General features: G+C 46.4%; 1 protein-coding gene and 1 pseudogene across 1 annotated transcript; both read right to left on the reverse strand.

Moving 5' to 3' along the window:
* Positions 1-12,346: 12,346 nt before the first annotated feature.
* Positions 12,347-13,996, reverse strand: LOC118619214 (annotated as a pseudogene).
* Positions 13,997-41,992: 27,996 nt separating this feature from the next.
* On the reverse strand, positions 41,993-98,206 carry PLXNA1 (plexin A1). The gene is made up of 32 exons (XM_036245345.1): positions 98,034-98,206; positions 91,750-93,007; positions 89,553-89,735; positions 78,524-78,664; positions 77,499-77,599; positions 77,046-77,169; positions 76,806-76,959; positions 76,348-76,447; positions 75,048-75,162; positions 71,882-72,082; positions 70,339-70,435; positions 70,075-70,268; positions 69,829-69,980; positions 69,626-69,746; positions 69,134-69,270; positions 67,810-67,977; positions 67,142-67,235; positions 66,710-66,949; positions 66,476-66,619; positions 65,894-66,128; positions 62,795-62,937; positions 61,877-62,133; positions 61,461-61,527; positions 49,219-49,365; positions 48,951-49,110; positions 47,967-48,070; positions 47,550-47,646; positions 46,999-47,189; positions 46,712-46,881; positions 45,286-45,498; positions 45,055-45,205; positions 41,993-43,279 (listed from the first exon to the last, which is right to left on the reverse strand). Exons 2-32 carry the CDS (start codon positions 92,983-92,985, stop codon positions 43,184-43,186), a joined length of 5,733 nt encoding a protein of 1,910 aa, XP_036101238.1. The 5' UTR covers positions 92,986-93,007; positions 98,034-98,206; the 3' UTR covers positions 41,993-43,183.
* Positions 98,207-144,179: the final 45,973 nt, after the last annotated feature.

Consider the following 144,179-nt stretch of genomic DNA (forward strand, 5'->3'; position numbering starts at 1 on the left):
AATAAAAATAAAAGGGCCCCTTGTGGTGACAGGAATATTTTGCAGCTGGACTGTGTTGATATTGCTATATTGGTTGTGAGACTATACTATAGTTTTGTAAGATATTACCATTGGGTGAAACTGAGTAAACTGTATAAAGGTTTTGGTATTATTTTTTATAATTACATGTGAATATGATTATCTCAGAATAAAATGTTTAAAAATATTAAAATATAATAGTTTTCTTTAATCTACATGAACTAAAAGAAAGTAAGATAAAAAATATGAGAGAGATAAACCACAGAACTTATATGCATGTGTGCATGAACAATGGACATGGACAACAATACTGGGGACAGGGTGGGGAAGGAGGGGGAGGGGGTGAATCAGTGGGAGAAAAAGGAGAAACATCTGTAACAAAAAATGAATTAATTAATTAAATAAAAATAAAAAAAATATGAGAGAAAAACAAAGTCTTAGAGTCCAGATGGTATCTCAGTTACTAATAGGAGGCCCAGAAAAACAAAACAAAAATGCAAGGATATGAACATTGCTTGTATGTCAGAATTGGGGAAGTAAGGCAGAGTCAAGCCAATTTATGCAGAGTCTCAGGAAGGCTGCAAAATTGAAGACACCAGATATCTTGGATCCCCTTGCTCCCCACCCATCTGTGTAACTAGGAAAGTCTCCCTCCCCATGTCAAAAATAGAAAATTTACTTCACAGAAGTTAAACCAGAGGCTCTCTGGGGTGGGGGAGCTCAGCTCTCCTGGGGAAGAACTGAGGCTTTTTACATGAGAAAGTCTGCACACAGGGTCATGAGACACCACCCCCCACACACCCAGTGTACTCACAGAATGGCTTGCCAGAAGAAGAGCAGAAGGCTCCTCTCTAGAGGAGTAGGTTGACCCTGTGAGGTCATCACTGGGACAACCACCTGTGCCCGACACTGCCACCATAACACACAGTTTCATTTTTATGGTTTTTTTTTTTTTAATTTCAGTTGATATACAGTATTATATTAGTTTTGGGTATACAACATAGTGATTAGACATTTATATAACTGATGAAGTGATCATACCTATAAGTGTAATACCCACTTGGCACCATACACAGTTATTATAATATTATTGACTATATTCCTTATGCTGTTTTTTACATTCCTGTGACTGTTTTTATAACTAGCAAATTGTATATTGTAATCTCTTTCCCCTTTTTCATCCACACCCCCACCTCCCTCCCATATAGCAATCATCAAACTGTTCTCTATATGTATGAGTTTGTTTCTGTTGTGTTTATTTTGCTATTTAAATTCCAATTGTAAGTGAAATTATTTGTTCACCTCTTTCTCATTTATTCCACTTATCATGATGCCCTCTAGGTTTTTCCATGTTGTCACAAATGGCAAGATTTCACTCTTTTTTATGACCAAGTAACATTCCATTGAATATATATATATATATGTATATATATATATATTCACATCTTTATGCATTCAACTATCAATGGACATTTAAGTTGCTTCAATATCTTGGCTATTATAAATAATGCTGCAGTGAACATAGGGATGCATATGTCTTTTCAAATTAGTGTTTTGGATTTCTTTGTATTAATACTCAGAAATGAAATTGCTGGGTCATATGGTAGTACAATTTTAAATTTTTGAGGAACCTTCATACTGTCTGCCAAAGTGGCTGCACCAATTTACAATTCGAACACCAGTGCATGACGGTTCCCTTTTCTCCATATCCTCACGAACAGCTGTTTGTTGATTTATTGATGATAGCCATTCTGACAGTTGTACAGTCATATCTCATTGTGGTTTTTATTTGCATTTCCCTGATAATCAATGGCATTGAGAATCTTTTCATATATCTGTTGGCCATCTGTATGTCCTCTTTGGAACAAGGTCTATTCAAATCCTCTATACATTTTTTAAAAAAATCTTTATTGTTGAATGTATTATAGATGTTCCGCCTTTTTTACCCACATTAAACCCCCTCCTCCCTACACCCACTCCCCACCCTGCCTTCACTGTACTGTTGTTTGTGTCCATTGGTTATGCATATATTCAAATAAGCTCTTTGTTTTATCTCTTCCTGCCCCACACCCCTTCCCTCTGAGGTTTACAAGTCTGTTTCCAACTTCCATATCTCTGGATATATTTTATTCATTAGTTGTTGTTTGTTCATTAGATTCCACAAATAAGTGAAATCATGTAATACTTGTCTTTCTCTGAATGGCTCATTTCACTTAGCATAATACTCTCCAGGTCCCTCCATGTCATCTCAAAGGGTAAAAGATGACGCCTTTTCTACATCTATTGATATATTTATAACCTTTATTTTTTATTTATGTGGTGTATCACATTAATTGATTTGAGGATGTTGAACCAACCTTGCATCCCAGAAATGAATCCCACTTAATCATGCTGTATGCTCTTTTTTTTTTTTTTTTTTTTTATCCTCACAGGAGGACACTTTTGCATTTATCTTTAGACAGAGCGAGAGGGAGAGAGGGAAAAAGAGAGAGACAGAAACATCAATTTGGGAGAGACACATCCACTGGCTGCCACCCATACGACCCAAACCAGGGCCAGAGATAAACTGTAACTGAGGCATGTGCACTTAGCGGGAACTGAACTCAGGTCTCTCCAGAATGCAGGCTGACATTCTAACCACTAAGCCAAACTGGCCAGGGCTGATCTTTGTTTTTTAATATGCAGTCATTTTATTTATTTTTTATTTTTATTTTTAATAGCTTTTTATTAATTTATTTTTGTTACAGATGTTTCTCTCTTTTCCCCCATTGACGCCCTCCTCCCTATTCCCCCAACCCCAGAATTGTTGTCTATGCCCATTGGTTACACATACATGCGTATAAGTTCTGTGGTTTATCTCTTCCCTCCCACCCCATTCCCCTCTTCTGAGGTTTCTCAGTCTGTACTCTACTTCTATGTCTCTTGGTCTCTTTTGTTCATCACCTTGCTTTGTTCATTTTTTTCCAAAAATAAGTGAGATACTGTGATATTTGTCCTTCTCTGATTGGCTTGTTTCACTTAGCATAATATTCTTCAGGATACTTCATGTCTTCTCAAAAAATAAGAGATTTTCATTTCTTATAGCTGCATAGTATTCCATTGTGTATATTTTATCCACTCATTTATTAATGGACATTTTGGCTGTTTCCAGATCTTAGCTATTGTAAATAGTGCTCCTATGAACATAGGAGTACATATATTCTTTCTGTTTGGTGTTTAAGGCTTCTTAGGGTATATTCCTAGAAGTGGGATCACTGGGTCAAATAGCAGTTCAATATTTAATCTTTTAAGAAAACACCATCTTGTTTCCCATAGTGGCTGCACTAGTCTGCATTCCTACCAGCAGTGTACTGGAGTGCCCTTTTCTCCATACCCTTGCCAACACTTGTTCTTTGATGATTTGTTGATAGTGGCCATTCTGGCAGGTTTGAGGTAATACCCCATAGTGATTTTAATTTGCATCTCTCTGATGATTAGGGATGTTGAGCATTTTTTTTATATGTCTGTTGGCCATTTGTTGTATGTCCTGTTTGGAGAGGTGTCTATTTTGACCATCTGCCCATTTTTTTAAATTAGATTCTTTGTCTTCTTTTGTTGAGTTATTTGAGTACTCTATATATTTTGAAAATTAACCCCTAATCTGATATATTATTGGCAATTATGCTCTCCCATATAGTGGGATCCCTTTTTGTTTTGATGGTTGTTTCTTTTGCTGTGCAGAAGCTTTTTAGTTTGATGTAGTCCCTTTTATTCATTTTTTCCTTTGTTTCTCTTGCCTTAGGTTGTTATATCAGTGAAAATTCTGCTTCATGTGATGTCTGAAATTGTGTTGCCTACATTTTCTTCTAGAATTTTTATAAATTCACTGGTCACATTTAAGTCTTTTATTTATTTTGAGTTTATTCTTTTGTAAGGTGTAAGTTGGAGGTCTAGTTTTATATTTTTTTGCATGTAGCTGTCCAATTTTCCCAACACCATTTATTAAAAAGGCTGTCTTTACTGTAGTGTGTACTCTTAACACCTTTGTCAAATATTAATTGAGCATAATGTCTTGGGTTAATTTCTGGGTTCTCTGTTCTGTTTCATTGATCTATATACCTGTTCTTGTGCCAGTACTAGGCTGTTTTCAGTACAATGGCTTTGTAGTATAACCTGATACCTGGTATTGTGTTCCCCCTACTTTATTCTTCTTTTTCAAGATTGCTGTGGCTCTTGGGCGTCTTTTTTGGTTTCATATAAACTTTTGGAGTATTTGTTCTAGTCCTGTGTGATATATCATTGGTATTTTGTTGGGGATTGCATTGAATCTATAGATTGCTCTGGGTAGTATATACATTTTAATGATGTTAATTCTTTTAGTCCACGCTCAAGGTATATGCTTTCACTTTTCTGTATCTTCCTCTATTTCTCTTTTCAAAGTCCTCTAGTTTTCTGCAAATAAGTCTTTTACTTCTTTGATTACACTTATTTCTAGATATCTTAGTTTTTTTTCTGCAGTGGTAAATGGAATTGCTTTTTCAGTTTATTCTTCTGTAAGTTCATTATTGGTGTATAAGAATGCCCTTGATTTTTTGTTTGTTTGTTTATCCTCACCCGAGCACATTTATTTATTTATTTATTTGCATTTATTATCGGATAAAGCAGGAAGAAGAGAGGGAGAAAGAGAAAGAGAGAAATACTGATGTGAGAGAGACACATCGACTGGTTGCCACTCCCACAACTTCAGCCGGGGCCAGGGACAAACTGCAACCAAGGTACATGCCCTTAGTGGAAACCGAACCAAGTCTCTCTGTGGGCTGATGCTCTAACTGCTGAGCCAAACCAGTCAGGGCTTATCGATTTTTTTTTCTGTCGATTTCTTAATGTTAATTTTGTATCCTGCTAGTTTGCCAAATTCATTTATTAAATCTAGTAGATTTTTTTGTGGAGTCTTTAGGGTTTTTCTATGTACAGTATCATACTAAATGCAAATAATGATAATTTTACTTTCTTCTTTCGAATGTGAATTTTTTATTTTTTCTTCAAATCTAATTGCTGTGGCTAAGATTTTCAACATGTTAAATAAAGCTTGTAAAAGTGGGCCTCCCTGTCTTGTTTCTGTTCTTAAGGGAAATGCTTTTAGTTTTTGCCCATTGAGTATGATGTTGGCTATAGGTCTTTACTACATGGACTTTATTATGTTGAAACATAATCCCTCTATTCCCACATTGCTGAGCATTTTTAATCAAGAATTGGGTGCTGGGTTTTGTCAAATGCTTTTTTAGAGTCTATTGATATGATCATATGGTTTTTATCTTTTATTTTATTTATGTAATTTAATGATAAATGGTTTAATGATGTGATTTATTGATTTGTGAAAATTGCACCAGCCTTCATCCCTGGGATGAATCGCACTTGATCATGGTGAATAATTGTATTTAATATATTGCTGGATCCAATTTGCTAATATTTTATTAAAGATTTTGGCATCTCTGTTCATCAGAAATATTGGCCTGTAATTTACTTTTTGGTAGAGTCTTTATCTGGTTTTGTAATTAGATTTATTCTTGCCTCATAAAATGAGTTTGAAAGTCTTTTTACTTCTTGGATTTTTTTAATAGTTTAAAGAGAATGGGTGTTAGATCTTCTTTGAATGTTTGGTAAAACTCTCCAATGAAGCTACCTGGGCCTGGGCTTTTGTTTGTTGGGAGTTTCTTGATTACATATACAATATCCTTAGTTGTTATTGGTTTATTCAAGTTTTCTATCTTGAAGAAAGAAAGACTTCTGGTCAAGATAGTGGTGTAGCTAAATGCAGAATCACCTCCTCAAACAACCACATCAAAATTACAACTAAACTATAAAACAATCATGACTCAAAACTGCCTGAAATCAAGCTGAATGGAAATCCTACAACAACAATATTAAAGGAGCCACATCGAGATGGCAATCAAGACTCAATTACAACAGAAGGATGTAAAGTCCACATGCACCCCTAGGACCCAGCTGGGACACAGGGAGGCTGTGCCACAGGACCCTACAGGGCACCTATACAACAGGCCACCCTAGGAATCCTAGTAGACATAGCTACTCTACCTAATACAAAGAAACCAACACAGGAAGGCAGGCAAAATGAGGAGACAAAGAAACATGTCCCAAATGAAAGTACAAAATAAAACTCTAGAAATAAAACTAATGAAACAAAGATAAACAATCTAACAGATGCAGAGTTCAAAACACTGCTTATAAGGATGCTCAGTGAACTTAGTGAAAACTTCAGTGAACTTAGTGAGGGCGCCAAGAGCATAAAAAAGGACCAGTCAGAAATGAAGGCAGCACTAATTGAAATAAAGAATAATTTATAGCCCTGGTCAGTTTGACTCAGAGGTTGGAGTGTCAGCCTGTGGACCAGAGAGTCCTGGGTTCAGTTCCCTTCATGGGCACGTACAAAAAAAAAGAACAATTTACAGAGATTCAGTAGTAGAGTAGGTAAAGCCCAGACGCAAACTATCAATTTGGAATATAAGGAAACAAAAAACACACAATCAGAACAGCAAGAAGAAAAAAGAATCCAAAAAAATAAGGACAATGTAAGAAGCCTCTGAGACAGCTTCAAATGTACCAACTTTGGCATCATGGGGGTGCCAGAAGGAGAAGAGAGAGAACAAGATATTGAAAACCTATTTAAAACAATAATGACAGAAAACTTCTCTAACTTGGTGAAGGAAACAGACATACAAATCTAGGAAGCACAGACGTCCCAAACAAGATGAACCCAAAGAGGCCCACACCAAGACACATCATCATCAAAATGCAAAAGGTTCAAGACAAAGAGAGAATCTTAAAAGCAGCAAGAGAAAAGCAGTTAGTTACCTAGAAGGGAGCTCTCATAAGACTGTCAGGTGATTTCTCAAAAGAAACTTTGCAGGCCAGAAACGAGTGGCAAGAAATATTCAGAGTGATAAAAAGCAATGACCTACAACCAGAATTACTCTATCCTGCAAAGCTATTATTTAGAATTGGTGGACATATAAAAAATTTCCCAGACAAGAAAAACTGAAGGAGTTTATCACCACCAAACCAATATTATATGAAATGTTGAAGGGTCTTCTTGAACAAAAAGAAGATAAAAAATATGAGCAAACAAAATGGCAATATACATATCCATCAACAATTGAATCTACAAACAAAATGAACAAGCAGAACAGAAACATTCTCATAGATACAGAGAACATTTTGTTGGTTGCCAGGTAGGAAGAATGGGTGAAAAAGGTGAAGGGATTAAGAAGTACAAATTGGTTGTTAGATTGACAAGCCTCAAAGGGAAGGTGAGGTGAGGAGGAAGGAAGTAAACCAAAGAACTTATATGCATATGTGCATAACCAATAAACACAGACAACAGTGTGGGGAAGGGCAGGAGGGGAGCAGGAGAAGAGAGGAGGGGATCAATTGGGGAAAAGGAGGAACATCTGCAATACATTCACAATAAAGATAAGTTTAAAAAATAATGGGAAGAAAGAATAATTATTCAAACCTCATACAACTCAACAAAAGGAAGACAAAGCACCCAATTTAAAAATGGAATGAGGACCTAAATAGACACCTCTCCAAAAAGGACATACAAATGGCCAGGAAACATATAAAGAAATACTCAGTGTCACTAATCTTCAGAGAGATGCAAATTAAAACAACCTTGAAATATCACTTCACACCTGCCAGAATGGCTGCCATCAATAAATCATCATACAACAAGTGTTGGTGGGGTGTGGAGAAAATGGTACTCTAGGACACTACTGGCGAGAATGCAGACTAATGCAGCCACTATGGAAAACAATATGGTGTTCCCTCAAAAAATTAAAAATTGAACTGTCATTTGACCCAGTGACCCCACTTTTGGGAATATATCCTAAGAAGCTTGAAACACCAATCAGAAAGAATATATGCACTCCTATGTTTATAGCAGCACTATTTACAATAGCTAAGATCTGGAATCAGCCCAAATGCCCATCAGTAGACAAGTGGATAAAAAAACTGTGGTATATATACATAGTGGAATACTATGCAGCTGTAAGATAGAAAGGTATCTTATTCTTTGAGATGACATAGAGGGACCTGGAAAGTATTCTGCTAAGTAAAATACTCAGAGAAAGACAAGTATCACATGATCTCACTTATTTGTGGAATATAATGAACAAAATGAACTGATGAACAAAACAGACCCAGCAACATGGAAGTAGATATCAGACTGAGGAACCTCAAAGAAGGGTAGTTGGTGTAGGGAAGAAATAAACCAAAGAACTTATATGCATATATGCATAACCAATGGACATACACAGCAATCCTATAAAGGGAGGAGGTTGAGAGCAGGAAGGAGGGTGTCAATGCAGGAAAAAAGAAGAAACAACTGTAACAAAAATAAATTAATTTTTTTTTAAAAAAAGAAAAAAGAAACACGGTGCCCGATTATGGATATTAAACTCAATACAGTTTACTATCTTCAAAGGTTTGTTTTTAAGGCTATGTCTATATGTGTCATACAGACTTCAACACCTAATGACATCACCAAAATTTTTTTAACTACAGACAGTCTATCTAATTGCCACTACTTGTTTTTATTCTAGCAAGAGCCTTACATTTTGATACCGTCTCAACTGGTTTATGATTTACTGTGTATATTACCCTTTATATTTTGTTTACTTCTATTTTCATAGAATATATGCCTATGTCCTTACTTACCTATTTGCTTGTGCACATAATATAGGCTTTATTTTTTTTATTATTATTATTATTTTTATCCTCACCCGAGGACATTTTTCCATTTTTTTGTTCAGGTAGAGTGGGAGGGAGAGAGAGGAACAGAGAGAGAGAGAGAGAGAAACATCGATGTGAAAGGAACACATCGAGTGGCTGCCACCCGCACTACCGACCAGGGCCGGGGACAAACTGCAACCGAGGTACACGCCCTTAGCGGGAACCGAACCCGGGTCTCTCAGGACCGCAGGTCGACGCTCTGACCGCTGAACCAAACTGGCCAGGGCAATATAGGCTTTATTTTAAAAGCCATCTATACTACCATTATCTGAAATAAAACTCAACAGTCTATACTTACAGTTGAGTCAATGAAACCTAGATGGTCTATGGATTTCTCCAGAAAATGCTTTTTCTTTTCTGCCCAACAGGTCACACAAAAAGGGTCCACAATTTCTCATAAGGAAAATCTTAATATATTTTTCTTAGTTTAATTTAGATTAAGTATGGTGACAAAAGGGCTTCAGGAAAGTGCAACACACCTGCCTCCAGGGAAACCACATCTTCAATCTAATTGGGGGCATTGTAAATTAATCTTTCCCCTGTCACATTTGTGGAATTTCTTCATGGCTAGTGGGAGCGGGGTGCCACTGGAATAAGCATTACTTTTACTAAAAGCTAAGCATTTGTAAAACAATGCCAAGAAAGTGAAAATATGATTCACAGAATGAGAGAAATGTATTTGCAAATTGAATATCTACTAATGGACTTGAATCTACAGAATATAGAGAAGTTTTTAATTTAATAATAAAAAGACATATAACTAATTTTAAAATGGGCAACGGATCTGAATAGCTGTTTCTCCAAAGAAGGCAAACCTGTGAATAATTTTGTGCGTTTATTTGTGTCAAACTGTTGACAAATGCCAAAAGGCAATGATAATGCTCTGGAGAATGGCAGTTTTGCACCTTAATTTATACATTACAATAGAAAAAGAAGATGTAAGTGGGTTATGTGAATCCACTGATGATAGATTAGGAAAATGAAAGAAAGCAAAGTAGAAAAATTTCTGGGATTGGATAAAAAGGAAAATGATAGACACATCCTTCTACATAGCTGGGTACAGAATAGTTAACAGTCAACAATTACCATGATAATAATAACTATGTGGGGATTTGTGATTTTCACCCTGGTGCATAGGTTGTGCCCTAAGGCATCTGGAAAAAAAAGTTACCTTACATTTCAAAGTGTTATCTTAGAGGCAAAAAGACAATAGACTCCATTAAGGTAAAAATTGACCTTTGTCAGGGAAAATGCAGGCCTAAGACTTGACTACCTGCCATAAACTACTTTAAGTTAAAAAGGTTAAATTTTAGACCATCTTTTGTGGTTAATTTAGGTCTGTAAGTTTGTAAGGCTGCCATGCAGGCCTTCCCTAAGCTTGTCAGGTTAATATATGGCCCCTTTTCATCCATAAGTATGACAAGATTCTCAATATCCTTGATCATCAGTGAAATGCAAATCAAAGCCACAATGAGATACTACTTCACACACACCAGTATAACTATAATCTAAAAGACAGATAAGTGGAGAAAATTAAACCTTCATACATGTCTGGTGGGACTATGAAATGGTGCGGTTGTGGCAGAAATTTGGTTGGCAGGAAGAGACAGATTGCATGTACATGGAAATTTAGAAAAGAACTGTTTAATGTGCACCGCAGCCCAGGTTCCAGCTGCCTTTTGTACATGATAAGCTTCCTGGATTTGAAGGCTTTCTAGTTCCGCTGTAGTTTAGGCCATTGGCAGATGTAAGGGGATTACAAAAGCTAGGGGCAGGGTCTCTGCACTGCTTAAGGGGCTGCACCTGGCTTGCCTTCTCATCCACCCCCTCCATTCTCAAGCTGCTCCTAGTAGACTTAGGAAACATCTTGGACAGGGAGTCCCTTAGTGCCTCATGAGGAAGAGGGGCAAGGATCTCTCTGACTGCTTCTTGCTGAATAGAGGGGTTTTAAGGGGAGGGATGCAGCAACTAGAGCTCTTCACTGTCTAGAGGAGAGTAGTTGGGGGTCCTTATTTAAAGCATCATTTGGAGCTTTATTGTTTCTAAGTGAGAGGAAATGAAATGGGTTAGCATGTTGAGAACACAAGGACCAAGCAGGAGCACTATAAAAAGCATTAAGAGAGGACTAGCTAATGGGAGTACCCAAGATGCCCAGGTCCATATGTTACCCAGGAACTCCAAGATTCCAATAATTTTTGTCTTTTGTAATTCATTCCTTTAACTGCTAGGTCATGCCTCTAACTATTCTTGATTGATTAACATAAAAGCAACATTCCTCATTTAAGAAGAGACATATTCCTCCCTTTCCAGCAGTCAGTAAGTCTAATGCCCTTCTATTTTGTAATACTACTGCTGCTAAGGAGTCTACTTGATCCTATAAGGCTACTAAGGATACAGAATCCAGTGCTGGGATCAGTCCAGCAGGTGATGACCCTTGATTCTACTGATGGAGTCCTCAGGCCCTTGCCATAGACTGATCAGCAGGTTTTACTGTCCTCTTAAGGGTGACCTGCAAAGAATTATTCTGGCTGGTGGTCACTTTCCAGGCAGGTTGGTTGTCATGTGGCAGGTGAGCTACTTTCACCCGTGAGTGGTGGATCCAGGTATTCAGACTTGAAACCTTGAGAGTCATGGAAGTGGTTAGTATAACTAAATAGGGCCCTTTTCAGGTTGGTTTGGGGGCTTCCCTTTTTCAGTCTTTTATTCAGACTTGGCCCCCTGATCTGTGGGGTGTACAGTTATTCCCAGGGAAATGGGTATTCTATCAGATACTCACTTATGTACCTCAATAATAATTTTTCCCAGTTCTTGTAGTTGTTTTTGAATTTTTAAATTTCCCAGTTCTTTTATATCCCCTTTAAATTTGATCAGTGAGGGAGGTCTCCAGTAGAAAATTTCAAAAGGGGAGAACCCTATCTTTTTCTGAGGGGTACAACATAGTTACCAAAGAGCTAGGGGCAGTATATCAGTCCAGGGCAGGTTGGTTTCTTGACATAATTTTGCCATGGTCTGCTTAAGGGTCCAATTCATGCGTTTTACTTTCCCTGAGTTCTGGGGCCAGTAGGCCATGTAAAAATTTTATTGGATTCCTAAAGTTTTAACTACCTGCTGCACTATTTCTGCTACAAAGGCTGGGCCATTGTCTGATTCTATAGTCAATGACATTCCATATCTCAGGATGATGTCACTCAGTAGAGCTTTGGTTACTTCTCTTGCCTTTTCCATACATGTGGGGTAAACTTCAACTCAGCCCAAGAAAGTACAGATGAAAACCAGGAGATAAATATTTTCTCTACTGGGTTCTATTTTTGAAAAGTCTACTCTAGATCTTCAAAGGGTGCTTGGCCTCAATGCTGAAACCCAGTGGGCTCAGTGGGGCCTTGTCTGGCATTGTTTTGAGCACAGAGAAGACAGCATTGGGAGACCAAGGTACAGAAGAATGCAAGTTGAGCAATCAGGTAGTACCAGTTTAATAAGGTTTCTAGGGCAGTTTTTCCTAGGTGAGTGAGTCCATGTTGTTGGAGGATTAACTGATGGACTAATTGTTCTGGCATGTAGATTCTGTGGCCTGGGAATGTCCACCACCCTTCATTATATTTTCTCCCTCCTGTTGTGCCCATTCATCTTCCTGAGCCATGTGCAGTCCCAGGAGAAAAAACTGGATACCACCTCCACAGCTCTGAGAACAGTTTCCCCAGGATCTCCAAGGACCCCAGCCACCAGCCTGTGAGATCTTAAAGTCCTGGAGCTGGTCCACATATAGGCAGTGGCCATTCATGCAGTCCTGTGAGGGCCCATATGGGGTGCCATTGGCACACAGTGAATGCTTGGTCTGGCACATGGCATGAACATTGAGATGCCCAGTGCACCAGAGGGCAGCACAAGGCAGTGGCATCTTCGAACAGTGGTGTGAGTTGGGCCAGAAGGTCAGCTGGCACTGGTGGTGTGCATCATAGTCTTTGCCAGGAAAAAAATCACAGGCAGGTGCAAAGGATCACTCTGACTTGTACCAGGGCTCCTCAGGATCCATGTGAGTCATCACAGAAGCCATGACATGATGAGAGGCACTCCCAGTCCTGTTCAGATTGACACAGGCTTTGAGTTGTCATGGAGCATTTTGAAGATGTGGCCCAGTTCATGAGCAGCAGTAATGGCCAATTGGAGCCCCTCATACTCCATGATAGCACAGCTCTAAGCCAGGTTACACACAGTGCTCACATCAACCATGCCCAGGGTGTCACACAGTAAGGACCCCACACAGTTCCTGATGGGTCCAGGCACAGAAGCTGTGCAGGGTCTGGGAGGCACTGGGTCTCACCTGGGTCTTTTCTTCTCCTGGCCCTATAACCACTAGCCAAGTCACCACCAAGCTGACAGGGTTGCAGAAGCTCGGATGCTTGAAGGCCTTGGCTGCCGCCACCATAATTATGAGCAAATAGTACTTCAGCCCTGTGCTGTAAAATGCTGAGGCACCACATCCTTCACACCATGGCTTTGTGGAAAGTTCCTCTTTGCAGCCTGGGGCTCAGACTAGCACCAGGGTCAGAGGCAGAGTTTCTTGTCATCTGCCATCACCAGGGTCTCCACATATCTACTCAGGAAAGCAAAGTGCTTGGCTCTTCAGGGGCTGAGCCTGGGATTCCCAGGAGAAGCTTTGACACTGCACATGGAGCCCTGGCCACTGGTGGGACTCTTCTGGTGTAGGATGTGAACCCCAGGCTCCCCTGAAGAGTTAGGGGTGCCTCCCTCCAGGGTCTGGTTGTAAAGTTTGGTCCCCTGATACTGTAGCACCCCTAACAGGGCTCTCTTGTGCAGAGATGCCACCAACTCTGGATCTCTGTTGATGGTGCCAGTGAGGTAGGTGCCCAGCTTTGCCCCACCCAGCAGCTCAGGCACCTGGCCCAGGTACTGCACTGTCAGCCCCTCGACCTGCACACCCAGGTCTTGCTCCAGTTCCAGCAGCAGTGTCTCCCCAAAGGCAGGCAAATGCAGGGGTGCCCAAACCAGGCAGGACTCTGCCATTGAGTTTCTTGGGAAACACAATCTTCTTCTCCTGGGGGAGGGCGCTGGCCAGCCAGGCTGAGGGCAGAAGGAAGGCCAGCAACAGCAGGAACAACCACACCAGCCCAGGGAAGGTCACAGTGGGGAGCAGAAGACAGGGTTGGGCTCCCCACAGCCAGCTTCCCATCCAGCCCCTCTTGGACTAAAGCTGGGAGAGACTGAGGCCATCTAGGCACCACATCCTTCACACCATGGCTTTGTGGAAAGTTCCTCTTTGCAGCCTGGGGCTCAGACTAGCACCAGGGTCAGAGGCAGAGTTTCAGAGGGGCTGGGGACCTTTAGACAAGATAGAGAAAACTTGCCCCTTGGCTTGGGAGTGGTGCTTAGTGGCTCAGCTTCTGCAAACCCTCCTCTTCTGTGTCTTTGTCTCTCCCTGCCTATGTCTCCTGCAGCTTCTCTGGCCTCTCTCTGTTGACCCCAAACTCTGACTTCATCTCCGTGCCTTTGTCTGTCTCTTTCCTGCCTTCTTCTGTGTCTCTGTGTTTTTGGGTCTTCTTAAAGGTTCCTCATCAAGTAAGGCCTCTCATGCCCAGGCTTCTATGTCTAGATGTTCAGCTGGCATCTGGGTCTGGAGCCAATTTCTGGTTTCTGTGACAATCCGCTGGTATTCTTTTATGTTGAATAGCAAGAGTTGTTTACAGTCAACCCAGTTGGGGCAATTAATCTAGAAGACTGATTGTCCCTCTTCTAGGGTCCCTTCTAGACCCATTCTCTGTGGATTCCTTGTCTCCTGCAGTAGTAACTGCATTGCTGCTGGTGGTTTTGGTCCCTGGGTCGCTGACCTGAGGTGACATTTGCTCTAGCAGCACATTGGCCAGTAGTAGGGGTGAGACAAATGGAGGTGGGTTGTTGGGCAAATGAGGTTCCCCATCCTTAGGTAGTGGGGCATATGGGGGTGGCAGTGGAGGGGCCTCTTTTGAATTCCCTTATAATATAGGAGGCTGCTTAATTCACCATGTAGTCTTCCTTTCACCTTGTCCCTGGCTAGTAACACAGAATTGAACCCAAGAAGGCTTAATTGGGATATTTTCAACCATTGATCATGTAGGAAAATTGATCTGGATGGCCAGAGTCTCCAGTGACTACCTATACATGGCCTGGACTGTGGGGACATCAAGGGTGCCTTCAGAGGGCTATTTTACACCAAAGGTTGGCCATTCTAATTTAACAGAGGGTGTGCAATTTTTCAGGGGTCAATTTAACCCCATAATCTCCTGAGAGTCCCTTGTTAAAATTCTTTATCATACATTCCAGAACAGTGGGTTTAGGCAGTGGTTTTCAACCTGTGTGTCACGACCTCTTTGGGGGTTGAATGACCCTTTCACAGGGGTTGCCTAAGACATAACAGTAGCAAAATTATAGTTAAAAGGTAGCAATAAAAATAATTTTATGGTTGGGGGGGGGGGTCACCACAACAGTAGGAACTGTATTAAATGGTCACGGCATTAGGAAGGTTGAGAATCACTGGTTTAGAGAAACTTCCCCCTATAATCATATCTAAGATGGTTAAGCAAACCTTTCAGTGAACAGTGATGCAAGACAAACTGGAGAAAACTTTTGTTTCCTCTGCCTGGTTGCTCCCCTCATGGGGACTTAGGCACCTCTTGGCACTGGCAGGTCAGAATAAGCCCCTGACTCAGATCGGGTTTGCTGGAGGGGACAAATGTTTCCAAGAACCTGATACTGCTCATAGTCACATGAAGTCACCATGGATGCACAGGTTGGGACTCATGCAGGCTCCATTATAAGCATTGTGGAGCATGGTCACTCACACACACAATCACACAGAATTTAAACTTTCCACCCAGGAATTCCTTATCCTACTCAGCATCTATGCTGCCTGGGAGGTGATCAAGCTCCCCTTTCACCTTAAAGGCAGGCCTGAACTCGGTTCTGGGTCCCCACAAACACTTACTGATTTGTTGTCCTGGCAGGCTTTTCTATCCTCTCCAGAGTCTAGTCAAGTGCAGTGGTGGCCGACTATAGTCAGGCCCGGTGAGGGTCAGGGTCTAGTAGAATCACTGGTGGCGTGCCTTTCTTTCCATTGCAGATGACCAAAATTAATGGTTCCTTCCTGCCGGTTCTGACAATGGTGGCTCAAGGGACCAGCATGGCTGTCGGCTTCCTGGCTCAATGCACCAAAATGTTGTGGAAGAAATTTGGTTGGTGGGAAGAGACAGACTGCATGCACTCAGAGGATTAGAAAATGACTGTTTAATGTGCACCAGTGCTGGGCCAGTGGAGTCACCTCCAAAGGCTGAGCCATGAGCCTGGGATCCAGACACCTTTTGTATATGATAAGCTTCTGGGCATTTGAGGGCTTTCTAGTTCTGATGTAGTTTAGGCAGTTGGTGGATATAGAGAAATTACAAAAGTCAGGGGCAGGGTCTCTGCACTGCCTAAGGGGCTACACCTGGCTTGCCTTCTCACAGTTGCTATGGAAAACAGCTTGGTAGGTCCTTCAATGACCAAACAAAATTATCATGTGACCTAGCAACTTCACACCTAGGTATCTACTCAAGAGAAATGAACATAATCCACATAAAAATTTGTACACAGCCCAGCTGGTGTGGTTCAGTGGTTGAGCATGAACAGCTTTATAGAGTTGTAGAGGTCTCCGGTTCAATTCCTGGTCAGGGCATATGCTCAAGTTGTAGACCAAATTCCTAGTTTCGGACATGCAGGAGGTAGCCAACTGATGTTCTCTCTCATTGATATCTCTCTCTCTCTCTCTCTCTCTCTCTCTCTCTCTCTCTCTCTCTCTCTCTCTCCCCCCTTCCCCCCTTCCTTTCTCTCTAAAATCAATAAAGAAAAAAAATTTAAAGAATTTGTACACAAATGTTTACAGTGGCAATATTTATAATAGTCAAAGAATAGAAACAACTCAAGTGTCCAACTATTTCCCTTCCTTTTCTCATAAATACCCATTGCCTTTGTCTCCTAATTTGAATACTATTTGGGTTTCTGCCAAAATCATTGCTTTCAAAATAGCTATTCTTTTGATCTCCAATAAGTGCTTATTGACTATCATTTTGACCTTTTATTTTTAGGTTAACAATATAAAGAATATTATTCATTAATAAATAAGGAATGAAGTAGTGATTCATGTCACATTCAAGAAAAAACCTTGAAAGTGTTTTGCTAAAGGAAAGTAGCCAGGTACAAAAGACCACATATTGTATGATTCTAGTTATATGAAATGCCCAGAAAAGGCAAATCTATGGAGACAGAGAGTAGATTAGTGGTGCCAGGGACTGTGGGTAGGAGGAAAGGGAGAGGTGATTTCTTATGGGGTGATAAAAATGCTCTAACATTGATTGCAGTGATAGTTGTACAACCATGTGCATATATTACAAAGCACTGAATCGTACACTCTAAACAGGTGAGTTATATTATATGTGAACTACAGCTTTATAAAGCTGTTTAGAAAACAAAAAGCAGAGTATTTTTCCTCTTCCCAAGTTCCCACTCCAAAGTTGCATGCCATGTCTACCACACACTCAGAAAACCAACACCGCCCCCCCCCCCCCTTAGTAGAAATCATTCTCTTCAGTGTGGTTGAAAAGGGGCCACATTCTAACCTGACAAGCTCAGGGAAGGCCTGTGTGACAGTCTTGCAAACTCAAAAACCTAAAGACAACAAATGACAGTTTGAAATGTAAACTTTTTAACTAAAAGCAGTTTATGGCAGGTAGTCATGTCCTAGGCCTGCATCTTCCCTGACAAAGGTCAATTTTCACCTTAATGGAGCCTATTTTTGTTGTTGTTGTTGTTGCATCTAAGATAATATACCTTTGGAATGTGGGGTAATCTTTTTTTCCAGGCCCCTTAGAACACAACCTGTGCTCCAGGGTGAAAACAACAAATCCCTTCATTTTTTTTTATTGTCATGTTAAATGTTAACTGTTAACTATCTTGTACCCACATATGTAAAAGAACCATATTTCTATAATTTCTTTTTTTTTAATATTACTTCTTAAATTATTATTATTTTATTTTTGTTACAGATGTTTCTCCTTTTTTCCCCATTGACACCCTCCTCCCTATCACCCTATCCCATCCTCAGCTTTGTTGTTCGTGTCCATTGGTTATGCATACATGCATATAAGTTTTGTGGTTTATCTCTTCCCTCCACCTACCACCCCCTCTTCTGAGGGTTGTCAGTCTGTACCCTACTTTCACGTATCTGGGTCTACCTTATTCCTCAGACTCTTATGTTCATTATATTTCACAAGTAAGTGAGACCAGATGCTATTTGTCTTTTTCTGCTTGGCTTGTTTCACTTAGGATAATACTTTCCAGGTCCTTCCACGTCATCTCAAAGGAAAAGAGATCTTTCTTTTTTACAGCGGCATAGTATTTCATTGTGTATATGTACCACCACTTTCTTATCCATTCATCTACTGATGGACACTTGGGCTGTTTCCAGATCTTACCTGTTGTAAATAGTGCTGCTATGAACATATATGCTTTCTGATTGGTGTTTCAGGCTTCTTAGGGTATATTCCTAGAAGTGAGATCACTGGGTCAAATGGCAATTCGATTTTTAATTTTTTGAGGTAACACCATAGTGTTTTTCATAGTGGCTGCACCAGTCTGCATTCTCACTAGCAATGTACTAGAGTCCCATTTTCTCCACACCCCAGCCAACAATTGTTGTTTGATGATTTTTTGATGGCAGCCATTCTGACAGGTGTGAGGTGATAACTCATTGTTGTTTTAATTTGCATCTCTCTGATAATTAGTGATGTTGAGCATTTCTTTATATGTTTCTTGGCCATTTGTATGTTCTGTTTGGCGAGATGTCTAGGTCCTGTGCCCATTTTTGAATTGGGTTTTTGTCTTCCTCTTGTTGAGTTGTATGAGTACTCTGTATATTTTGGAAATTACCCCTTATCTGATGTATCATTGGCAATGATGCTCTCCCATACAGTGGGTTCCTTTACCATTTTGATGATTGTTTCTTTTGCTGTGCAGAAGCTTTTGAGTTTGATGTAGTCCCATGTGTTCATTTTTTCCTTTGATTCTGTTGCCTTAGGTGATGTATCAGTGGAAATTCTGCTGCATATGATGTCTGAAATTTTGTTGCCTACATTTCCTTTTAAAATTTTTATGGATTCATGAGTAACATTTAAGTGTTTTATCAATTTTCAGTTTCTTCTTATGTATGGTGTAAGTTGATGGTCTAGTTTCATTAATTTTTTGCATGAAGCTGTCCAATTTTCCCAACACCATTTATTAAAGAGGCTGTCCTTACTCCATTGTATGCTCTTGCCACCTTTGTCAAATATTAATTGAGCATAATGTCTTGGGTTTATTTCTGGGTTCTCTGTTCTGTTTTACTGGTCTATATGCCTGTTCTTGTGCCAGTACTAGGCTGTTTTGATTATGGTAGCCTTGTAGTACAACCTGATATCTGGTGTTGTGATTCCACCTACTTTGTCCTTTTTTTGTTTTCAAGATTGCTGTTGCTATATGAGGTCTTTATGGGTTCCATATGAACTTTTGAAGTATTTGTTCTACTTCTATAAAATATGTCATTGGTATTTTGATGGAGATTGCAATGAATCTATAGATCGCTTTGGGTAATATAAACATTTTAATGATGTTAATTTTTCCAATCCATGAACAAGGTATGTGCTTCCACTTTTCTATATCTTCCTTTATTTGTTTTGTCAATGTTATGTAGTTTTCTGCAAATAGGTCCTTTACTTCTTTGGTTTTGTTTATTCCTAGGTATCTTAATTTTTTTCCTGCAATGGTAAATAATTTTGTTTTTTCAATTTCTCTTTCTATGGATTCATCATTGGTGTATAAGAATGCCATCAATTTCTTGACATTAATTTTGTTTCTTGCTACTCTGTCAAATTTATTTATTAAGTCTAGTAGATTTTTGATGGAGTCTTTAGGGTTTTCTATGTATAATATCATGTCATCTGCAAATAATGACAGTTTTACTTCCTTTATTCCAATTTACATCTCTTTTATTTTTACTTCCTGTCTGATTACTGTGACTAAGACTTCCAGTACTATGTTAAATAACAGTGGTAAAAGTGGACATTCCTGTCTTGTTTCTGTTCTTAAGAGAAATTATTTTATTTTCTGCCCATTGAGTATGATGTTGGCTGTAAGTCTTTCATATATGGTCTTTATTATGTCGAGATATGATTCTTCTGTTCCCACGTTTACTGGGCATTTTTATTAGAAATGATTGCTAAATTTTGTCGAAGGCTTTTTCAGCATCTATTGATATGGTCATGTGGTTTTTATTCTTCATTTTATTTATGTGGTGTATCATATTTATTGATTTGCGAATATTGCACCAGCCTTGCATCCCTGGAATAAATCCCACTTGGTCAAGGTGAAGAATTTTTTTGATGAATTGCTGGATCCTATTTGCTAGTATTTTGTTCAGAATTTTGGCATCTATGTTCATCAGGGATATTGGCCTGTAGTTTTTTTCACTGTAGTGTCTTTTTCTGGTTTTAGAATTAGAATTATGCTGGCCTCATAAAATAAGATTGGAAGTCTTTCTTCCTCTTGCATTTTTTGAAATAGTTTGAGGAGAGTGGGTGTTAGTTCTTTGAATGTTTGGTAAAACTGTTCCATGAAGCCATCAGAGCCTGGCTGTTGTTTGCTTGGAGAGTCTTGAATACCTCTTCAATTTCCGTAGTTGTTATTGGTCTGTTCAAGTTTTCTGTCCCTTCCCAGTCTAGTTTTGGGAGACTATGTGTTTCTAGAAATTTGTGCAGTTTGCTTAGATTGTTAAATTTGTTGCCATATAATCGTTCATAGTACTTGTTAATGATCTTTTGTATTTCTGTAGTGTCAGTTGTTACTTCTTCTTTTTCATTTCTGATTTTGTGTATTTGGGTTCTCTCTTTTTATTTCCTGGCGAGTCTAGCAAAATGTCTATCAATCTTGTTTATCTTTAAAAAACAAAAAAAAACAAAAAAAACAGCTCTTTGAATTGTTTTTTAGGTCTCTATGTCATTTATTTCTGCTCTGATCTTTAGTATTTTCTTCCTTCTACTTGCTCTGGGTTTTCTTTTTGTTTGCTTTCTAGTTCTTTAAGTTGTGAGGTTAGATAGTCTGTTAGAGATTTTTCTTGTTTCCTAAGATAGACCTGTAGTGCTCTGAATTTCCCTCTCAGAACTCCTTGTGCTGCATCCCATAGATTTTGTGTTATTTTGTGTTCATTTTTGTTGGTTTCCAGGAAGTTTTTAATTTCTTCCTTGATCTCCTCGGTGACCCATTCATTGTTTAATAACATGTTATTTAGTCTCCATGTGTTCAAATGTCTTTGCATGTTTTTTTTCATGCCACTGTGATCTGAGAAGATGCTTGATATGATTTTAATCTTCTTGAACTTGTAGAGACTTCATTTGTGTCCTAACATGTGGTATTTTTTAGAATGTCCCATGTGCATTTGAGAAGAATATGAAATGTATAGTTTTGGGGTGTAGTTCTCTGTAGATATCTATTAAATCCATTTGGTTTAGTGCTTTATTTAGAGTCTCTGCTTCCTTGTTAATTTTTTCTCTAGAGGATCTATCCAGTGATGTCAGCAGGATGTTGAAGTCCCCTGCTATGATTGTATTTCTGTCAATTTCTCCTTTGAATTCCTCCAGAAGATTTTTAATATATTTTGGTGCTCCTATTTTGGGTGCATATATGTTTACCAAGGTTATATCTTCCTGTTGAATAGATCCTTTCAATATTATGTAGTGGCCTTCTTTGTCTCTAGTTATGGCCTTCATTTTGAAATCTACTTTATCAGATATGAATATTGCTACCCCAGCTTTTTTTTTTTTTCTTTCCATTTGCTTGAAAGAGTTTTTTCCATCCCTTCACTTTCAACCTATGTGAGTATTTTGCTGTGAGGTGGGTCTCTTGTAAACAACATACATATGAGTCATGCTTTCTTATTTAATCAGCTACTATGTGTCTTTTTATTATAGCATTAGATCCATTTACATTTAAGTGATTATTGATATGTACTTATTTATTGCCATTTGTTGTTAGTATGGTTATATTTTTCTTCCTATTTCTTCTACTGATTACAGCAGTCCTTTTAACATATTTTTGCAGTGCTGGCTTAGTGCTAATGTATTCCCTTAGCATTATTTTGTCTGGGAAGCTCTTTATTTTACTTTCTATTTTGAATGATAGCCTTGCTGGGTAGAGTAGTCTTGAATTCAGATCCTTGTTTCTCATGATCTTGATTACCTCATGCCATTCCCTTCTGGCCTGTAGTGTTTCTATTGAGAAGTCAGCTGAGAGCCTTATGGGAGTTTCTTTGTAAGTAACCTGCTGCTTATCTCTTGCTGCATTTAGGATTCTCTCTTTGTCTTTAATTTTTGGCATTTTAATTACTATGTGTCTTGGTGTGGGCCTGTTTGGGTTCTTCTTACTTGGGGCTCTCTATGCTTCTTGAACTTGAATGCCTTCCTTCTTAATCTAATTAGAGAAGTTTTCTGTCACTATTTCCTCAAATATATTTCCACACCCTTCCTCATTTTCTTTTTCTTTGGGGACTCCCATGATGCAAATATTATTACATTCCAGTTGTTCCACAGTTCTCTTAAGCTGAGTTCCTGTTTTTTAATTGTCTTTTTTTTGGGAGGGGGGGGGTTGTGATTTGTTGACATTTTTACCTTGTCATCTAATTCACTGTCCAGTTCTTAGCTTCCTTTCTTCTGCTGTTTAGTCCTTCCAATGTGTTCTTTATTTCTGATATGTCATTCTTCATTTTTTCTTGGTGGTTTTTCTTTTCCAATTGGTTGATTTTTTATGTTTCTATGTCTTTACTCATGGCTTTGATGTCCCTACACATGATTTTGAGGTTCCTCAAGATCATGGTTCTGAATTCTTGCTCTGTTAACTTGCTTAACTGTACCTCATTTTTCTCACTTTTGGTAGAGGTCTCTTGTTCTTTCATTTGGCATTTTTTTCTTTGTTTCACCATTTTGGCAATCTCAGTGGGCTTTGGAGCCTGCCAAGTTTCCCCCGTGGGTGTTGGTGTTCTGCTGTTTGTGACTCCCTCTTCTGGGTTTAGATGAGTGTGAGAGGACCCACGTTAAACACCACTGTCAAGTCTTACTCTCTTGGTAGAGTTGCAAGCTCAGGAATGGTTCAGTTATTCTTTACTTTTTGCTTGGAGGCTATTAGTCACAGTTACTTGAAGAGCCTTGGGTTCTCAGTTGAATAAAAACTCTCAGAAGTGTTCAGTGTAAGGGGATTTTTCAAGGGTGGGGCTGATGCTGGTTGTTAATGAGCCTCAATTTGCATTTTAATGGCCCATTGGGTGGGGTGTAATCTCTGAGGAAGGAGCTGCCACCTCTCCCCAGGGCACTGGGAATGAGTAAGATGGCCACCATCCTGCATGGCCACAACTCAGCAAAAACTCTGAGCACCCTCCAAATTCCATGTGTCCCCACACAGTTCCAGTCTAGTTCATAGTCCTTCTTCCAGAGCCCCAGGTGAGTGGCTGTGGCTATTTTAGCACTCTGTCCCTGTTCTCTGTGCTGTGGAGCCACTTGGGAATGAAACCCGGAGGGCACTGCTCACAGCTAAGATCGCTTCTGTCCATGGGTTCCCAGCCCTCCTCTCGTGCCTCCACAATTTTACCAGGATCAATTTGGTGTCCCCGGTTATATGGTCCTCGCAAGCTGGCTCTTTGTTGCTTTTTCCTGAAGATTTGTCTTTATTTTAGTTGTAATTCTAGTTTGGCCCTGGGAGATAGTCTGTGTAGCTTCCATTCACTCTGCCGCTACTTTGGAATTTACCTCTATTATTTCTTTTCATTCAGTCCCAAAGATTTTCCAATTTTGCTTTCTCCCACCTTCTTAATCTATCACCAATAAATTAATGTAACCTACTTACATCTTCTTTTTTGATTGTGAAATATAAATTAAGATGCAAAACTCCCATTCTCTTGAGTATTATCTCAATTCATTGAGGTTTTGCTTTCCAGCATTTGTCAACAATTTGACTCAAATAAACTTACAAAATTCTTCACAGGTTTAAACGTTTCTTATGTTGATATCAGAAATAGTTGGTGTTAAGTCAGACTCCTACACACACACACACACACACACACATGCACACACGCACAGGTGAGTGTGCTCACAAGTGTGATAAAAAAAGATATTATTTTATTCCTAGATAATTGGTCGTAGTCCTGCTCTGTCAAATAGAAACATAATGTGAATCAAAAAGCATCTTTAAACTTTCTAGTAGCCACATTTTTTAAAGTTAAAAGAAACAATTAAAATTAAATTTAATCACATATTTAACTTTATCTATCCAATATATTATTATTTCAACATGTAATCAGTATAAATAATTTTAATGAGATATTTTATATCAAATGTGTATTTTACATTTGTAGCACATCAGAGTTTAACTTAGCCATATCTAAATTTTTCAGTAGACACTGGCTATCCCTTTGAACAGTCCAGGTCTGCACTCCTAAAGTTGCAGATGACAGATCGATTTAAACAAAGCCAAGAAAAAAGGAATTGGTTGTCTAGTGTAATTAAAGCCAGAATAATCTTGTGTTTAGGCACAGCTGGATTTAGGAGTTCTGTCTTCCTCTCTCTTCTGACTCTTCCCTCTCTCCCTATCCCCTTCCACCCTCCCCTCTTTCTCTTCTCTTTGTCTTCTCCTTATCAACTCTAGGCTCCACATTCCTCTGATCTGGCTGCTCTCCTGGGCAGACTTCTAAAGTGGCTCCTGGTAGCTCTTGGTTTACAAACTCATCTCAAGTGAAGGAGTGTTCTCTCTATTTAACAGTTTCAGGTGGCATGCTTAGTGTAAAAGGAGAAAGGGATTCTCTGATTGGGGTCATGTGTCAATCATCGAGAATGGCCAGCTCCCCAGAGTTGAGAGGAGGAGCAGTTTTCTAAGATGAGGCAGAGCCCACATACCTCCACTCTGCACCAAATCCCAGCATAGTCTCTAGAGTTGAAAATGCACACAGATCTGCTCAGGTATTTTTGTTAATGTAGCTTTTTTTTTTTCACCCGAGGATATTTTCCTATTTATCATCAGATAGAGTGGGAGTGGGGTGGAGAGAGAGAGAGACAGAGAGAAACATAGATGTGATAGAGCCACATCAACTGGTTGCTGTAAGGTATCTCACCGAGGAAGAAAGAGAAATGGAGCCGCAAAAGCAGGCAAGAAAATTTTATTGAGGCATTCTCAGGTGAGGTTCACTGGTCCATGTGGTGAGAGCCAGGAAAGTCGTGCTGCTACTTTTGCCCGGGGAAGATTTACAGGGATGTTAGAAACCTGGGTGGGGTGATTAGGTGTGGCATCAAGTGACTGGTTAGCTGCTGGGGAGATTCAGGTGTGGTGTATGTTGATTGGCTGGGAAAGGTGGTGGGACATGACCAGGAGTGTTGCCTCAGCCACATCTGGGTAAGGCAGAGCATCTCCTCTGGCTGTCCATTTCCTGGTCATGCAACTCCCCAGAGCCCACTGACCTTACATTTGGACCTTTTTTGTTAGATAGGGGCACTGTTTTCTGTCTGGTTGCCTCCTGCTGGGTAGGGACATTATGTGTTGGGGAGGTCAGTGGCCAGTGGCTCAGCTGAGAGTCGCATGGAGGGGTGAAACAACATCTGGTTCACAGCCACTCGAGAAATCTCATGGATGCGGTTCTGCAAAAATCTGAGAAAAAGAGGAGCAAACATCAGTAACAGATAACTAGGAGAAGCTCCAGGATAGGAGCTATTCATGTAAATGCTGGAGACTGCCCAATCCTGAGAAAGGGTTATCTGTAGTTTGTTTCCTGTGGAGTTTGTCCTGTAGGTGATCTAAAATGTTGATATTTTCTTCTACTAGGCTGATCTCATTGATGTAGTAACAGCATTGTTCTTGAAGAAAGAGGCAGATTCCACCTTTGTCAGCCATTAGTAGGTCCAGTGCCCATCAGTTTTGGAGTGCCACTTGAGCAATGGAGGTGATCTGGTGCTGGAGAGAGGCTAGGGAGGTGGCTGAGGCCTTGATAGCTATGTGGGATTTGTTTTCCAGCTGGGAGCCAGTGGTTATGCTGTGGCCTATGATACCACCTCCCATGCCTGCAGCAACAAGGGAGGAGGCTAGGAAGAGACCCACTAGGACCTGGAGAAAAACTGCTCTCTTTTCCCAGTGGGCTGGTGAAGATAGCAAGGGAAGGAGCTCTGCTTGGCCATACATCATAGTTGAGGTACCAGAGTGACTGGTAGGAAGGGAAAAGGGGATGAGGCTGTATGGATTTTGTTAAGGTTTCATTGCACCAAACAAATGCTCCAGGTGGTGCATTAAGTAAGGCAGTGACAGTGATAGTGGAGTTGCAAGGGAGATAAGATGAGGGGGTAGAAGAGCCTATGTAACAGATAGAGAAGGTTTGGGTGAGAAATTCCTGGAATAAGGGTACCTCTGTCAGTGGAGGAAAGGGTGGGCTGGGGGCCAGAGTTGAATTGTTGAAGCCCTGGATTAAGGGAATTATCGTGAGGGTTGAATGGCCAAGAGAAGCACATATGAAGCAGTCAGTAATATTACCCAGTCTGGAGTGGTTTAAGATTTCAGTCGCTTGGCATATCAGGGCCAACCAAGAGAATGGATTAGAGTGCACATCTTGCTGGGGCCGTAGGTGGCTGTCCAGAGCAGCCTTATTGTAGAGGATGATGCTGGACACCTAGCCCAGTTGTTATATGGCTTCTGACATGACGCAGGTATAGGTTCAAAAAATTTTCAGGGTACTTGATGGGTAAACATCTCCGTGCCACCTATAGACTTTTCCCTCTACCCCCTTTACTCATCTCTCATCCCAGGGGTCCTTGATACTGAGTTTAAAATCACTTGGCCTGAATAAATTTTTTTTACATGGGTGGTAGGGACAACTTTCATATGTCTCAAGCCACCATCAGCAGTAGTTGCGAGTCTGATCGTGGATGAATCAGACAGCAGAACTACCTATGTTAGATATACATTTTATTTTAAATTGTGGGGCCACGATAGTTACTGCTGCCTGATAGCTGCCAGACTGGCAGTCCCCAATGGCTATAATATGAGTGGACGTTGCCCCATTTTGTGTCCAGCTTTCTTGGATATAAAGTTGCAAGACATAGGCATTGATCCGGTTAGTTGTGGTGAAGTTTCCCTGAGGGAGGGTCAGAAGGAGGAAGAGAAAGAGCCATAGGGCCCAGGTTCTGGGTAATCCGGAAGCAGGTGGGGCCCAAGGGCTCAGACCACCAGTGATCCTGGTGTGGAGCCAGTTTGAGGCAGAAAACAATGTACCAGGGTACCTGACCCGGGAGCTTGGCTGCTGTGGGGGTGGTTAATATTACCGTTTGAGGTCCCATCCACCTGGGTTGTAAGGAGCCAGGCTGGAGTTCCCATAGGAGGACACTGTCCCCTGATTGGAGGGAAGTCGTGAGCTGAGTATCGTCGGAGCTCCCCACAGGTGGAAGAGTCCTTTAGTCAAATTTGAATGAGAGTGTGGTGGGTGGCTATTATCGGGGTAGAGGTATCCCAGACTTGAGGATTAACAACTTCTGGGGAAATATGGGGTACAAGAGAAGAAAGGTGGTCGGTGGCGGTGGGAGAGTCTTTGGTGAGGAAGGGTAAGAGAAGATGAGAGGAAGTCGTCTGGAGTGATGTCATTTGCATAGTAGCCCCAAGACCCTGTAATATGTCTTGGCCCAGGAGGGGCAAGAGGGCATAACTAGGAAGGAGTGTGAAAAGGGGTATCTGTCTAGACTGCATGACAGAGGTTGTGTGTGGAGGGGAAAACAGAGTGTTCCATCAATTTCCATAACTGAGACCTGAGACGAGACTAGAGGCCTGGAGTGAGATGGCAGAACAGAAAATGTAGCCCCCGTGTCCACCAGGAATGAGATAGACTTATCTGCTACCTGCAGCTTTACCCTGGGCTCGGCAAGGGTGATTGGGGTCCTCGAGTTCGGGCCACATCAGTCATCCATGAGGCAGAAGAGCTCAAGCGATGGGCCCATTTGGCCAGACTGTCCTCCATTTGGAGGTACCGAGGTTGAGCCCATCGCCTGGAGAGGGCAATCGCTCCACCAGTGACCAGACTGTTTACAGTCTGGACATGGTTTTGTAGGTGGCCATGGACATGGGCATTGACAGGCCCAGTGGCCTTTGTTGCCACATTTGAAGCAGGCCCCTGGTGGGGTTTCTTTGGCAGTCCAGAGATGTTATGTTTGGGTGCTCCCTGTACCCTGCCCATGCTGGGCTGCCAGCTTCAGGGCTGCCACTAGAGCCTGGGTTTGGAGGTTTACATTTTGTTGCATTCAGGCCTGATGAGTGGCCTCAGCCTTGTCCTCTGGGCATTAAAAACTTTAAATGCCATGTTCAACAGGTCTCAAATAGGGGTCTGAGGGCCCTCTTCTGCCTTTTTAAGTTTCTTTCTAATATCTGGAGCTGACTGGGAGACAAAATGAGTAGCTAAGACTGTGGTCCCCCCTACTGAGGCAGGGTCCAGTTGGGTGTGGAGAACTATAGTCTCAGTTAGGCAGTTTAGGAATAGAGCTGGGTTCTCATCAGGTTCCTGAGTGGCTTCTCTTAGTCTGTCATAGTTAATTGCCTTTTGGGCTGTATTCTGAATGCCTGCCAAGAGGCATTGGACTATTTGGTCTAGCCTCCATCTACCATCTTGATAAGTCCAATTGGGTTCTGCCTCGGGGACTGCCTGAGTCCCGATGGGCATCTGGTTGTCTGGAAGATGTACCCTATTGGCATGGGCTTGTGCCACTGTTTGAATCCTATTGTGTTCATCGGGGGTAAAGGTAGAGGACATAATGACATAGAGATCATTCCAGGTAAGTTCATAAGCCTGAGTGAGATATCTGAACTCTTTGATAAAGGCTGTGGGATTGGTAGAATAAGATCCTAAACGCTTTTTGATAGTGGATAGATCGGAGAGATAAAAAGGAACATGGACCCGCACAAGTTCCTCTACTCCCACTACCTCATGAAGAGAACAGAGGAGGTTGGCTCCTTCCCATCATGATGTAACCCCATGTGAGCACTGACAGGGAAGGAGAGAGTGGGAGTCAAGATGGAGGGCAGAGGACGGTTAGAGGCGGATGGGTCAGGGTAAGGTGGAGAAGAGTTAAAAGTGGGGTCATACTGGATGGGAGGCAGGGACAGTTTCTCTGGGGGGTCAGCAAATGAGGAGAGGTCAGGAGCAGAGGGTCTGGAGGGGGTGTCTTTAGCTAGGAGGACCTGTGCCATGGAACAGGAGGCACAGAGGTTAGAACGAGATCACAAATACCAAACAGCCTGAATATATATAATTTCCGACCATTTCCCATTTCTTTGGCAAAAGTTTCCTAAGTTGGTGAGTGTGGTAAAATTGAAAGTCCCTTTAGGAGGCCATCTGGAGTGGTTGCCCAGTGGGTATTGTGGCCAGGCCACAGTGGAGAAGAAGAACATTTCTTCTTCTGTAGGGAGGAACCTATTTTTGAGAGATTTAAAATGAGACACCCTAGAGGTGATTTTGGATCTGGTCGAGATTCCTGATTGCCCATGCTTGGTCTCAGTCCTGGAGTGATCAGAGATGAGAACTGGCATCCTGCAACTCAATCACTGGTCACCAGACAGATAGAGAGGGGAGCATCTGGGATGTCTCCACGGAACCCCACACACTCAGAATGGATAAGAGGTCCCTAACACAGCTGTGATTATGAACAGGGAGCCTCAGAGGTGGAGAGAACTGAGGAGAGGCCAGAGGCAGAAGAATTTACCATACTATGCACCAAACTGGGTGGAAGGTCAGTGGTCCCTGGTCTTCCACAGGAGGGAGGGAGAGGAGCGGCCCAGGTGGGCTCAAGCTCTTCCCAGGTTTCAACACCAAATATAAGGTATCTCACTGAGGAAGAAAGAGAAAAGAAGCCACAAAAGCAGGCAAGAAAATTTTATTGAGGCCTTCCTGGGTGAGGTTTACTGGTTCATATGGCGGGGGCCAGGGAAGTTGCACTGCTACATTGTCCCCCAGGGAGGATTTATAGGGACGTTAGGGACCTGGGTGGGGTAATTAGGTGTGGCATCAAGTGACTGGCTAGGTGCTGGGGAGGTTTGGGTGTGGCATATGTTGACTGGCTGGGAAGGGTGGTGAGATGTGACCAGTAGTGTTGCCTCAGGGCATCCGGGTAAGGTGGAGTATCTCCTCTGGCCATGCATTTCCTAGTCATGCGACTCCCCCAGAGCCCGCTGACCTTACAGCTGAATTCTGCATGACCCGACCAGGGCCAGGGATAAACCATAACTGAGGTACATGCCCTTGACTGGAATAAAATTGTCGACTCATTTGTCAATGGGCCAATGCTCTAACTGCTGAGCCAAACCAGCCAGGGCTAATGTAGCTTCTTAATTGTCTATAATTTATCTAATCTTGCTTCCAAGCTTCAGCCCCACTGGGAAATAAAAACAAAACCTTAAACTTAAAAAAAAAAATCTCAATCTAGCTATTTAATATTTATTTTGTTTTAACAGTTCTTGTTGTAAAAAATGTATGTCTAAGTCATAATTCAACTTTCTAACAGAGCTCTTTCTCCTATTTCTTCCTTCTTTCGAAAATGACACTGGGGTCTAGGGAAAAACTTGCCAGGCATCCTGATACTAGGGAAGGAAAGATCTGTTCCTCTGTCAGCCACCAGTGGAAGTATCTCACCATTAAGGGCCACCTTGTACAGCTGGCAGACTGTGCACTGCAGAACTCCATAGGGGACCATCAACATAGACTATGGTATAAACAGTTCTCCCTGAAGTTGTTCTCGGGAAACGGCCCTGATCCCATGTTCCTCTGCTCCTCAGCCTCAGTTCTTTACTGAACACTTTGACTTTTGAACTTATGCTGCTCTTGTGTTGAGACTCAGGATGTTGCTCTGCTCTCCCACCCTCACCCTATTAGCTTCCTCTTCCTGACTCAACTTTCTAGACCCCAACCCTGCCCACTGTGGCAGAGGTTACTGAGTGATCTCTGCATCTTGAAACTGCTTTTGGCTCTTGAAGCAGCTTAAGGGGTTTAATTTTTGACATTTTAATTACTATGTGTCTTGGTGTGGGCTTGTTTTTCTTCTTGCTTTGGGCTCTCTTGTGCATCTTGAACTTGAATGCCTGCTTCCTTCACCAAATTAGAGAAATTTTCTATCACTATTTCTTCAAATATATTCTCTAACCCTTGCTCATTTTCTTCTTCTTCGGGGACTCCTATGATGCAAATGTTGTTACGTTTCCCATTGCCCCACAGTTTTCTTAAACTGTCTATTTATTTTTTAATTGTTTTTTCCTTTTGGTTTTCTGATCGGTTGATTCACTAACCTGGTCCTCAGCTGCCTCTACTCTGCTGTTTAGTCCTTCCAATGTGTGTGTGTGTGTGTGTGTGTGTGTGTGTGTGTGTGTGTGTGTGTGTGTTTTCTCCTCACCCAAGGACATTTTTACATTCATCTTCAGATAGAGCATGCAGGAGAGAGGGAGGAAGAAAGAGAGAGAAACATCAATGTGAGAGAGACACATTGAGTGGTCGCCACCCACACGACCTCAATCAGGGCCAGGGACAAACTGCAACTGAGGCACACACCCTTAGTGGGAACCTAACCCAAGACTCTTCAGTCCGTGGGCCAGAGGTCTAACTGCTGAACCAAACTGTCCAGGGCCCGCTGTGTTCTTTATTTCTACTATGTCATTCTTAACTTCTTATTGGTGGTTTTTTATTTCCAATTGGTTGATTTTCAATGTTTTTATATCTTTACTCATTGTGTTGATGTCCTTACTCATGCTGTTGAGCTTCCTCAAGATCATGACTCTGAACTCTACCTCTGATAATTTACTTAACTGCATTTCATGTATCTCATCTTCAGTAGCGGTCTCTTGTGTTTTAATTTGGTATTTGTTTCTTTGTTTCACCATTTTGGCTATCTCAGTGGGTTTTGGAGCCTTCCAAATTTTCCCTGTGGGTGTTGATGTTCTGCTGTTTGTGGCTCCCTCTATTGGATTTGGATGAGTGTGGGAGCACCCACATTAAACACCACGGTCAAGTCTTACTTTCCTGGGTAGTTTGCAAGCCCAGAAAAGATTTAGTTATCCTCTAGCTTTTTTCCTGAAGGCTATTAGTCTCAGTTATTTGAAGAGCCTCAGGTTCTCAGGTGAATGAAAAACTCCCTCAGGTGTTCAGTGTAAGAGGATTTCCTGAGAGTGGGGCAGATGCTGGTTGTTATTGAGCCTCAATTTACATTTCTTTGGCCCATTTGGGTTGGGTTAAATCTCCGAGGGAGGGGATGCTGCTTCTCCCCATAGCTTTGGGAAGGAATAAGATGGCCACCGTCCTGTGTGGCCACAACTCAGCAAAAGCTCTGCAGTGCCCTCCAAATGCCAAGTGTTCCCACACAGTTCCAGTCTAGTTCACCCTCCCTCTGCTGGAGCCCAAGGTGAATGGCTGTAGCTAATTTAGTGCTCTGTCTCAGCTCTCTGCACTGTGGAGCCAGCTTGGGATTTTAACCCTGAGTGTGCTGCTCACAGCTAAGATCACTGCTGTCCGTGGGCTCCCAGTCCCCCTCTTGCACCTCCACAAACCTACCGGGCTCAATTCAATGTCCCTTGTTATTTGGTTGGTTCTCTCAAGCTGCTTTTCTGTTGCTTTTTCCTGATGATTTGTCTTTATTTTAGTTGTAATTCCAGTTTGGTCCTGGAAGATTGTCTGTGTATCTTCCATTCACTTTGCCATCATTTTGGAATCCAGCTTAAGGGGTTTACAAATCCCCCTTTTCTCCTGACCATTGGCTCACAGAGGAAGTAGGAGCTTTAGTCAGAAGTGATGAGAGAGTTCCTTTGTTCTGGATAGTTGTTCACCCTCCAGGATAACAGGATTTACAGGGTATAAAAACACACCTGCATGTATCTCAAACATAATCTCTATTACTCTTTTTTACACAAACGTTGTCATACAATTCTATCATCAACCCTGACAGGCTGTGCTTCCATTTTACAGATTAAGAAACTGAGGCTGAAGAAGAGACAGAGGCTTCCTCCATTACACAGTACTAAGTATGAGACACAGGTTTCCAAGCCAGGAATCCCACTTCCCCCTCTCGTAGACTACTAACTTAAAGATAATTTGTGTCTTGAAAATTATTTTTGGTCATTTCAGCAAGAGAAATGCCTTTCTGGCTCTTGTTCTTGGACTAAAAGCTGTTGCTGCACCCTGCTCTCTATCCTGTCAGGCCCTGCAAACATACAAAGAATGACAAGAATGTCACACACCTGTGTGGTGCTGTTGCCAGACAGACCAAACCCACAGGGAGAGAGATATGGCACTGCTCAGACATACAATGGGGGGGGTGGTGGGGAGGCACACTTTTGGTGTCTGGAGAAGGGCCCTGAAAGCTTCCCCATGAAGCCAGTGGAAAAAAAAGAAAGGAAAGGTGCAATTGAGCCCTACAGGGCAGGAGCAGGGACACACACTGGGGTAGGACCACCCCTGCGGGTCCACTGATGCCAGGTATTTGAAATATGTGGGGCAGGCACTCTGGGTGGTACGTGAGTATTTTAGGCAGGACAGACCTGACCTTAATTGAAACTGAGGATTTTCCCAGACAGCATTCAGTCACAAAATAAGCAGTGCCTGGGAGGGAATTTTACACCAGGGGGTAGGCAGAGGGAGCAGGAACCTTGATCACCCAGCTGAAGGAGCAGCAGGCAGAGGTGGCATTACTGAATCAGACCTAGGCTGCCAGACAGTGCCAGCACGGGGGGTGGGGGGGGGCACCTACCCTGGGGGATTGCAAGGTCCTCCCCTCCTCCCACCCTAGCCACCTGCCAGGGCAGTCAGCAAGGGAACCAGGACGGAAGAGCGTGCAGACTCAGCCAAGAACACAGACGATCTGAGAGACACGTCTGTGTCCCGGGTCTCTCTCCATGCCTGGCTGGCATGTAGTAACTTTGACAGAGGACTTTATGTACACAACTCCTTGTTGCTAAAACTTAATATTATTTTTACTTTTGTTGTACTATTTTTTCAGTCATCTATTTATTTATGGCAAGTGATACTGGTCTTCTACTTATGATAGTGCCATAAAGTTTCCCTTTTAAATAATTTCCTCAAGTTAAAAAGGAGAGAGTATATTTAGAGGAGAATTTGAAGTAGTTGGAAGAATTCCCCAGTAGCCCAGGAAACAAAAGAGGTAAGACAAGGGACCCATGTAAGTGGAGGGACACTAGGGGTCCATCCAGATGCTCCCAGAAGCACAGGGCCTGCTCCCTGGAATATAAAACCTGAGTCCAACCACACGGGGCGAAGGAGCAAGTCACCACCACTACATTGGTCCTGAGGACAAAGGACCTGCTTCTCTGACAAGAACTGTTTTTTAAAACAGGAAGGGGCATGTAAACCTAGACGAAAAGGACAGAAAACCAAGTGTGACAGGCAGCTCCTGGGTCCTCATCAAACAAGCCATCTGTGAAAATGCAGTTTTGAGGCAATTGAGAACATTTAATATGCAAATACTAATTTTATTAATGTTATTAGTGCAGTAATGACAAGGTGGTTATATAAATGGAAAAAGTCTTTATCCATTAAGCACATAAAAAGTTTCAAGAAGAGAGAGGTATTTTTGAAAGCTGGGATTGGGAGCCACCAGGTGAGCATTGGAGTATGGAGCCCCAAGTCCTGTAGGGGCTCGAACACACTGGACATTCTGGGGTTGGGTCACAGCTTCCAACTTCCACCTGTGCTTGGGCCTTTCCAGAATAGTGACACCTGAGGGAATCTTCCTATAGGAACTGGGGTTCAGCCTGTGAGAGGTGGGACCAAGGCCAGAACTGCAGCCAGAGATATGGGACAATGAAGGCCGAAGAGCCCAGTGCTTCTGCTGCTGAATATTCTGTGGCCCTCTTATCCACACAATAAAGCTCAGTCTCTTTTAAATGTCTTTATTATTATTTTTAAATGTGGTAAAACACACATAATATAAAATTGAACATCTTAATCATTTTTAAATGTACAATTAGTTCAGTGCCATTCAATACATTTATTCATTGTTTTGCAACCATTACCACCATCCATCTCCAGAGCTTCTTCATCTTCTTAAACCAAAACTCTTCCCATTAAACACTAATTCCCCATTTCCCCTCCCCAGTCCCCAGTGACCTCTATTCTACTTTCTGTCTTTATGACTTTGATTACTCTAGGAACATCATATAAGTGGAATCATACAGTATTTATCATTTTTTGACTAGTTTATTTCACTCAGCAAAATGTCCTCAGAGTTCATCCATGCTTTGGCATGTGTCAGAGTTCCTTTCCATTTTAAGGCTGAATAATATTCCCTTGTATGTATAGACCACATTTTGTTTATCCATTCATCCATCAATGGACACTTGGGTTGTTTTCACCTTTTGGCCATTGTGAATAATGCTGCTATGAACATGGATGTAGAAATATCTTTTCAAGTGCCTGCTTTCAATTCTTTGGGGTAAATTCCTAGAAGTGGAATTACTGCATAGTAGTTCTAGTTTTAATTTTTGAGAAACCTCCATACTGTTTTCCACATCAGCTACACCATTTTACATCCCCACCAACAGTGCACAAGGGTTCTAATTTTTCTACATCCTTACCAACACTTGTAAGCTTAAACTCTTTATGTGGCATTCAGGATCCTTCAGGACTTGCCTCAACCCAACCCAATGGATCTGTGGATGGATGATTAAAAAGCTGGAGAGAGCCCTGGCCGGTTTGGCTCAGGAGTTGGAGCGTCGGCCTGTGGACCAGAGAGTCCCAGGTTCGGTTCCCGCTAGGAGCACGTACCAAAAAATAATAAAAAAAAAAGCTAGAGAGAAAGGCCCTGGCCACTTTGGCTCAGCGGTTAGAACATCGGCCTGCGGTCCAGAGAGACCAGGGTTTGGTTCCCACTAAGAGTACGTATCTTGGTTGCAGTTTGTCCCGGCCCTGGTTGGGTCGTGCAGGTGGCGGCCACTCGATGTGTACCTTTTACGTCGATGTTTCTCTCTCTCTCTCTCCTTCCCACTCTATCTGAACAAAAAATGAAAAAAAAAAAAAATGTCCTCGGGTGAGGATTAAAAAAAAAAGCTGGAGAGAAAGGAGGAATGAATTGCAGGTAGAAATGGTTGGATGACAATATATGGTGTCAGTGGGGTAAAATGGTGGGTGGGTAGGATGAAGGAACAGGGGTAGATCAGTGGATGGGTCAAGAGTTGTAGGTGGCGGGTTGGTGGTGAGGGTTGATGGGTAAAGGAGAAATGATACTATCCAGGCTGGAGTGGACCAACCCACACCCATCCCCAACTCTGGAGATCCCCACTCCAGTCCTCTTGTGATACTTCCAGGTTAGTGATCAGAATGCACCAACATCCAAACTGTTCACGAGGTTGATCACCACCCATGGCCAAAGATGTAGCACACCCCCCCACCCCCACCCCCACACGTCATTCCCTGGCCCACCCCACCTGTCATCTTGCAGAGCTCACTGGTATTGTGGATAGCCTCAGGCCAGATCTCCCCCTCAGTACAGGTCACACAAGAAGCAAAAGCTGGGTGGTAAATAGGATTTAGGCATTTTCAGTGCTTAAAATGGGCAGTCAGCAATTAATTACAGCCCACAGAAAGAGACTAGGTAATCAGAGATGCCCCAGGGAACCTCTGACAATTGATTCATCCCCTCAGGTATTCTGAGTGCAGATACAGGCAGAATTTACAAATTGCATGAGACTCCCTAGTTCTATATAGTCTGTAAAACAGAAAGAGAAAATGAGCAGACCTCACTGGCATGTGACCTGGGTCTGGTCCATCAGAGCACTTCATCCTATGGGCCAGAATAATTTATTCCAATAGAGACATGGGCCCTAAAGTTGGCCCATGAAATCGCTACCCAGACATATACTGACCAAAGACAGTCTCTTTCCAGCATGCTTACCCAGCTGGTAAACCTAGAGCTGCTGGCAGCCATCATTATTAGCCCTCATTTGGGAAGAGCCTGCCTGAGAATGAAGCCCATACAGAGGACAGAGGAGAAAGACAGATTCCTCATGACCTCATGGAGCCCCTGGCTCTAGCCATGCCTGAAGCTAGATGCACCCTTGGACTTTTCCATTACATGAGCCAACCAGTCCTGTCATTGCTCAAGCCAGTTTAGGTTAAGATGGGCACTCAGCATGGAACATAGGCTCAAGTACTTCTTGGGTGCTTTTCTTTCCTTTTTAAAATGTTTTATTTATTTATTTTTAATTGATTTTGGAGAGGAAGGGAGAGGGAGAGGGAGATAGAAACATCAATGAGATAGAACATCAATGGGCCATTTCCTGCATGCCCCATACGGAATTGGGCCCACAACCTGGGCATGTGCCCTGACTGGGAATCAAACTCTGACCTCTCAGTCCATGGAACAGTGCTCAATTCACTGAACCACACCAGCTGGGCTCTTGGGTGGTTTTCAACTGGATGCAGCAATGATGCTGAAAACTAAGTAATAAGACCCTAAATGGGCTGGTAGACAGTCTAGGTTCGAATCGTGGCTCTGTATCCATGGATGAGTGATGGATCTTACCTCTCTTTGTCCTCAGGTCCTCTTCTGTACTGACAATACTATTAAGCTTGTTATCAGTCAGTATTGTCTGAGTTGTGCTGCAGAAACAATTCCCCAAATGTCCATATCCTGCACAACCGAGCTATACTCTGTGCTCATGACACAAGCCCAGTAAAGGCTGCCTAGAGGCTCTTCACTCGAGGATGACTAGATGCCCTGCCCAGACATGACCCAAGCCACTACCACTGACAATCCAGTAATTGACTAGAACAAGTCACATGGCCCCATTTTCAAAAAGTCCACAAGTTCCCATAGAGTAACTCCATCTAATGGGCTGTCGGGTCTTCAGGAAGGCGCCAAAGGGGTACACTGGGGCCAAGGTCATTGGAGGACATCTGCAGGAGCATCCCAAATGGTCTCTGGCTCCTCAGGCCTCTGGCCCTCTAATCCCACAGCCTCCCAAATGCAAATCAGAGCCCACTCTCCTTGCTTCCCAAGCAGCTCAGAACAGCCTGCCTAGTCCTCTTCAGGCTTTAGGCCCCCGGGACATGGACCATCCTGGCCTGGAAACCTGCTGCTGTTCTCCTCACACATTGCCCATCCTGCCTCCTCTCCCCCGTTACTCAAGCAGGCCTGGTTCATTCCTGAATCAGTGAATGCTCTTCTCCTGATACCACCATGGCTGGTCCCCCTTGTCCCTCAGGTATCCACGCCACTGCCACTCCCCAGAAGACCCTTCTTTTCTACCTGGCTGCTGTCACATGCAATTATGTTTTCTTCACACATGACCCAGATAGTTACCTTAGTTTTTATTTAGTCTGGCCTACTATTTTATCACTGCTCACAGAGTCCCTGTGCTAACTTCCATCTCATCACCAAGGTTAGCACAATGCTGGGCACAGAGAAGGGGCTCAATTGATGGTTTTAATACCCCCGACGAGCCTTTGGGTCAGCAATCAAAAGGAACCTGCTTCCTTCCTGCACTTGCCAGCTATATAATCACATCTGACCACTGCACGGTGCACACTGATTGCAGCTCAAAGATGATCACCCAATTTCAGGCTGGGGGGCTGGAGCCCTGGGCAGCCTAACAAAGGTAATTGAGGCAAGGCTGATTATACTGGAAAGCTGGAGGGGACCAACCTGTGAGAACAAGCCATGCCACACTCAGACTGTAACATGTTTGCTAAGTTTGTTTCTGATGCAATTTAATGGTGATTCTACTGATTTCTTTTTTGGAATTGAGCCTGGTGCTGAGCATGACACCTGCAGCCCCAGCTGTCAGGACTGGCCCATTTTGGAGCCGGAGGTATTATGATTTATGGCCTGCTGTCAGAGTTCTTGGATAGAGATATTGTGGGAAGGTGAGCCAGAGCACTACCAGGGTTCTCTGGGAACTTCCCTCCTGATTCACTGTGACCTGATTTCAATCTGGCTGTCCCTTACCACTTTGTGGCCTTGGGCAACAACTGTGTGCCCCTCAGCATCCTGTCTACATGTTGGAAATAATAACCCCTACGTCACAAAGTCGCTGTGAGGTCCAAACCAGTTCCTTCACTGGCAGAGCTTGGAGAGTGCCAACCAGGTGAGCAGTCAGCCTCTGTCATTGTCACTGCCTGGGGGTAGCCTAAAGCTAAGGTGCAGAGCAGGTCCCGATGTGCCCTTTGGGGACACGTCACACTTGTGTCATCTAGACACAGGCCTGCTTCATCCAAAACTATCACATCTGACCCCACGCCCATCCTCTGGGGCAGGAATGGCCATCCCTGGTGGGCCGTGGAGGAAAAGGTCCCAGGGCCAGCACAGCCTGCATCCATACCTTCTTCATCAGAAAAGTATGCCATAATTTTCATGGAATGGACTAGTGGGGTTTGTGCTGGAAAGGCCAACATTTCCCAAACTGGGTTTCTCTGCTGCAAGGCTCCAAAGAGAGTGCTCCTGGCTGAGAAAGGCAGGGACATGCAGTTCTAGCCCCTGCTATTCTGGCTGGCGTCCCAGGACTGCGGCCTCTGGTCACCAGAGCTTGTTGGTTACAGGCATCAGGTCACCCCAGGCCCTCTGTATCAGAGCCTGCATTTTAAAAAGGCCCTCAGGGAATCACTACTCTGAATCAGGGGTCCACAACCCTGTTACACATAAGAACCCCCTGGGGAGATTCAAAAAAGCACATTGTCAGGGACCCAGGGACAACCTGCTGCCAAGGTGCTCAGGCCCTGATGTTTTCAGGCTCAGATGGATTCAAAGTACTTCCAAGGCCCAGGACACCTGCAGGTTCTTAGCACATAGGAGCAATGCAGTCCTGACCCAGGCAACACACCTCCGAATCTGCTGAAACACTGGAAGCCAAGGATCAGCACCAATGGTGAGTAGTCCCAGCATGGCTGGAGAGACGCTGTTCCAAACAAGGGATATGCTTGTCATCTTGTGCCACGTGCCAACCACCCTCTCCCAAGACCCCTCTCAGCAAGAAAAGCCCAGAGCCATGAGCTTTAGCAAAAATGTTTAATCTCTCCTTAATGTGTGTATTTACAAGTACTAAATCTGAAGAACAGTGAAATAGGAAATGACCGTGAATTTACACAATCTGTGGGCTGAGCACCCCATCAGCCACACTGCTCCTGGGAGGGGCAATGGCAAGGGGCAGCTCAGGCCGGCCTAGTGATTGTTCTTCTTTTGGGTGGGGGCCCTGTGGCATTAAAGGACAGCTAATTGTGGGCTTCATCTTAAAAATATCTCTCTGTAAATATATCTATTCTAGCTTGTGTAGCACCAACATGAGCCATCACATCCAGAACTAGCAGAAAAACCAAGGCAGAGGTTCTCAGCAAGGTCACACCAGGGAGGGTGGGAATAACATTTGGGGCCCTCCACCTTGGGGTGACCCCAGCTGCTCTGCCCTGGGTCAGGAAATGCAGGGCAAGCTCGAGGTATATTGAGAGGCCCAGCTCCCAGACCAAGGCACGAGCCATCCCCGGGCACTCCTGAGACAAGAGTGCGGAAGGCTGGAAGGAACAGCCCGAGGAAGGACAGGCCATAGCAGCAGTGCCTGGGACAGGACAGGTATCCCTGCACAGCACCCTGTGCTGTGGCCTAGACTCTGGGCCTACAGAGGGGCCTTCACTGCAAAGTGGGACTCCATCCCCAGGCTCCTACCAGGGCCTCATACCCCCCAGGCCAGCGCCAGAGCTTGGGGTCAGAGCCCCTGGCAGGATGTCACTCTGGAGGTGACGGTGAGGTGCTTGGGCCCTAGCGCCTGGGGTGCTACAGAGCTCAGAGGACTATGAGAACTAGTGACAAGAACTGAGCCTAACTCAAGACCAGGCAGAAAAGGGAGGTGTGGGAGGACCTGCTGCACAGAGTAGACAGCAGGCTTAGAATCAAATTGATGAGCTCACATGTAAACAGATATTGCTAAAGTGCTTGCGCCTGACAGGTGTGCACTATTAGGTGGGCCACCCGTCCTCCTCCCTCACCAGGAACAGCCTCTTTAGGTGAGCATGTGGCAGCTCTCTGCAGGCTGGGAGGCCTCAGGAAGAAGGGCTGAGACTCTGAAAAGGGCAGAGCAGGGAAGTGGAAGAATGGGGCTTCAATTAGAAGCCAGCATCCAGGGAAGACTTTGGAGGAAAATTGAGGCTCACATCCAGGTGGCACCAAGGGGAGACAGAAGTACACCCAGGAAGTAGAATCCAGGCCAAGGCAGTGACCACCAAAAAGACTGCTTGATCTCTAGTGATGGGCCTCAGCTCTGGCCCCCATGTCAGCCCAGGGACGAGCCCATGTAGGCTACACTAGTGTCAGGAGGGGATGCCTGAGCTCCAGCTAGTCCTCCACAGCAGTGGGAGGCAGGAGCACTGCTCAATGCCCACAGGGTGGGTGAGGAAGAAACCTGCTACCTCCCCCCATTCCAGGAGCTTCCCAAGTTGAGTTCTCTGCCTTCCCACTAGCTTCCCTACACAAGAAGGCAGCCCCGGCCCTTAACCTGATCTCCAAGGTGTGCAGCCTGGCTCACACAGCCTAGGGTGGGGACCTCAAGATGGTGCTGGCACAGTTAGCTGTCCCTTAAAGTCCATGGGAGTCTTTAGTACCATCAAAAAAGTGAACTTGTCTGCTTTCACAAGTGACTGATTAATTAAAAACATTTTAAAAAGTGTCTAACAACCTCTAGTATTCAACACTTGCAGTTTTAAAAAGATCAAGTCAGACTTAATGCTAGCACAGTCATGCAGGAACTCACAGCCCTCGACCTGGAAAAGGGTGGGGGAGCACTTGCTGAGAGAGGTTCTCTCTTTTTTACATCAAAACTAAAAACAGGACAGACCGTAGGTCAAGGGGCAGAGGCCTGGGGTGTTCCGCTCAGGGAAACTGGCCATTTGCTTCACGACCATTTGGTATTGCTCTCCCACTGCCTTAATTTTCTTATTCTAAATTGTCTGTAAAATTTCTCCTCCTCCAGTCAACTATACAGGACCCCACTGGGGCTGGAGACTGAGGCTAGACACACACACACACACTCATATACATATATATATATATATATATATATATATATATATATATATACACACACACACATACACACACTAATGTACAGGTTTTGTTTTAGTTAAAAATTTGTTCTCTCTTGCTTACTGAGGGCAGGGTGGACAGAGCCAACCATCAGGCCCTCTGGTCACTCACTGTGTCTTGTTCCCAGCCAGGCCATAGAGTATGACCCAAGGGGCCCTGCCACAGTTCTGGCTGCCCAAGCAGAATGCAGAATTTCTTTGTTCTCCCCAAAAAAACAAAAAATAGCCCCCAGATGTCCCATTATGCTTGAGGGGCCCCCACGCTGCTGAGATGCCAGACTGGAAGCCACTAGAAGGTAAACGTGGAGAGCAGGGGAGACAGAGATGGAGGGAAGGAAGAGGATGGTTGGGGCTGCTCCCAGGACCTCCATGCTGGAGAGCTACCCAGAGCAGATACAATGGAGGAATAAATAACGGGAGTGTGTGCTCATGACTGGAGCCCCAGACTCCAGTGGCTCCCAGAGGCACAGCCCTGAGAACACAATGGGAGTCACAAGTCCTTCTGGAAGTCTCTTGGGAGCTGAGAGCACTGTTTCCTGCAGCCCCTCCACAGGAGGGAGCTGGGGCCTCTCTCTGGGCAAGGTGCTCCTGCCTCCACCGCAGAGAGCACGCGGTGAATCGGAGGATGGTGGCGTGTGCAGCAGGGAGCATGAGGGTGGCAGGCGGGTGGCAACAGCCCAGACTGAGTACAGCTTACCTTGGCCAGGCTTGGCATTTAGCCTCCCCAGGCCTCAACCCTCAGACTCTGCCAGGGAAACCGGGAAGGCTGACCCCTTCCCATTGTCCTGGCCCTTCTGGCCTCATGCCTGGCCTCGGAGACAACCAGACTGGCATCCCTCCTCCCAGAGGGCTCAGACTTACTCCTCAAGTCTTCAGCAGTCAGCTGAGTCTCCCAAGAAGGCCTCCAGCCAGACCTAGGATCCCACTGCCTTGTGGCCAGCAGCTCTGGGCACAGAGGGTGCTGTGGGCACTGTCTCACTCATACTAGTAAGAACCAGGACCCTCCCACCTCCCCACCTCCGCCAGGGGGAAGAGAGGGCCAGGAGGATGTTAGCCTGCATGCCAGTCCCGAGCACATAAGCACTCGGCACACATCAGGGAAGGCTGCCTCCAGGGACCTCCCAGCTTTGGCTGTTGGTTGGAGGCCACCCCTGCAGTCCCTCTCACTAATCTCCCATTGGGCAGTGGTGGCTGGGTGGCTCAGCTGCTCAGGGCCATTGTGTCCACCACCTGCTCCAGCTTGCTCCGGAGCCGTTGCCGGCGAGCCTGTTCATCCTTCTCCAGTGCCATCAGGATCTGGGGAGGCAGACAGAAATGTTAGTGAGCCTGACAGGGCTGCCGCTCACATGGGACCACTACATGGAAGCTTGGAGGATTATACACAATAAAGTGACAGCTGTGACTGGTGGGGGCTCTGGAGTAGACACCTAATTCCATCCCTTTCATTCCGAACTGGGGGAACTGGGTTTTGAACCTAGACCACCGCCCCCTCCTCCCCTGCCACACAAGGACACTGGTGTGAAGAGTGAGTCTCCCTTCCCCCTGGTCACTATTCCTACTCCCAAACCACAAAACTCCAGCCCCAAGCAGGGCTCTCTGCTCACAGCCAGCCCTTCATGTACCCTTGGTGCAGTTCCCCATCTGTAAATGGGAACTGGGCCTGGCCACCTGGGACACAGATGGGTCGTCACCATCTGGATGCTCTCTCTGCACTGCAACAGCCCAGGAAGCAGGAGCACCTTAAGTTCACATTCCTGGTCCCTGATGGCACATCAGTCTACCAGTATGTGGTCATGTCACCATCCTCCTCTATCCCACCACCCCAGTTTCTCTGTACCCCTTTATAGGGGATTTCCTCAGAGAACCTCTAGCTTCTCTCCGCTTTCCCTCATGAGCCCAAGGATGGCAGGCTTTACTCTCCAACCCCTAGCTAGTTGTCAGGTCACTCAGGATCCGCTGCTTATCCTTCTTGGACCTAGGACACCTGTTCAACTTCCAGATACCCAGTCCCACCTCTGAGTCTCAGCCCACCCCTTCTGGCTCTGGACTGACATCCAGGGCTATCTCCTCTAGTCTCAGCTGCTGACCCCACAGCCTGACCCTGCAGGCGGAGTCTCTCCTGAGTCCTAGCTCCTTTCCCCTCAAACTTAAATAAAAGTCCAAGGTGGATTCCTTGGACTTTCCCACCTCTTGTAGCTCATTCCACCTTAAGTCTGGAGTCATGCCCCATAGCCAGTCACACCCCATAGTAAATCCTGGTCCCTCCCACCCATACCCAGCCCTTACGTGGTCCCTGCCTCCAACTCACCCTGGGCACCCAAAGTCAGATCACAGGTCTGTCTCTAGAGATGGCCTGTCTCACACAGGGGAAAGCCCAAGTTCCCCAAAGCCTGCACACCCAGTGACAGGCCCCTTGCCTTAGCCTGGCCTCTCCCACCTCTCCCTCCGCCCCTCCTCTCAGCACAGCTCTGATTCAGGCTCCTGGCTTCCATAGTCCTGCAGCCAGAACCAATCTGGTCTCAGGGCCTTGGCAGTGGCCATGCCCATCCTGCCTCTCTGGCACTGTGTGCCCCATCCAATTCAGCCCATGAATCAGTCCTCCTTCCACAGATATCACAGGGAGCCCCAGCTCTGTGTAGCAGATGGCAAGGAGACCTGCTGCATCCTTACTCCAGGGCAGCAAAAAAGATACTAAAGGAGGAAGGCTCTAGAGAACACTCACCAACTCATTTTCTCCACTTCAGGAAGCCACTGCAATCTGCTCCCCTGCTCCCCCACACCCCCAAATTGTCCAGAAGCATGCTCCTTGACCTGCTGCAGCCCAGGCTGACCCTGCTAGACCTGGTGGGCAATTACAACAAGCATTGTATCCCTGCCTCAGCAAGTGAAGTGGCCAGGGGGCAAGCAAATCAGAGAAGGCAGGTGCCTGGCCGGCCCAGAGGCCAGGGGAGGAGGAGGAGGGACTGGATGCAGTTGGTCCTAAGGAGGGAGCCCTGCTTGGCTAGGCCTGGTGAAGGGCTGAGCAAGGTAGTGTGAACCAGACTTGGAGCAAGGCTGGTGTTTGTACTCACCTCATCTTTGTACTTGGTGATATAGGAGTAGATCTCATGCAAGGCGCTCATGCTGTTGAACTGGCTCAGGTGCAGCCGTGACTGCTCGGCCAAGTACGCACTCATGTCCTGGTCACTGATGGCAGGCATCTTGGCAATATCAGCATAGTACCTACAGGCAGATGGCAGGCTGGCACATGAGCTGGGTCCCAGCCCTCGGCCCGCAGCCCACCCCCTGCACACTCCCCTCACCTCTCCACCCAGCTCTTATAGTTGGGGATGTCCTTGGCATAGAGCAGTTTGTTGGAAGGCGAGTCCTTGCCCAGCTTGTGCTCAGATGTGGAGCAGGAGTCCATAAAAGTCTGGGCCACCACTGACAGGCAGGCATCTGTGATGCTGCTCTTGTGGATGTCAAACACAAACTGTGGGTTCTTGATCACGTTCACCCAGAAGCGCAGGGGCAGGCTGTGTAAGCAGGTCAGATGCATGGTCAGACAGGGCCTAGGCACCCCTTCCAGATGGCATGGGAAGGGGTCAGCTGGCAGCCTCCTAGCTTGCCTGGGTTTGAATTTTAGTGACCATGGATTTCCACGCAGATGGGGAAAGGACTCTTAGGAAGTGAGTACTATCTTCTGCCACTCACACTCCTGAAGGACAGTCCCTCCACTTGGTCACATGCTTACACATGCACTCACACACGATCACAACCCTGCTTCTGCTCAGGAAGGACTCCAGGGGACACATTTCCACAGACATTTTACCTCTGTGCCCAAAATGCCACCCTAAAACAGCCATCAACTGTGCTACCTAATAGCCACAAGTCACTTGAGGCTGTTTAAATGGAAATAAAGTTAAAAATTCAGATTCTCAGTTGCTGTAGTCACTTGTCAAATGCTCAGCAGCCACACAGGACAGAAAGCCACCACAGATCTAGAACATTCTGTCATTGTAGGGATTTTCTTGGATGGTACTGACCTAGACGATGCTGCCTGCCGTGGTCCTCATGGAACCCCTTCAAGGCCCATGGGCAGCACAACAGAGTGGGAGGCCCAGGGCTGCCTCCAAGTTTGGGAAGTGGCAGCATGCAGAGGCCACAGTGCTGGGAGGGTGAGACTACCAGGGTATCAGCAAGAAAGAGGCCAGAGGCACAGGAGCTTCTCTGAGGATGGGCCAAGTGCTGCAGGGGCATGTGGTCAGGCTCAGGGAGACAAAAGCCAAACTGGGTAGTGGGTGCTGGCTACCTGAGGGGGTGAAAGCCCCTAACCGTTTGCTGTCACTACCACTCATCCACATCACTGCCAATGGCTAGCACGGGCCTGGCCCACCAAGCTCATTTTTCACACAAAGCCCACACTCGCACCCTTGCACAAAGCCATGTGTGCACGCATGTAGGTGAACGCACATGCATACACCTAGCTCCCACACCAAAGGGGGTTCTCCAAGTTGAAGCAGAGGTCAAGCCTAGTCCTAGAGCATGGGAGGCAATGGATGCCACCCAGATGGGTGAGTTGGGAGGGCCCATATAAAGAGGGGCTAAAAATACCAGGCCAGCCTCTCCCCTCACCTATGAGAACAGGGCTTCTAGAGGACAGGCCTCCTGCAGCTGCTCAGCCCCACCTCCCCTGACTATGCCCCACTGCCCCACCTGGCCCAACTGCCAAATCCCATCCTAAGGTACCAGTTGCTCTTCCAGGTGTGGCGCACATCTGAGTCATGTATCTGGTGCTGGTCAGCCTGCTCGTCTAAGAAGTCGAACATATACTTGATGGCCAGTGGCAGGGCCGAGCCCCGGTGTGCTGTGCTAAAGATGGTCTCAAACAGGTCATCCACAAACTTCTGCAGTGTGCCCTGTAGATAGGTGCAAGCAAAGAGCTCCAGGGAACCACCAGCAGCCCATCTCCTTGGTGACCTGGGCAGTTAGCTATGCTGCACCCATGCCCCTACCTCCTGCCCATCCAGGTCTACCTTGGTGGCCAGCAACCGCGTCAGGTAGATCTCCGAGACCATCTTGCTGCCACGGTCACCCTCCCGCTGGTCCAGGTGGTCATGATTCTTCACCAGATGCCAAAGCTTGGTGCCGCTTTCCAGGTCAGGTGTGATCATGGGTGTGCGTGAACGCAGGCTGTCCGGGCTGCTAGCTGTGCGTAGCATGCTCTCTGCAGGCATCACACAGTCAGCTGGCAGGCCCACTGTATCCAGCACCCACAACCTGCCCTGCCCTTGACTAGGAAGCCTCGGGCTAGAAGCTCCTCTGTCTGAGCCTCAGTTTCCACATCTGAAAACTGGGGTCCTCAGCCCCACCTGCTTGGGTTGTCAGGGACAGAAGGTGACATGCTGTGTATGGGTGTGTGCTGCAGGGGGAAAGGTAAAGTCTCAGAACTGAGAGAAAGGCTAAGTGTCCAAGTGACGGGCCATGATGTGGCCCCTTTCAACCCTTGTGTGCGCCTGCTGTAGGGGGCCCAGGAGAGGCATCCTATTCAGGCCAGTGAGCCCACTCTCCCCACCTGACCCCTCACCATATCTGCTGAGGGACTTGGTGAAGGTGGAAGAGTTGGAGATGTTGTAGGCAGACGTCTGCTTGGGCACCAACGCCACTGAGGACCCATCCGTCACCTGTGGGCAGAGGGTTGGGAGATTCATGCCCACCATTGGGAGCTGTGGTGATACCTCCAGCCCTTCCTGGTACTGTGCCTGGAGGCTAATCACCTCACTCTGAGCCTCAGATTCTGCTCTGGTGAACTCCAGGGCTGTTGGAACAACCAGATGGGCCCAGTGTTGGGTCTGGGAAGGTAAAACATGTGACCCCAGTTTCCCTTTCTGCCCAACATTTGTCGCCCACCCATAGCCAAGGGCCTGGACACCAGCTTCCACACTACCCTGGAACCCTGAGAAAAGGCTGAGCCACGGCCAGAGGGTGGGAGACACAGGATCACCTGATAGTGAGCCAGAGTATTCAGTCTCTTCCAGTCGTTGTCAATCTTGGTGGTGACATCCTCATCCTGCAGGATGATTCTCGCCATGCGGCCCTGGCGCCACTCTGAAGGAGAGGGAAACAGTGAGGGGTGGGGCCACAGGCAGGTGCCAGGTTTCCCCCTTTCCTTGGTCTGGCCTCTCAGCCTGAAGAGAAGAGCATGGGTGTCCTAGAGGCACTCAGTGCAGGGCCTGAACAGCAGAATAACAAAGGGACAAGGTTCCTCCCTGTCTCCCTCCCAGCAGCTCCCATCCTGGCTCAGAGCAGAAAGCATGTACCCATGCAGTTAAGCCCCATGCCCTGCAGCTGTCTCACCTTGGGCAGACCAAAACCCCACCCCTAACACCCTGCCTTTGAGCTCTAGGAAGCTCTTCCAACTTCTCAGAGACATTTAAGGCCTCCAAAGCGAAGCCCCCACCTCTCCAGCCACATCTACCATGGGAATCTCTGGACCCACACCTGCCCCGACCCTCTGGCCCCTTGTAGGTACCTCTACATTCCAGCTCATGAGCTACAGTGCCCCTCCCACCCCCTGAGCGCCAATGGCCCAACCTCCTCCAAGAGTAAGTAGGAACTCCAATCCCTAACTCTTCCCTGGACAGGGTGGCCCTCTTAAGTGTGCTCCCTGATTCCATCCTCTACCCCACCTGCCTCTACCCTGGCTTGCCCACATCCATAGCCCAGCTGGGATTACATCCCTTCCCTCCAGCCCTCTTCAACACCTCCTCCCCTCCATAGCCTCCAGCACCCTCCAGCAGCAGCCAGTGCCTGGCCTGGAAGGAGAGGCCTTGCTTGGACTTCCCTAGCTAAGCCCATTACCCGTGGCCCCCTAGACACACCCTTTGGCACTGCCCTTCTCTTTGGGCTGCACACCTTGGCAGGCCACTGCCTAGAACCTCAGCTTGGCCACACTGCCAATTAGCATGAAAGCCCCTCCCTCACTCACCCAGGTCCATGTCCCCAGCCTTGGGCCGTTGGGAGTAGGGTACACCCTTGTACACAGCATCCAGCAACTTCTCCTTGACCTGTGTCACTGTGTCACAGTTTAGTCCCTTCACTGGCACCTCAGGTGCGTTTTCATTCTCCGGATTCACACAATTCAGGGTCTGGGGGCAAGGAGGGGTGCAGCATCAGCACCCACCTCTGAGGGAGCAGGCCTGTGAGAGAATATGGGTCGGGGGCAGGGCAGGGCAGGACGCTGGGCCTGTACTCACCAACATCTTGTAGTCAATCTGCTGCCGGATAAGCTTGTCTTCACTCAGGGAGTAGCGTGCCTCACCCGTGATAGCATCGATGGGGCCCTTCTCCATCTGCTGTTTGATGGCGCAGTACAACATAAACAGTGGCTCCCCTGCACACTCCTGTGGCAGCAGGCGGGCAGGCGTCAGGCTGCAGCCAGGATCCATGGGATTTCACCCTGCCCACTTGTCCCCACCCCTCCAGTGCCTCTGCACCATTCCCACCAGGAGAAATTAGCAATACTCCAAAAGAAGGCAAGTAGAACCCTGGTTCTAGAACCTAACAAAGACTGTGCAAGAGAATAAGTTAGAAAACAGACCCATTGCCCCTATAAGTGTTGATGTGAAAATCCCAACGTAACCTTAGAGAGTAGTGGCAGGACTGTATCAGAGAAGAACACGATGTGACCAAGCGGGCTTTATGCCAAAAAAAGACTAAAGCTCTAAAGGTCTCAGTGGGTCCACTGCCCCAGTTCCCAGCCAACACCCTAGCACCCCCTCGTTGGAGCCTGACTGAGGTGCCAACACTGCACTCTGGGCCCCCACGGACCATAGCATGGGCAGACCCTGTGCCGCAGAACACGAGGCATGACCTTGATTTGTTGGTTGTCAGGGGCCCACCTGGCTGGAACACCACCACTGCAGGCAGAGGGCTGCCCCTGTTACTCAAGAGGTGCAGAAACACCGACCCAGGGCACTTCACCAGCACTGAGGGGCCCAGGAGTCCAGAGCCAAGGCCTTGTAGAACAGCCTCAGGCACTATGTGAAGTCTGCTCTGCTCTTACCCCCTACCATCGCCCTCCAGCTCCCCACACTGCAGCCATGAAAGCCTGCTCTTCCAACTACCCAGTGTCTCACGTCAGGACCTTGGCACCTGCTGTCCCTATAGCCAGAAATATCTCCCTCAGGTTTTTACTGGCCCTTCTGGACTCCATCCAATTTGCCTTCTCAGAAAGACTCTCCCTGACCACCAGGCTGGCCCTCATCACCATCAGGACCCTGCTACAATCACCAGCTTCTATTGCTCTCTTTGATGCCTTCCTCCAGCTAGAATGGAAGCTGCCTGAGGGCCAGGGCACAACTGGCTCACCCACATTATATTCTAACACCCAGCATGAAACCTGCACATGCATGGGGCCCCAGACACTGCTGGACAACAAATGCTATGAGTGAAATGAGTTATCAAAGGAAGCTCATGTCCTTATAGCAAAGTGAAGAAAGCCAACATCAGAGCTTGCCAGTCCTGTCTGTCCCAGGCATTACACCTTGAGGGGCCTGACTCGCTGTGTCCTCTGCACAGGTGAGGCCCTACTTAAGTGTGGGCATAGGCTTCTTTATCACCTTAGCCACCTGATGGAGTTCAGAAGTGTGCCTCACGAAGGCAGCATACTGGCCTCTCCCAACCCCTCCACTGCACAAACAGCAGCTCTGTCCCATAACCAGATGCTCTGGCCATCTTGTTAGAATCTCAGTAATTAAAGAAATAGCTCAAGACTCTTCCACAACATGCCCATCTCTGAAATTATGTTTCATTTACAAACATGACTTCATTAAATCAGCTGGGAAGAAAGCAAGAGTGGATGCAGATTAGTATGCAGTGCCATTTATAGCTGCCTCTCTTCCTGCAAACACAATCTGAACAGAATGGCCGGGGGACAAGACCAAACACCTGTCCAAATGCTCCCCTACTTGCACCTCGAAGAAGAGAAAGGAGTATCTCAAAAAATCAGAAGGAAGAGGTTATTGGCCCAGGATTACAGAGTAAATAAGGAGAAGCCAGAATTCTAACCCAGACCCATCTACCTCTAAAGTACCTAGTCCTTAAATGCCAAGTGTCCTCAGAAAAGGTATACACTGAATGGGCTATCTATTTCTGGCCCAGCTGGCAGGCCCTCCAGTGCTGGCTCCAACCATTTATGCAAGACCTGCCCAGATGGGGCAAAATAGAAATGAAAGAGCTAAAGGCCAGGAGACAGGAGAAAGGCCCAGAACCCAAGGACCTTATCCAGTCCCACCCTCCCTGGGCCACAGTTTCCTGTACAGTGAGGGGAAAAAAGGATGCCCTCAAGTGCCTCCCAGCCCCAGATCTGAACATACAGAAACTACTGATGAATTTTTCAAGTAAAAAAGATAATACAAATATAGTCCATTCTATAAATGATGTTAGGACAAATGTTTCTCCACTTTGGGGTGTGGAGTCAAGTACAAACCCTACCTCACACTGCACACAAATAAAAACCATTTCTATGCACAACACAGGAGCGATAAAAAAAGGAAAACGTTGTATTAAAAAAAAATGTACAAACTACTGGAAGAAATAACCCTACAAATAAAAATAAAAACAAAAACAAGTAAAGGATAAAAAAAGACATTCAAAGAAAAAATAAAAGTGGCCAAACAAAAAGAAACAGCAACTAAAGCAACAAGCTGGCAAATATAAAAACAAGCTGATAAAGCAGGTATTATCCAAGGCCTGGGAAAGATTCTCAACCACTGAATTGGTGCAACTTTTTGCAGAATAGCTTGGCAGCATATATTCCAATTAAAAGTGAATATGCCTGATCACCTACAAATCGCTGTTCTGGATATCCACTTTAGTGTTAACACAGCAAGCAAAGAACACTGGCTCAGCATGCTGGCTGTGGTGCCAGTCATGGAGAGAAAAAATTCAAGCTCTCCAAACACCTCCACCAGTGCAACAGTTAGTAAAATGTGCAACACCCACACTATGGAACATTATGCGACTGTTAACAAGAATGAGATAACCAGATGACATTCCAAAAATGGCAGTGGAGTGAATGGAAGCTACACAGACCATCTCACAGGACCAAAATGGAATTACAATGAAAATATAGACAAATCGTCTGGAAAAAGCAACAGAAAAGCAGCTTGGAGGACCACACAACCAGGGACACGGACTTAATCCTGGTAGGCTTGCGGACACGTGAGTGGGGGGCTGGGATCCCACTGTCAGCAGTGGCCTTAGCTGCGAGCAGCGCCCTTGGGTTAAACTCCCAAGCAGCTCCACAGCGCAGAGCCAGGACAGAGGCTAAAATAGCCACAGCCACTCACCTTAGACTCCAGCAGAGGGAGGGCAGACTGGACTGAAACTGGGTGGGGACCCTTAGGATTTAGAGGGCGCTTAGAGTTTTTGCTGAGTTGCGGTCACACAGGATGGTGGTCATCTTACTCCTTCACAGGGCTCTGGAGAGGTGGCAGCCTCTCCCTCAGAGATTCAACCCCACCGGGTGGCCATTGAAATGCAAACTGAAGCCCATTAAAAACCAGCATCTGCCCCACCCTCGGGAAATCCCCTTATGCTGAGCACCTGAGGGAGTTTTTCATTCAACTGAGAAGCCAAGGCTCTTCAGGTAACCATTACTGCTAGACTCCAGACAAAAAGCTAGAGGATAACTACCATTCCCTGGGCTAGCAATTCTAACCAGGAAAGTAAGACTTGACAGTGGTGTTTAACGAGGGTCCTCCCTGGCTCATCCAAACCCAGAAGAGGGAGCCACATACAGAACACCAACACCCACAGAAAAATTTGGCAGGCTCCAAAGCCCACTGTGATAGCCAAAATGGTGAAACACAGAAACAAAAGCCAAATGAAAGAACAAGAGACTTCTACCAAAGACGAGGTAAATGAGGTGCAGTTAAGCAAGTTAACAGAGCAAGAATTCAGAGCCATGTTCTTGAGGAAGCCCAACAGCATGTGTAAGGACATGAGCACCATGAGTAAAGACATAGAAATGTTGAAAATCAACCAGTTGGAAATTAAAAACCACCAAGAAGAAATGAAAAATGAGATATCAGAAATAAAAAACACATTTGAAAGTCTAAATAGCAGAATAGAGGAAGCTGAGGACCAATCAGTGAATTAGAAGATAGGGTAAAAAAAAAAAATCAACCAATCAGAAAACCAAAAGAAAAAAAACAATTACAAAACAGGAAGACAGCTTAAGAGAACTGTGGGACAACTGGAAACATAATAACATTCACATCATAGAAGTCCCCAAAGAAGAAAATAAGCAAGCGTTAGAGAATATATTTAAAGAAATAGTGACAGAAAACTTCCCTAATTTGGTGAAGAAAGAAGGCATCAAGTTCAAGAAGCAACAGAGAGCCCCAAGTAAGAAGAACCCAAAATGGTCCACACCAAACACACTGTAATCAAAACACCAAAAATTAAAGACAAAGAGAGAATCTTAAAAGCAGCAAGAGATAAGCAATAGATTACCTACAATGTAACTCCCATAAGGCTCTCAGCTGACTTCTCAACAGAAACACTACAGGCCAGAAGGGAATGGCATGAGGTAATCAAGGTCATGAAAAACAAGGATCTGAATCCAAGATTATTCTACCCAGCAAGGCTATCATTCAAAATAGAAGGTAAAATAAAAAGCTTCCCAGACAAAAAGGCTAAGGGAATACATTAGCACCAAACCAGCACTGCAAGATGTTAAAAGGACTGCTGTAATTAGCAGGAGAAACAGGAAAAAAAATAAACCACACCAAACAAAAATGGCAATAAATAAGTACATATCAATAATCACCTTAAAGGTAAATGGATTGAATGCTCCCATAAAAAGACACAGAGTAACTGATTGGATAAGAAAGCATGACTTGTCTATACGTTGATTACAAGAGAACCACCTCAGAACAAAAGACTCATAGGTTGAAAGTGAAGGGATGGAAAAAAATCTTCCAAGCAAACGGAAAGGAAAAAGAAGCTGGGGTAGCAATACTTATATCTGATCAAATAGATTTCAAAATGAAAGCCATAACTAGAGACAAAGAAAGCCACTACATAATATTGAAAGTTTCTATCCAACAGGAAGATATAACCTTGATAAACATATATGCACCCAATATAGGAGCACCAAAATATATTAAAAATCTTCTGGAGGACTTCCAAGGAGAAATCAACAGCAACACAATCATAGCAGGGGACTTCAACACCCGGCGGACATCACTGGATAGATCCTCAAGAAAAAATTAGCAAGGAAACAGAAACTCTAAATGAAGCACTAGACCAGATGGATTTAATAGATATCTACAAAGAATTACACCCCAAAACTACTGAATTCACATTCTTCTCAAGTGCACATGGGACATTCTCAAAGATAGACCACATGGCAGGACACAAACTAAGTCTCTACAAGTTCAAGAAGATTGAAATCATATCAAGCATCTTCTCAGATCACAATGGCATGAAACTAGAAATCAACTGAAACAAGAACATGCAAACACACTTGAACGCATGGAAGCATGTTATTAAACAACAAATGGGTTACTGAGGAGATTCAGGAAGAAATTAAAAAATTCCTGGAAACCAATTAAAATAAACACACAACACAAAATCTATGAGATGCAGTAAATGCAGTTCTGAGAGGGAAGTTCATAGCACTACAGGCCTACTTCAAGAAACAAGAAAAATCTCTAATAAACTATGTAACCTCACAATTTAAAGAACTAGAAAGCAAACAGAAAGAAAACCCCAGAGCAAGTAGAAGGAAGGAACTAGTAAAGATCAGAGCAGAAATAAATGACATAGAGTCCAAAAAAACAATTCAAAGCATCAATGAAACAAAGAGCTGGTTTTTTCGAAAAGATAAACAAGATTGATGGACCCTTAGCTAGACTCACCAAGAAACAAAGAGAGAGAACCCAAATACACAAAATCAGAAATGAAAGAGGAGAAGTAACAACTGACACCACAGAAATACAAAAAATCGTTAACAACTACTAGGAACAATTATATGGCAACAAATTCAACAATCAAAGCGAAAAGGACAAATTTGTAGAAAATCCTCGTCTCCCAAAACTGGACTGGGAAGAGATAGAAAAGTTGAAGAGACCAATAACAACTAAGGAAATTGAAGATGTAATCAAGACTCTCCCAGCAAACAAAAGCCCAGGCCCAGATGGCTTCATGGGGGAGTTTTACCGAACATTCAAAGAAGAACTAACACCCATTCTCCTCAAACTATTTTAAAAAATTGAACATGGAGGAAGACTTACAAACTCGTTTTATGAAACCAGCATAATTCTAATTCCAAAAACAGAAAAAGACATTACAAAGAAAGAAAATTAAGGCCAATATCCCTGATGAACATAGACGCCAAAATCCTGAACAAAATACTAGCAAATCGAATCCAGCAATATAATAAAAAAGAACTAACAGCCATGCTCCTCAAACTATTTAAAAATTCAAGAAGAAGAAAGACTTTCAAACTCGTTTTTTGAGGCCAGCATAATTCTAATTTCAAAACCAGTAAAAGACACTACAAGGAAAGAAAACTACAGGCCAATATCCCTATTGAACATAGACGCCAAAATCCTAAATAAAATACTAGCAAATCAGATCCAGCAATACATCAAAAAAATTATTCACCATGACCAAGTGGGATTCATCCCAGGCATGCAAGGCTGGTACAATATTCGCAAATCAATAAATGTGATACACCACATAAATAAAATGAAGAATAAAAACCACATGATCATATCAATAGATGCCGAAAAAGCCTTCGACAAAATCCAGCATCCATTTCTGATAAAACGCTCAGCAATGTGGGAATAGAGGGATCATAACTCGACTTAATAAAGGCCATATATGAAAGACCTACAGCCAACATCATACTCAATGGGGAGAAACTAAAATCATTTCCCTTAAGAACAGGAACAAGACGAGGATGCCCACTTTCACCACTCTTATTTAAAATAGTACTGGAAATCTTAGCCACAGCAATCAGACAAGAGGGAAAAATAAAATGGTTCCCAATGGGAAAGGAGGACGTGAAACTGTAATTACTCGCAGGTGACATGATACTATACATAGAAAACCCCAAAGACTCCATCAAAAATTTACTAGACTTAATAAATGAATTTGGCAAAGTAGCAGGATACAAAATTAACATCAAGAAATCGATGGCATTCTTATACACCAATGATGAACTCACAGAAAGAGAAACTGAAAAAACAATCCCATTTACCATTGTGGCAAAAAAATTAAGATACCTAGGAATAAACTTAACCAAAGAAATAAAGGATCTATTCGCAGAAAACTACAGGACATTGAAAAAAGAAATAGAGGAAGATATAAAAAAGTGGAAGCACATACCTTGTTCATGGAATGGAAGAATTAACATCATTAAAATGTCCATACTACCCACAGCAATCTATAGATTCAATGTAATCTCCATCAAAATACCAACTACATATGTCACAGAACTGGAACAAATACTTCAAAAGTTCATATGGAACCAAAAATGACCTTGAATAGCCACAGCAATCTTGAAAAAGAAGAACAAAGTTGGAGGGATCACATTACCAGATTTCAGCTTATACTACAAAGCCACTGTAATCAAAACAGGCTGGTAATGGCACAAGAACAGGCATAAAGACCCATGGAACAGAACAGAGAAGTCAGAAAAAGACCCAAGGCAATATGCTCCATTAATATTTGACAGAGTTGGCAAGAACATACAGTGGAATAAAGACAGCCTCTTTAATAAATGGGGTTGGGAAAATTGGACAGCTACATGCAAAAAAGTAAAACTTACACCATGCACAAAAATAAACTCAAAATGGATAAATGACTTAAATGTGACCCGTGAATCCATAAAAATTCTAGAAGAAAATGTAGGCAACAAAATTTCAGACATCATACACAGCAGAATTTTTACTAATACATCACCTAAGACAACAGAAACAAAGGAGAAAATGAACACATGCAACTACATCAAACTAAAAAGCTTCTGCACAGCAAAGATACAATCATCAAAATGGAAAGTGAACTCACTGTATGGGAGAGCATAATTGCCAATGATATAACAGAAAAGGGGTTTAATTTCCGATATATATAGAGTGCTCATACAACGCCACAAAAGGAAGACAAAGAATCTAATTAAAAAATGGGCAGAGGAATTAAATAGACACCTCTCCAAACAGGACATACAAATGGCTAAGAGACATATGAAGAAATGCTCAACATCACTAATCATCAGAGAGATGCAAATTAAAACAACAATGAGGTATCACCTCACACCTGTCAGAATGGCCGCCATCAACAAGTCATCCAACAACAAGTGTTGGCGAGGGTGTGGAGAAAAGGGGACTCTAATACACTGCTGGTGGGAATGCAGACTGGAGCAGCCACTATGGAAAACAATATGGTGTTACCTCAAAAAATTAAAAATTGAACTTCCATTTGACCCAGTGATCCTACTTCGAGGAATATATCCTAAGACGCCTGAAACACCAATCAGAAAGAATATATGTATCCCCATGTTTGTAGCAGCACTATTTACAATAGCTAAGATCTGGAAACAGTCCAAATGTCCACCAGTAGACGAATGGATAAAAAAGCTGTGGTACATATAAACAATGGAGTACTATATAGGTCTAAGAAAGATCTCTTATCCTTTGAGACATCATGGAGGGACCTGGAAAGTGTCATCCTAAGCGAAACAAGCCAAACAGAGAAAGACAAGTATCATATGATCTCACTTATTTGTGGAATATAATGAACATAACAGTCTGAGGAATGGGGTAGTCCCAGGGATGTGGAAGTGGGGTACAGATTGACAACCCCCAGAAGAGGGGGTGGTGGGGAAGAGATAAACCACAGAACTTATATGCATGTATGCATGAACAGTGGGCATGCACAACAAACTGGGGACAGGGTCGGGAGGGAGGAGGAGGGGGGGACCAGTGGGGGGAAAAGGAGTGACGTCTGTAACAAAAATAAACGAATTAAAAAAAAAAAAGGAATGAGATAACCACATATTTCCAGACCTGCAAAGAGTGGCCGTGATACCTTTGCCTGAGGCGAGGGAAGCACAGTGTAATGTAAAATGTATGGCATTAAAATGGGAAAAAACCTATAATGAAGAAAAGGTACAGTACTAGGATTTCTTCTTATATCCAAAGCATACTATTTATAGATATTTGCTTCAGTTCAGAAACCAGCCTGGAAGGACACACATCAAAATACCGATGGTTGTTATCTCCAGATAGTAGGGGTGGGGGGGGGGGAGTAGGGGGAACTCAGACCTTTATACTCACTTCTGTGCTGTTTAGGATGCTAAAATGAGCACAGGTTACTTTTCCAGTTAACTTCTTTGTTTTGTTTTTAAAGACAGCAAAGAAAGAAGGGGATCTGGGTGTTTAAAAACAACTTGTGACACACTGAAAAGAAATAATCTATTGCGCCATGGAAAGACATGGAGGTACCTCAAATGTACATTACATGAGAGAAGACAGTCTGAAAAGGCTACATACTATATGATTCCAACTACTGGACATTCTGGAAAAGGCAAAACTATGAAGACAGTCAGGTATCAGTGGCTGCCTGGTTAAGAGGTAGAGCACCAGGATCTTTAGGGCAATGAAACTACTCTCTAACACTGTAATGGTGGATACAGGTCACTGTCATTTGTCCAAATCCACAAAATGTACAGCACCCAGAGTGAGCTCTCACATGAACTATGAGCTTTGGGGGAATAATATTATTTCAACACAGGTTCATCAGTTGGAACCAATGCACCACCCTGGTGTAATATGTAATAATGGGGAGGCTGTAACAGGACATGAGATTCATGGAAATCTCTAACTTCTGCTCGATTTTGCTAGGAAACTAAAACTGCTCTTAAAAAAAGTCTATCCAGTCAAAACATGGACCAATGTAGAAAAAAAGTTGTGTTATCTCGAGATTTTTTTTGTATCTATATGAGATGCTAATGTTAACTGAACCTTTTGTGGTAATTTCACAATACATGTAAATCAAACTATCAGGCTGTGTACCTTAAACTTATACAGTGACATATGTCAATTATTTCTTACTAAAACTGGAAAAAATAATACAGTGCAGTTGACCCTCAGAACCCACAGTGACTGGTTCCAGGACCTCTCCCATTACAAACTCCATGATGCTCAAGTTCCTTAAATAAAGTGGCATAGTACCTACATATAACCTACAAACATCCTCCTGTTCGCTTTAAGTGATTTCTAGAGTACTTATAATACCTAATACAATGTAAATACTGTGGAAATAGTTGTTATACTGCATTGTTTAGGGAATAATGACAAGAAAAAATGTCTGTACCTGTTCAGTAGGCACAACCATCATAGGCCTAACTACACAGTAACAAGTCAGTAACAATGTAACATCTCTTTTCCTGAATATTTTTGATCTGTGGTTGGTTGAATCCATGGATGTAGAACCCACAGATAACAGAGGGATGACTGCATACCTTGAAAAAAATAAAATATTCTGTGGCACAAAGAAGTCAGTGGCCAGCTAATGTAGACAGGAGCAGCCTGGGCCATTGTCAGGTATGAGCAGATAATGTCAGCGTAGCCACCTCCATCGAATGGCCCTGGGCCAGTTCTTCCTGCCCAGCACCTTTCTTCATTCATATGGTGAAGGGGCAAACATAATTTGTGAGTAGGGGAGTGCTCTGAGCAGATGGAAGAACACCTTGGCCCTGCTCAGCTTCTTTGATGGAACCTCACTAGGGAAAACGAGGATGGGCCAGTCAGCTTGGCCTGTGGCTCCCAACACTCTGCCCTCCCCTCCATATAGCCCTCCTTTCTGCTCCCTTGGCCAGGCCTGGCCTCTTTCTCCCTCTATCCAGTACTCCACCTGACCCTCCATGAACTGGCCCCCACTCTCGAACCCAAAGCACAGCTCCCTGACAGCAGTGCCTACTCAGCTGCTTTGCCTTCCACATCCTGTGCCAGCCCCACTTGCCCTACTTTCTGCAGCCTTACCCTCCACCTGGCATTACACAGAACACATACCCAATCCAGGTCCTCAGACTGGGTCTGTCAAGCTGAGTCCCTTTTCTCTGCCTGCAGAAACTCAGGAGCAGACAGGGGTGGATGAAGCTAAGACAGCTCAGATCCAGTGATTTGTGTTCTCTAAACCTTGTTTCTTCTGGCTTCCAGAATGCAATTTAATGAGCATGTAAATACATCACACAGAATTTTACAGAAAATGCACAGCTCTGCATTACTGGCTCCCAGTTTAGCATAACAAGAACCCTAGCATTTACTGGACTCTCTCCACAGGCCCAGATTTTCCCAGATAAGCCCTGCCCCAGGCTGTCCTTCCCTGCCTCACACTCAGCTGCTTTGTACCTCACACCACCTCAGAGCTGTTGCTCCCTCTGCCTTGCTAACTCCTTCCCTTCTCCTTCCTTGCTCAAACCTCACCCACCCTCTTGACATCTGTTCCTTTTTCATGTGTCCTGATTCCCAATTACCATCTCTTTCCAGCCAGGCAGAACTCTGCTCTGGGCACCTCTGAGACACCTGGGCCCAGGAGCATTCTGAGTGGAGGACTGAAGCTCCCTCAGATGTCCCTGATTCAGTAGGGACACAGGAAATGAAGTTCCATGGCTAAGAAGCAACCACAGGGACAGAAAGGCCACTAGACTCCATTGCCCATCGTGTGGTCCATCTGCAGAGTGTCTACAGAAGTCAGAGACATGAGTGGAAGCATTCATGAACACATCCCCAGCTTGGCCTGGGGCCCCGTCTTGCGAGAATGTCTACCAAAGCCTTCAAACTTCAAGGGAAGCCAGGTACTGGGTCTGAGTGATCTCCCACTTTCTAAGTGCAGCCTGAACTGGATCCACCTGGACCCACCTCTAGCTCAGGGCTGCAGTTTGTATCCTCTGGCCTCCACCCCATTCTGAGGATGGCCACAGGTCAGGGCCTGTTTCCTAGGGATGGGGGAACTCTCCCAAGCCTGAATAGGGGCTTATCTGGGAAACCTCTACCCACAACAAGAGCCAACAAGGGCCCTAAGACATCTCCCCAGGCTGGCCCAGAGCTAGACACATGGAGGCCCCTGCCAGGATGTCCCCCTTCATCCTTGGCTCGAGGCTATGGGTACAGTGCAGAGACTTGGGCCTGTATCCAAACTCCAGCTCAGCTGCACACTGGCCATGAGGCCCAAGATAACTTGCTTCAGAGCCGGGGTGTCCATTCCTGCCTCGGTGGCTGGGTGAGGCCTGGACAGCCTCATGGAGAGTCGGAGAGTCAGGAAAGAGGCAAATGGGTGCATGTCCTGGGGGAGTTTATGCCGAGGCCCCAGCCCCTGAGCCATTCTGGGCTGAAATTGTTCATTTCTGGTCTCCTCTTTTCCTCACACCCATCTATCTGTCCCCAACACCCTCTTGACATTCTTTCCTCCCCAGCCCACCTACCTTGAGAAATTTGTACAAAAGGAAGGTGAACCAGTTGGTCAGCATCTTCTCTGCCACTGATTCAGTCCTAGAGACAGACAGAGGAAGGGGTGACATAACTTCCACTGCCAGGCCCACAAAACATGCCCATCCCCACCCTTTCCTACAGCACTAAAGGCCATGCTTTGAAAGGCACCCATGGGCTAGGGGATTGTGGTGGGGACTGCAGCCCTTAGCCCCAGAGCAGGCTTCTGAGCATGACTCAGGCCCAGGACTGATAGCCCCAGAGTAGAGCCCCATGCTCAATACACCTGATCCCTACTACCAATATCTGGTCAGAGGAAGCTGAGGCTTCCCCAAGAACCACAACAGTAACATCCCTGGGCTGAGCACCCAGCAGGGCCTCTGGTGTCGGCAGATAGGAGGTGTGGGCTCACCGCCGCAGCAGCAGCTTGGGGTGGTTCTTGCTCTCAAGGTTCTTCTCAATGAGGTCAGACAGCAGCTGCTTGAGAACACCTGTGGCATACTCCATCTCGCCCTGCAGAGCTGTCATGATGAGCGAGGCCACATTCCCACGGTCGCGCATGGAGAAGCTGCGCTGGGCCTCCAGTGTTCGAATAAAGGTCAGCAGGAAGTGCTTCTTGGTCAGCAGCTGCCCAAACAGTGTCAGTGATTTCTCCACATTGGCCTGTACCTAAGGAGGACAGGAGCCTGTTCAGACCCACAGCAGAGTACCCAGTACCATCAAGTGGGGGTGGGGGAGGCCTTCTGGCCAAGGGGATGTCCAGGCCAGGTGTATGGGACAGGGCAGGGCTAGAGAGCAGTCCTCAGAGGTGGGTGACAGCCTGACAGTGTCCAGGCCTCAGCTGTCCTCAGCAGAATGAACGTAGCTTGGCAGCTGCCTCAGAAGCCCACTCCAGGCAGAGACCCAGCCTGGGCTCTGCCAACATCTTTAGAAAAAAGCCCATCTCTCAAACGGCCTCCATGCTGCCTCAGCCATGTGCTCCCACCCCAAACAGCCATAAGAATTCCAGCTGGGTACTCACAATGCCCAGCATACATGGGCCAGATCCCTGCCCATTGAAGCTTGGCATTCAGAACCACCCAGGAGACAGATCAGGTGAGCTGTAAGGTATATGAGACAGACTAGAGGGCCCCAAGTAGCCTAGCTACTGCTACTGGGGTGGTTTGGTGGGATATGCCTCCCTGATTCCGGGCCCCTGCCAGACCTTCCTCCTTGCTTCCCAGTTCCCCTCCCTATAGGCTTGAGTGATCTACCAGCACTCTCCAGCTGCCCACCAGCACCCAAGGAACCCTTCAGGTAGATGCGGGATGAGCCCTGGTCAGCAGCCCACCTCCATCTCCTTGAGCACTGGGTGGTCCTCAATCCCAGGGAAGAGCACCCGCATGGCGTACGTCCTGTAGTCGAGGAAGGGGATGCCAGCACCATCCAAATCGTTGGTCAGCTCGTGGATGTCTGTCTGTAGCTCTGCAAAGGCTGCGGCCAGACCAGGTATCAAGGTAAGTGCCCCGCTGGCCTCCAGCTCCCCTACCCCTACTCAGGGCCAGGCTCAAACCTTGGCTTCTGCTGCTCGATGGTTGAGTGACCTTAGGAAAACTACTGTACTACTGTACCTGCCTATGCCTCAGTTTCTCTAATTCTAACACAGGAATAAAACCCCTGTGTTTCTCAGAGTTGTACCTGGATTAGCCAAGATAAGAGCAGAGAAGGTACTGGGACAAGGTCCAAGCTCTGAGGTGTCCCATACCTCATACTGGCATTGGGGGGGAGAGTAACTATGGGTGTCAACTCTTAGCCACCTGAAGAACATCTGCCCTGGCTCCCTTGGACTCAACCACCTGGGAAGAGAAGAGGCATGTCCAAGTGAGGGAGACGGTGGGGGACGGAAGTGCCAGGATCCAGGGACTGTGCCACTCTCCACAGCTTTCCACACTGACAACCACCAAATGCACAGCTCAGGCCAAATGCACTGCCTGCCCACTCCAGGGGGCTCTGTCTCTTTGAAAAATAAAGGCAGTCAGGTGCAGGCTGTGACAGAAACATTCCAAAAGTGAGAGGTATTGACCTGCAGCAACCCAAGGAATGAGCTATCTGATCAGGAGTCAGAGGAGCACCTGGCAGGCTCTGGGCAATGGCTGACAGGTTGAATTAAGAGCCAGGCCTTCATCTCTTCAGTGCCGCTGCCAGGCCTCTGGTTAGCTCTACCTGACTGCCCTAGAATGCCCGCCAGCTGTTGCAACTACACATGCTTCACAGACACCCACCTCAGTGGGCATCAGTCCTCACCCCAATGGAGATTCCTGCCTGAAGAACTGCCCTCCAGTTCCTGTACACCTGCTTATGCCCCATCAGGGCTGCCCAGTGGGTAGGCAGGTTTGTCCAGGAGGGAGGGGGCTCCCAAGACTGGCAGGGTACTTGGTAAATGGACACCTTGGTTCCACTAGAATAACCTGATGCCAAGCTCATTATGGCCTCAAGGCCCTTATGCAGCAGTTCAAAACCCACCCTGCCACTTAGCTCCCTTTCCTCATTCGAAAACAGGAATACTGCTAGTGTCTGCCTTCTAGAACTGTGAGTCAATATCAGCAAAAATGCTCAGGGTCATGCCTAGTATCTCATAGATATCCAATAACTGTTGATTATTACCAGTGCTGCTCTGTTCACCCCTCGTTAACAGCCCCAGACTCCTTAGATGATGCTCAGAGACATGCACAGAGAGTCCAAGACCATGAGTGCATGGGGGCTGCCCTAGGCTGGCCTGTTGCTGGGAACCCAGCCCTGAGGCACCATTTCATACTCAGCAATGGAAGCTGATGATCGTGGGCTGAGGCCACAGCAACGGAAGCTGATGATCGTGGGCTGAGGCCACAGCAACGGAAGCTGACCATTGTGAGAAGAGGCACATGCATGAAAGCTGAACCCAATCCTCAAGCAACCACTGTGCTGCCCCTGGGGATGCCCTCTGTTGCAACTTGCTGACCCCTAGCCCACTGCTCACCCATTTCCGATATCTGCAGCCTCTCTGCCTGCCAGAACCCATCCCACTCTCTGGACCACTTTCGCCTGCCCTGTGGTCCACCCCCTTCAGGGGCTTCAGGGACACAGGCTTGAGGGGGCATGTGACCAGGTATGACATCAGAAATTGGCTGGAGTTGGGCACAGGAGGGAAGCTAAGCTCGCCCACTGTGGCCATCTTGTCACCACAGGGAGAGAGGAGTCCCAAGACGAAAGAATCTGACAGGCTTATGTTCTGGAAGCCAGAGCACTCTGCAGAAGCCAGTCAGAGCTGATTTCTGCCGCTCATACTCCAGGGTCATGACGTACACATGCCCCCCCTTTTTTTTTTTAATCTTCACCTGAGGATATTTTCCCATTGATTTGTAGAATGAAAAGGAGGAATGGAGAAAGAGAGAGACAGAGAAACATCAACATGAAAGAGACATGTCAATTGGCTACCTCCTGCACTGATCCCAACCAGGGCCAGGAATTAAACCTGCAACCCAGGTATGTGCCCTTGACGAGAAATTGATCCCATGACCCTCTGATCCAAGGGCTGATGCTCTAACCACTGATTCAAACTGACCAGGGTGACATATGCCCCATTTTGAGAGGACAGGCTGTGGCCCTGAGAAAGGGTTCCTCAAGCACAAAGCCTAGCCCAAGGCCAGGGTCTGCATGTGCTGACAAATAAAGAAAAGGCCCCATTCCTCAGTACCTCACCCAGCCACAGGCATGAAGACACCACACTAGCACAACTACACATGCTGCACTGCCCTGCAGGCTCTGCACAGGCCATCTGGATACTCACAGCACCCAGTGAAGTGAGCACCTGCACTGCGCCCATCCTACAGATAAGAAACTGAGACACAGGCCTGGCCAGTCTCGCTCAGCAGTTAGAGCGTCGGCCCGCAGACCAGAGATTCCCGGGTTCGGTTCCCGCTAAGGGCATGTACCTCGGATGCAGTTTGTCCCTGCCCCAGTTGGAGTTGTGTGGGTGGCAAATACTCAATGTATCTCTCTCACATCGATGTTTCTCTCTCTCTTCCCCCATCTCTCCCTTCTGCTCTGAGGATAAATGCAAAAATGTCCTCGGGTGAAGATAAAAAAAAAGAAAGAAACTGAGACACAAAATGATTACATGTCCATCCAAGGTTCTACAGCCAAGATGAGGCTCAGATGCGGGCTCTCTGGCTACAGATTCTGTGTTGTAGGCAACTCTCCACAGAAGCCATACCTGCCCCAAGGGCCCAGGCCCCAGGAAGGCCCCTGCCTACCTCCCTGGGACCAAACCTGGCACCAAGTGAGGCTATCAGGAATGTTGTAAACTGAGTGGAATCAGCAAGCAGATGGGCCCTGGCTCTGAAGTAGCAGCACCCCCAGTGAGCCCTGCACCCTTGGAACCCATGTTCCCCTGCTCAGGGGCCCAACAGACCTTCCTTGCATTCGAGGGCCACGCGGGACTCCAGGTTGTCCATCTGGAGCTGCAGCCGCTTGAGGGTGCGGTCAGCATCACGAGACTTGCGCTTATAGGCAATGAGCACGACCACGATGACCAGCAGCAGGAGGCCTCCGCCCCCACCAATACCCACGATGGCGGGAAGGGTCAGTAGGCTGTCTGAGTACACCTGCAGCATGCCTGGTGAGAATTCGAAGCCACCAGCCCGAACCTGGGGGTGGGGATGCAGGTTGCTCAAAATGTGACATGCCCACTCAGAATTTCCTGGTCCCTTACCCTCAAGATCCCCACAGCATCTGCTCCTGGACTGCTCAGCAGGAATGGGAACACTGGGGACCCAGGATAGGTACTAGGCCCACCAAGGGGCACAAGGACTGGGTGAGGGATGAGTTGGGGCGTACACTGAAGATGGGCTCCCTCTGGGCAGAAGGCCAGTCTGGGGCTCCGTCACAGAGTTGGGGTTTCCCTGAGTGAAACTAAGTTAGCAGGTCAAAGGCAGCAGGGACCCAGGAGACCAGAGCCAGGGCTGAGGCACCGATCATGTGGTCATGGACATACCGTGACCTTGTGCTGCCCCGTGAGGTTGGGTGACTCGCAGAGCAGCTGTGTCTCGGACACAGTGAGGGTGCAGGGTGTGGAGCCAATGAGCACAGTGTAGTTGAGCCTCAAGTTGCCGGGTGCTGGTGGCAGGAGATTCCGGCCCTGGTGGGGGTGGCAGTGAGCCAGAGAGTCCCTTCGGCCTGTGCCCTGCCCCACCACCGCCCACACTCCTGCCCACTGACTGAGGCCCACCTTGAGGATGAGTGGGGAGCTAGGCTTCAGCTCAAGGAGGCCGGTGGGGCTGAGTGGCTCCAGCACGGGGTCAGGAAAATAGAGGAAGGAGGAGGTGTTGAGCACAAGTAGGGCGGTCACGTTGTCCATGACAAAGCCCAGTTCTTCAGGCCGCTCCCCCAACTCAGGCGGGCTGCGGGAAGGGTTGTCCACCGATGGGGCCCGGCACACCATGGTGGTGTCGTTGTACACCAGGCAGCTCTGGGGACACAGGCATGAGGATGCTGGGTTGGCTGCTCTGCACATGGGGCCAGGCCCTGCCAGGGCCGAGGGGCTGTAGCCACATATGCACACCCAGAGGCCAGGGCCGGCTTCTTGCCCTGGGGTTTCCAAGCATAGCAACAGCCAAGGTAGCTTGAGTTGCACTAGGAATGGGGAGGGACAAGGACTCACATTCTCCCTCTCGACACCTCCGTACTTGGCCCGGATGCGGGGTTCTCGGACGGTGGTCAGGCTGGTACCTGTGACTGTTAGAAGGGTCCCTCCACTGGAAAATGAAGGAACAGGGGTCATGAAGTGAAGCTGTGCCCCAGCCTCGCACAAACAGGTAGGGCCAGACACACCCTCCGGTTTCCCAGAAGATGTAAACTGGTTACAATTTCAGTACCAGAACTCAGATTACAGCAACCACATCTCAGAGTCGACAGGGGTCCATCATCCTTAGAGCTGTGCCTCAAACATCTTATCTTGTTCTTTATCTTTTAAGAGCGCAACATCAGAGTTTAACGAAATTTTTGCTTAACGTGATTTTCCAGGTTGCTGCATCTACAGCATCTAGTGACCAAAGTCTTAAACTTTGCTGTTTCTACTCCCACCCACAGAGACAGACTCAGGCAGCACAGGAAGGGTTTGGCCAGCCCCCGCTCAGCTCTGAGCCAGGTACCACCACTGTAGGGAAACTTCACCAGAAATTTAACTGGTCCCTCCAAACAAAAAGTTTGGTGGCAGGACCACACAAGGAAGGAGGGAGAGGAGAACCCAGTGCAAGAGCTCCATCCTTGGCAGCATCCCACGGGATGAAGGGGATCTTTGGACCTCAGGGTGGGCAGGAGCAGCCCCACCTATTGATGCTCCACTCGGGGTCAATCTTCAGGATGGTGGGGTCCTCGGTATAGTTGTACGTCACCTCGGGGTTGGTAAGTTGAGCACGATTGATGTTGATGACGATGGAGACATTACCAGAGCTCGTTCCGGGGGGTGTCAGACACCGTATCTCCCGGGAATTCCTCCTAGAGGGGCAGGCATGACAGTGAGGATGTGGGTGCTGCCGCTCACCTCCCAGGAGGGTTAAGCTTCTAGGTTCCATTGAAAACAGGTCTGTGGGCAAGTTACTCCCCAGGCCTCACACTCACATGCCCACTTATAAAACAGAGCCACACAAAGACCTAAGGACTGTTACAGCCACTTTCCCATCAACCCCTCCACGGGGTCAGGTGCTTGTTTGCCCACCTTGGGCTCCAGCCAGGCCCTTTGCTTCTGAACTGCCCTGCTTGGTATCCGAGGCCCTACCTTACTGACCCACCAGCTAAGGAGCAATCCTGACTGCCCCACTCATTCTCCAGGTGACCAGCCACCACAGGTAGGCTGCTGAGTGGTAAGGGAGCTCAAGGGGGCCTCAATATAGCTTTTCAGCAGCTCAGGGATGGCTGGCAGGACAGAGCCTGTGGGACCCTGACCTTCCCACCTGCTGTGTTAGCCTGTGGCTTCTCGTGCCAGGACAGCCGAGTACTAAGCTCAGTGCCAACTCTTGCTATACTGAGTCATGCATATGCCTACCCTGATATGAAACTGGGACTAAGCCTGGGCCCGGACCATGAATAGGCAAAATGAGCTGGCTGAAGTGAGGGAACTGGGTCACCCCCACTGGGCAGCCAGCCAGTCACTACCTGCACCTGGGTCCCCATCTCAGCTCTTTCAGCACAGCTGGGAGGCCCTGAAGCCGCCAGACCTGCAAGTACAGCAAGGCTGCAAACACCAATAATTAGTCTGATAACTGGTAATTACCACAGGAAAATATTTAAAGGGCCGCTCTATTATCATCCCTAATCTAAAATTACCCACTTCAAGCCTCTGTGCTTTTGTTAACATTTTTTCCTCTTTACAAATTAAAAAGAAAACCAAAACATTGTGTTACCAAGGGATCCCCCATGCACAGGATAGGGTGGTTGTGCCTGCCTCTCGGGCCCAGGCCCTGCCCACCTGGCCTTCCCACTCTAAGGTAGCTTATCTCCATGGTAACCTTCTCACCACTGGTTTCCATAGTGATCACCCTGGCCAGGCTTTCCATGCTCTCCATGTTTCCCAGGCAACGGGAGGCAACATGTAACCATTTGAATCTGAACCAACCACCACCCCTCCACCTCCAACCCCATCCACACCTCTTACCAGGAGAAGGTGCAGGACCGGCCACCAACAGACACGGCCACATCACTGCCTGCATTGAGGTGGCTGCCCTCGATGCCAATCCAGGTGCCACCTGAAAGGGGTCCCCGGGCAGGACTCACACGGTAGAAGGTTGGAGTCTATGAGAATAAGGAACTTGCTGGAGCTCCAGAAAAGGCCTACCCCTTGGCCTACAGACCTGCTTGCATCTCCAGCCTTGCCTAGGCCCTGTTCTCATGGGCTCTCAGACACAGACCATAGGCAGGGCCCCAAGTGTACAGGGGTACCTGGAGTCAGACCTGAGATGAGGAGGGGAGATGGAGACCAGGAACAGAGGTATTGCTTCAAGTGGGGGCCCTCAGAAGGACAAGGAGCCCCTCACTTGAGGTGGCCTTTGGGCCAAGCCAGCCCCTAAAAAAACAGGCCTCACAGCCTCCCCCCACCCCCAGGCCTCATGGGAGGAGAGGGCTCCAGGCTGGGTGGGGTGGAGCTTACCACAAAAGTGAAGCGTTTGGGTGACAGGGCCCGGAACTGGGGGGAACAGTCCCGCACGCACACCTCCACCAAGGCATCATGGGCCCGCACTGTGCTGGCATCTCCAATCTCGCAGACAATCCTGTGGGGCACCAGGGGCCTCAGCAGGTTGCAAGGTCCAGCTGGGTGTTGGGGCCTTCCCACCCAACCCGAGAGGCACTCACTGCTCGGCACTGATGTACTCGCTCTCCAAAGGGCTGCATAGCACCTTGCCCACACGCACGCCTAGCCGCACATCCTCAAAGCGCAGGCCCAGGTTCTCACCCAAGATTGTGAGCTTTGTGCCTCCCTGCCGAGGGCCCGTCTCTGGGGACAGCTATGGGGAGACAGAGGGTGGGAGGCTAGCAAGGGCCATCCCAGGCTATGAGGGGCTGTGCAAGGAAAGCCGCTGGGCAGAGAGGTACACCTACCTTAAGGATCTTGGGGTCAGTGCAACGGCTGCTACCATGACGGGCATGCATCCAGGCAGCAGGAAAGTCGGTAGGGCAGTGTGGACGCAGGGAGCAGCGGCGTTCGGCCACGCACCAGCCACACTCAAAGCGAGGGTCAGCTTTGAGGCAGAGGCCACAGCTTTCCCGCAGGGCTGGACATTTGTAGAGGTGGGCTGTCCCGGGAAACACTGTCAGCTGGGCCAAGTCACAAACCCACCCCCAGTACCACCCTACCTTGCTCACCCTGGATGTTCTGAGGATTATCAATGATGAAGTTGCTGTTCCACACCACTGACAGGTTCACAGGAAGGTCGCTGATGTCATTGCCTTCATACGAGTACTGTGGGCATTGTGCAGAGCAGTCAGGCCAAAACCCCAGTGGGCAGATCAGGGCTTGTGTGCCCCTCCTGACCACCTATGGAAGTGGATGGCTGGGAGTGAGCTTGGTGGGGCAGAGTCTGGGGGCTTTGCCTCTCCAGACTGGCATTTCCAATCTAGAGCCAGATACCCAAGAGAAACACCTGGCCACCAACCAACCTGGGCACTAACCCTCTCCTGCCACACCCAGCTCTCCCTCCAAGCCCCCAACCCTAGTTCTTCCTTCCTGGTGGCCATGGGCCCTGCTCTGCTCTGTCTCCAGCAGCACATGAGGTGCACCCTCTAGGTAGACCTCCCTACTCCTGCCCCATAGTCAGCCCTACCAGGAAATCAGGACTTCCCAGCTGCACCTCTGTCAGGGATGCTCTGTGAATAATCCCTACACTGGGACTGCTCAGAGGTGCAAATTGGGTGCCCCCATGCACTGGGCATAGGCTGGCAAAAGCACTGTCAGGTGAGGCTCGGTCCTTCCACCCCTAGGCTCAGAGATACTGCCCCTCCTCAGGAACTCAGGCCCAGCACTCCCACCTGCTAGAAAACAGGAGAGGTCTGCCAAGGTTCTATCTACCACAACTGGCAAGGGGAGACAGACTTGTGCCTCATGGCAGTTCTTCTGGGATTTTATGGGGTGTGGGTCAAACGCAGGCCTTGTAGAGAACCTAGAAGCACCACCCACTAACAGGGCTTTGGCCACTGTAGGAAACCCACTGTTCTCCTGACTACATTCTAGTGAGGCCTGCCAGCAGTCACAAAAACTGAAAGAGGGCCTTTTGGGACCACCACTCCTCCCCACCCACCAGGGAAAGTTTTTAGCTTTGCAAAGATTATTGTTACTAAATTCACTGGACTTGATGAAAAGCTTTGAAAATGTCATCCTATTAGACTCAAGGCTCCAAATGTGGCTGCTTCTTGGCACTTGAGCAGCACCTGCCTGCTAATGTGCACATGCACGGCTGCTGGGAACAGTCTCTGTGTCTGGCCACAGGAGATATAAAAGAAGCTGAGTGCTTGGGTACTATCACCCTGACCTTGGCCCTCCTGGAAGCATTGGGCGAAGACAGCACATGGACGTTTCCACATACCTTTAACCTGGCCTCCTCATCCAGGTTCTGAAGACCCCACACAAAGCCATGTCTGCATATCTCACCCCATCTAAGTTGCCCATTCCATGTCTGAGATGTGCTTCCTCTAAACATCTGGGTGGCTCTTGGCAGTGCCCCACCTGCATACCCAGGCATGCCTGAGGGGCTTGACACTCACCTTGGGAGCTTGAAGTGCCTCTGAACACCTGACTGTACCCTGTCCTTTAGCTCATTAGCAGAAAACACATCCTACAGCTGTGAGTATGACCAGCCCAGTCTAGCAGAAGGGGTCCCTAAAATCCCCTGCCAGCTCCACCCAGCCTTACCGAAGAGTTCTGGCACTGCAGGCTAGAGCTGTTGAAGCGCAGAGCGGTGACGCGGGCCGGGCTTCCTGGGATATGAAAGAGGCACTCATACCCACGCTGGCCTGACTGTGGCTGCGGCAGGTTCCGGGCAGTAAGGGTGATGGGCTTCACCACACCCACTGGCACGTAGATCTGCGTGGAGGGCAGGATCTGCGGGCAGTCCTGAGGGTGACAAGGCTTCAGCTGAGCACATAGGAGGGGGCCAGTGAGCAGGATGTATCCCATTGTAGCCCAGACTACAATCTATGTGCACAGCCTGTGCTTCTCCAGGGAAAGCTACCACTGTGCCCACTTTATACACAGGTAGACTGAGAACCTCAGAAATAGCCAGCTGGACCAGAAGGCAAGAGGCCTGGGTTCTACACCTGCCAGGATGCATGACTGCTTTCTGTGCCCTGGGCAGGGCCTCTCCCCTCTGGACCCAGAGCGCCATGTCTAGTGTTCTAGGACCCCACCATTCAGCAACCAAGAGGTCCCATCTGGCCCACAGCTGAAAAGGCCCTTGAGACACAAGCAGCCAAGAGCGAGATGCTGAGGCTGTAAGCTCTGCTGGGGCCTGGAAAGCACGTAAAAATAGCCAGGCAGAAAAATAGTCGGGGCCCCCAGGGCCAGCATTTCAGCAACAATAACTGATGCAACAGCCCAGCTCCCTTGCAGCACACTGAGAGCAGCCACAGGAGAAGACAGACCCAGAGGCACGCCACTGAGCTGGGCTTTAAATAGAGATGCTGAAAACAGGCCATAATCCCTAAGGCCTGCAATATCTCCCAACACAGCCCAGGCCCAAGCCTGGCTCTGCAGAGGTTTTTGAGGCCTTTAAAAGACATTGGAGCAGCAGACAGCAGGGTATGGCCAGGAAGGCTGACCACATTCCCTGGTCTACAGGATGACCCAGTCTCCACCAGGGAGAGGCAGGTGATGGTGCTGTGAATGGAGAGCCACTAGCAATGCCTTCAGGGGCCCTCACCTATGCCAGCATTCTCCTGGCCATTTGAAGGGTTGCTAAGCCCAGTCTCCAGGCCCAGGGATCTTCCTGCTGCCTCCCCAGACTGGCTGTCCCTCATGGACCTCCCAATAACCCTGGTTCGTCCTGGCCACCATGACTGTTCTCACCATTCCCCCACCTCACACCTCCACTTTGCACAGACACTATCTTGGCTGTCCAGGAGACCAGTGCCACTGTCAATCAGGGTGTAGGCTCTGTGACCTGCAGCTAGTTTCTCTGACTGGGTTTTGGCACCTTGGGACCTCAGCCATGAAGAGGGGTCAGCTCAGGGTTCTGACATTCCTTTCAGACCCCATGAGTGGCCTGACATCAGGCTGAGCTGGGAGAAAGACGAGCAGTGTGGAACAGCAAACCAGGGCTCTACCTTGAGGGGATCCGTCTTCCCACATTTAAGGGGCTCTGGGTATGTAAACTGACTCAAGTATAAAAAGTGAGTGAGGGGCCACGACTCTTTATATGACTTAAGTTAGACCTTTATTCACTTGATCTAGAACTCTTCTGCTTATACAGATAAAGTAAGAATTTAGAAGACTGTCCCTCTATTTCACTTCTAGGGACACCATGACCACGGCAAATCCTTCCTGGTGTGGAGGCCATCAGAAGGGAAGGCACATGACCCAGCATTCCTAGCAGAAAGCCCTGGCTTCTAGGTTTGGGCCACCTCGGAGTGAGTGTGGGCTCTGCTTGGGGGGTGCTCTACAAGGAACCCTTGCCAGGCATTCAACCTGGCACCAGCTGCCTCCTAAATGCTCTTTCCTAACATGCTCTGGTGGCTTCTACCTCAAACAACCCAAGCAAATGTGAGAGTACAAGGACGAGGCAAGCAGTGGGGTTCTTGGGAACTCCTTCCAATGGGGTAGGGAACCAAGACACCATAGCGTAAGCATGCTCCTGAGTGAGGGAAGGCCCCAGAGGAGCCTAACCCAAACTAGAGATGGGAAGGGGAGGCCTGGGCTGGGAGCCCAAGTCTTTCCAAACAACAAGTCTGTGCATATGTTATACTCCTTATAAACGTACCCACAAAACCTGGGACTACAGTTTAAGAGGGAATATCTGTGGAATAAATCCATCCCCCAATAACCCTCCCAGAACTCGGAATAGCTACCAGTTTAGCCTTGCACGAGCAGATTCTTTGGGAGGGGTTTACACTTGCTGCTCTACTTCCCTCGGCCATCAAGACCCACAACAGGCCCTCCCCAGTCACTAATCCCACTGAGATCAGCCCCACCAACTTCTTGATGCCCCAAGGCCCCTGCCCACCCACTCTCACAGACACTGTCATGCCTAGATGCCTTCAATCCCTGCCTGCTCTCAGCCTACCCCACACTGCCATCTTGTCCCATGATGTGCAACAAAGGTCCAGGAGAAGCTCTGTGAAGAGGGCCCACAGTACGGCAGGGGCCCTGTGCATGCTGCATTTCCTCTTACCCTGGACTGTCCACAGAAGTTCAGGCCACCTATAGCCACCAAGTGCCCCAAAGCCAGCAGGACCGACACCCTCTTGCCCTGTCCCACCAACAGGCATGGTGTCACTGCAAAGAATAGGGCCTTGGTTTCAAGTTCCGGCTCTGCACTTGCCTGGCAGGTTCCAGGTCTGCCCATCCTAGTTCTGAGAGCCTGGGTTCCAGGAGTAACAGTCCTACTGCTCATAAATAAGGCCAGTACCTTGCTCAGGCTCCAAATAATTATGACCTAATTATTATCAGTACCATGCAGGACCTCAGAAGGGTCCAAGGACCTGACCAGCTCTTTGCAGGTCAATCTGACACATTCCCTTGTCCACATGAACTCAGGGCACTGGGTCCACTTAGCCAGACATCTCACATTCCAGGCTCCCATTGTCCTGCATGGACAGTCCCCTCTCTACAATGCCTCCGGGGGTGGGGCCAGCAGGTCTGAGGCTTCTGCGCCTCCCCTAAAAGTCACAAAAGAGACCCCATGACCACCAACAAATGACACTGGCTGGCCTCAGGCCAGGACAGCCACAAAGGATGTCCCCAATCTCACAGACCTCTTGGTTGGCATCCCAGCTACCCAGAGGAGCTCTCCCAGGCCCACCCACAGGTGACACCTAGTTCTGCTACACCTCCGAAACCCTGCGCCCCTCCAAGGTGGCCTTACCTCAGACACATTGACACGGCCCTCCAGGAAGGCGCAATCGGCAACATTGTGTGTGCACACGTGGCGGTATTTGCACCAGTGGCAGGGGAAAGAGCCATTGACACACGACAGGCAGCTGCAAGGGGGGAGTGGGACAGTGAGGCTGGGCATCAGGTGCCTCCACCAGTTGCCATACAGGGCACACCACACCACCTCCCTGCTGTTCCTTCAGTGGTTGATTACAGGACCACCCCAGAGCCTCTGCACTGGCTGGTGCTTCCCTCCCTCCTTTACTTCTCTTTCTCCAGACCCTTAATCACTTGACAGTCCACCCTAGCATCACCCCATAGGGCCTTCCTCGTGATGGGCATGTCTAAAGTCTACACTGTCCACTGCAGTGACCACTGGACACACATGACAATTATCACTGTAAATGTGTTAGTGAAACTAAGGAGCTACACATTAAATCCTGTCTTGTCTTAGATTTAAATTTTGGGGGATGGAGCTATGGTACATATCCACCACTCTGCAGGCTCCACCTGGCAGGAGCTTGTTCCATTCATTCTGACATGTCCTCAGAGCTTGGACAGGGCTCCTTCAGTGCTCCTGCCCCTGCAGCTTCATATGACAGGCACCTCATCTCTACAGTCTCCATGGCCCCCTCACCCCCAGGCAAATGCCACCAGCTGTCTAGAGGACCTGCCAACCTGCCAGCTACTGGGCTTCTCCTGAGATGCTCAATCCCCTCCTTCCAAGGCTGGGCACCCTCAAGGTCATGGATCTAGGCCCAGTGTCCCAGCCCATGGCAGAATGAACAGTAGGTCCTCAGCCTCCCATTCTTCCTGCTACTCACAGCTAAGACAGGCAGCAGACAAGCACCAAGCCAGCACCAGGGAGAGCTCCTATCCTGGTTTTCTGTGCCCCAGCCTCTCCAACCCCCAGCCCACACCTGGGACAGCATGAGCCAGAGAGAACCCGAGCTTCCACCTGTCCCAGAACAGCAGGTGCTAAATAATCTGTCCCATGGTACACCATTTCCCATCTAGACAACACAGCCTGACTCCCTCTCCCGACCCCTGAGTTCCCTGCCTTGCTCCGGTGCCCACAGGTCATTCCTCACACCAAGGCTAAGAGCCAAGGCTCTCTAGGTGTGAACTGATACATGTCACTCACAACCACCCAACCTGCTCTGACCACTACACCAGCCTTAGGCTCATCTGATCCCTCTGCCCAGGGGACTGCTCTCATGGCAGAACTCGCCTCCCACCCTGACCACTGGGCCATGCCTGCCCTGCCCATGCACGAGGCCTGAAACACTCACGACTGGTGGACACTGCAGTTGTAGAAGACAAAGTCCACAGATGCAAACTTCTTGCCCGTCTCCTTAGACTTCAGGAAGAGCTTTACCACCCGCTGGTCTCCTGTAGGGCAGCATAGGCTCAAGTTACCAGGGCCACCTGAAACCACTAAACCCAGGACTCCTATGTAGGGCAATACCTGAACAGGAAATGATCTCACCAAGGACCATCCCAACCACCAAGTACACAGTCCCTGGCTGCACCTCAACCCCTCCAGCTTGTGTACTCCTGAGAACATCAAGTGGGCCCCCTGCATCTTTGCACCTGCGGTTCCTGCCTCCTGCCTATACTACTCCCATTTAGCATCTGCTCTTTACCTTGCCATCTTCCTTGGACACCATGTGACACCTGTTCTGTCCCCAATGACAGTCCACCTCCTCAGCAGGAGGCCCCTTCAGACACCCAGCTGTGGTGCACTTACCCTGGCCCTGAGTGATGGGCGCCACCTCCCCAGAGGATGGTGAGTGACAGTGGATGCGGCCATCCTCCAGGATGCTCTCAGACTCAGTGAAGTCCTCGAAGGAGCAGTTGACGCCAGCTGAGAGGTCAGGCACATTCCAGGCCTGCAACACGAGCTGGGGCACCCATGGCAGGAGGCATGAGTGAATGCAGTCCTGTCACCCAACCCATCCCTCAGCCCTCAAAGGGTGGCCACACTCACTGGGACCTGGGACATGGTGACAGAGACATTGCGAGGCTGCACAGTCAGCTGCACACACTGCAGTAGGTCTGAGGCAAAGCGCTGAGGCTCATCTGCCCGCTCACAGGCATCCCGACGGGAGCACCTGCAGGCAGAGGAACCTGGGCTTGGCGCAAGCAGGGAGGCCCGAGGAGCAACCCAACACCTAGCCTCTGCTCAGCAGAGCTAACGCCTGCACTTGGGGAAGCCCACCAGCTTCACTGTACCCTGTTTTTACTGGGATGTAGCTGGGCTGGCCGCCATTCAGCTGGTCACAGGAAACCACCAAACCCAAGGCACCTTGCCCACAGGAAACCCAGAGGAGCTCGGAGGTGAGCTGTGACCACCTGAGGTGCACAACAAGGCCATTTGGGGCCCTCCCAAGGCAGGGAGAGCCAGGGCCTCCTGCCCACCCCCATCTCTATCCAGACTCACATGCTATGCAGGACACACCAGCCACAGTGGGGGTCTCGAGAGCCCAGGCACAGCTCACACGACCTATACTGCACACAGCTCTCCACGGGCACTCGTGTCACCTGGTAGGAGAGGACTCTGTGTCAGGCCTCCACCAGGCCCTTACAGGGACACCTGCCAGATCACCTCAGCACCACCATGTGCCCCCTTGAACACATATTCCAGGGATACTCCCATCTTGGGACTTCCTCTAGTTAAGTCTCTTCAAAAGCCAGTCCTGGATGACATGGCCTGGTATGAGTCAGGCCTCTCCCTTGGAGCTCAAGGTGGTGACGGCAAGGGAGTGAGCAAGTTGGTACAGGTGAGCAACCCAAAGAACTAACCGCTCCAGCCAGTTATTCTCCCATCTGTCTGGACTCCAAGGTTCCGGGGGAGCCATGGCTTGTTGGTCCCAATCTTAAGCACAAAGGCAGGCAGGGCTCCGTTTGCCTCAACCTCGCCTGCTTGGTTGGCTCTGAGGTCCCCAGAGAGGCAGAAGAACTGGGCCAGAGAGGTGCAGAAGAGAAGTGAGAGCTGGCCAAGAAGGAAGGGAGGTCTTGTCTTTTCCACCTGCCTCCAAATCTTCCTTACTCCAACTGCCATGGTTCAACAGGTAGAGTAGAAATTCGGAGGACAGCCGCAAACAGGCCAGACTATGAACACAAGCATATGGCCTTGACAAGCTGGGCCAGGCCAGCCACAGGTCCCATAAAGGCTGCTGTCCAAAGTCCCCGCCAGGTAGATGGGGCCAGTGCTGGGCCAGGTCACAGTCTGAGAATTCAGGGTCCCAGAGGCACATCCCAAACCGTGTAGTGACCCCAATACCTTGATAATACTCTCATTGAAATATTTGTTCCTGTGGATATGAAGTCATTCAGGAAGGGGTGGGAATTCTAAACCTGGCCCAGGAGAACCTAGAGACAGCATGGACGGTGTGGGCCCACGGCAGCCATGTGCAGCTCTCCAGGGTAGGCCTACCCACATGTATCCAGCAGTGTAGCACTCACCTGCTTTTCTGTCATGGCGTAGAGGTATTGGCTGTCAGGGCTGAGGATCAGGTCACGAAGGATGGGACTACCCTCTTGGGCCACCACACTCTCGTAGGCCAGGGCTGGACGGCCGCCAGGGTTAGCCAGGTCCACCAGGATCTGTGGCAGTGAGGGCCTGAGAGAAGCTGTGCCGATGTCTTTGTGCCCTAGCCCTATACCCACTTAAGGTGGGGGTCCCAAGCCCCTCCCCTAGCCATCCCCCAAAAGCCCTATAAGAACCCCCACCTCAAACCAAGCAGCCTGTGCATGACAAACTGCATACTGGTGAGCTGGCCCCGGCCTGGCCCCTTCATCAGTCAACAGAGGTCACAGCCCAGGGATGAGGGGTCTTCCGAGATTGGGAAGAACAACAGCCCTCCACCCCTTACCCACCATCGAGCTGCACAGCCATATCCAATGCAAAGGTGGCAGGTACCCCTGAAAGTGCACCATCTTCCCTGGGACAGGCTGGGACTCTCAGAGGAGGGGATATTTGGGAGGGAGGAAAAGAGGGGTCTGCAGGGAGTGTGGGAGGTCCAAATACAGCTAAGAAGGCTAAGAAGTGAGACCCCTGGAACCTCCAGGGCGAGAAGGCTGTTTTGAGTGTGATGGGCTGAGCCCCAGGGCATCCTGGAGTTGGGGCACATCCCCAGAGGAAGGCATATTTCAGATACCAAACAAACCAGGCATTAATTAGCCAGCTCTTCTCTCCAGCTTGCAACACTATAAGTATTTTTAGTTGCTTTTACCAAACAAATGTATTTAATTAACAGGGAGACCCAGGGGGCTTTCCAGAGATGGGACTCATGGGGCAACACCTGCCCATCTCAGCTGGTCTGGGCAGGCTCCCAGGGCACAGGGCTGCTGGTTCAGCTCAGGACCCTCCTGGCTCTGGCTCTAACCAGGGTGTCCAGTCCACCTCTCCATCTCCACCTCAGGAGCAGGGCCTGGGCCAGGGCTTAGCCCCTGCTTTGTACCCCCACACTGATGGAACAGGGTTGAATGACTGGGGTGGGCTGCGGGGCAGGTAAAAGCCCCAGGCTCAGACCAGCTCCAATAGGGTCTGAGTAAGGGTAGCCAGCCAGGGTGGGGCACTGTGTCTCTGGGTCGGAGAAGGCTGGCTGCAGGAGACTGGGAGGGCCGCATTCCTGAGAGCCCAGAGCCACCCCCCAACATCTGCTCAGCTGTACATCCTCTCAGCTGCCTCCTAGCTAGGCAGGCAGGCTTAAGTCAAAGCAGATCAAGAGCAGAGCCCAGTGCTGGGCAGTGGGCAGTGAACCTGGGTTGGGCCTAGAGCTGCCAAAATGGCTCCAACCTGATTCTGGGAGGAAGGAACCAGGTGAGTGGCTCCCAGTCTCAGAGCCCCTGTGAGTGGAAAATGGACTGGATCCCAACCTGCAGCCAGCCAACTCCCATAAACCTCCTGCCTACTTGGGAGCTTGGATATCCTGGAGCTGACTAGGCCCAGGAGAGTCTTTGGACCCACACTGCCTGAGCCCAGCCCCCAATTGTGTGACCCTGATAGGGTGCTGAACCTCAGTTTCCCTACCTGTCAAAGGGGAATGACAGACAGCCCTCCCCACACCAAAGCTTTTTTGAGGATGAAATGATGACCAGGACAGAGTGCCAAACAGGAGGACACAAGGTAGCCAGGCCCCACAGCAATCACCAAACTCCAGCAGCCAGTCACAAAGGCCTGGCCAAGGCCAGCCTGGACAATCGCCAGGGAGCAGGAGACAGGAGGGCAAGGCAGGGCAATAATGGAGACTGAGCTCAGACAGACTGTCTTAACCCAAATGATTAAAATCAGGACTCTGGATTTCTCCCCAAGTCCTGGCCCTCCCTTGCCCCCATCCCTGCAGACACCTCCAATAGCACCAAGAAGCCCAAACCTGACCCCATCTCTAAGTGCCAGGCCTATAGCCTCTCCCCAACACCCCAGCCTGATCTCTCTCACTGGGGAATGCTTGCCCCCAGGTCCTTGACAGGGGACACTCTTGATATATTTGCTGAATAGGGACACTGAGGGGCCCCAAGCTCTCCCACTCGGACCATCAGCGGCCAAAGGTGCCAGTCTGAACACCCACCTGGCCAGTCCTGCATGCCCCTCCCTCTCATGGATGAGGGCATGGGCTGAGGCAATGATATCACATCCAGGGGGCACACCAGCTCTGAGGCATGGCAGGGTGAGAGCAGAGAGTGGGTCTCCTCCCCAGGATCCTTGAGAAAGTGGGAGAGAGGAGGCAAGCCAGGCACGGGCTCCGAATGCTCCCAACCCTAGGCCGGCAGTGTGCCAACTCTGACAGGTGGCACTGTGACAGCTGCGTCAGGAAGCATGCATCTCATCTGTCCATCCACCTGCCTGACACTGGACAGCCCTTAGTCCTTAAACACACACAGGCAGGTTCCAGGGAGATGGGGCTTTTCTAAAGGGCACAGAGCAAAGGGGATGTCAGGAGGCCTGGCCCACAGGCCAGAGGGTAGACGTGACATGGGTGATAGCTCCATGCTGTGCACTGAGTAGCCATGGTTCAAGCTCAGCAGGGCTCCTGCATGCACACACACGGCAGTCAGGGGTCTGGCTAGGAATGACCAGTCCTGGGGCTATGCCTGCTGCATCCAACTGTTTTTCAGGTTTCAGGGCTTGTGTGGCACAAACAGGTAAATGGAGACTCACCAGGGCCCTGGGCCAACTGCACCTGGGGACAAAGAGTCTGCCCCAAAAGTGGGAAGATGGATGCAGCATGCCACCAGGAGGGCATTCCAGGGAGAATGAGCTTCCAGGGCAGGCCAGGCCAGACCTCTGGCAGAACATCGGGGAAACATGCCACCAGCAGTGAGATGCCGACACCACACTACACCACACCACACCCGCACCCACAGCTGTCCACTCTAGGGCCACCTACTTGGGGCAGCTGGGCCTGCAAGAGCACACAAGAGACCTCTGGAGTCCCCCGTGTTCCCCTCTACCTCCAGCAGTCACCTCTGTGCTTGGCAAACCTTTCCCCAAAGACCACCAGACCGTTTCAGGAGTGGCTGCGACCGCTCTCCTTCATACCTCTCACCACAAAAAAAACTCAGGGCCCAAACCCAGCCCTGCCCACAGAGGTCCCTTTGCCATAGTGCCCTTCCCCATCCTTGCTGAGAAAGGAGCCCTCCATCTACCCAGATGGCTTTAGTGAAGCTGTCTAGCCTCCCTGGGCACATCTCCCAGGCTGCACCAGGGCTGGTTACTGACCCACCCACAGCTCTGGCCCAGAGGCATAGTCACCACAATCCAACTTCCTCCTGGGCTTTCCAGCCCTGTCCACTTCTCCCCTGGTCTCCCCTGTTCCTCTGTACTGGGGAGTCCCCTGGATTCTGAGCCAAGGCAAAAGGCTATCAGCACCCAGGGAGGGCCAGGCCCTGAAGACCTCTTACAGCCAGGGCCAGGCAAGGTGCTTATCATGGGCCAAGCACCTAACACCACCACCACTGGCATCTTCTGCCTTCCCCACAGATGAGCTGGGAGCAGGTTCACTCGTTTACCCCCAGATCCCTGTAGAGGGAGCCATGTCCAGGACCAAGGGGAGACAGTTAGGGGTAGGTGGGTGGCCCATGGCCCTAGAAGCCCCAGCCCCAGACTGGCCCAATTGGCTGGCCTTGCACTTATCACTGCATGGCCCTGGCCAACTGCTGTGGGCAGGCAGCTGACAGCCCGACCAGGTCAGCTGTCTGTCCAGCCTGGAACCAACAAAGGGTCCATTCTCCAGGCTGAGGGCAGGCGGGGGCACTGGGGTGGATTTCTGGGCTGCTCAGGATGCTTGCCAAGGCCGGCACGCGCCCTAGCTGCCCAGAGGCAAGGGACTGCCCAGCTTAGCCTGAAATGAGGGAAAAGAGTTCCCTGCTATGCCGATCCCAAGATGGCAGCCTTCACATCCCTTTCTGTGAAGTGAGGGTGCACTGACTGAGCCAATTCCTGGTCTCCAGACTGGGTGTGGGGGTGGGAGGAGAACAGGACCATGGGCGGGTGGACAAGCAGAGGACAGGGTCAGCAGCCAGCGAGCTGGCCATGCACAGGGCTGGGACCTCCCAGGCATCCCCCTCCTCCTGAGACACAGTTGCCTAGCCTGTTCCCAGCCCTCCAGGAGGCAGGGTGGTACTAGGAGGGGCTGTGCAAGGGGCGGGAGCCTCTGCCATCCTCTCCTTCCTGATCAGAGCCAAATGGCTGAGGCCCTGAGAGACATAAGCTCCCAGACCATTTTTTTCCCCACTCATGGACTGCCACAAGATTCCCTCCTCTTCAGGTTGGGGTAAGGTTCCAGGCCCCTTCCAGGGACCATTCTCTGAAAGGCCAGGAAGAATCTGATACTAGAAAAGCAACTAGCAATTTCCTCTTGGCAGAAACTGGGTAATTAAAATATGGTTTGCAAGATGCCTGATGGCTGTAATTGGGCCGGACCCACCTGGCAAGGTATGTTGGGGGAGAATCCCAGGAATCTCATCTTTCCCACCTCCAACTCACAGACAGAAAAGAACAGGGACCAATCAACCCAAGCAGTGGTCTCCACGACCCTTAGTCTCATCTGCTAATAGACAACCACCTCTTGCAGGGCTATGTGAAAAACTCAAGGTTCCAAAAGTTGGGGAGGCAAGCCTGCAGGAAGCTGCCTGGAGACTGGACTTCCAAGGCTCAATCCTGCCATAGGGAGGAGCTGCAAAGCTCGGCCACAAGGCAGTGTAGGTTACATGGCCTTCCATCACATGTCATTGTCTGAGGCTGTCCTCAGCTGGGATGTGGCCAGTGTACCTACCTGCAGCCTAAAATTTAGCACTTGGTGCAACTAAGGATGCTATGGCAGAGTGTAGTGACTAGCCTGATGTAATCTCAACCCCAAAAGCCATTTGCTGTCCACTCTCCCATTTATGACTCCAGAGCCCCAGAGAGCCGGATCCTCACAGACCCACATCACCCACACTACCCCCACCCACTGGGTCCCTAAGCCAAACAAGTAGATGTAAGCCCCTTCCACTTCTCAAAGTCACCACAATCCTCTGGCTACCTGCCTTGACCCAGGCCAGCTGTCCAAAACCTCTCCCAGAATCCTGTGAGACACCTCTCTGCCCCCACAACGCTGACCACTGCAGGGACACTGGTGAATTGCCCACCACATGCAAAATAAGGGTTATCTGAGGAACCACCTGACACCTCTTTTTCTTCAGGCCCCCCTCAGTTCCCAGCATGCACTAGGACACCCCTGAGTTTTAGTCATGCTGCTCCTTCTCTCCAAACACCCTTCTAAGCAGACTCCAAATTCCCTGGACTGTTCCAGCCTCTGTATTCATCTCACTGTACTGCCAAAGCTCCCATACCCTGACCCCCAACAGGAAAGGTCCTGGAGGGCAAGGCCCTGTCTGCCATGGTGGGGGGAAGGCAACTGTACATTGTAGTCAGTAACCTTGGGCCCTCATGAAGATGTCCCCACCAGGCTGGCCCTGAGCCTGGACATGCTAAGAACTTAGCATAGGGAGGCCACTGCTAGCCAGCACCTAGAAGGGTAATAGTTATCAGAGGTACCCAGATGCCCCTGCCAGGGCTGAGGCCTAATTAGCCAGACCCCACAAGAAGGAGGGCTTGGAGTGTTGGGCCTGATGCAGGGCCCCCCTGCACATCTGTGGGAGACTTTGCTGGCCACCAGCTAGTGGGAAGCAGAAGCAATGCTCATGTGGCATGGACTCTGGGACAAGGGGCTGCAGGGTGAATGAGAGGTCCCTGTGCCCTTCTGGTTCAGCATACCATGGCCAGCTGCACCCACGAGAACCATGCAGAGAAGGTCACACACACATCCACAGGACACACAGGTGTCCACAGTGCACAATGCGATTCCACCCAAAGGTTCAAGCAACTACTGTCCTTGGTGGGAAGGGGCAGTACACTCATGGGACCCACAGGCACAACAGCTAAGACAGGGCAGCAGGCATCCAGGACTGTTCCACTCCCTGCCAACAATTCCTAGGGGAATGACCACCACCAGGACCAGTAACCTGCCATGAGCATGACTGTAAGTTGACCAAACACCCTGCCAGGCACTCTCACACATCCCCACCTAGTCTTGGAAAACACCTGGAGATTCATGACAAGAAAACCATAGCAGATCTGGCAGCACCACTCCCAGGTAGAAACCCAACAAAAATGCGGCTCTGTACTCACTGAAGTCGCACACAGAAGCTGCGCACGAACTCGTAAGCAGTACTGCTGTCACAAAGCCATGTGGAACGCACAGTGCCTCCAAGTAGAATAACACCATGCACATATGTGTGGAGTAAAAGCCACCACAACACAGAACCAGCCCTGGCTACCCACACAGCAGGGCAAGTCTCACAAATAGCCTAGGCAAAGGAAGACAAAAAAAGTTGTGCTGTGTGGCTCAAGTGACAAAAGTCCCCAAACCAGCAACACAGCCCTAGGGAGAATGGAGGTCAACCAGTGTAGTAACCCTTGAAGAAGGGGAGTGACTGGGGGCTTCAAGGAGACAAGGTATACAGTATGCTCTTGTGTGACGCTTCCAGGGCTGTCCATCCACAGCTGTGTGCTGTCCTGCGGGTACATCACCCTTCAGAGGGGACGTCAGTCACAGAGTAGCCACACACTACAAACAGCCACGTACTCATGTTTCAGCATGAGAATGCCTGCCGACCCACAGAAGCCAACAGTGCAGTCTGTTCCTCTGAGCTCCTATAGTCTTTGGAGGGCAAGTTCCTGGAGATCACCATCCACCACCCCCCTGCCCCCAGATACACAAGATGCAGATCCACAGGGCCACAGGCAGCAGGTCAGGGGAAGGTGGCACAGAGAGCTGAGAGGTTTGAGGTCTTGGGGCCCAGTCCTGCTCAGCATCTCTCTTGGGGCCAGCATCCCTGCCCACCCTTGCCCCCAGTCTCACAAGACTCCACAACCTGCCTCCTGTACAGACCTGGGCTTTGGGAAACAGGTCCCTGATCAACACATCAAATAGGCTTTCAGCCCAGGGCAGGAAGAACCTGGCACAGAGATCCTGAGAAGAGGCCCACAATGGCCACCCCAGCTGCAGGAACTTGCTGCCAATCACTCCACATAGATCTTAAATGTGCCACTTGACTTGCATGGTCTCTGAATTTCAGAATCCTGTCAGGGGAAAGGTGGTGCCAGGGGAGTGGAAAGATGCATTTAGAGGGAAGCTTCTAGAGATGTGAAGGCCTTTGGAGGGTAACAGGTGTCCCTGTCCCTGGCAGTCTAAATCAAGAGCAGCAACCACAGACAAAGCAGTGATGTCCAAGGACAAGGTGAGAACAGGAACCTCCAGTTGTGAGGCTTCAAGCATAAGAATGGCAGCCCAGCCAGCTTGGCCCAGGCTCTGGGGCACAAGTGATGCAACCACAGCTCTGTCTCTCCTCCACACATGAATCACTATGGAGAAAACAACATCAACCTGTCCATGGGCCACCCAACAGCTCTGGGGAGGCAGGGCCCATCCAGTGTAGAGGGAAGGAAACTCAGGACCCGAGAAGAGGGGGCTTCACTTCTGGACAGGAGCAGCCCAAGCACCCACTTGGACAGCTGTCCCTTGGGCCGATCCCCAAGGCTCTCCAATACCCTGGGGGCCCACAATGTCATGGCCCATATCCCCAGGCCACATACTGGTGGTTCATAGTACCCTTGGGTTGATTCATGACAACTTTTACAAATGTTCATTAGTTGCCAAAGCTTAACAATCAAGAGATCTCACGCAAAATACAGATTTGCACAGACAGGGCCCATAGCTACCAGAGTGTGCAGCATTGAACTAAGGGCAAAACTGAATTCCTCTGCCAAGCCCCTGGGCCCTGCAGCAGGGAGAGGACCTGTTTCCACCTTTGCTTTGTAGAAAGGGAGTCAGAAAAGGCGGGCTGGGGAACAGATAGGGAGGGCATCCACTGGCAGGAGTCTAGGGCCTGTTCTCTCCTCACCCACCTGAGTTGACTCCAAAGGACTCAAACCAATGGTTGCCCTGGGAATTCCTAAAGGGCCCAGGAGGTCCCCAAGGCCACAGGAGAGGTGGGGGGGGGGGGGCTACATGCAGGGCTGGGGCTCTGGGGTATGTCAGCCCAGGAGGACGGGCTGCCTATGTGGGGAGTGCAGGTGGCAGGCAGGGCCCCTAGGTAAGAGGGGAGTCAGACAAAAAGAGCACCCTTTCCCCCTAGCCCCACCCTACTCCAACCCCCACCTGTAGAAGTGCCCTGGGGTTGATTTGAGCCCCAAGGCCACACAATTTCTAGGAGTGGAAGGCAGAGAAAGAGGAAGGCACAGGAGCTGGAGCCCAGTCTGGTCCCATGATGATGTCTTGGGCTGTGGAAAAAGCCCAGCAGGCTAGCAGCTCAAGACAGGAGCAGGCCATGGGGGGCTTCTGGGTAAGGGGCCACACCTTAGGCTTATTCAGAGAGAGAGAGAGAGAGAAGGTCACTGAAGTAAGGGCTCCCATTTCCTGTCTGCTAGGGACCCATACAAAAGGGAGAGAGGCTATAGTCATAAGCGAGGACCCTGGCGCTAGTAACGCTGGACACCAGCCACTTCCAATTATATTCCTCAGTTTCCCCATCTATCAAGTGAATGACAGCGTTGCTGAGGACTCCATGAGACACCACCACATGAGCACTCACTACATGTCCTAAGAGGGAGCAGGAGTGCATTGGGCTCTGGGCCTGCCTGCACATCCTCTCCCTCATCCTGCTCTTGGGGAAACCAAGGCTCAGAGAAGCTGGACTGGCCAGCAGATCACACAGCTGGTGAGGATGAGAGCCACTGCATGAGACTGAGGTGTGAACAACAATGTGACGGCTTGCTGAGATGTCCTTTATTCAGGCACGTACATTTGGATGAAAGGGTTGCGTGTGGCAGGTCTAGGGGTGAGGCAGGGACACAACTCCATGGAGAAGCCTCAACACCAATGCAACAGAATCCCCAAACTCGCAGACTACCACCACCAGGCCAGCAGCACCTGGGCATGGCTGACCCACCACCCAGAAAGAGCGCTGTCCACTCATGTGTAGTGCGTGGTGCCCAGCTGATGAGTCCAGGGGTGGAAGGAGCCAGTACCCAGGATAGGGTTCTGTAAAACAGTTATGGTGCAGTGGGAGACGAGGAGAGGAGGCAGGGGACTTCTGGCTGTGGTTTCCCCATGCTCAATTAAGCATCTTCTCATTAATGGGCCCAAGTCCAACTCCACAATCCACATGCTGGGTCTCAGTTTCTCCTGTAGGAGTGGTCAGGGAGGCAGGAGAGCAGGACTAACTGGACTCAAAAGCTCTCACCCAGACCCCACCCAGAAGAGGCCCTGAGGCAGGGGAGTGAGGAGTATGTGTGTTGGGGAGGAGGGAGTAGGGTTGGACTAACCTGTTCTCCCAGACATGCAGGGTGGTCTGTGGACACAGACAGCACCCCAGCCAGCTGCCTGCCAGCCATCAAAAGGTTGGAAGAGGCATTCCCAGCCCCAGGGAGCCCGACCTCCTGCTGGGTAACAAGCTCTGGGACACCCTGTGGAATGTCTCCAACAGACTCCCCTACCACTTCCAGGCACTCACCTCACGGGGAGGTTCTCTGGCCTTACCAGGCACACCCTGCACAACACACCACATAGAAGATCCAATGCCAACCCCTCTTCCCCAGCCCTCTGTGTCCTCCCTGGGACAGAAAGAAGGAGTGAATGCTGAGTAGGGGCTTCATCTCGGAAAGGGAAAGGTCAGTACACTCAGGCCACAGGCAGTACCCTCAACACCAGAGCTGGGGGTGTGAGAATGGGTCACACCAGAGAACTGGTTCTGAGTGCACAGGAGCTTGCACGGAAGGTGGCAGGGTCTACACTGGCCTGCTCTCCATCCCTGCCAGCTGGAGTTGGGCAAGCACTCAACTTCACAGTCACAGTGAGCAGAAACCGACAGCACCCCAGGGTGGTCTTTAACTGGGCCCCAGGGCCACCCTAGCACAAGATGAGGGGAAGGGTGTCCCTTCTTGAGGTTACAGAGTCTGAAAGTGGTGGAACAGGATTCCCACCATGCAGACAGGGGGATCCCTCTCCTGCATACTGTGCATGGGAGCTGAAAGCACAGGCAAGTCTCGCCCCACCCATGGGTGCACAGCAGGGAGCTGTCAGCACTAGGCCTCAGGACACCTGTTATTTCATCTGCCAAGCTCCACCCCTGCACTGACCTGGGGCTCCCAGGTATCCCACCCTACAGTTGCCCTGGGAACTTCCTCCACATAGGCCAGTCCTACCCTTGTCTGGTCCTCCTTTACCCACCCACCCACCAAGTCAGCCTGACACAAGGTGGCTCACTCCATCTGCCCTTCTAGGAAGCCCTCCCAGCCCAGTTCTATAACAGCTCTGTCCAGCTCAACACTTGCTGATAAGAAGGAAACCTGGAAACATCAGACAGCTCTGCACCACATTACCCCCAGTTCTCATCCTGAGAAGTCCAGGGAATGGTCCTGAAGCTGGTCCCTATCACTCTGCAGTCAGTCACCATACTCCACTCACGTCAGCCCTTGGCATTGCTGCCTCCTCAAAGAAAAGGGGGCCTTCCACACAGCAGAGTGCTACCTTAGCAAACAATGGATCCCCAGGAGGGGAGAGGTTTCAGGCAGGCATGCCCCCACCACCCACACACACAGATTTCCCAAGTCACTGTGCATCCTCAGAGTAGGGCATCTCTGGGCCCCAGGAGGATGGCAGGATTGCCAGGCCTCTCACAAACCCTGACCCGCCCAGCTAGGGCCCCTACAGTGTCAGATGCAACACTGGAACACAGGAGGAGCAAGGGGAGGCAGGCCCACTGAGGCACCCTGGCCCACCCTTAGCCCTTGCCTGAGTCCTCATGGTCATTGATCCTAGCACAGATACGGTGCCCCGACTTCTTCATACACTGGATCTGGTCTCCAGGTCACAGAGCAATGCTGTCTCCTACCCCCAGCTCCAACCACCCCATCACCCCACCCAAACCCTACCCCAGGCCTGACCTTTCGGATGTGGCCACTTCGTGTGCCAGTGAACACCACGGTGTGGCCTCGGTAGTCATAGGCAGCCACGGCAGTCAGGCCATCCTCCTTGTCCACAAACAGGGGCATGCCCTCAATAGTAACCGTGCCCCCCAGCGGCTGGTTGAAGTCCTGCCCGCAGAAGTCATCATCGATCTGTAGGGGCTGTGGGAGGGGAGAGATGAGACCCTAGGCTTCCCAGCTTGCCCCAAACATCTTCTCCCTGAGGGTGGGGCCTCGCAGCCAGGACCAGCCAGCTCTACTAAACAAAGGGGTTCATGGAGGGTCCTCATAGGCTACCATATGGCCACACAGAAGGGAAGTGGCCCAGGGCATTGCCCACACAGATCTGAGGGATCAAAGACTCCTGAACCAATTCGACAGATGGAGAAACCAAGGCTCCTCAAGGTAGCCCAAGGCCCAGACAGGCTAGGGCTAGACCCATTTCTCACATGCACACTACACACAGGCCCCACACCCAATTCTGGATCAGGAGGAGTGAAGAAGGAGGCAGTCTGGGAACAGGCCTGGGAGTAGCCAACCAGAGGGCCAGGCCCACTGCATGAGTGATAGCCAAACAGAGGCATGTGACAGTCCTGGGGAAGGCGGTAGTAGCTGTGGACCACATTCTGTCTTGAAGAGTTTGTTCAAGATGGGAGACAAGGGTCACACCTAAAAGGCAAAGGGAGGAGCCCAGCTGAGGAGGTGACTGAGTATAAAGTTACAGAGAAGGCCAGCAGACAGGGAATGTGGGGGCAGCAAGAGGGAGAGGGGGCAAGGTAAAAGAGGCAGGTTCTAAGTGATGAAAGGGGACAGCTGGTCTCCTTAGTAGCAAGCTCAGGGACTGAGGTCTGCAGGGAGAAGAGTCACCAATGAGGTAGGGCCACCAGGGCTGGGAGCCAGAAGTGGACAGATAGGCAGAGAGGCGAGGTCAGGGCTGGGCTGGGGTCATGGAGCAGTCCCAGAATAAGGACCTGACCACGGGGGGCTGTAAGGAAGAGGAAGTGGAGGGAATGTGAGGAAGAGGTGGAGACAATCCTCAGGAGAGGGGACAGACCTGGCCATGGGCATAAGGAATACAAATCACACAGTATGACCTCAGCATGCGGTGCCCCTCCAAGCCTCAGTTTCTCCATCTGTATAATGGAGATAAAACACCTTCCTTGAAAAGCCAAGAGAAGGATGAATGATGCATCTGCCTAGTGCACCTAGGATGTGGAGGGTGGCCCTGTCATGAGGCACCCCCACTGCACTGGACGTGAGAAGGGGACCCTCACTGTCCCACCTGTCCCACAAACCAGTGTCACTCCCAGTACAGACATGGGAAACCTGAGGCCAGGGTGGTGGCAAGTCCCAGGCAGCAGGAGCAGTGGGGCTGAGCCTGGCTCGGGAAGTCCCCAACCTGGGTGAATTCCCAGCTCTTTCAACTTGTGACCCTGAACAAGTTCCCCTTTAAGCCTGGTGTCTTCCTCTGGAAAATAGTGATTGCTATCACCTGGTGATATGAGACGCTTTCCAAAAACCAGTTGGCCCTATCAGGCCTAGAGACAGGAGCTATGGCTGCAAGCTACTGAGCTCCCCCCAGTACCCATGTGCTCAGGCAGCTCCAATATCAGGACTGGTGTCATCAGATCCCACTGCCAAGTGAAAGCAGAGAGGCCAAGAGGGCAGACACATGGCCAGGCACCTAAGACAAGGATGAGCAGAGCTCTTGACAGGGGACTGTAGGGGGAGACAGTGTCTGGTGCCCACCTGACCCTGGTCTGACTCCAGCTCTGCCTCTTACTGGCTGTGTGACCCCAGGCAAGTCACCTCATCTCTCTGAGCCTCAGAGACCTCACCCGTAAAAGGGAGACTATGTGGGACCAGCAAGCACCCAGAACAGTGCCAGGAACGTGTACCGTACTCTGTCCAACATACACAGGGACTTGTGGACTGAAGAATACGGTCCTGTTCCCCTCACCCCCATCTCCTAAAGAAGAGAATAGCACAGATCTACAAGCAGGCTCTGAGGCCCACACCAAGGGATCAACTCCTACCCTCTAGGAGACAATGGGCAAGCAGAGGCACCTAGAACATGGGCATGTGGTCAACAATGTTGTTCTTTCAGAGGTGAATGAAGTCACACTGAGCCAAAGCTGCCCATTTGTGAGGCTGGCAGGGCAAGGTGCCCACTCACCGAGTTGATGCAGCCCAGTTCCTTGTTGAGCAGCCAGGGCAGTGAGAGCTTGCCCTCACCACGGTAGCAGGACTGGATGCGTTCCTTGATCTTCTCCTTGATGGCTCTAAGCGTGAACAGGCATAGTACTGATTCCTTAGGTGGCTTCACACGGTTCTTCTGGCCCTGAGCAAACACGGTGAACAGCACATCCTCATTGTCAGCCAGGCCCAGTTGGCGGGCCAGGGCACTGCCAGGCCGGCTCAGGTACGCATCCTGCACCAGGCGGTACTCCACCCCCGCCTGCTCGCAGCCAATGGGGAACTCAACATATGAGTAGAATTTGGGGTCATCCACACACAGCCGCACAATCTTGGAGGTAAAGAAGTGCTCGCCGGCGGCATCTGGTGAGGTCAGCTGTGTGTCCAGCTGCAGAGTGAGGTAGTACACAAACTGCTCACTGCGAAAGCTGTACACGTAGTAGATGTCAAAGGCCGGGAACTTGGACAGTGTGTCTGAAGGAATCTTGAGCTGTGACGATACAAATTCGTCCTGGTACACAAAGCTGAACATGTCTGCATCCTCCTCGTTGGCCATTAGCCGGCGGCTAGACAGTGTGGGGAAGTACTCAGACTTGCCATCGATGGGTGTGCCCACAAAGAGCTTGGCCTGGGCCTGGCCCGGTGGCCTGGCAATGAGCACACCTGCCATGCTGCCTGCCTCATGCACGCTCGAAAGGTAGTGCTCCTTGCGGTGGTGCGGTTCGCCCAGCTTGAAGAGATCATCCAGCCGCAGGAACTGGCAGATGCCCTGGGAGGCGCTGCCACAGGCTAGCAGGCGATTAGCAGCATAGTCCAAAAGCAGCAGCTTGTTGACATTATTGGTGCTGCCCAGGCCGTGGGGGCATGACTGCACACTGGGCGGCGGGTAGCACTTCTCGTTGTCCTCCACAGGGCCAGTCACGTGAGCTCGCAGCAGTGTCAGGTTCCCTGACAGCTTGTAGATGCGGTTCACCGCACCCACGTACACCTCGCCTGTCTGCTCGTGGACCACCAGGTGGGTGAGGCCCCAATCAATGGCCGAGAAGGTGCGGAAGACAGGCTGAGGACCCCTAACCGCTCTAGTGGCACCTGCCACTGCCCAAATAACCCCCAGCAGCAGCAGCAGCTTCAGGAGCACCCACGGGCTCAGACGTAGCAGTGACATGGCAGGCCTGGGCTTCAGGCCTCGGCACACAGGTCCTGCAGGGATGTGCATCACGGGGCCAGGAGCCTCAGCCCTGTGGGGAGAACAACAAAAGGTGTGAGTGTGGGCAAGGCCTTACTCCCGAGAGGGCAGACATGCCAAATGCCATCTGCTGAGCTCTCTGGTGTGCCTATCTAGGCTGGGGCATCCCATGCTCCACATCCAAGGGCATGATCTAACCCTGGAGAAGCCAGAGGTACAGAGAGGATACCTCCGCAGCCTAAAGCCCTGCAAACAGCAAGGAGTGGGCCAGGAATCACCAAGATCAAGCCTGTGATCCCAGCATGTAGCACAGGACACCTGTCTGCCCACCAGACATGCACCATGAATGTCTAGGCCTGCCACTGCCGGCTAGGTGGAAGAGAGTAATGGACCGAGGAACAAGGAGGCAGGTGAGAAGGGCTTGGGAGCCATCACCTCCTGACTCAGAGCCTCCCCATGTCCTAGGGGAGGTCCAAGGCTCCCAGGGCGGGTGAAAGCCTCTGCTCAAGGCTCTGGGGACAGGTGCTTACTTGTAGTCCCTGGACAATCCTACTTGCAGGTACTACCCCCACAGCAGACAAGGACATATGGGCAGTAATGCTCAGTGCAAGCAGAAATCAATTTGGGTCACCTTGGCCCTGGGGCCAGCCTCCATACTCTGCAGACTGATCCAAAAGCCAAGCTGTATGCACCCACCACCTACCATCCCCAGACAACTTCCCTGGTTAACTGCCTCCAAGTTCCCCTTCAAAACCCTCAACCCAACTCCAAGGAAAGAGAAAGCAGAACAGGGACTCCCTGAACCCTACCCCTCAGCAATGGCCCTCCCCAACCTCCAGCCCCTCCACCCCCACCCTCAACACACTCCCAGCACCATCCACCTTCATACCAGGCCCCAGGCAGCCCCATGACCCTCATCTTTAATCCCCAGGTCACACTCACCCCCTAAGTCTCCCCTAATCTGCCCACCCCTCTCCCACCTGGATGACCACAGCACTTGGCCCTCTCTGCTCACAACCCAGTCTTCAAACAGGACCCTGCGCCACTTTTCTGAATGACACATAAGGTTTCCAGCACCCCCTCCCCAAATCCTGCCATGGACCCCCTTCTTACGGAAAAGTCTCATCTTCCCCGAGTCCAGAAGTTGGCAGTCAGGCACTGGGTTAAATCCAGACTCTATAACCATGTAGCCCTGTTTTCCCATTTGTAAAATAGGGATGACAACAGCTCCCTTCTCGTGGGTAAAATGGGGAGAAGATCAGGGCACTCCTGCAAGGTGCCATCAGCAGGAGTACCCTTTCCACGCCAGCAGGGGCCCTGCCCTGGCTCTGCCAGATGTGCTGGGACCTCTCACCCAACTCTTGGCTGGAGACTGACCAGAGATGCTGAGCACCAACTGTAGGCAAGCTGCACACATCCTTGCTCCTAGACAATGCCCCTAATATAGCCTGGCAGCCCCATTTTATAGATAGGGAAGCTGAGGCCCAAAGGACCCTCTGCCAAGTTCAGGTCGGGACCTGGGCACAGGGCAGCTAGCTGCCAGACAAGGCCCAGGGGTCCGGAGGCCTCCATGTCTGCCTTCCCCTGGGCCCTTGGATTTGCTATACTCTCCCCTTGAGTGCTCTTCCCTCTCCTACCCCCATGCCCCTGCTCAGTCTCAGCTGTCTCCCCTGATTTGCTGGCTATAGGTAGCAGCTGCTCCCTCACAGTCAGTCACTCAGTTTAAATTTGCTGCCCAAGACTTGCAAATGGTTTTGTTACTTATTGTTCCCAGACACTCTCCCCACTAAAATAACAGTTCTCTGAGAACAAGCCCTAGCTCTCTGTGGTTTGCCAGAGGTATCCCCAAAGCTGATCCCAAGAGCCCATACTTGAGAATGAATTAATGAGTCCTGGACAGAGCAGGACCTGATCCCTTATCTTGTCCTCACTCTCCACACACTTCTGCCCAGTGAATGCCCACACCCACTGCTCAGGTAGGGAAACCAATGATCAGGAAGCAAGCGGTGTTAGTCAGGATCCCACCAGCAAGAAAACCAGGTTGTGCTGCCTTGCTGTTAGCTGCTTTTCCTTGAGGATCTCTGCCCAGACATAGCCCCAAGAACTACAACCACCTGGGACCTCTGTTGGCAGCCAGGAGAGGAGTGCCCAACCCCACACAGCCTACCCCCAGCTCAGGAGCCCAAGGCAGACCTGAGAAAAGGCTCTTCCCAGTGGTAGCAAGGCCTAGGCTGAAAGCTGAGTGCATGTGAACTCCAAAGAAAACATGGATCACTCACCCTTTATCAGTTCAAAGCAGACCTGCAATTACCAGGGGCTGGGCTCTCCCCTCCTCCGGGATAATTACACACATCTTAATGCAATTATGGGCCCTACTTTTTATATTAAACAGGAGGGACCCAACTGAGGAAGCCACCATCCAAACCCTGAGCCCACTCCCCCTCTCCTCCTGCAATAGAGACTGCCGGGAAGGGAACTGAAGGATAGGCCAAAGGGATGGGGCTGCCAGCCAGGAAAAGGGGCCTCTGGAACCCAGAGCTGGGTCCCTGCTGTCTTAGAAATAGGGTACCCAGGGCTCAGGTAGACCGAAAGTCAGTCAGCTAGTCCAGGCAGGACAGGGATGGATTCCTTTGCTCCAAGAGACCTGGACATCCAGCAGACTTGCTGGGACTCCCACATACCTCTGGTCTGCCCAGGAAAAAATGCATTCATTCCAAAGCTGCCTGGGTGCTGGGGAGGGCCATGCTAGGCTAGGGGAAGAGTGCACCAAACAAGCTGTGCTCTCAAGCTAGGAGGAAGCAGAACCAGTCACTGTGGTCTGGGGAAGCTCCCCAAGGAGCCCAGTTCTAGAAAAACTAGGCACAGAGGGAGCTTGCTGGGGAGAGGGCAGGGAGGGGGCGGCTTGGGTGGCAGACAACAAGAGCAAATGCTGGAGTGGAACCTCCTGGAGAGAGCAGTGAGAATGGCTGCAGCTTCCTGGCATGGGAAGCGGGCTGTGTTGGAGTCCAAACAGAGCCAGACTGGGGAGGAAGAAGCTGAACTGGTGTTGGGTGTGCTAACTGGGGGTGAGCAAGGGAGAGAAGAGAGACCAGGACAGAAGCAGATAGGCCTGGCACAGCAGGCTCCACTCCTGGATAGGATAGGCTCAGCTATACAACAGAGTATGGAGAGAGCAATGTCCCCTGTCCCTCTCCCAGTGGCCCCCTCCATCACTCTTCCTCATCCTGAGAAACAAAGACCTTCATTCACTCAGAATCTTCTTCATAGAGGATGAACTCAAGCACCACATCCCTGGATTTGGATTCTTCTAGGGCTTGGACAGTTTGGAGCACGGGTGGACTGAGAAGATACTACCATGCTGCCCAGTGGTATACCATTATTAACCAGGACAAAGAGCTGCCTGTCACCTCAACTCTCCCAACAGAGGCGGTCCCAAGATGACCTGCTCTCCCACCAGCCCTAAGGGACCAAGATCTGGGGGCACCGGAGTCCGGCTTCTCAGAAAAAGTGCCCACCCCTTGGCCTTCCCTGGAAGTGGTGGGCTCTTCTCCTAGCCAGCTGCTTTAGACCTGGGGCTGGGGGGCTTCTTTGGGGATCAGAGCACAAAGGCAATGACCTCGGGGCCACAGGAGGCCAGAAAAAGGCTGTCTGCTTTGTCCATGGCACTTCACTTGTCCCCTACTCCCAAGAACACACCTCAACCACAAAGGGGCTTGTGAGATCTCTGTCCATGCTGTTCAGTGCCTGAAACGCCCTTGCTAGGCCTCTGTGCCACCCTCCCAGGCTGACTTGCAGCCTAGCCCTGAAGCAGAATGGTCTACCTCTGGCATTGGGGCTGGGTGAGCACTCAAGGGTTGGGCAGAGTCTTAGCAGCCTGGTGCAACACCTGGTCTCTTCTGCAGATCCCAAACTAGCAGGGAGCCAAGGGTATTTGGAGGTGCTCCACAGGGACCAGAGAGCAAAGACTGAGCCCTTCCCCAACCCCCACTCCCTGCACAGACCCAGAGAACCGGCCCTGGCATAGAAGAAGAAGGTGCGGAAGCTCGGGTTCAGGGGGCAAAGGCATCGTCTACATCACTCTCAACACACACACCCCCCTTTCTTTCAAGGGGCGTGGCCCCAGCACCCCACAGAAGAGCAATGGCAGCTCCAGGCTCTAAGCAGTCACTGGAGCTCCTCTCACCTCCCTTTCCTGGACTGCAATTTGGATCTCACAGCACGCAGGGGACTCCCTGGAGCCCCACTCACCCTTCCCAGAGGCACCCTGCAATCAGCCACCCTGTCCCCAGCTGTGGTGCACAACAGGCCTGGTCCTTTCAGGAAGCAATCGGAAGCCTGCGAGGGAAGCAGGCTGACCCTGGAGAGGCCCTGCGAGGGGGAGTCTGAGGTCGAGAAGGCCCGAGCGAGCGGGGCGACCGCCCTCTCCCAGCCCGGGTGCGCGGCCCAGAGGGCCTGGGGCGGACACAGCACCCATCTCCCAGCGCCCGAGGCCAGAGGAATAAGGGGCGAGCGTGAGTCCCGGGGAAGCGGTTCCAGCTTTCACCCCGGGGCCCTAAGGGACTCACGGAGACGCAGACTCGCACGCCCTCCTCCAGCTCCCCCAAGCCCACCTTGTCTGGCCCAGTCGGCGGCCTTAGGTCCGACCCGGGCGCGGCCTGGGCACCCACAAGGGTCCTCCCCGTGGAGACGCCGCAAACTTTCTTTCCTGCCTTTGAGGAGAGGGCAGCGCTGGCCCTAGCCTCGCCGCCCCGCGCAGCTCCGCAGGCCAGGCCCGGCCGGTGGGGAGACCAATGGCGCGGGGCCTTGGGCCGGATCCGACTACGGCTGAGCGGAGACACCACGAGCTCGGCGCCGCAGCCGCGCCCGGCACAGGCGGGGGACGAGCCGCAGGGACACGCGGACACGCGCGCCGCAGTCCCCCATGCACACCCCCTGCCCGCCCGGTCGCACGTCCGCTTCCCGGTGGAGGCCGCCGCTGCGGGCCCGTGGGCGTCTCCCACCCGGGGCGCCCTCGCCTGGGACGCCCGTCGTCCCCGCTCCCCGCTCCCCGCCAAGGGGAAAGTTGCGCCCCTACTCACAGGCTGCCCCGGGGCACGCCCCGCCGCGGGCCATCGCCGCGCCCCGTCGCCCACGCCGCCGCCGCCTGCCCAGCCGCGGGGCCGCCCCAGCCGCGTAGACCGCCCTGCTCGAGGCCGCCGCCGCCGCCGCCGCACACAAGCTCTGTAGCGTTGCCGCGTCGCTGCTGCCCAGCATGAATGGGGAGACGAACGCCGAACGGCTGCGGACCAGCCTCGATCTCGCCGCCCGCGGAGCGCCGCGCTATACGCATGCGCCGCCCGAATCCGGGGAGGGCCTGGCAAGGACTGGCCGGGGCCTGCAGCGGCCTCCAGAGGGCGCTCTGCCCCGCGCCGCGAGCCCCCTGGGCCCACTGCGTGCCTTTTAAGAGCGCTGTAGCTGCCGGCCTTCGATGGCTCCGCGCCGGGGCAGCGGCAGGATTTCCACTGGTGGTCCCCGCGTCCGGTTTGTGCGAAGCCCGCCTCTCCAGGAGGCAGGGACATGACCCGGCCTCGGTGCGCCTGGGCTAGGAGCACAATCGTCGTTCACGGAAGGGTAAACCAAGGCCCAAGGAAAGAAAGCACCCTATATCCAGGGTCATGAAGCGCTTTAGGTCCTCGGTTCTTGGCTTCTGCGATCCCAACTGTTAAGTGGGGTGGGTACCCTCTCCGGTAAGCAAAACGATGGCCTCTTCCGGCCGGGCCGCAAGACCCATGCCAAACCCCTCCGTGCTGCGCATTCACTGATATGGACACGACCCTGGAGGAAAGTTCAGTCCCAGAGTCCGGGGCGGGGGGGGGGGGGGGGGGGGGGGGGGCGTGGCGGAATGGAAACCGGGCTGTCTCAGACTGAGGCCGGGGAGGCGGAGGCGCCGGGGCGGGGCTGCCCAGCAGGAGAGCCGATTGCAGTACCCATGGTGCTTACCCTGAAGCCTGAGCGTTCTAAGAGCCCCCCAAAGGTGGGGCGTGGGTGGCCCCCTAGGTAAATGCCCCAGGGAAGGTGAGGCGAGGCGCAGGAGCGTGTCTAACAAAACCAAAAGGGCCAGAGAGCTTTGTGGTGGGAAAATGAGGTGGGTGGGTGACAGCAGCAGAGTACCTTCATGCCCATGTCCTGTGAGAACCTGTCATCTCCACAGAAAACAGATCCAGTCCAGGGTAAGGAACTTAGCTCGGCCAAGGGGGGGTCCCTAGCCCCTCGTCCTCTACGTCCCCTCGGACAGTCCCTATCCTATTTTTGGGTTCATCCTTCCCTTGGTTTCCTTTGCTTATTTCAGCATGGTCTGCTGTTTTGCTGTGCTTGTCGTAGACATCACAGAGGCTCAATTTGCCCGCTGTGAGGACCCATCTTGGTGGGGTTGCTGATGAGCATTTTGTTCACTCCGCTTTGTAGTGTCCTTACACGTGGTACTGGTCATCCCATCTAAAGATGGACCAGCATCCTTGGTTTAGGCCCACTGTGCAGTGAGCTGTTATGGACATATCTTCGTAGGCTCTTGGCAGCAGATAGAATCTGGGGTGGACTGTTAGGTCACCATATTGGTTTGTGTTTACTTTGGGTGGATACCCCAAAACAGTTCCCCCAAATGATAGCTGGGTTTGCAGTTCTGGCAGCAGTTTGGGAGGGTCCTGGCAGCACCCATCCTCACAAACACTTTGCACTGTCACTCTGGAGTTGTTGCCTATCTGGTGATATGCACCAGTTTATCATTGTGGCTTTAATTTGCATGTCTCTGAGTGAGGGTGAGCTTCTTTTTCAAAAGTCCTATTTACTATTTTATTGAACAAGCACTAATCTACCATTGGATCTACACAGGACTCTGCTACATTTTATAGATGAGTATACTGAGGTGGGAAAGGTGAAATGACTTGCCCAAGTTTTCTAGCTGGTAGGTGGCAGAGCTGGAATGCTACCCCTGGTAGTCTAGCTCTAGTCTGTGGTCTCAACTTAGCCACTCTGCTACACTGCACACACACAAACCAACAAACCAGACCAAGCACCTTGCTTCCTTGTGGACTTCTGAGCCACTCACTTGAGTGCAGATTCTGGCATGGTTGGTTCACGTGCAGCAAGTCCCGTCTGTTTCCAAGCCTGCTTTCCTCATTCCTGAGATGGAGTTGGAGACCCCTCTCAGAGGTATGGTGAGGAGGTGTGAGTGTTAGTGCCACAGTGGGCCTGGGAAAATGTCCATTGCTGCCACCTGTTTTGGCACCAGAGCTGTCCCCACTTCTCTGTCTACTTGCTAACGTATCCTCATTGGAGCCACTGAGGCAGACACTACTCAAAGCCCTTCTCACACTGTGATCAACAGTCTCCAGGAGCCAGGGCTGCTCTTCTGGGGTCCAGCCCTCTATTTCCACTGTCTCCTGGGATGGATCAGGAGAGACGCTGGGCTCTGGGTCATGGCCAGTTAACATGCACCCTCATGTCCTATGGTTGCTTGACCAACAGAAACCTCAGTGTCCTGAACAGCATTCCCTCCTACAGGGTCCCTGCATCCCTGAGCCTTATGCATTACACTGGTTCCACACATCCCCACCCTGTCCCCTGCTCCTGCTCATATCACTGTTCTGTTCACTCCACTACGCAAAGGCAAGGTCTTTCCAAGATGGAAATTTTATTATACAATGCTCGAGCATCACTCACAACCATCAATTCCAAGACAGCCACAGGCCCGAGCACCATGAAGAAAACCGCAAGACTTTTAGATGACAGCAGAGCAGATTATCTTTATGACTGTGGGATAGGGAAGATTTCTTCAACAAAACATCAAAAATAAAGAAAAAAATAAAGAAAAATATGAATCAATTTGACTACCTTATAATTGGTTATTTTTGTACATTAAAATGTACATTAAGAGTTATAAAGAGTATAAAAGAGTTCATTAGGAGTTATAAAAGAGGAAGTGGCCAGACAAGCCAGGATTTAGGAAAAGATATCTGCAACACATATACATTTGACAAAAGATGCATATCCAGTATATAGAAGGAATTACCAAGAATCATAAGGAAAAGACAACAATCCAGTAGAAACATGGAGAGAAGACCCTAACAGGCAGTTTGTTAAAAGAAAATGGGAAATAACTGTTGCTCCAATTAGCCCAGTGCAGCAGTACCGACGCTCTGGAGCTCTGTCTAACCCAAGGACACCTGCCCTGCATTTAACAGGGAGCTCTTCACCTGCTCATGCCTGAGTGTGTGTGTGTGTCCTGACACTGCCCTCCAAGGAGGCCACCCCAATGCAGATGGGGAAGCAGGAGGCTCAGTTGGATTCACACCAGGCATCATGAGAGTAAATAAGTTCTGGACAGCTAGGGCCCTTCTTCTCTGGGGTTCCTCTGTGGCTTTGCTTCTATTGGCCAAGCAGTTCAGGAGGGTGTGGGGGTTGTTGGACTGCATGGAACAATTACTAGGAAGGACTCTGATCAGGGTTTTGGAGGAAGTTCTCATCACAGGAGCAGCTCCAGGGGGCCACTTCTGCATTCTAGTGATACAGAGATTTGAGCAAAAGTAGACTCAAGGGTGCCTTCTTTACTCCCCACAGTGGGCCCCCACCACTGATGGATGAGCAGGAGGACAGGGGAAAGAGCAGAGGGTGTCTTGGGTACCCAAAACCCTTGGGGCATGCCCACTGATCCCTGGCCACTAGGCTCCTGCCTGTCCCTTGTCCCCAATGTCAGTACTATTTCTCACCTCCCCCACTCCTGTCACCTCCTGCCCTGAGGATGTGGAGGCTTCTTTAGTCATCAGCTCCCACCTGCCCCTCCCCACCCTGCTTTCTACACTGTGACTGAAAGTATCTGAGAGAGGAGAGAAGATGGAGACCCTCCCTATGCAGACCCTCCAGGGTCAACACACAGAACACCTCCACCCCCGACCTCATGGTATGTGTACACATGTGCATACACACTGGGGGCAGGCAAGGAGCAAGTGCCTTGATATCTGGTGGGAACTTGCCCTGGGCTGCTGGCTCTGAGTACGCAGTGCTGTGGGGGTCACCTTGGCTACTCCTCACATGTCCTTATGGGGTTGGTGCTGTCAGCCTCAGTCCAGATAAAGCCACTGTAGACACAGGGGCAAGCCACAGTCACTGCTGCATTCCATAAGCCCACACTAGTCTCTGGGTTCAGAGAAGATTGAGGGGCCTGTGCAGGGTCGAGGGCCATCCCACACTCCAAGCCTTTAGCCTGTTGCTCTAAATCAAGAGGAGGGGCTCCGCCTAGATGCCAGCACTCTGAAAAGAAGGCTGACGGGCACACTGTGACCTCCTCCATCAGTCCAGTCCACTTTCTTGCCACCCCTGTTTATTTTTTTCTTTAGATTCCACATATAAGTGAAATCATATAATATTTGTCTTTCTCTAATTTTTTTCACTTAGCATAATACTATCTAGCTCCATCAATGCTTTTATAAGTGGTAAGATTTCATTCATTTTTTTATGGCCAAGTAATATTCCTTTGTATATGTACCAAAACTGTATTATCCTCTCATCTACTAATGGAAACTTGGGCTGCTTCCATATCTTGGCTATTGTAAATAACGCTGCAATGAATATAGGGTGCATATACAGGGTGGGCCAAAAGTAGATTTACAGTTGTGAATATGCAAAACAGAATTGATTTTTATTATTTATTAGTTATTGTATTATTTTCCATTCAAGCAACTATTATCCTACTTTTGCCCCACTCTATATTATTTCAAATTAGTTATTGGGGGTTTCTTCAGATACATACTCAGAATTAAAATCACTGGATCATTTGTAATTATTTTTTGGTACGTGCCCCTAGCGGGAACCAAACCCGAGACTCTCTGGTCCGCAGGCTGATGCTCCAACCACTGAGCCTAAGGACCAGGGCCATTTTTAATTTTTTGAGGACCTTGCAAACTGTTTTCCATAGTGGCAGCATCAGTCTGAATTCCCACCAACCGAGCATGAGTGTTCACTTTTCCCCACATCCTCGCCAACATTTGTTTGTTCATTTATTGATGATAGCTATTCTGACCAGTGGGAGGAAATATCTCATTGTGGTTTTAATTTGCATTTCTCTGATGATTAGTGACATTGAGCATCTTTTCATATGTCTGTTGGTCATTTGTACATCCTCTTTGGAGAAGTGTCTATTCAGGGCCTCTGCCCATTTTTTAAAATATGTTTTTATTGATTTTTTTGGAGAGATAGGTAGAAACATCGGTGTGAGAGAAAAACACCAATCGGCTGCCTCCTGCATGACACTACTGGGGATAAAGACTGAAATCCAGGCATGTGCCCTGATCAGGAATTGAACTGGGACTTCTTAGTCTGTGGGACTTTGCTCAATCCACTGAGCCACACTGGCCAGACTTCTCTGCCCATTTTTTAATTGGGTTGTGTGGGATTTTTTTGGTGTTGAGTTGTATGAGTTCTTCATAAATTGTGGATATTAACCCCTTATCAGATGTATCATTGGCAAATATCTTCCCCCATTCAGTAGGTTGTTTTTTCATTTTGTTCATGGTTTTTCTGCTGCACAAAACCTTTTTAGTTTGATGTAGTCCTATTTGTTTATTTTTTGTTTATTTCCCTTGCCTGAGGAGATATATCAGAAAAAAATATTGCTACAAGAAATGTTCGAGATTTTACTGGTTATGTTTTCTCCTAGAAGTTTTATGGTTTCGAGTCTTAAATTTAAGCCTTTAATGAATTTTGAGTTTATTCTTTTATATGACACAAGAAGGTGGTCTAGTTTCTTTTCTTTTGCTTTTTTTTCCCCATGTACCTGTCCAATTTTCCCCAAAACCATTTATTGAATAGACTATCTTTTGTCCATTGTATGTTCTTGACTCTTTTGTCAAATACTAATTGGCCATATAGGTGTGGGTTTATTTCTGGGCTCTCTATTCTGTTGCACTGATCCATGCCTGCTTTTATGCCAGTACCATGTTGTTTTGATGACTATAGCCCTATAGTATAAGTTGATAACTGTAGCTTGATACCTCTAACTTTCATTCTTTCTCAAGATAGTTGTGGCCATTTGGGATCCTCTGTGGTTATGTATACATTTTTGGATTATCTGTTCTAGTTCTGTGGAATACACTGTTGGTAGTTTGATAGGAATTGCATTTAATCTATAAGTTGCTTTTGGTATTATGGAAATTTTAATGATGTTAATTCTTCTCATCCATGAATACAGCATATGTTTTCATTTATTTCTATCCTCTTCCATTTCTTTCTTTGGTATCTTATAATTTTCCAAGTACAGGTCTTTTACATTCATGGTTAAATTTATTCATAGGTAATTTTTTTTTTTGGTTTCACACCTCCCAGGGAGACCCAGTTTTGTAATCAGCTTTATTGAGGATATGAGACACACACAGGGTATGCATTTGAAAGAAGTAAGGGATTCCAGATTTAAACTGCAGCTTCTTCTCAAGTGCCCTAGAGGGAAAAAAAATATGATTTCTACTCCCAGGACTGCAGCCTTGTCAATGCATGAATTTATCAGGGTAAGTTATTTTCCCAACTCACACTCTCTAGTGACTCCCAAGTTTTATTTTTTTGTTTTTTGCATTTTTTAAATTTAATTTATTTTTGTTACAAATGTTTCTCCGTTTTCCTCCATTGACGCCCTCCTCCCATTCCTGCCCCCCCGCCCAGCGTTGCTGTTTATGTCCATTGGTTATGCTTATATGCCTCTGGGTCAATTTTGTTCATCACCTCATTTTCTTCATTATATTCCACAAATAATTGAGATCATGTGATACTTGTCTTTCTCTGACTGGCTTATTTCGATTAGCATAATACTCTCCAGGTTATTCGTAGGAATTTTTTATGCAATTGTAAATGGGATTATTATCTTAGTTTCCCCTTCTGGTAGTTCCTTATTGGTGTATAAAAATGTAAACATTGAGATTCCAAAATAGCAGGGGAGTGAACGGAAGCTACACAGAGGTCTCCCAGAACCAAACTGGAATTACATCTATAACACGGACAAATAGAGGGGAAAACACAGCAGAAAAGCAGCTTGCGAGGACCATATAACCAGGGGCACTGACTCCATCCTGGTAGGATTGCGAAGGCATGAGAGGGAGGCTGGGAGCCCACAGACAGCAGGGGCCTTAGCTGTGAGCAACACCCTTGGATGAAAGTCCCAAGCGGCTCCACAGCGCAGAGCTGGGACAGAGGCTAAAAAAGCCACAGCCACCCACCTTGGGCTCTGGAAGAGAGAGGGTAGACTGGACTGGAACTGTGTGGGGACACTCGGGATTTGGAGGGCGCGCAGAGCTTTTGCTGACTTGCGGCCAAGCAGGACAGTGGCCATCTTGCTTTTATCCAGGGCTCTGGGGAGAGGCAGCAGCCCCTCCCTCAAAGATCCAACCCCAACCTGTGGGCCATTGAAATGCTAATTGAGGCCCAATTAAAAACCAGCATCTGCCCCACCCTCAGGAAATCCCTTTATGTTGAGCACCTGAGGGAGTTTTTCAATCAACTGACAACACAAAACTCTTCAAGTAACCTGACTGCTAGCCTCCAGGCAACAAACTGGAGGATAACAGTACCTTTCCTGGGCTAGCAACTCTAACCAGGAAAGTAAGACATGACAGTGGTGTTTAACATGAGTCCTCCCTCTATTTTCCAAACCCAGGAGAGAGAGCCACAAACTGCAGAACACCAACATGCACAGGGAAAACTTGGCAGGCTCCAAAGCCCACTGTGATAGCTAAAATGGTGAAACACAGAAACAAAAGCCAAAAGAAAGAACAAGAGACCTCCACCAAAGATAAAAGATGAGATCAATGTGGAGCAGTTAGCCAAGATAACAGAGCTAGAATTCAGAGCCATGATCTTGAGGAAGCTCAACAGCATGAGCAAGGACATCGAGATGCTGAAAATAAACCAATTGGAAAATTTAAACCACCAAGAAGAGATCAAGAATGACACAACAGAAAAAAAAGAACTCAGTGGAAGGTCGAAATAACAGAATAGAGGAAGCGGAGGACCGGATCAGTGAATTAGAAGACAGGGTAGAAAAAAATCAACCAATCAGAAAACCAAAAGGAAAAAACAATTGAAAAACAGGAAGACAGATTAGGAGACCTGTGGTACAACTGGAAAGGTAATAATATTCGCATCATAGGAGTACCCGAAGAAGAAGAAAATGAGCAAGGGTTAGAGAATATATTCAAAGAAATAGTGACAGAAAACTTCCCTAATTTGGTGAAGGAAGAAGGCATTCCAGTTCAAGAAGCACAGAGAGCCCCAAGTAAGAAGAAGCCAAACAGGCCCACATCAAGACACATAGTAATTAAAATGCCAAAAATTAAAGACAAAGAAAGAATCCTAAAAGCGGCAAGAGATGAGCAACAGGTTACCTACAAAGGAAACTCCATAAGGCTCTCAGCTGACTTCTCACAAGAAACACTACAGCCCAGAAGGGAATGGCATGAAGTAATCAAGGTCATGAAAAACAAGGATCTGAATCCAAGACTACTCTACCCAGCAAGGCTATCATTCAAAATAGAAGGTCAAATAAAGACCTTCCCAGACAAAACAAAAAAGGCTAAGGGAATACTTTAGCAAGAAACCAGCACTGCAAGAAATGTTAAAAGGACTGCTGTAATAAGTAGAAGAAATAGAAAAAAAACTATAACCAAACTAAACAAAAATAGCAATAAATAAGTACATATTAATAATCACCTTAAATGTAAATGGATTGAATACTCCAATAAAAAACAGAGTAGCTGATTGGATAAGAAAGCATGACTCATCCATATGTTGTTTACAAGAGACCCACCTCACAACAAAAGACTCACATAGGTTGAAAGTGAAGGGATAGAAAAAATCTTTCAAGCAAACAGAAAGAAAAAAAAGCTGGGGTAGCAAAACTCATATCTGAAAAAAAAGATTTCAAAATGAAGGCCATAACTAGAGGCAAAGAATGCCATTACATAATATTAAAAGGATCTACCCAACAGTAAGATATAACTTTGATAAACATGCATGCACCTATATAAGAGCACCAAAATATATTCAAAATCATCAGCAGGACTTCAGAGGAAAAATCAACAGCAATACAATCATAGCAGGGGGCTTCAAAACCTCATTGACACCACTGGATAGATCCTCTAGACAAAAAATTAGCAAGAAAACAGAGACTCTAAATGAAGCACTAGAACATATGGACTTCATAGATACCTACAGAGAATTACACTCCAAAACTAAAGAATTCACATTCTTCTCCAGTGCACATGGGACATTCACAAAGACAGACCACATGATAGGACACACTCAATCTCTACAAGTTCAAGAAGATTGAAATCATATCAAGCATCTTCTCAGATCACAATGGCATGAAACTAGAAATCAATTGCAACAAAAATATTTTCAAAAAAAGCAAAAAAATTTGAACACATGGAGGCTAAATAGCACGTTATTAAACAATGAATGGGCTACCAAGGAGATCAAAGAAGAAAGTAAAACTTCCTAGAAACCAATGAAAATGAACACACAACAACACAAAATTTATGGGATGCAGCAAAAGCAGTTTTGAGAGGGAAGTTCATAGCACTACAGGCCTACCTCAAGAAACAAGAAAAATTTCTAATTGACTGTCTAACCTCACAACTTAAAGAATTAGAAAGCAAACAAAAAGAAAACCGCAGAGCAAGTAGAAGGAAGGAACTAGTAAAGATCAGAGCAGAAATAAATGACATAGAGACCAATAAAACAAATCACAGGATCAATGAAACAAAGAGCTGGTTTTTCAATAAGATAAACAAGATTGATGGACCCTTAGCTAGACTCACCAAAAAACAAAGAGAGAGAACCCAAATACACAAAATCAGAAATGAAAGAGGAGAAGTAACAACTGACACCACAGAAATACAAAAGATCGTTAACAGCTAATATGTACAATTATATGGCAACAAATTTAACAGTCAAAGTGAAATGGACAAATTTCTAGAAACACACAGTCTCCCAAAACTGTACTGGGAAGAGATAGAAACTTGAACAGGCCAATAACAACTAAGGAAATTGAAGATGTAAACAAGACGCTTCCAGCAAACAAAAGCCCAGGTCCAGATGGCTTCATGGGGCAGTTTTACCGAACATTCAAAAAAGAACTAACACCCATTCTCCTCAAACTATTTCAAAAAATTCAAGAAGAAGAAAGATTTTCAAACTTGTTTTTTGAGGCCAGCATCATTCTAATTTTAAAACCAGTAAAAGACAATAAAAGGAAAGAAAACTACAGGACAATATCCCTGATGAACATAGATGCCAAAATCCTGAACAAAATACTAGCAAATCGGATCCAGCAATACATCAAAAAAATTATTCACCATGACCAAGTGGGATTCATCCCAGGGATGCAAGGCTGGTACAATATTTCCAAATCAATAAATGTGATACACCACATAAACAAAATGAAGAATAAAAACCACATGTTCATATCAATAAACACTGAAAAAGCATTCAACAAAATCCAGCATCCATCTCTGATAAAAACGCTCAGCAATATGGGAATAGAGGGATCATATCTCGACATAATAAAGGCCATATATGAAAGACCTACAGCCAACGTCATACTCAATGGCAGAAACTAAAAACATTTCCCTTAAGAACAGGAAAGAGACAGGGATGTCCACTTTCACCATTCTTATTTAACATAGTACTGGAAGTCTTAGCCACAGCAATCAGACAGGAAGAAAAAATAAAAGGGATCCAAATGGGAAAGGAGGAAATGTAACTATCATTATTTGCAGATGACATGATATTATACATAGAAAACCCTAAAGAGTCCATCAAAAATCTACTACACTTAATAAATGAATTTGGTAAAGTAGTAGGATACAAAATTAATGTCAAGAAATTCACAGCATTCTTATACACCAATGATGAACTCACAGAAAGAGAAACTAAGAAAACAATCCCATTTACCATTGTGGCAAAAAAATTAAGATACCTAGGAATAAACTTAACCCAAGAAGTAAAGAACCTATTTGCAGAAAACTACAGGACATTGAAAAAAGAAATAGAGGAAGATATAAAAAAGTGGAAGCACATAACTTGTTTATGGATTGGAAAAATTAACATCATTAAAATGTCCATATTACCCAAAGCAATCTATAGATTCAATGCAATCCCTATAAAAATACCAACCACATATCTCACAGAACTAGAACAAATACTTCAAACGTTCATATGGAACCAAAAAAGACCCCAAATAGCCACAGCAATTTTGAAAAAGAAGGACAAAGTAGGTGGGATCACAATACCAGATATCAGGTTATACTACAAAGCCACTGTAATCAAAACAACCTGGTACTGGCACAACAACAGGCATATACAACAGTGGACGGAATAGAGAACCCAGAAATGGACACAAGGCAATATGCTCAATTAATATTTGACAAATTGGTAAGAGCATACAGTGGAGTAAAGTCAGCCTCTTTAATAAATGGTGTTGGGAAAATTAGACAGCTACAAGCAAAAAAATTAAACTAGACCATCAACTTACACCGTACCCAAAAATAAACTCAAAATAGATAAAAACGTAATTGTGACTCCTGAATCCATAAAAATTCTAGAAGAAAATGTAGGCAACAAAATTTCAGACATCATACACAGCAAAATTTTCACTGATACATCATCTAAGGCAACAGAATCAAAGGAGAAAATGAACACATGGGACTACATCAAACTAAAAAGCTTCTGCACAGCAAAAGAAACTACCACCCAATTGAAAGGCCACCCACTGTATGGGAGAACATCATTGCTAATGATACATCAGATAAGGGGCTTATTTCCAAAATATATGGAGTGCTCATACAATTCAACAAAAGGAAGACAAAGAACCCAATTAAAAAGTAGGCAGAGGAGCTGAAAAGACACTTCTCCAAACAGGACATACAAATGGCCAAGAGACATATGAAGAAATGCTCAACATCACTAATCATCAGAGAGCTGCAAATTTAAACAATAATCAGGTGTCACCTCACACCTGTCAGAATGACCACCATCAACAAATCATCAAACAACAAGTGTTGGCGAGGGTGTGGAGAAAAGGGGACTCTGGTACACTGCTGAGGGGCATGCAGACTGGTGCAGCCGCTATGGAAAACAATACGGTGTTACCTCAAAAAATTAAAAATTGAACTTCAATTTGACTCAGTGATTCTGCTTCTAGGAATATACCCTAAGAAGCCTGAAACACCAATCAGAAAGACTATATTTACCCCCATGTTTGTAGCAGCACTATTTACAATAGCTAAGATCTGGAAACAGCCCAAGTGTCCATCAGTAGACAAATGGATAAAAAAGCAGTGGTACATATAAACAATGGAGTACTATGCAGCTGTAAGAAAGAAAGATCTCTTATCCTTTGAGACGACATGGAAGGACCTGGAAAGTATTATCCTAAGTGAAACGAGCCAAGCAGAAAACGACAAATACCACATGATCTCACTTATATATGGAATATAATGAATATAACAGTCTGAGGAATGGGGTAGACCCAGAATCATGGAAGTAGGGTACAGACTGACAACCCTCAGAAGAAGGGGTGGTGGGGGGAGATAAACCACAGAACTTATATGCATGTATGAATGACCAGTGGACATGGACAACACAGCCGGGGAAAGGGCGAGGGGGATGAGGAGGAGGGTGTCAGTGGGGTAAAAAAGGAGAAACATCTGTAACAAAAATAAAATAAAAAATATAAAAATAAAAATAAAATAAAATAGAAAAATAAACGTGGAAAATTAAAACTAAAAAAAAAAAAAGACCTGTTTCAGTTGTTAAAAAAAACAAAAACAAGAAGTTCAGACCTCTTGAAAGGTAAGCAATTCTGGAGAAAGCAGCAGCTGCCACACTAGTGCAGTTGCCTCCACCTGACCCCCATCTTGCCCTGGAGAGGTTAAGGGTCAGATGCATGACTCCAGTAAATTCAGTAAGTTGGCAGGGGTTTTACCAGCAGATAGGGAGGGAACACCTGAGAATGCACACAAAGGAAGGTGGAGCCAATAAACAGATGCCTGATGACATTATTGGGCCCTTAAGCAAGATGTCCTTGGATCTTTCATAGAAGCAAGTTAGTTAATGTCCCTATGGATGAAGCAAAGTTAGGTTATTTTTAAGGTTGTTCCTGTTCATTGTTTATGTCTGGTATCCACTGTGATTGGCTGCTAAATATTTTGAATGTCATCTCTGGTGTTTGTCCCTGCTTGCCCTAGAGGGGGTTTCCAGTGAGTGGGACTTGAGCCAGGTGGTATGTGCTCAGGTAGCAGCCCCTCACTGGCCTTGCTTGTTGCCCCTGTTCCACAGGGGGCCCATGCATGTGCCCTCAGGGCTGGTGCCCGAGATGACCAGCTGCATGGCTGGCTGTGGCCTTACCCATAGGAGAACAGGGCTGGTCTTATCAACTCCTCACACATTCCCTGCCAGGGACCCCATGACACCTCTGTTTCTGACCTTTTGGAGACACAGGCCCAGAAATGGTGATATCTGGTACAGAGGTTCAGGGCCAGTGAGCCCAGGGCTGCTCCTGACCAGGCAGGTAGGTGGGTGCTTCACTGTGGCTTTCCCAGAAAAGGAGGAGCCTGTGCTGGGACTGGTCAGGAAAGATTAGCAGGATGACTTCACAGGGACAGAGGAAAGAAACATCACATGCAAAGCTCATGGTAAGTTAGGGAAATCACAAAGATCCCCTATAAGGAAGCATGGAGAAGGCATGAAGTGGGAGTGGAGGGGGCAGCTTCATCAAACACAGGAGCTATGGCATGTTCAGCATGTCTCTTGGGCTAGGTCACTTTACTTCTTCATGCCCCAGTTTCCTCATCTGTGAAAAGATGACAGTCATAGCCCATCTCTGCCCAATGATATTGAGAGCCAAATGAGGTGCCTCTGGGAGAGCTCTCCTGGGGAGAACCCAGTGTTTTCTCTGGTTCTTACAGTGAACCTGGGAGCAGGTGCCATTTGCTGCATGATCCAGAAAAGGCACTGATGGATAGGGACATAACTGGAGTGGAGCCCAGGAATGACTGGTTTTTGTTTCTGCCTCCAAAGCCAGTGCTGTTTTGGATGAAGCCATTCCCCCCATGGGAGTGTTTTCCCAGGAGGGGTGTCACAGAAGGGGACACAAGTAGTTCAAAAGGACTTCCCAGAAATTTCAACTTCCCTTTTCATCTCCACTCCCATCCTTGAATCCACCCACATCCATAGGGCAGACACAGCCACAGAGAGGTATGCATGGGGCTGGGCACAGCCAGGAGGTTCCAAAAGAGCTTTCTGGAGATGGGTTTCTGTTCATCAAATGGCTGGGAGAGGGTATGACCCAGCCAAGGACTCAGACACTGTGAGGCAGAGACAAGTTTTCCCTGTTGTAGCCTCTGAATTCCCCACAGAAACCATGAAAGAGAATAAATAGTTGCTGGTTTTTGTTTCTTTTATGTATTTATTTTACAAAGATAGGGAGGGAGAAGGAGAGAGAGAAACATTGATGTGAGAGCAAAACATTTATCGGCTGCCTCCTGCATGCCCCCCACCAGGATTGAGCCCACAGCCTGGGTTTGTGCCCTGACCAGGAATTGAACCAGCAACCTTTCAGTGCACAGGATGACACCTAACCAACGAAACCATACCACCCAGAGCTGTGGTTGCTTTTTAAGTCATTAAATTTTAGGTTGATTTGTTATGCTGCAATAAATAAATTCTTTCCACAACCCTCATAGACTGTCTTCCTCGTGTACTCATAATATAGAAAGATAAAGTCCCTGTCTTTATGGAGTGTATATTCCAGGGGTGATGAATAATAAACAACTTAGAAAATATCAGAGGAGGGTCATTAAGGGGGCCTAATATATGGTGACTGAAGAAGATTTGACTTTGGATGGTGGGCACACAGTGCAATATACAGATCTTGTATCATAGAAATCTACACCTGAAACCTATCTGATCCTATTAACCAATGTTACCCCAATAAATTTAATAAAAATAAATAAATAAATAAAATGAAATGAAAATATCAGGGACTAGTTCTATAAAAAATCTAAATGGGGAGATGTGACTAGGGTGCATTTTACATCAGGGAATCATGAATTTCTTGGAAGAGGTGACATGAACTCTGAGGCCTGGAGAATGAATGGGGAGATACGATCAGGAGAGTGGGGTTATGGGACATCCCCAGTATTCCAATGGTGGCCTCTGTTGCTTTGATGTCCTACTGGCCTGTGAGCTCAGGGGGGTGGGGGGGAGGCAGGCAGAACCATTCTTCCAGCCAGCCCAGTCACAGGAGGTAGCACCAGCAACAGAACTGGGCCTGCTGCAGAAGCAGGAGCCAAGTTATTTTTAAACCTTTTATCTTAAACAAGTATTATCTATAATAATGATAGCTTCCTAGGAAGTTAGAAAGATAGTACAGAGAGGTCCCACATAACTTCCTCTAATCTCCCCCAATGGTTATGTTTTATATAACTATAGTACAGTATGGAAACCAGAACACTGACATTAATACTACGTATGCGTCTAGTTTTGTGTCCTTTATCACATGTGGATTCAGGTAACCATCCTATGACTAAACTGAAATGCTCCCTCCCTCATGCTGCCATGTAGTATGACACTCCCATCCCTGCACCATTCCTCACCCATGGAAAACTCTAATCTGTTCTTCATCTCTGCAGTTTTGTCATTTGGAAAAAATGTTATATAAATATAGCTGTACTATTTGCATTTCCTGTGATTATTGATATATTAGGACCATTTTTTGTTTTATTTGTTCCTTTTTTTCTTTCTGCTTCTTTTTCCTGACTTCCTGTGTGTTACTTGAACACATTTTAGAATTCCATTTTGGTTTATGTACAGTGTTTTGAAAGTATTATCTGTTTTCATAGATTTGTATAGTTGCTCTAAGGATTACAGTCTGCATATGTGCTTATCACAGTCCTTTGTTTTTAAAAGTTTGAGTAATGTGTAGAAATCTTATCTCATTACATCCCTTTACCCTCGCCCATTTATAATATGATTATCTGAGATGTTGCCTCTAACTACACTGAAACATGTGACAGTGGTATAATTATTGCTTCAACCATCCAATGCAACTTCAAAAGCTTTAGAGCAGAAGTCCATTGTTCTTCCTTCCTGGTGGACCAACATCCCTTCTTTTACCTTTTTTTTTTTTTTCTGTTTAGAGAACTTCCTTTAGCCTTTAGTAGTCAGGGTAGTTCTACTGGTCACAAATTCTCTTTTCCTTCATATGAGAATGTTTTGACTTCCCTCATTCCTGAATGGTATTTTCACTAGTTATTAGAATTCATGGGTGACTTCTTTCTTTCAGTAGTTAATAATGTCATTCCTCTTCCTTTCAGCCTTCATGATTTCTAACCAGAAATCTACATTATTCAAACTATTTTCCTTTCCCTCACAGGTAAGGAATCATTTATCTGTTGCAGCTTTCAAGGTGTTTTTTTATCTTTGGTTTTTGGAAGTTTGATGACGATGTGTCTTAGCACAGATATTTTGGGTTTATACCTTTTTGGATCCATTTGACTTCTTCAATCTATAGGTTTATGTCTTTTGCCAAATTTGGAATTCTTCAACCGTCATTTCTTGGACTACTTTTTCAGTCCCACTCGCCTATCTTCTTTCCTTCAGAAACTCCTTCAATGATACAAATGTTAGATCTTCTACTATAACCCACAAGCTCCCTGAGGCTTTTTTATTTTTCTTCTCAGACTATTTTCTCTTTGTTTTCGGATTGGGTAATTTCTATTGTTCTGCCTTCACTGTTTCTTTCCTTTTGCCTCTGGTCTGCCATGGAACCATATATTGAGCTCATTCTGATTTCTTTTTGTTGTTGTTAACCCTTACCTGAGAATTTTTTTCATTGATTTTTAGAGAGAGTGGAAGAAAGGAAGGGGGAGAAACATCAATGTGAGAGAGACACGTGGATTGGTTGCCTCCTGCACATTCCTGTCTGGAGTTGGGGATGAATCTGCAACCGAGGTACATGCCCTTAGCAGGAACCGAATCCATGTCTCTCTGGACCGCAGCCCGACGCTCTAATCGCTGAGCCAAACTGGCCAGGGCTCTGATTTTTAATTTAAAAAAATCTAAAATATTCATTTGATTCTTCTTTATACTTTGATTTCCTTGCTATATTTTCTATAGAATATAGAAATATATTCTATAGAAATAAAATATAGAATACTTTCTATATTTTCATTTGTTTCAAGCATGTTCATAATTGCTCATCAGAGCATTTTTTAAAATAATGGCTACTATAAAATCTTTGTCAGATAATTCCAACATCTTTGTCACCTTAGTGCTGGTATCTGTTAACTGTGTATTTTCAAACAAGCTGAGCTATCCCTGGTGCTTGCTATGATGAATGAGTGACTTTGATTGGGTTCTGCACATTTGGGGTACTGTGTACTAAGACCCTGGGTTGCATTTTAATCTCTGGTTTCACAGCTTGCCACCTCAGACCCCATATGGGTAGGCAAAGAGGGCACTGCCCTGTAATTTTGGGTGAAGGAGGAAGGTTTAGCTTCACCACATTAGCCCAGGGAATTTTTAATTTTTTTTCCTTTATTGATTTTAAACAGACAAGAAGTGAGAGGGAGAGAGAGATAGAAGCATTGATGAAAGAGAACATCAATTGGCCACCTCCTGCATTCCCCCCACTGGGGATCAGACCCACAACCTGGGCTTGCGTTCTGACCAGGAATTGAACTGGCAACCTCCAGGTGCATGGTTTGACACTCAACCACTGAGCCACACCAGCCGGACAGCCCAGGGAATTTTAACACAATGAGAAGACCTGGGCTTTTCCCCTGATTCCTGGGGGCCTGATTCTTGGGGCTGTGGGGTATATTTTCCAGAGGCCACAGCCCCAGAGAGGGCTCCCATCCTTGGGGATATCATCTGCGACCTAACTATGAGACTCAAGGCAATACGCACCCACTCTGGGCCTCCTGGGCATAGTGTGTGCTGTGGGAGCTGGAATAAGCCAGAGATAGGAAAATGGAGACCTCTGGCTGGGTTCTTCTCCTGGTGTGTCTTGTTCACTCAACACTTGCCCAAGAGTATGTCCATGCTTTCCACAGTTGTCCTCCAGCTCACTGCCCACTCCAGCCCTTATTAGCTCCTAGATCCAATCTGCCTTACTCTTTACATCCCTAACCTACTTGGACCCTGAAGTCATCTGAGTTTTCAGCCCCAGCATAAGGCAATGCTGAGCCCCTCCAGTGTCTTTGGGGAGTATCTGTGGAGTGATGGTGGGGCGCTCCACTACCATGTTTTCTGTGCAGTGTAGTGCTGATAATAACCTGGTTGCAAGGCTGTGGGAGAGCTGATGACAGACCTGAGCCCAGACTGATCAAAGCTGGCACAGAGAGGGACAGGGAGCCTTGAAAGATGGAAGGTAGAGGTGGGGGCACTCCTGGACACAGCAAAACATGGGGAAAGACCTGATGTGTGAAGGCATCTTTAGAGCAAGAATCTCAGCACAGTATTTTTGGGGATCCAATATGGCAGAGGAGGTGAAAGGTACACTCACCTCTTCCTAGGATCTAACAGGATTTACAACTAAATTATAGAATAAACAACCTGAATAACCAAATGAAAACTAGCTGAACAGAAGTCTTATAACCAAGCATTTACAGAAGAGGCCACATCAAGATTGGTAGAAAGGACAGAGATGTGAAAAGGGCTGGCACTGGGCCCACATGTGGCAGTAGCAAATCCAGAGTGATATCTCAGTCACAAAGATCCCCCCTGAATACCGCCTGGGCTACCCAGCCCAAAGCACCAGAGCTGGAAAGAGGAGCCCACATAACATCTGGCTGTGAAAATCAGTGACAATTTTCTCTACCAGGGAGAGATAAGAATCTGTTAGAAACCCAGGTGCCCCCTTAAAAGGCCAACACACAAAGTCTCCTTTGTGGTCACTCACCCTGGGCTCCAGTAGAGGTAAGGTGGCATAGAGGGTTGTGTGACATTGGGGAGAAGGCTAAAGGGACAGCTGCCAAGGTCCCTGTACTGAGGCCCTCACCCATGCTGCCCACAGATGCCTTTCCAGAGTCAAGCACTCCTTTCTATACAATATCAGCCTAAAGGAATGCACTAGCCCCACCCTCCCAACTCCTTGTCTCACCCTGTCAGGCTTGTGCCCTGAAGAGGTGTCTTCTGGCTGCCACATGCCTGGGGCCAGCTGTGTCAACTTTTTGGAGTGCTTTTAGGGAGGCCCAGTGAGACTCAGAGAGGAACAGGGAAAGACTGGATTCTGTGGCTGTATGGCAAGGACCATTTTTCCCCTCATGGTAGACTGGTGCCACTCCCTGTCCCCCAAGAGATCCACTAGCCCCATCCTCCCAACTCCCTAAGGCCCTGCCATGAGGAGCTCTATCCCTGTGAAGGTGTCAGCTGCCTTCTGGCAGCTTGGATCCACAACACATACTTTCTTGGAAGGCTCTTGCAGAGGTCTGGGAAGACTTGGGGCAGTAGAGACTCAGTTTTGTGGTTCTAGAGCAAGGGTCATTTTTTCATCACACACTGGCACCACCATTCTTGTGTCCACCATCCACACAGCCAAATCTTGGTCTGCTTTAGCCTAATAAACTTTGCTGGCCTCACCCTGACAACTCCTTGAGAACCAGCCCCACTACAAAGGTCCTCAGGGCCCCAAAAGGTATATACTGGCCTTGATGTACCCTGAGACTTATGCTGAGTGGCCTCAGACCCAGCACTGGTGCTAAGTTTGAATCTATATCAACCTGGTGAACACCACTTACTTCTACCTGGTGACTCATTGAGAACCTACCTTATGCAACAGGGTTACTGCAAAAGGCACTTTCAGTGACTAAGCCTAACAGGCAGAGGTAGGCAGAGGGTGCCTATGGTCTTTTGCTGACCTGCTCCCAAGCTTGCTGCTAGTGGAAGGCAGCATAGGTACACAGCTTGGTCCTCCCATATCCCAGGCCCAGCAGAGGCAGCCACAAACTGGATTGCTTAATAGCTTCAAACACATAGTGGCAAGGCCAGTTACAGGCAATGCCTGACATTGATCTGCACCAGAATCCCTCCAAAGAAGCCCCAGAACCAACAAACCTAATGGTGGGCTTTACACCCCATCAGAGCACTACCCAATTAACTCCAAAAATGTATACACAAAGGGAGATCACAACAGGCACCAGACCCTGTGGGGGAAAATTCCACTTTATAAAGTTAGCCACTGCACTCAGTCTTCATAGTCAGCCAATATGAGGGGGAGCCAACAGCATTTAAGACTCAACTACAACTGAAGGGTTCACTTAACCTACACAACAGGGACATTCCTGGAGCTCCTAGCAGAAGTGATCAGGGAGACTGTGCCACTGAGCCCCACAAGACATCTAGAGCACAAGGCCACCATACCAAGACTGAGAAACATAGCAGATCTACTTTATACACAGAAACAAATACAGAGAGGCAGCCAAAATCAGGAGACAAAGAAACATGCCCTTAATGAAAGAATAGGAGGAATCCCTAGAAAAGGAGCTAAGTGAAATAGAAACAAGCATTCTACCAGATACAGAGTTCAAAACAATGCTTACAAAATAATGCTTAGATAATCAAGGAACATAGAAGAATGATGAATTCAGTGAGAACTTAAACAAACAGATAGTAAGCATAAAAAATAACATAGAAAGCATAAAAATGTTAAAAATAAAGAGCACAATAACAGAAATGAAGAATGCACTGGAAGAAATCAACATTAGGTTAGACAAAGCAGAGGTTTGAATCAGAGACTTGGAAGACAAAGTAGTAGAATACATGCAATCAAAAATATATATATATATAAAATAATTTTTAAAAATGAGGATAGTTTAAGGGACCTTTGGGACAACATCAAGCATAACAACATCCTCATCATAAGGGTACCAGAAGAAGAAGACAGAAAGTAAGGGATTGAGAACTGATATGAGGAAATAATAAAAACTCCCCTTACCTGGTGAAGGAAAAAGACACATACATCCAGAAAGCACAGAGAATCCCAAACAAGAGGCCCACATCAAGACACATCATAATTAAAATGGCAAAGGTTTAAGACAAAGAGAATCTTAAAATCAGCAAGAGAAAGAGAGTTATCTACAAGGGAGCACCCATAAAACTGTCAATTGACTTTTCAATAGAAATATTTCAGGCCAGAAGGGATTGGAACAAAATATTCAAAGTGATGCAAAGCAAGAACCTACCACCAACACCAAGACTACTCTACCCAGCAAGACTATCATTTAAAATTGAAGGAGACTTTATGTCCCAGATAATAAAAAGCTAAAGAAATTCATTACCAACAAACTAGTATTACAAGAAATGTAAAAGGCACTTCTTTGAGAAAAAGAACCAAACAAAAAAGTAACATAATTAGAACCTGAGCCCACCAGTGCACCTGGCACCATCGAACCAGTGGACACTCTGTGTCAATACAGACCTGGGCACAGTAGTGGAGCTCCCAAGGTGCCAGTCCCAGAAACCTCAGACAGCCCAGAGCCCAGCACCATCCCCCATTGTAGCAGCCCAATCAGAGTCCAGGTATACCCGCAGCAACAAAGGATGGGGAGCAGATATCCATCCCCAGGCAACAGTACTACAGACCAGCAGCTGAGACCCATCCCCAAAAACTACAACAAAAACTAAGCAGAAGTTGAGCCCCATGGGGCAGCAGCAGTCCCCAGCCATCAGCAGCGGGACCTGGGGCTCCACAGAGGCCTGTTCTATCCAGCAGCTCACAAGAACAGTGGGAAGCCAGAGCCCTAGACAGACTGATGCAATCCAGCTGCCCACCCGTGGGACCTGCATGGTGTGGGGGCACCAGAGAGGCCTCTGCGACCCAGCAGGGACTGTGCCATCCAGTTACCCCCAGGACCTGTGGGGTCCTGAAGTACCAGAGAGGCCTATGCAACCCAGCAGCCCATAACATAGGCATAGAGCTGGGTCCCCAAAGGGACAATGCAATCCAATTACCCCTGGGACCTGTAGGGTGCTGGGCACCAAGAAGGCCTGTGTGACCAAGCTGTACACAAGATAGGCATAGAGGATGTGAAAAATGGAGGCGGAGTGAATAGGAGATACACAGACATCTCCCAGGACCAAACGGAAATTATAACTAAAATAAAGACAAATCCTCGGGGAAAAAAAACAACAGAAAAGCAGCAGGACAGGACCATATAACCACGGGCACTGGTAAGATCTGCAGAGGAATAAGAGGGTGGCAGAATGAAAGCCCATGGACAGCAGCAGTCTTAGATGTGAGCAGTACCCTTGGGGAATAAAGACCAAGCTCGCTCCACAGTGCAGAGAGCCAGAACAGAGAGCTAAAATAGCCACAGCAACTCACCTGGGGACTACAGCAGAGGGAGGGCAGACTGGGCAGAAAATCTGTGTGGACATATGGGATTTGGAGGGCACTCAGAATTTTTGCTGAGTTGCAGCCACAAAGGATGGTGGCCAGTGTGCTCCTTCCCAGAGCTGTGGGGAAAAGCAGCAGCCATCCACCTTGAAGATTCAGCCTTTCCCAGGTGAGGCAAAGAAATGCAAATTGAGGGTCATTAATAACAAGCATCTAACCCACCCTCTGGAAATCCTCTTATGCAGAACACCAGGGCTATATTCCAAGGCACTGAGTAACTGAGACTACTAGCCACCAGGAAAAAGCTAGAGGATAACTAAACCTTTCCTGGGCTTGCAGATCTACCCAGGAAAGTAAGACTTGACAGTGGTGTTTAACTGGGCCCACTCAGGTTCATCCAAACCCAGTAGAGGAAGTAAGCCACAAACAGCACAACACCAACACCCACAGGGAAAATTTGGCAAGCTCGAAAACCCACTGAGGTAGCCGAAATGGTGAAACAAAGAAACAAATCCCAAATGAAAGAACAATGAAACTATCAAAGATGAGATCAATGAAATGCAGATAAGCAAATTATCAGAGGTAGAGTTCAGAGCCATGATCTTGAGGAAGCTCAGAAGCATGAGTAAGGCTATCAGCACCATGAGTAAAGATATAGAAACACTGAAAACCAACCAAGTGGAAATGAAGAATGACATAGCAGAAATTAGGAACACATTGGAAGGACTAACCAGCAGAGTAGAGGAAGCTGAGGACTGGATCAGTGAATTAAAAGACGGGGTAGAGAAAATCAAGCAATCAGAAAACCAAAGTGAAAAAACAGTTAAGAAACAGGAAGAGAACTGTGGGAGAACTGCAAAGATAATAATATTCGAATCATAGGAGTCAATGCGAGGAAGACAATGGGCAAGGGTTAGAAATATATTTGAAGAAACAGTGACAGAAAACTTTCCTAACTTAGTGAAGTAAGAGGGCATTCAAATTCAAGAAGCACAGAGAGTCCCAAGTAAGAAGAACCCAAACAGGCCCACACCAAGACACATAGTAATTAAAATGCTAAAAATTAAAGACAAAGAGAATCCTAAAGGCAGCAAGAGATAAGCAACAGGTTACCGATAAAGAAAACAACATAAGGCTCTCAGCTGACCTCTCAACAGAAACACTACATGCCTGAAGAGAGTGGCACGGAGTAATCAAGATCATGAAAAACAAGAATCTGAATCCAAGACTATTCTACCCAAAAAGGCTATTATTCAAAATAAAAGGTCAAATAAAGAGCTTTCCAGACAAAAAAAAAGGCTAAGGGAAAATATTAACACCAAATCAGCACTGCAGATATGCTAAAAGGACTGCTTTGATTAGCAGAAGAAACAGAAAAAAAAAAAAAAAATAGAACCTCTCTAAACAAAAATGGCAATAAATAAGTACATATCAATTATCACCTTAACTGTGAATGGTTTGAATGCTGTGATAAAGACACACAGTAGCTGACTGAATAACAAAGCATGACTCACATATACGTTCTTTACAAGAAACCCACCACACAACAAAAGACTCACATAGGTTGAAAGTGAAGGGATGGAAAAATCTTTCAAGCAAACGGAAAGGAAAAAAAAGCTGTGATAGTAATACTCATATCTGCTAAAGTAGATTTCAAAATGAAGGCCATAACTACAGACAAGGAAGGCCACTACATAATATTAAACGGATCTATCCAACAGGAAGTTATAACCTTGGTAAACATATATGCACCCAATTCAGGAGTACCAACATATATTAAAAATCTTTTGGAGGACTTCAAAGGAGAAATCAACAGCAATACAATCATAGCAGGAAACTTCCACACCCCGCTGTGATCACTGGATAGATCTTCTAGACAAAAAAATTAACAAGCAAACACAGACTCTAAATGCAGTGCTAGAACAAATGCATTTAATAGGTATCTACAGAGGACTACACCTGAAAACTACAGAATTCACATTCTTCTCAAGTGTACATTGGACATTCTCAAAGATAAACCACATGTTAGGGCACAAACTAAGTCTCTACAAGTTCAAAGAGACTGAAATCATATCAAGCATCTTCTTAGATCACAATGGCATGAAACTAGAAATCAACTGCAACAAGAACATGCAACGACATTTCCAAACACGGAGGCTAAATATCATGTTATTGAACAATGGATATGTTACCATGGAGATAAAGAAAGAGATTTAAAACTTTCTGAAAACCAATGAAAATGAACACACAACAACACAAAATCTATGGGATGCAGCAAAAGTAGTTCTGAGAGGGAAGTTCATAGCACTACAGGCCTATGCCAAGAAGAAGAAAAAATTTCTAATACACTCTAACCTCACAACTTAAATAAATAGAAAGCAAACAGAAAGAAAATCCCAGAGCAAGTAGAAGGAAAAAATAGTAAAGATCAGAGCAGAAATAAATGACATAGAGACCAAAAAATTCAAAGGATCAATGAAACAAAAAGCTGGTTTTTCAAAAAGATAAACAAGATTGATGGACCCTTAGCTAGACTCACCAAGAAACAAAGAGAGAGAACCTAAATACACAAAATCAGAAATGAAAGAGAAGAAATAATAATTGACACCACAGAAATACAAAGGATTGTTAACAGATATTATGAACAATTATACGAAAACAAATTAGACAATCTAAGTGAAATGGACAAATTTCTAGAAACACATAGTCTCCCAAAACTGGACCAGGAAGAGATAGAAAACTTGAAGAGACCAATAACAACAGAAGAAATTGAGTATTTCTCTCCCAGCAAACAAAAGCCCAGGCCCAGATGGCTTCACAGTGAAGTTTTACTGAACATTCAAAGAAGAACTAACACCCATTTTCCTCAAACTACTTCAAAAAATTCAACAACAAGGAAGACTTCCAAACTCATTTTATAAAACCAGCATAATTCTAATTCCCAAATAAGAAAAAAAAAAACATTACAAAAAAGAAAATTAAAGTATCCCTAATGAACATAAACACCAAAATCCTGAATAAAATACTAGCAAATCGAATCCAGCAATACATCAAAAAAAATATTCACTATGACCAAGTGGGATTTATCACAGGGATGCAAGGTGGGTACAATATTCACAAATGAATAAATGTGATACACCACATAAATAAAATGAAAGATAAAAATCATATGATCATATCAATAGACACTGAAAAAGCATTTGCAAAATCCAGCACCCATTTCTAATAAAAACACTCAGCAATGTGGAAATAGAGGGATCATATCTTGACATAATAAAGGCCATATATGAAAGACCTACAGCCAACATCATACTCAATGGGCAAAATTAAAAGTGTTTCCCTAAGAACAGGAACAAGACAAGGATGCACACTTTCACCACTCTTGTTTAACATAATACTGGAAGATGTAGCCACAGCAATCAGACAGGAAGAAAAAATAAAAGGGATCCAAATTGGAAAGGAGGAAGTAAAACTGTCATTATTCGTAGATGACATGATACTATATGTTGAAAACCCCAAAGACTCCATCAAAAATTTACTAGACTCAATAAATGAATTTGGCAAAGTAGCAGGATACAAAATTAACGTCAAAAAATCGATGGCATTCTTATACACCAATGATGAACTCACAGAAAGAGAATCTAAAAAAACGAATCCCATTTACAAGCACGGCAAAAAAATTAAGATACCTAGGAATAAACTTAACAAAAAATATAAAGGACCTATTCGCAGAAAACTACAGGAAATTGAAGAAAGAAATAGAGGAAGATATAAAAAAGTGGAAGCACATACCTTGTTCATGGATTGCAAGAATAAAGATCATTAAAATGTTATTTCAAATGTAACATCATTAAAAGCAACCTGTAGATTCAATGCAATCCCCATCAAAATACCAACTACATATGTCACAGAACTAGAACAAATACTTCAAAAGTTCTTATGGAACCAAAAAAGACCCCAAATAGCCACTGCAATCTTGAAAAAGAAGAACAGAGGTGAAAAAATGGCGGCGGAGTGAACGGAGCTACACAGACCGTCTCCCAGAACCAAACTGGAATTAAAATTATAACACAGACAAATCGACGGGAAAAACCAACAGAAAAGCAGCTTGCGAGGACCATACAGCGAGGGACACTGACTCCATCCCCGTAGGCTTGCGAAGGCGCCAGACGGGGGCTAGGAGCCCACGGTTGGCAGCTCAGCAGTGGCCTATGCTGGGAGTGACACCCTCGGGTTACACTCCCAGGCTGCTCCACAGCGCAGAGCCCGGACAGAGGCTGAAACAGCCACAGCCACTCACCTTGGGCTCCTGCAGAGGGAGGGCAGACTGGACTGGAACTGTGTCGGGACACTCGGGGTTTGGAGGGCACTCAGAGCTTTGGCTGAGTGCAGCCACTCAGGACAGTGGCCACATTGCTCCTTCCCAGGGCTCTGAGGAGAGGCAGCAGCCCCTCCCTCGGAGATCCAACCCCACCCTGTAGGCCATTGAAGTGCTAATTGAGGCTCACTAACTACCAGCATCTGCCCCACCCTCGTGAAAGCCCCTTGGCTGAGCACCAGAGGGAGTTTTTCAATCAACTGACAACCCAAAACTCATCAAGTAACGGAGACTGCTAGCCTCCAGGCAAAAAGCTGGAGGATAACAGTACCTTTCCTGGGCTGGCAACTTTAACCAGGAAAGTTAGACCTGACAGTGGTGTTCAACGTGGGTCCTCCCTCGCTCATCTAAACACAGGAGAGGGAGCCACAAACAGCAGAACACCAACACCCACAGGGAGAACTTGACAGGCTCCAAAGCCCACAGTGATAGCCAAAATGGTGAAACACAGAAACAGAAGCCAAATGAAAGAACAAGAGACCTCCACCGAACATGAGATCAATGTGAAGCAATTAGGCATGTTAACAGAGCTAGAATTCAGAGCCATGATCTTAAGGAAGCTGAACAGCATGAGTAAGGACATAGAGACACTGAAAATAAGCCAATTGGAAATTAAAAACCAACAAGAAGAGATAAAAAATGACATATCAGAAATGAAAAACACATTGGAAGGTTTAAAAAGCAGAGTAGAGGAAGCTGAGGACCGGATCAGTGAATTAGAAGACAGGGTAGAAAAAATCAACCAATCAGAAAACCAAAAGGAAAAAACTATTAAAAAACAGGAAGACAGCTTAAGAGAACTATGGGACAACTCGAAATGTAATAATATTCGCATCATAGGAGTCCCTGAAGAAAAAGAAAATGAGCAAAGGATAGAGAATATATTCAAAAAAATAGTGAGAGAAAACTTCCCTAATTTGGTGAAGGAAGAAGGCATTCAAGTTTAAGAAGCACAGAGAGTCCCAAGTAAGAAGAACCCAAACAGGCCCACACCAAGACACATAGTAATTAAAATGCCACAAATTAAAGACAAAGAGAGAATCCTAAAAATAGCAAGAGATAAGCAACAGGTTACCTATAAAGGGAACCCCATAAGGCTCTTAGCTGACTTCTCACAAGAAACACTACAGGCCAGAAGAGAATGGCATGAAGAAATCAAAGTCATGAAAAACAAGAATCTGAATCCAAGACTACTCTACCCAGCAAGGCTATCATTCAAAATAGAAGATCAAATAAAGAGCTTCCCAGACAAAAAAAAGGCTAAGGGAATACATTAGCACCAAACCAGCACTGCAAGAAATGTTAAAAGGATTGCTGTAATTAGCAGTAGAAATGGGAGGAAAAATAGAACCACACTAAACAAAACTGGCAATAAATAAGTACATATCAATAATCACTTTAAACGTAAATGGATTGAATGCTCCCATAAAAAGACACAGAGTAGCTGATTGGATAAGAAAACATGACTCATCTATATGTTGTTTACAAGAGACCCACCTCTCAACAAAAGACTCATATAGGTTGAAAGTGAAGGGATTGAAAAAAATTTTCCAAGCAAATGGAAAGCAAAAAAAAGCTGGGGTAGCAATTCTCATATCTGATAAAACAGATTTCAAAATGAAGACCATAACTAGAGACAAAGAAGGCCACTATATAATATTGAAAGGATCTATCCAACAGGAAGATATAACCTTGATAAACATATTTGCACCCAATATAGGAGCACCAAAATATATTCAAAATCTACTGGAGGACTTCCAAGGAGAAATCGACAACAATACAATCATAGCAGGGGACTTCAACACCCCATTGACAGCACTGGATAGATCCTCTAGGCAAAAAATTAGCAAGGAAATAGAGACTCTAAATGAAGCACTAGACCAAATGGATTTAATAGATATCTACAGAGAATTACACCCCAAAACTACAGAATACACATTCTTCTCAAGTGCACATGGGACATTCTCAAAGACAGACCACATGATAGGACACAAACTAAATCTCTACAAGTTCAAGAAGATTGAAATCATATCAAGCATCTTCTCAGATCACAATGGCATGAAACTAGAAATCAATTGCAACAAGAACATGCAAAGACATTTCAACACATGGAGGCTAAATAGCATGTTATTAAACAATGAATGGGTCACCAAGGAGATCAAGGAAGAAATTAAAAACTTCCTGGAAACCAATGAAAATGAAGACACAACAACACAAAATCTATGGGATGCAGCAAAAGCAGTTCTGAGAGGGAAGTTCATAGCACTACAGGCCACCTCAAAAAACAAGAAAAATTTCTAATTGACTGTCTAACCTCACAACTTAAAGAATTAGAAAGCAAACAAAAAGAAAACCCCAGAGAAAGTAGAAGGAAGGAAATAGTAAAGATCAGAGCAGAAATAAATGACATAGAGACCAAAAAAACAATTCAAAGGATCAATGAAACAAAGAGCTGGTTTTTCGAAAAGATAAACAAGATTGATGGACCCTTAGCTAGACTCACCAAGAAACAAAGAGAGAGAACCCAAATACACAAAATCAGAAATGAAAGAGGAGAAGTAACAACCAACACCACGGAAATACAAAAGATCGTTAACAACTACTATGAACAACTATATGGCAACAAATTCGACAATCTAAGCAAAATGGACAAATTTCTAGAAACACACAGTCTCCCAAAACTACTCCTGGAAGAGAAAGAAAACTTGAACAGACCAATAACAACTAAGGAAATTGAAGAGGTAATCAAGACTCTCCCAGCAAACAAAAGCCCAGGCCCAGATGGCTTCCCGGGGGAGTTTTACCGAACATTCAAAAAAGAACTAACACCCATTCTCCTCAAACTCTTTCAAAAAATTATAGAAGAAGGAAGACTTCCAAACACGTTCTAGGAAGCCAGCATAATTCTAATTCCAAAACCAGAAAAAGACACTAGAAAGAAAGAAAACTACAGGCCAATATCCTTGATGAACATAGACGCCAAAATCCTGAACAAAATATTAGCAAATCGGATCCAGAAATACATCAAAAAAATTATTCACCATGACCAAGTGGGATTCATCCCAGGGATGCAAGGCTGGTACAATATTCGCAAATCAAAAAACGTGATACACCATATAAACAAAATGAAGAATAAAAACCACATGATCATATCAATAGATTCTGAAAAAGCATTTGACAAAATCCAGCATCCATTTCTGATAAAAACGGTCAGCAATGTAGGAATAGAGGGATCATATCTCGACATAATAAAGGCCATATATGAAAGACCTACAGCCAACATCATACTCAATGGACAGAAACTAAAAACATTTCCATTAAGAACAGGAACAAGACAGGGATGTCCACTTTCACCACTCTTATTTAAGATTGTACTGGAAGTCTTAGCCACAGCAATCAGACATGAAGAAAAAATAAAAGGGATCCAAATTGGAAAGGAGGAAGTGAAACTGTCATTATTTTCTGATGACATGATATTATACATAGAAAACCCTAAAGACTCCATCAAAAACCTACTAGCCTTAATAAATGAATTTGGCAAAGTAGCAGGATACAAAATTAATGTCAAGAAATCGACGGCATTCTTGTACACCAATGATGAACTCACAGAAAGAGAAACTGAAAAAACAATCCCATTTACCATCACGCCAAAAAAATTACGATACCTAGGAATAAATGTAACCAAAGAAGTAAAGGACCTATTTACAGAAAACTACAGGTCATTGAAAAAAGAAATAGAGGAAGATATAAAAAAGTGGAAGCACATACCCTGTTCATGGATTGGAAGAATTAACATAATTAAAATGTCCATACTACCCAAAGCAATCTATAGATTCAATGCAATCCCCATCAAAATACCAACGACATATTTCACAGAAGTAGAACAAATACTTCAAAAGTTCATATGGAACCAAAAAAGACTCCAAATAGCCACAGCAATCTTGAAAAAGAAGAACAAAGTAGGTGGGATCACAATACCAGATATCAGGTTATGCTACAAAGCGACTGTAACCAAAACAGCCTGGAACTGGCACAAGAACAGGCATATAGACCAGTGGAACAGAACTGAAAACCCAGAAATGGACCCAAGGCAATACGCTCAATTAATATTTGACAAAGGTGGCAAGAGCATACAGTGGAGTAAAGACAGCCTCTTTAAAAAATGGTGTTGGGAAAATTGGACAGCTACATGTAAAAAAATGAAACTAGACCATCAACTTACACCATACACAAAAATAAACTCAAAATGGATAAAAGACTTAAATGTGACCCATGAATCCATAAAACTTCTAGAAGAAAATGTAGGCAACAAAATTTCAGACATACGCAGCAGAATTTTCACTGATACATCACCTAAGGCAACAGAAATAAAGGAGAAAATGAACACATGAGACTACATCAAACTCAAAAGCTTCTGCACACGAAAAGAAACAATCATCAAAATGGAAAGGCAACCCACTGTATGGGAGAACATCATTGCCAATGATGTATCAGATAAGGGGTTAATTTCTAATACATATAGAGTGCTCATACAACTCCACAAAAGGAAGACAAAGAACCCAATTAAAAAATGGGCAGAGGACCTGAATAGACACCTCTCCAAACAGGACCTACAAATGGCCAAAAGACATATGAAGAAATGCTCAACATCAGTAATCATCAGAGAGATGCAAATTTAAACAACAATCAGGTATCACCTCACACCTGCCAGAATGGCTGCCATCAACAAATCATCAAACAACAAGTGTTGGCGAGGGTGTGGAGAAAAGGGGACTCCAATACACTGCTGGTGGGAATGCAGACTGGAGCAGCCACTATGGAAAACAATATGGTGCTACCTCAAAAAGTTAAAAATTGAACTCCCATTTGACCCAGTGATCCCACTGCTGGGAATATACCCTAAGAAGCCTGAAACACCAATCAGGAAGAATATATGTACCCCCATGTTCATAGCAGCACTATTTACAATAGCTAAGATCTGGAAACAGCCCAAGTGTCCACCAGTAGACGAATGGATAAAAAAGCAGTGGTACATATACACAATGGAGTACTATGCAGTGGTAAGAAAGAAAGATCTCTTTTTTTTTTATTTTTTTAATCCTCACCTGAGGACATTTTTTTCATTTTTTGTACAGATAGAGTGGGAGGGAGAGAGAGGAAGAGAGAGAGAGGGAAACATCGATGTGAAAGGGACACATCGAGTGGCTGCCACCCGCATGACCAACCAGGGCCGGGGACAAACTGCAACCGAGGTACGTGCCCTTAGTGGGAACCGAATCCGGGTCTCTCCAGACCGCAGGCGGACGCTCTAACCGCTAAGCCAAACTGGCCAGGGCAGAAAGAAAGATCTCTTATCCTTTGAGACGACATGGAGGGACCTGGAAAGTATTATCCTAAGTGAAAGAAGCCAAGCAGAAAAAGACAAAAAAGACTCGAATAGCCACAGCAATCTTGAAAAAGAAGAACAAAGTAGGTGGGATCACAATACCAGATTTCAGGTTATACTTACACCATACACAACAATAAACTCAAAATGGATAAAAGACTGAAATGTTACTCATGAATCCATAAAAATCCTAGAAGAAACTGTAGGCAAAAAAATTTCAGACATTATATGCAGTAGAATTTTCAGTGATACATCACCTCAGGCAACAGAAACAAAGGAGAAAATGGACTACATCAGACTCAAAAGCTTCTGCACAGGAAAAGATACAATCATCAAAATGGAAAGGCAACCCACTGTATGGGAGAGCATAATTGGCAATGATACATCAGATAAAGGGTTAATTTCCAATATATATAGATTGCTCATACAACTCAACAAAGGAAGACAAAGAACCCAAATAAAAAATTGGCAGAGTAACTAAATAGACACCTCTCCAAACAGGACATACAAATGGCTAAGAGACATATGAAGAAATGCTCAACATCACTAATCATAAGAGAGATACAAATTAAAACAACAATGAGGTATCACCTCACACATGTCAGAATGGCCGCCATCAACAAATCATCAAACAACAAGTGTTGGCAAGGGTGTGGACAAAAGGGGACTCTAGTACTCTGCTGGTGGGAATGCAGACTGGTTTAGCAGCTATGGAAAACAATATGGTGTTACCTCAAAAAATTCAAAATTAAACTTCCATTTCACCTAGTGATCTCACTTCTAGGAATATATCCTAAGAAGCCTGAAACCCCAATCAGAAAGTATATATGTACCCCTATATTCATAGCAGCACTATTATAATAACTAATATCTGGAAATAGCCCAAATGTCCATCAGTATGCGAATGAATAAAAAAGCAGTGGTACATATACACAATGGAGTACTATGCAGCTGTAAGAAAAAAAGATCTCTTATTCTTTGTGATGACATATAGGGCCCTGGAGAGTATTGTCCTAAGTGAAACAAGCCAAACAGAGAAAGACCAGTATCATATGATCTCATTTATTTGTGGAATATAATGAACATAACAGTCTGAGAAATGGAGTAGTCCCAGAGACGTGGACGTGGGGTACAGCCTGACAATCCCCAGAAGAGGGGGTGGTGGGAGAGAGACAAACCACAGTACTTATATGCATATATGTATGAACAATAGACATGGACAATGAAGGTGGGGACAGGGCAGGGAAGGGGGGAGGGGTTAATCAGTGTGGGGAAAAGGAGAAACATCTGTAACAAAAATAATTAATAAAAAACATAATTATAAATAATAAAATTACAATAAATACCTACCTATAAATAAAACTTTAAATATAAATGACTTAAATGCTCCAGTCAAAAGACAGAGGGTAGCTGAATGTATAAGAATAGAACATCCATATATATGCTGTTTATTAAAGACCCATTTCAGAATAAGACAGGCAGAGACTAAAAGTAAAGGGTTGGAAAAAGATATTTCATGCAAATGGAAATGTAACCAAACAACTGGGGTAGTAATATTTATATCAAACAAAATAGACTTTAAAACAAAGGTGATAATAAGAAACAAAGAAGAACACTATATAATGATAAAGGAATTAATCCAACAAGAGAATATAAGCCTTGTAAACATTTATGCGCCCCACATAAGAGCACCTAAATATATAAAAAAATCTTAATGGACATAAAAGGAGAGATTGAAAGCCATACAGTGATAGTGGGGCATTTTGACACCCAATTGACATCAATGGATACATCTTCCAGACATAAAATCTACAAGAAATAGTGGCCTTAAGTGATATACTAGACCAGATGCATTTTATTGATATTTTCAGAGCATTTCACCCCAAAGCAGCAGAATATATATTATTTTCAAGTTCAGATGGAACATATTTCAGGATAAATCACATGGTAGGACACAAAGTATGTTGCAATACATTTAAGAAGATTGAAATCATATAAAGCATCTGTTCTGACCATAAAGGTATAATACTGGAAATTAATTACAAGAAACAACAACAACAAACTTTTGGAGGCTAACATGTTAGTAAATAATGAATGAGTTACAATGAGATCTAAGGAGAAATAAAAAAAATACTTTAAAACAAATGAAAATAAAAACCCAACAACACAAAAATCTTTGGGACACACCCAAAGGAGTCCTAAAAGAAAAATTCATAGCATTACAGACCTACCTAAAGAAACAAGAAAAATCAACTTCCAGTCAAGATGGCAGCATAGATATATGCGGTACTCACCTCCTTCCACAACCACATCAAAATTACAACTAAACTACAGAACAGACATCCTTCAGAATCATTTGAAATAAAGTTGAATGGAAGTCCTACAACTATGAAATTAAAGAAGCCACATTGAGACTGGTAGGAGGGGCTGAAACACGGACAGGCTAGTCCCATACCTAAATGTACTGAATAAAAATCAGGAGGGCTACCTTGGCTGTGAAGGTCCTCCCTGAGGAGCAAGGGGTCCCCATCCCACACCAGGCACCCAGCTCAGGGTTCCAGTCCAAAGAAGAGAAGTCCCCATAATTTCTGTCTGTAAAAACTAACAGAAATTGAGGCTGAAGGAGGATGAGGCTTCTGGAGCCCCAGGCAGCTCCTCTTAAAGGGCCCAAGCATGGACTTACTTGAATTTGCACTTTCCAGGCTTCAGCACTGGGGAGGGAGCTTGAAAGGCACCAGAGACATACAGGGAAGAACTAAGTTGTGTGGCATTGGTGCTAGGACAGGAGAGGCAGCTTTCTCCTGGACAGATGTGCTGGTAGAGGCCATTGTAACTTTGGTGAGCCCTTGCCCCATAGGGCTGGCAGATGGTCACCATATCTGGGACTCCAGAAACATGGCTCATACAGTTTGCCCCACACTGGTGATTCCCTGAGGCCCTGTCCCACCCAATTTTTGGGCTTACCCAAGCTGTTTCCAGTGGCTTTACCATAGGATTGGCCTGTCTTGTATCCTGCTTCAGATTTTCCTAAATGCTTTCAAACAAGCAGCATCTGGTCTCAGCAAGCCCCATATTTCCCATTCAGTGCCTCCAGGCCTGGCACTAGAAGCAGCCAGCCTTGGGTCACAATTGGCTATTCCTGGGCACCTCCAAGCCCAGCACAAGAAATGGCCATTTGTAAATCACTTTGTAACCTATGCCTGGTGGCCCCAGTTAGCACACACGCAGTGGCTGACCTTGCCCCTGAAACAGCACACACAGTGGACAGCTTCAGACCACATCGAAGCACCACCACCAAACAACCTCCACAAGTGACACACTCAAGGAATGGACTCAGGGGGTACCAGAGCACTGCTGTGTGGTGGGCCGCTGCACAGTTGATCATCCAAGGTAGTCAGAGGATGGTGGTCATTAGGCACAGCCAGTCCTTATGAATGATCAGCCTGAATAAAACCCTACCATTGATGTGCCAACAGCAATCATGACTCAATTACAACAGAAGGGTGTAAAGTCCACATGAAGGATGTACCTCGAGAACCCAGCTGAGGTGATCAGGGAGGCTGTGCCACTGGACCCTACTGGACACGTACTACAATAGGCCTCCCTAAGAAGCCTAGCAGACATAGCAACTATACCTAATACATAGAAACAAATACACAGAGGCAGCAAAAATGAGGAGACAAAGAAACATGTGCCAAATGAAAGAACAGAACAAAACTCCAGGAAAAGAACTAAATGAAATGGAGATAAAAAATCTAACAGCTGTAGATTTCAAAACACTGCTTATAAGGATGCTCAATAAACTTAGTAAGGGCCTCAAGAGCATAAAAAAGGACCAGTCATAAATGAAGGATGCACAAACTGAAATAAAGAATAATTTACAGGGAATCAATAATAGAGTAGGTGAAGCCAAGAAGCAAATTATCAATTTGGAATATAAGGAAGCAAAATATGCCCAATAAGAACAGCAAAAAGAAAAAAGAATCCAAAAAATGATAATAGTATAAGGAGCCTGTGGGACAACTTCAAGCATACCAACATTTGCATCATGGGAGTGCCAGAAAGAGAAGAGAGAGGGCAAGAAATTGAAAACCTGTTTGAAAAAATAATGACAGAAAACTTCCCTAACTTGTTAAGGAAACAGACATACAAGTCCAGGAAGCAAAGACAGTCCCAAACAAGTTGAACCCAAAGAGATCCACACCAAGACACATCATCATCAAAATGCAAAAGGTAAAGACAAAGAGAGAATCTTAAAAGCAGCAAGAGAAAAGCAGTTAGTTACTGACAATGGAGCTCCCATAAGGTTGTCAGCTGATTTCTCAAAAGAAACTTTGCAGGCCAGAAGGGAGTGGCAAGAAATATTTAAAGTGATGAAAAGCAAGGACGTATAACCAAGATTACTCTATCTTGCAAAGCTATCATTTAGAATCGCTGGCCATATAAAGAGTTTCCCAGACAAGAAAAAGCTAAAGCAGTTCATCATCACCAAACAAATATTATATAAAATGTTGATGGGTCTTCTTGAATAAAAAGATAAAAATATATGAACAATAAAATGGCAATAAATATATATCTATCAACAATTGAATCTACAGCCCTGGCCGGTTTGGTTCAGTGGTTAGAGCGTCGGCCTGCGGTCCTGAGAGACCCGGGTTTGGTTCCCGCTAAGGGCACGTACCTCGGTTGCACTTTGTCCCCGGCCCTGGTCGGTTGTGTGGGTGGCAGCCACTCAATGTGTTCCTTTCACATCGATGTTTCTCTCTCTCTCTCTGTTCCTCTCTCTCCCTCCCACTCTACCTGAACAAAAAATGGAAAAATGTCCTCGGGTGAGGATAAAAACGAAACAAAACACAACAACAAAAAAAACAATTGAATCTACAAACAAAATGTGCAAGCAGAACAGAAACGGATTCATAGGTACAGAGAACTTTTTGTTGGTTGCCAGATGAGAGGAAAGTTGGGTGAAAAAAATAAAGGGATTAAGAAGTACAAATTGATTGTTAGACTGATGAACCTCAAAGGAAAGGGGAAATGTGATGGGAAGAGAGAAACCGAAGAATTTATATGTATATATGCATAACCAATAGACACAGATAATAGTGTGGAGAAAGCAAACGGGGGCTGGGATTGGGGAGAAAGGAGTAAAGGGGGGGGGGAGAGGGATATCTGGAATACATTCAACAATAAAGATAAGTTAAAATATAAAAGGAAATAAGAAAAATCTCAAATAAATTACCTAATTGTACACCTGAAGGAACTAAAAAAAGAACAATAAACAACACCCAAAGTGAGTAGATGGCTTCACAGGTGAATTTTACCCAACATTCAAAGAAGAACTAACAACTGTCTTTCTCAAACTATTGCAAAAAGTTCAAGAGGAGTGAAGACTCCCAAACTCATTTTATGAGACCAGCATTTACTTAAATCCAAAACCATAAAAAAGACACTACAAAGAAAGAAAATTGTAGGCCAGTATACCTAATGAACACAGCAAAATCCTCAACAAAATATTAGCAAACTAAATTGAGCAATATATTACAAAGATCATGCACTGTGGATTTATTTCTGGGATGCAACTTTGGTACAATACCCACAAATTAATTAATGTGATATACCACAAACAAAATGAAGGATAAAAATCATATGATGATATCAATAGATGTAGCAAAAGCATTTGACAAAATCCAGCACCCATTTATGATAAAAAAGTCTCAGTAAAGTGGTACTAGAGGGAATATACCTCAATATAATGAAGGCCATATATGACCAATGCATAGCTAACATTATATTCAATGGGGAAAATCTAAAAGCATTTCAAAAACAAGACAGGGATGTCCACTTTCACCACTGTTATTCAATATAGTACAGAAAATACTGACCACAGTATTCAGACAAGAAGAAGAAATAAAAGACATCCAAATAGGAAAGAAGTAAAACTGTCATTTGCAGATGGCATGATATTGTACATAAAAAACCCTAAAGACTCCACCAAAAAAATTTAGAACTGATAAATGAATTTAGTAAAGTAGTAGAACAAAATAAATATCCATAAAATGTTTACATCTTTTTATGAATATGGTTCTTTTTTTTTTAAATTTTATTTTTGTTACAGATGTTTCTCCTTTTTTACCCCATTGGCACCCTCCTACCCATCCCCCCCACCCCGTCACTGGCTTTGTTGTACATGTCGATTGGTTATGCATACATGCATATAAGTTCTGTGGTTTATCCGTTCACATCGCCACCACCCCCTCTTCTGAGGGTTGTCAGTCTGTACCCTACTTCCATGTTTCTGGCTCTACCGTATTCCTCAGACTGTTATGGTCATTATATTCTGTATATAAGTGAGATCATGTGGTATTTGTCGTTTTCTGCTTGGTTTGTTTCACTTAAGATAATACTTTCCAGGTCCCTCCATGTCGTCTCAAAGGATAAGAGATCTTTCTTTCTTACAGCTGCATAATACTCCATTGTGTATATGTACCACTGCTTTTTTATCCATTCGTCTACTGATGGACACTTGGGATGTTTCCAGATATTAGCTATTGTAAATTGTGCTGCTATGAATATAGGGGTACATATATTCTTCCTGATTGGTGTTTCAGGCTTCTTAGGGTATATTACTAGAAGTGGGATCACTGGGTCAAATGGAACTTCAATTTTTAATTATTTGAGGTAATATCATATTGTTTTCCATAGCGGCTGCACCAGTCTGCATTCCCCTCAGCATTGTACTAGAGTCCCCTTTTCTCCACACCCTCGCCAACACTTGTTGTTTGATGATTTGTTGATGGTGGCCATTCACAGGTGACATCTGATTATTGTCTAAATTTGCATCTCTCTAATGATTAGTGATGTTGAGCATTTCTTCATTTGTCCTGTTTGGAGAGGTGTCTACTCAGCTCCTCTGCTCATTTTTTAATTGGGTTATTTATCTTCCTTTTGTTGAGTTGTGTGAGTAATCTATATATTTTGGAAATTAGCCCCTTATCAGATGTATCATTGGCAATGATGTTCTCCCATACAGTGGGTTGCCTTTCCATTTTGATGATTGTTTCTTTTGCTGTGAAGAAGCTTTTTAGATTGAATTGGTCCTTTGTGTTCATTTTTTCCTTTGTTTCTCTTGCCTTAGGTGATGTATCAGTGAAAATTTTGCTGCGTATGATATCCGAAATTTTGTTGCCTACATTTTCTTCTAGATTTTTATGGATTCATGAGTCACATTTAAGTCTTTTATCCATTTTGAGTTTATTATCGTGTATGATGTAAGTTGATGGTCTAGTTTTATTTTTTTATATGTAGCTGTCCAATTTTCCAACACCATTTATTAAAGAGGCTGTCTTTACTCCACTGTGTGCTCTTGCCACCTTTGTCAAATTTTAATTGAGCATATTGCCTTGGGTCTATTTCTGGATTCTCTGCTCTGTTCCACTGGTCTATATGTCTGATCTTGTGCCAGTACCAGGCTCTTTTATTAGAGTCGCTTTGTAGCATAACCTGATATCTGGTATCGTGATCCCACCTATTTTGTTATTCTTTTTCAAGATTGCTGTGGCTATTCAAGGTCCTTTTTGATTCCATAAGAACTTTTGAAGTATTTGTTCTACTTCTGTGAAGTATGCCGTTGGCATTTTGATGGGGATTGCACTGAATCTATAGATTGCTCTGGGTAGTATAGACATTTTAATAATGTTAATTCTGCCCTGGCCAGTTTGGCTCAGCGGTTAGAGCGTCAGCCTGCGGTCCTGAGAGACCCGGGTTCGGTTCCCGCTAAGGGCACGTGCCTCGGCTGCAGTTTGTCCCCAGCCCTGGTCGGTTGTGGGGGTGGCAGCCACTCGATGTGTTCCTTTCACATCGATGTTTCTCTCTCTCTCTGTTCCTCTCTCTCCCTCCCACTCTACCTGAACAAAAAATGGAAAAATGTCCTCGGGTGAGGATAAAACAAACAAACAAACAAAAATAATAATAATGTTAATTCTTCCAGTACATGAACAAGGTATGTGCTTCCACTTTTCTATATCTTTTCTCTATTTCTTTTTTCAATGTCCTGTAGTTTTCTGCAAATAGGTTCTTTACTTATTTTGTTAAGTTTATTCCTAGGTATTTAATTTTTTTTGCTGTGATGGTAAATGTGATTTCTTTGTTTTCTTAGTTTCTCTTTCTGTGAGTTCATCATTGGGGTATAAGAATGCCGTCAATTTCTTGACATTAATTTTGTATCCTACTACTTTGCCAAATGCATTTATTAAGTCTAGTAAATTTTTGATGGACCCTTTAGGGTTTTCTATGTATAATATCATGTCATCTGCAAACAATGACAGTTTCACTTCCTCCTTTCCAATTTGGATCCCTTTTATTTTTTCTTCCTGTCTGATTGCTGTGGCTAAGACTTCCAGTACTATGTTAAATAAGAGTGGCGAAAGTGGATATCCCTGTGTTGTTCCTGTTCTTAAGGGTAATTCTTTTAGTTTTTGCCCATTGAGTATAATGTTGGCTGTAGGTCTTTCATATATGGCCTTTATTATGTCGAAATATGATCCCTCTATTCCCACATTGCTGAGCGTTTTTATCAGAAATGGGTGCTGGATTTTCTCAAATGCTTTTTCAGTGTCTATTGACATGATCATGTGGTTTTTATTCTTCACTTTGTTTATGTGGTGTTACATTTATTGATTTGGGAATATTGTACCAGCCTTGCTTCCATGGGATGAATCCCACTTGGTCATGGTGAATAATTTTTTTGATGTATTGCTGGATCTGATTTGCTAGTATTTTGTTCAGGAGTTTGGTGTCTATGTTCATTGGGGTATTGGATGGTAGTTTCCTTTTGTTGTAGTGTCTTTTTCTGGTTTTGGAATTAGAATTATGCTGGCCTCATGAAACAAGTTTGGAAGTCGTCTTCTTCTTGAATATTTTGAAATAGTTTGAGGAGAATGGGTGTTAGTTCTTTTTTGAATTTTTGTAAATCTCCCCCTTGAAGCCATCTTGGCCTGGGCTTTTGTTTGCTGGAAGTGTCTTGATTACCTCTTCAATTTCCTTAGTTGTTATTGTTCTGTTCATGTTTTATATCTCTTCCCAGTTCAGTTTTGGGAGATAGTGTGTTTCTAGCAATTTGTCCATTTTGCTTAGATTGTCGAATTTGTTGCCATATAGTTGTTCATAGTAGCTCTTAAGGATCTTTTGTACTTCTGTGGCGTCAGTTGTTACTTCTCTTTCATTTCTGATTTTGAGTATTTGGTTCTCTCTCTTTGTTTTTTTTTTTGTTTTTTGTTTTTTTTTGGTGAGTCTAGCTAAGGGTCCATCAATCTTGTTTATCTTATTGAAAAACCAGCTCTTTGTTTCATTGATCCTTTGAATTTTTTGGTCTCTGTATTTATTTATGCTCTGATCTTTACTATTTCCTTCCTTCTACTTGCTCTGGGGTTTTCTTTTTGTTTGCATTCTAATTCTTTAAGTTGTGAGGTTAGACTATCAATTAGAAATTTTTCTTGTTTTTTGAGGTAGGCCTGTATTGCTATGAATTTCCCTCTCAGAACTGCTTTCGCTGCATCCCATAGATTTTGTGTTGTTTTGTGTTCATTTTCATTGTTTCCAGGAAGTTTGTAATTTCTTTATTGATTTCCTCGGTAACCCCTTTATTGTTTAATAACATGGTATCTAGCCTCCATATGTTCAAATATTCTTATTGCAATTGATTTCTAGTTTCAGGCCACTGTGATCTGAGAAGATGCTTGATATGATTTCAATCTTTTTGAACTTGTAGAGATTTAGTTTGTGTCCTATCATGTGGTCTATCTTTGAGAATGTCCCATGTGCACTTGAGAAGAATGTGAATTCTTTAGTTTTGGAGTGTAATTCTCTGCAGATATCTATCAAATCCATTTGTTCTAGTGCTTCATTTAGAGTCTCTGTTTCCTTGCTAATTTTTTGTCTAGAGGATCTATTCGGTGGCATCAACGGGATTTTGAAATTCCCTGCTATGATTGTATTGCTGTCGATTTTTCCTTTGAAGTCCTGCAGATGATTTTGAATATATTTTGGTGCTCTCATATTGGGTGCATGTATGTTTATCAAAGTTATATCTTCCTCTTGGGTAGATCCTTTCAATATTATGTAGTGGCCTTCTTTGTCTCTAGTTATGGCCTTCATTTTGAAATCTATTTTATCAGATATGAGTTTTGCTACCCCAGCCTTGTTTTCCTTTCTGTTTGCTTGAAAGATTTTTTCTATCCCTTCACTTTCAACCTATGTGAGTCTTTTGTTGTGAGGTGGGTCTCTTGTAAACAACATATAGATGAGTCATGCTTTCTTATCCAATCAGCTACTCTGTGTCTTTTTATGGGAGCATTCAATCCATTTACATTTAAGGTGATTATTGATATGTACTTATTTATTGCTATTTTTGTTTAGTTTGGTTGTACTTTTTTCCTATTTCTTCTACTAATTGCAGCAGTCCTTTTAACATTTCTTGCAGTGCTGGTTTTGTGCTAATGTATTTCCTTAGCCTTTTTTTGTCTGAGAAGCTCTTCATTTGACCTTCTATTTTGAATGATAGCCTTGCTGGGTAGAGTAGTCTTGGATTCAGATCCTTGTTTTTCATGACCTTGATTATTTCATGCCATTCCCTTCTGGCCTGTAGTGTTTCTTGTGAGAAGTCAGCTGAGAGCCTTATGGGTTTCCTTTGAAGGTAACCTGTTGCTTATCTCTTGCTGCTTTTAGGATTCTCTCTTTGTCTTTAAGTTTTGGCATTTTAATTACTATGTGTCTTGGTGTGGGCCTGTTTGGGTTCTTCTTACTTGGGCCTCTCTGTGCTTCTTGAACTGGAATGCCTTCTTCCTTCACCAAATTAGGGGAGTTTTCTGTCACTATTTCTTTGAGAAACAGGTCTTTTAATTATTATATATATATGCTCATGGTAAAAGGAAAATCTAAGTAGCATACACAAAGATACACAATGAAAAACCGGTCTCTGAAGAAGAGAAAATGGTGATTCCAAAATGGCGGCAGAGTGAATGGAAGCTTCACAGATAATCTCCAAGGACCAAACTGGAATTACAACTAAAATAAAGACAAACCGTTAGGGAAAACCAACAAAAAAGCAGCTGGAGAGGACCCGTATAAGCAGGAACACCAAATGGACACTAAATTGAGCCTGGTAGAAACTGCATAGGCACAAGATGGCAGAATGGGAGCCCATGGACAGTAGCTGTTTTAGCTGTGAACAGCTCCCTCGGGGTGAAAATTCCAAACTGGCTCTACAGTGCAGAGGGCTGGGATAGAGCACCAAATTAGCTACAGCCTCTCACCTTGGGCTCTGGCAGAGGGAGGGACTGGAACTGTGTGGAGAGACTCAAGAAATTGGAAAGCCAGGTGGGCAATGGGAGTTTTGTTCTGAATCATTCCCTCACAAGACAGTAGCCATATTACTAAAACAGCCCCTTCCCAGAGCCCCAGGAAGAATCAACAGTTCCTCTTTCTGGAATTCAACACCACTAGGCCAGGCCAGAGAAATAGAAATTGAGGCTCATTAACATCTCAATTTAATGAGGACAAGTGCCCCACCTGCTGGAAATCCGCTTACACCTGAGGATTTTTTACATTCAGCAGAGGGCTACAAATAGAGGCTTATCAAGTAACTGAGACTAATAACCTTCAGGCTGGCATATCTACCCATGAAAGTGAGACTTGACAGTGGTGTTTAACATGGGTCCTCCCATACTCACCCAAACCAGTGAGAGAGCTACAACCAGTGGAATACCAATATCCATGGGAAAAATCTGGCAGGCTCCAAAACCCACTGAGAGAGTCAAAATGGTAAACCAAAACAAAAACCATTGTAAATGAAAGAACAAGAGAACTCTACCGAAGAAGAGATAAATGAAATGCATTTTAGAATGATGACAATGAGGAAGCTCAACAGCATGAGTAAAGAGCTCAACAGCATGAGTAAAGTTATAGAAATATTGAAAATCAACCAATTGGAAATGAAGAATTACATAGCAGAAATAAAGAACACACTGGAGTGAATAACCGGCAGAATAAAAAAAGCTGAGGATCAGATAAGTGAATTAGAAGACAAGGTAGAAAAAAAAATCACCCAATCAGAGAACCAAAAAGAAAAAAACAATTATTAAACAGGAAGACAGCTTAAGAGACCTGTGGAAAATATGAAACATAACAACACACAAATTATTAGAGTTCCAGAAGAAGAAGAAAATGAGCAAGGCTTGGAGAATATATTTGAAGAAATAGTGAAAGCTGGCTGGTGTGGCTTAGTGGTTGAGTGTCAACGCATGCACCAAGAGGTCACCAGTTTGATTCCTGGTCAGGGCACATGCCCAGGTTGTAAATCTGATCCAGTTGGGGGCAGGTAAGCGGCAGCCAATTGAAGTTCTTGCTCATCGATGTTTCTATGTCTCTCCCTCTCCCTTCCTCTCTCTCTCAAATCAATAAAAAATTTTTTTAAAAAGGAAAAAACAATGAAGAAATGCAAGAAGCACAGAGAGCCCCAAGTAAGAAGAACCCAAACAGGCCCACACCAAGACACATAGTAATTAAAATGCCAAAAATTAAAGACAAAGAAAGAATCCTAAAGGCAGCAAAAGACAAGCGACAGGTTACCTACCAAGGAACCCCATAAGTCTCTCAGCTGACTTCTCAACAGAAACACCACAGGTCAGAAGGAAATGGCATGAAGTAATCAAGGTCATGAAAAACAAGAATATGAATCCAAGAATACTCTACCCAGCAAGGCTATCATTCAAAATAGAAGGTGAAATAAAGAGCTACCCTGGCCCTGGCCAGTTTGGCTCAGCAGTTAGAGCTTCGGCCTGCAGTCCAGAGAGACCCAGGTTCGGTTCCTTTAAGGGCATGTACTCAGTTGCAGTTTTTCCCTGGCCTTGGTTGGGTTGTGTGGGTGGAAGACATTTGATGTGTCCCTTTTATGTCAATGTTTCTCTCTCTCTCTTCCTCCCTCTCCCTCTTGCTCTGTCTCAACAAAAAATGAAAAAAACAAAAAAAACCAAAAAGAGCTTCTCTGAAAACAAAACAAAAAAAAGTCTAAGGGAATATATTAGGACCAAACCAGCACTGTAAGAAATGTTAAAAACAAAAAACAACAACAAAAAAACAACTGCGGTAACTAGTAGATGAAATAGAAAGAAAAATAGAACCATAATAAACAAAAATGGCAATAAATAAGTACATATCGATAACAACATAAAATGTAAATGGATTAAACACTCTGATCAAAAGACACAGAGTAGCTGATTGGATAAGAAAGCATGACTCATATATATATGTTGTTTATAGGAGACCCACCTCAAAACAAAAGACTCACATAGGTTGAAAGTGAAGGGATGCAATGAAATTTTCCAAGGAAATGAGAAGGAAAAAAGAGCTAGGGTACAATATTCATATCTGATAAAACAGACTTTCAAATCAAGGTTATAATTAGAGGCAAAGAAGGCCACTACATAATATTGAAAAGATCTATCCAACAGGAAGATATAACCTGGGTAAACATATATGCATGCAATATAGAAGCAAGAAAATATATTTAAAAACTTCTGGAGGACTTCAAAAGAGAAATTGACAGCAATACAATTAAAGCAGGGGTCTTCAACAACCCCCCTGTGAACACTGGATAGATCCTTTAGACAAATAATTAACAAGGAAACAGATACACTAGATCAAATGAATTTAATAGATATCTACAGAGAATTACACTCCAAAACTAAAGAATTCACATTCTTCTCAAGTGCATATGGGACATTCTCAAAGACAGACCACATGTTAGGACACAAACTAAGTCTTTACAAGTTCAAGAAGATTGAAATCATATCAAGCATCTTCTCAGATCACAATGGCATGAAACTAGAAATCAATTACAACCAAAACACACAAAAACATTTAAACACATGGAGGCTAAATAGCACATTATTAAACAATGAATAGGTTACCAAGGAGATTACAGAAGAAATCAGAAAATTCCTGGAAACCAATGAAAATGAAGACACAATAACACAAAATCTATTGGACAT

This window comes from Molossus molossus, unplaced genomic scaffold (assembly GCF_014108415.1).
Source record: "Molossus molossus isolate mMolMol1 unplaced genomic scaffold, mMolMol1.p scaffold_m16_p_6, whole genome shotgun sequence".
Taxonomy (NCBI): Eukaryota; Metazoa; Chordata; class Mammalia; order Chiroptera; family Molossidae; genus Molossus; species Molossus molossus.

Excerpts from the sequence above, each read along its gene's own strand:
- PLXNA1 (XM_036245345.1), bottom strand. The coding sequence starts at position 92,985 with ATGCACATCCCTGCAGGACCTGTGTGCCGAGGCCTGAAGCCCAGGCCT. Across the intron at positions 67,236-67,809 it reads CCCGAGTGGAGCATCAATAG|TGGAGGGACCCTTCTAACAG; the intron begins GTGGGGCTGCTC and ends TTCATTTTCCAG. Across the intron at positions 45,499-46,711 it reads CACACCTGGAAGAGCAACTG|CCTGCCCCTGCGCTTCTGGG; the intron begins GTACCTTAGGAT and ends CTGCTTACACAG.